Source organism: Bubalus kerabau, chromosome 20, assembly GCF_029407905.1.
Source record: "Bubalus kerabau isolate K-KA32 ecotype Philippines breed swamp buffalo chromosome 20, PCC_UOA_SB_1v2, whole genome shotgun sequence".
NCBI lineage: Eukaryota > Metazoa > Chordata > Mammalia > Artiodactyla > Bovidae > Bubalus > Bubalus kerabau.
The window spans coordinates 62,025,940-62,147,679 of NC_073643.1; the positions used below are offsets into that span (position 1 = coordinate 62,025,940).

General features: G+C 55.1%; 1 protein-coding gene across 4 annotated transcripts; it reads right to left on the reverse strand.

The window, feature by feature from the left end:
- Positions 1-7,623: 7,623 nt before the first annotated feature.
- On the reverse strand, positions 7,624-97,537 carry CHCHD6 (coiled-coil-helix-coiled-coil-helix domain containing 6). Of its 4 annotated transcripts, none has more exons than XM_055557484.1 (8): positions 97,148-97,362; positions 80,539-80,647; positions 76,972-77,044; positions 75,410-75,554; positions 32,262-32,345; positions 17,623-17,693; positions 8,531-8,627; positions 7,624-7,791 (listed from the first exon to the last, which is right to left on the reverse strand). In XM_055557484.1, the coding sequence occupies exons 1-8, from the start codon at positions 97,232-97,234 to the stop codon at positions 7,786-7,788; spliced, it is 672 nt and encodes a 223-aa protein (XP_055413459.1). In that variant the 5' UTR covers positions 97,235-97,362; the 3' UTR covers positions 7,624-7,785. The 4 variants fall into 4 exon arrangements, with proteins under 4 accessions (XP_055413459.1, XP_055413458.1, XP_055413460.1 ...); XM_055557483.1 differs by having other exon boundaries at positions 8,492-8,627; XM_055557485.1 differs by lacking the exon at positions 97,148-97,362 and adding an exon at positions 81,045-81,063 and having other exon boundaries at positions 8,492-8,627.
- Between the last annotated feature and the right edge of the window lie 24,203 nt (positions 97,538-121,740).

Genomic DNA, 121,740 nt, shown 5'->3' on the forward strand with positions numbered 1-121,740 from the left:
GCCCCGCACAGGGTCTCTGCCCCTGGGAGGCCAGTCCGGTGCAGATGGAGAGGGGAGCAGAGAAGGGGACCTTGTGGGCTGGAGGCTGCAGCCCAGGCAGCACCCCCCCCCCACCGTCCCGTCCCCTCACATGGAGGGAAATGAGTCAGCGGGCACTGGGCTCTTCCTCCTTGGGTTTCCTGTGTGGGTTTCGCTTCTGTTGCCATTTGAGAGGGCAGGCAGTGTGCGGGGCTGCGGGAAACAATTGCAAGAGCCAGAATCAAATCCACTGGGGATGGGGGGAGGGGGGGGCGCTTCCAAATGCGCACATTCCTTCGGGATCGCTTCTGCATCTCTACCTCAGAGCTTTGTGCAGAAGGAACTCTGGGGGCCTCTCCGCAAGGGTCGGAGGAGGGAGGCACCCTCCTGGGCAGATCCTCCAGGGGCTCACTTCACACCCTCCCACCCCACTCCCATGGTGTGTGCACACGCTCACACAGAGCTACAGAGTGTGCAGTGCCCTGAGGAGTGAGCGCTGGCCGCCACTGGGCACGCAGGGTGACTGCAGTCACCATCGCCTCTGGGAAGCCCACTCCGGCCACTGGGTGGGGCGAGGATGGGGGTCTGCCAGGGGGCAGGGTCAAGGAGACGCAGATGGAGGGGTGCACAGCGAGCCATGTCCCAGAGCAGGAGCAGGGCTCGCCCAGGCGCAGGCCCTGAGGGAGGCCCCCTGCCCCACCCTCCCTCCCCAGCAGGCCCCGTGGTCGAGCGGACAGGTCTCACCAGACCCGAGCTCCCAGGGGGTCAGGGGAGCTGCAGGGGACAGGGCACATCCCCTCCCACCCCCGTCCCTGGGCTCTGCTGCCTGAGGTCACACCCACGATGGCCTCTGTGCCTGGTGGCCTTGGCAGCTCCGGGTGCTCCTTGCCCAGCAGGTCCGGGAAGAGTCCCAGGATGGACCCTCATGAGCGGGCTGAATCACAGGCCCCCACGGACCAGTCACCGCAGCCAGGAGTAGAGCCTCTCAGGGCCATACTGGCGCAGGGAGCTCTCCGAGTGAGGGCAGCTTCGGGGAGGGAGTCCCCAGAGAAAGCCCACGTGCAGGCATTCAGCAAGCTGCTGGAAGTGGCAGACAGGGCCCCAGCCAGCCGCTGGCCTCCCCTTCCTGGGTCCACTGGGCCTGCGCCCCTGCTGTGCCCTTGGCCGGGGGCCCCCACTGCTGCCAACCTCTCAAGGCCCAAAGTGCCCTCCGCCTCCAGGAAGCCTTCCTGACTGCAGTTTCCTTGGGCTTCCTGGCCCACTCTTGGCCAGTGGTGGTGAGCCTGGGCTCAGAATCGCTGTCCTTGGGGAGGCACCCAGGTCACTGTCAGCACCGCACCGTAGGGAAGACAGGAGCAGAGCCCCTGCCTGCCACTCCACAGACACCCCTGAGAGCTGTGGGGGCTCAGGGTCACCTTGTTCTGCGGCTGCAGTGAGACGGCTTCAGGGGACAAGTGGGTGACCGATGTAAACAGTGATGCAGGCTGGCTGGTGGGTTCCTGCCCTGTGGGAAGCAGGGACGAGCATCGGGCAGGCTGGAGGGAACCGGCGGGAAGAGCCCCGATAGGGTCTGCAGCCGGCACAGCACATGCCAGCCCCAGGGGGTCCCAAGTGGGAACCCGTCGCCCTGAGGGTCACAGTCAGCTCACCGGGACAGTCCTTGGAGGGCTGGCCTCAGCAGGACCGTGGCCTCCACCCTGGGTGGGGCCCAGTGGCCCCTACACCCCACAGCCCAGGGGTGAGAGCCTGGAAGCAACCCAAGCCCTCGCTGTGCTGAAATTCCCAGGAGGTGGCACTCCCACCCAAAGTAACCGGCAACCCAGCTGCCCACGCCCAAAGGGTCAGAGGAGGCCAGCTGTGAACCCAGGGTGGAGATGCAGATGGGGGTCTCAGCCCACAGCCCCCAAACGTGCAGGACCCCACCCAGTGGCCGTCAGAGGGGCACCGGGGTGCCAGCCTGGTGGTGCAGGGCCAATGAACACCAATGTGCAGGTGACGCGAGGGGGCAGCTGGCTCGGGGGAGAGAACCCGGGGCTTCGCGGGGCCTCTGTCACCACTCCTGCCGTCGGAGGCCTCGGTGTGGAAGGGCCACTCCTGGGACAGCTACGGCGTGGACACGGACATGGCAGGTGACGGGCGCCTCCACTAAGCATCAGACGCGCACTGGACGCAGCACTGGACCGGGTGCCCCTGTGGGCACGCCGTGGAGGGAAGGTGGCCTACAGCACCTAGGAGAGGGCAGCAGCATCAGGTCCACAGCAGGAACTTCTCTGACACGACAGCTTTCGGGGCTGGAGCAGGTTCCGGGGGACGGTGTCAGCCAAGCAGGGCCAACTCTGCGTCCCCGTCGCGGTGACTGTTCCCAGAGCGCTCTTGTGGCAGGGGACACGGGACTGACACACGCCAGGCATGGGCATCAGCCCCCACGCTGCAGGACAGTCCCCTGGGGTGTGGGCGCTGGGGGTCGGGAGAGGGTGCAGGCCTCCGCCCTGCCCTAACACCCCGGGAAGCCGTCCCTGGAGACAACGGTCACCTCCAAGTAGGCAGGTGAAGGGGACCCTCCATGGTTGCCCCTCTGGAAGCAGAGCTGTGCCTGAGGCCTCGTGACCAGGCAGGCTGGACAGTGGACGTCCCACCAGTGAAGACCCCCACAAGACCTGGCCGGGCACCCTGCCTGACCACATCCCCACAACTCCAGTCTTCTAGCGCGTCACCTCCTCAGAGAGGCTCCCGACTGGAGTCCTGAGCGTGCCAACGCCCCACTAGTTCACACATCGTGGGGGGCCCAGGAGTCTGGGAGCCTCGACCCAGGATGTGGGGCCAGGTACCAGCCTGAGTCCCCACTCGGCCACTGAGCCGCGCAGCTGGGCAGGCTGGCCCCCACAGTCAGACCCAGACCCCCGCCCGGCCCACCCTGTGCCCCTCAGTGGCAGCCGGTGGGCACAGGGGGGCTCAGTGTGGGAGCAGTGATGGTGAGAGGGAAGCTGGAGTTTCCAGGGAGGCTTTGGAGCCACCCAAGTTCCCCTGCGTGCCACCCTTTCTGGGAAGACCCTCCCTGGGGGAGGTCCCTGTACCCTTGGGCTCTGTGTAGGAGCAGAGGCTTTGGAGGCAGAGACTCAGGGTTCCAAACACCCCCAGCTCCACGCCTACCAGGGCCCCATCCCTCAGCGCCTTCTGGGAGTCTTGGGGTTGCTGTAAGGGCCAGAGGAGCTCACGGGGACTCCCCAGCTGCCCCGCCTGCCAGCAGGGAGGGACCATGAACATCCCTCTCCAAGGCGAGGACCAGGCTCAGGGGCCCCTTCCTGCCCCCCACACTGTGTCACAGGGAAATCTGTGATTTCCCGAATCTACCGCAAGCTCCACCGGCAGGGAGGGGCCGTGAACGTCCTTCTCCACGCGAGGCCCCTTCCTGCCCCCCACGCCTTGTCACAGGGAATCTCTGTGATTTCCCAAACCCACCACGAGCTCCCCATGTGATGCTGTTTCCCCGTCCCTATGAGGTCACCCTGCTGACCTTGCCCAGCCCCGCCTCTCCCGGGAAGCCTCCCTAAGCTCTGCCCATCAGCTGGTCATCAGCAGCCCCAGGCCAGTGGGCTCTGGACCTGAGTGCATGTCAGCACCTGGGTCTCCTCCATGCGGCGCCATCACGGGGTCCCTGGCAAGGAGAGTGAGGAGCAGAAAGGACCAGCCCCCCATCTCCTGTGTCCTTGGCGGGGAGGGCTGAAGGCAGCCATGCCACTCCCTAGCCTGGTACAGGCCCTGTGAAGGGCAGGGGGCGGCAGGGAGAGACAAGACTTGGCCACACTGCTGCCTCAGCCCCATGCACTGCGGGACAGGCGGGGCTCTGGGAGGACAGATACCGAGGTGACATTTGCAATCTCTAGCTGCTAGGGCAACACCAGAGAAACAGAAGACAGGAACAGTCCTGATGAAAACCAGGCTGCGCTTCACGCAAGGACATGTTCACTGACGTGGACGCCTGCTTCAGGCACGGCTGGCTCCAGGAGCCCAAGCACGTCCCTGGGCGTCTGTCGCTCAGCCCCACCTTCTTGCGTGAGCACTCTCGGGGGTGATGTCCCAGCGGCACACTGGGCCCACTGGAGTCGTGTGACTGGCCCTTCCCGCTGCCCACTGCAATGTGAACTGCCGGGCCGGGCACGCCCGCCTGGCGTGGCAGCTGCTGCAGCCCTGGTTTCCAAGACGCCTGGCCTCCTGGGTTTCTAAGCAATTACAACAGGGCTTTTAAGTATTAAAATATTACGCTCATGGTGAAAAAAAATCCAAGTAGTGCATGAGTGAAGCCCCAGGAAAGGCCACCTCCCCACCAGGCCCCGGTCACCTCCCAGGAGCGCGGTGTCCCCAGCTCCCCGCATCCTGGCAGAGATTCACCCAGGATGCCCCTGCCTCTCTGCAGAGAGGACGCACAGCACCCCTGCCCCCAGCCGCCTCTGTGGGCCCCCATCTCCCACTAACAGGTTTCGGAGATGGTCCAACAGGGCCACCTCGGGACCCCTCGTCACCCTCCTGGAACCCAGCAAGTGAACCGGCCCCGGGAGCCGCTCTGTGGTGTGACCTGACAGGACTGTGGCTGAGAGGGCGGATCCCGCTGGATGCCTGCAGGCCTTGAACCCCCAGAAGTCCAGGTGACAGCCTGCTGAGGCCCTGGGCGGCGTGCTGTCTGCCCATAGCCCCACGCTGGACCCAGAAGGGGACGAACTCTCCAGAAGGCGGGCGCGGCGGACTCTTCGCCGGGCCCGAGTGGGATCCGAGCGGCCAGGCCCGGTCCCCGTGTCTGAGCCCTCGATCCAGCTGCACTGACAGCCTACTCCTGGACTCCCTGTCACACGACCCAGTGGGTCCTTCCCACCTGTCCGCTGCAAGGGGCTCCCTCGTGCTGCGGGTCCAGTCTACCCCAACCCCGGCGCTCCAGGCAGCCTGGGGTGTTGCCCTCCCTCTGCAGGCTTCCTCGTGGGCACCCGCATTTTGAGCTGAACACCATGTCATTGGTCTACCTGTTCCACAGCTAAACCCCAGCAAAAGTGTCTTCATGATCAGTTGATGTTTATTTACCGGGAATGACCAGCCCATTAAATTTAATGAGGCAGGTTGTCAGGTACAGAGCGGAAGTGTCTTCCTGGAGCAGGACCCAGACTTGGTGGGCTGGCTGCTGCTCTGGGTGTGGGCAGCCCCTACTCCCGGCCCCCCAAGCCCTCTGGTCTCCCACAAACACGAGGCAGGCTTCACACCCTCGCTGCCTGCTGGGCAGGTATGATGTCCTTTGCTCAAGGAGGTCGACTCTGCAGAGGGGTGCCCACTGGGCCCACCAGCCAGTGGGAAGTGAAGGCAGGAGCCCCCAAACGCAGGCACGGGTCGGCCATGCCATGAGCCTCTGGAGGCGGGGGCAGTGGTGCTAGAGAGGCATCGCAGTCAGGAGCAGAAAACAGTCACATAAACCCCCAACCAAACAGCATGACCCCGAGTGCACGAAGCGCTCCCCACCCGTCCCCAGGGCCGTCACGTGTGTACGGGCGACCCTGTCCCTCTCCAAAACTGAGCTTCGGAATGGACTCCTGAGCTCCAGGCTCAGTCTCTGGGGGCCTCATGGCCGCGGAGCTGGTGGGCAGAGCCTGTGTGCTGCCTTGTCGCCCACGCCGTGATCAGCGCGGGGGGACTCGGCTCCCAGGGGAGGCCTCTCCCGAGCACCGTGACCTCATCGGAGGCCCCAGGTCGGCGCTCCAGACCACAGGCCTGGGGCACGGACGGGGGTGCCCTGGGACTCCCAGGCAGACAAGAACGTGTGGGGCGCCCATCAGGAACTGACCCTGGGGCCAGCACTGCCCACAAGGGACGGTGTGGGGGGCAGGGGCAGCTGGGCGCACAGCCTCTGTGCCCACTCTAGTGGGCAGTTGCCAGGCACGCGGCCTCTGTGCCCACTCCAGCAGGCGGTTGCCAGCCACATGGCCTCTGTGCCCACTCCAGCGGGCAGTGGCCGGGCACGCGGCCTCTGTGGCCACTCCAGCGGGCGGTCGCCAGGCACGTGGCCTCTGTGGCCACTCCAGCAGGTGGTTGCTGGGCGCGCAGCCTCCGTGCCCACTCCAGCAGGCGGTCGCCGGGCGCACGGCCCACTCCAGCGGGTGGTCACTGGGCGCTCAGCCTCTGTGCCCACTCCACCAAGCTGCTCTGAAGCAAAGCTACTTACCAGAGGGAGCGGATTCAGGCCACAGCCGCAGGCTGGAGGGGCCTGAGGGGCCTGAGCGGCAGGTTCCCCGTCCTTGCCGAGCACTGACCATGGCACCTGTCACAGCCCTGAGATGCAGCTGTGAAGGCGGGAGCAGCTGCTTTCCCTGGGCTCGGCCTCCTGTGGGTCACTGCCCACCTTCTCCCCTGCCCGCCCCCAGCCGGGGTGGTGGGAGCATCCTGCTGCTGTGCACGTGGGGCTTATCATGACACCCCCAGGCTTTCACTCCTCCAGGTCCTTGGGGACCACCTCCGTGGATTTAGTCTCTGTCTCATTGGTTGGGACTTTCTGGCTCCTGGCTAGACCCTGGACGTCCCAGCCAGCGTGTCACACTGACCCCAGTGACTGGGTGGGATGGGAACCCACCCCCGTGGACAGTCACCCAGCGGGACCTGGGCCCAGCATGCCTGCCCTGAGCCCTCAGCCATGCCACACTCTCAGGCCCTGCTTCCTGCCACAGATGGCCACGTGCAGGGCCTGGAGACGCGGGCCCAGACACAGGTTCAAAGGCACACACGTGTGCATGCACCCCCACACACACCAGTGACACTCGGAGCCTACAGCCACCCTGGGGGTGGGGGCACTCTGACCAGGGAAGCCTGGCTCGGAACCCAGGGAGCCCAGGGAGGTGCTGGGGCAAAAGGGAGCGGGGGCAGAAGCATGCGGAGGCATGGCCGGCTGAGACACGGGCACAGGCTCGCAGGCGTGCGCACGCGACGGTGCACACAGGCCACTGCACAGCTCTGCCAAGCCTGCCTCCCGGGTGGGAGACCTGGAGGCTGCATGGGGCCCTGGGCACCAGAGGCTTCTGCCGGGGCCTCAGGAGGGCCGTAGGGGCTCCAGCTGAAGGGTCCATGAGCTGGCGACCTGTGACCCCCGGCTGACCACACAGGGCCGGCCCCTCCGGGCGCCTGCCGCACACCTGGCTGCTGCCGTCTCTGCCTGTGTGTCCCCTGCTGAGCCGGGGAGCCGCCCGGGTCCCTGGGGGGCGTCTCCTCAGCCCACGTGCAGCTGGGAGACCAGCCCAGCCCGGATGCTACCCCGCCCCAGTCCCGCATCCAGGCGTCACCCCCGTCACACAGTCCCTCAGTCTGCAGTCCCCAGAACCAGCTCACCCGGCCGGAAGTCAGCCTGGTCCCCTGTCCCCACTCACGTCCAGTCCTGCCAGCTCCAGCCCTGGGCTCTGACCCACCCCGGCACTCTTGAGGGCCCCGCACTCCCTCCTTGGGCCCATTCGAGCCCCTCTCCTGTGAGGCCAGGGTGACACTGCTCAGCGGGACAGACCCTGACGGTCTCTGCAGGAGGGGCTGGGGGCTGGGGTGCGGGGGCCGTGCGCGCACGAGGAGGCAGCCCTTGGCCCACCAGGCACAGGACGTCTGCTTTATTTGTCTGCGAGCGGGGCACACACACGCCTTCTCCAGTGCAGGGGCGGGGGCGCCGGCAGGGAGGCCACAGTGGTCTGCACCGTGGCCGCACAGCAGGTCCAGGCTTCATGCTCCATGTCACGGCGGGCCCGGTGCGAGGCTGCGTCAACCCTGCAAGGAGAGTCCGGTCGCTGGGCGTGCTGACCCCGGCTCTGCTCTACCAGCACTGAGTGGGGTCCTCCCCAGTGGCCTCCAGGCCTGGAAGGAGCCCCCTTGGCTCTGTGCCCGCAGCTTCCTGCCCTGGCCCTGGGCCCAGACTAGGTCCAGAGAACGGCTCCCCTCAGCCCAGGAGGGCTCCCTCTGTTCTCTCTGTGGCTCCGATTCTCCCAATGAAACCTCCTGGAGGGCCCCCACCCTAAGGTGCGGGCTGGCGGGACCTGCTCAGCAACGCGGGCAGCAGGGCTGCGGCTGGCCCAGGCCTGGGGAGACCCACGGGCACCTGCCCCTCCCTGGTGCCCCAGGCAGCCCGGAGCTCTCGAGGGCCTGGGGGTCAGCCAGGAGGGTCAAGGCAGGGTCTTGAGGTCAGCCCGGGACCACCACAACCCCCTTCCACCCCCAGGCCACGGCCATCAGGCCGCACCCTGCCCTCTGCCGCCTCACCACTCTGCCTCCCACGGGGTGCAGCCCACAGCCCACAGCCACAGCCCTACCCCGCATTGGGCCTCCTCCCCGGCCACCCAGACGTCAGGACAAGGACACCCCGGAGGTCAGGGCCCGTCTTGACCCAGCCTCGCTGACTTGGTGCCCACCGGCCAGCCCACGCCCCGCCCGTGCCCCGCCCGAGCCCGGGGTAGGGGGAGGCCCCGCGTGCCTTGTGTGCAGAGCTGACGCAGTGCTGGTAGGCCCTCACCAGGTCAGCGCAGAGCAGCACCTCCTGCAGGCGGTTGCGGTAGCAGCGGAGGATCTGGGCCTGCAGCCCAGAGCACACGGGCTCCACCCTGCGCGGCCTGTGGACACAGAAGGGGCTGCGGTCACCACGCGGAGCTCCCCAGTGGGCTCCCCGCCCACCCGCCCTGCTGTGGGCCCGCTTCTCCCCCAGAGATGTCTGAGTTCACAGCTAACACACCCAGGACAGAGGACATGGGAAGACCATGGCACGCCTAGGGCAGAGCGGAGACACCCAGACCCCTTCCCAGGGAATCTCCGCGGGGGCCTGGGGGGGTCACCGTCCCTGCTGTGCTCGTCAAGAGAGGCCTGGGCCACACACTAGACTCCACACGCACTCATCTGAAGAATGGCGGATTTCTCTTTTTCAAAGCGTGAAGCAAATACAGAAAGTGAAGCAAAGCTCACTCTCAAATCAGCTCCTTTCTGACACATCCCCCACGGCCCCTCCACCCTCCCTTCCCTGGGCCTGACATGCTCTCCCGCACACACCCTGTCACACTTGTGTGCGCAAGTACACGCTCGCATGTGCACAAACGTGTATAGACACACATGTACACGCACATGTACACACTTACATGTGCCCACACTCACACAGACACACACGTGCACGCACGTACACACACGTGCACACACTCACATGTGCTCTCACGCCCCAGGACGCATGTGCTGAGGACCCTGCCCCCGCAGCTCCAGGCGAGGTGCCGTCTCTCACCCCGCACCCCACACACCGGCAGCTGAGACCAGGAGGCTCCAGGACACACATTCAGAGAGTGTCCAGGGCTCCAGGCGGGTCCACGCGGGAGCCCTGGGGCCCGGGCCGAGCTCGGGCACCGGGGCAGGACCCTGCTCCCATCTCCCGGGACCTGCAGGAGGACAACGGCCCTACCCCAGGTCCAGTCCTGAAAGGCCAGCCCCATCAGGTACCAGGACGGAACGCTGCTTGTGGCACAGCTCAGACTGCTCCTGTCCACGGGTAAAGGCAGGAGGGGGTCGGTGGCCCTCGCCCCAGTCTCTGACCACCCGGCCCCCAGCGCTGCACAATGCCCTCCTTTCCAAGCCCCAGGCCCTCTGATGTGGACGAGGCTAACAGAGGGCCTTTCAAATGCCTCCAGACAGGCGTCCCCTCTCCGCCGCCCTCCTTGAAACACCTTCCTGTGTGTTTCCCTCTGCCCTCCTCCACCCCGCTGGCCCTGGGCGGGGAGCCCTGTGCCTGGACAGTGCTCCAGCCTGGCATCCCCTGCTGTCCTTCACACCAGCCTCAATGGGGGGCAGGGGGTGGGACCAGGGGCTGGGCAAGGCTGGAACCTCAGGACGTGGCCTCAGCTGGAAACGAGGTCTTGGTGGATATGGTGGGTGAGGGTGGGTCGGCCCCTGATCCAGCGTGATGAGTGTCCCCCTAGAGGAGGAGGGACACAGCCCACCAAGAGAAGCCATGTGGCACCAGCGCAGAGGCTGCGGAGACATGCCCACGAGCCGAGGACGCCAGGCCTCCCAGCAGCACAGAAGCCGGACACGCTGGACACAGGCCCAAGACCCTCGAGCTTCCGGGGGAGCTGCCCACCAGCCGCAGAAGCCCAGGAAACACGGTCGGCCGTTTAGGGAAGCGGTATAGCGCCAGCTGGGTGGGAGCCAGCAGGAGGCAGACCGCTGGCCGGTCCTTTCTAACAGAGAGGGACCCGCATCCTCCGCGACAGAGGGCTCCTCGGCAAGCGGCTCGGCTGGGAAGGCCACCTCCAGGCTGCCCCGGCTGCACTTGAGGTCCAGGTCATTCTGAGAACCAGCCTGCCAGGTCCGAACCTGCACAGTGGCCCGTTCTGCAGGTGGGGATGCTGGTATCAGAGGGCTTAGGTGACCCGCCTGAGGCCACACCACACGAAACACGCAAGCGTAACGGCCTGCTTGTCTGGCTCTACAGCCCCCAGGCTCCACGCTGCATCCACTGACCAATCCCATTCTGGAAAACTCCCCGAAGATTCTGGGGAAGAAACCACCAAGGGTACAGAAAAGCAGCAGAAGACACATGGGACTCCGGTTCCCCGTGGAGCCGGACATTCCCAACCGGGAGGGCTGACGCCCAGCCACGTGCGGGCGCCCATGCCAGCAGTGGGCTGGCCCCCCCAAACCTGCAAACCCCACTACCCACAGGCCCGAGCCCAGCCCCCTCGCGTGTCCCTCGAAGGCTCTCCTTGCGCCAATGAGAGCGCATCACTGCCCTTCTCCCGTCACCACTGCTGATAAAACCGTGCCCCGGGGGCTGCAGCGGAACCCGGCCAACAGACGTCCTTCCGACACCTCCTTCCTGAGCCACACAGGCGGAGCAGGACTGGGGGGCTCCCTAGGGCCAGACATCCATCTCTTTCAGGGCCGGGCAGGCCTGGCTGCTCCCTGAGGACACTCTGCCCCTGCCACGGCCACTTCTGTGCGCTCAGCCGTCGGCCAGCAGCCACAGGGGCCTCCACCTCAACCCAACCCTGGGAGAGCTAGCCCCCGAGGAGATGGGGTGCAGACTGACCCCCAGGGCTGCTTAGCCGTTGACAGGGCTCCTCTCTGGGCTGTACACACACACACACACACACGTGCACAGACACGTACATGCACAGAGCCAGTAGGCCACTCCTGACTCTGACCCTTTGTGAAAGAGCTGCAAGGGAGGCACATGTCCGCTCCCACCCCCACCCAGGAGCGCAATTCAGCAGACGCGTGGAAGGGACGTGGGCCCAGGGGACAGCACGTCTTGGGGGTCAGGAGTGTCCGAGCAGACCCACGCCAGGACCCGTAGGACAGGAGAGCCATCCCCTGTGGTCCCTCAGAGGCCCGGGGGTGGGAGGCACCAGGGAAGGTGTAGCGATGCCTGAGGACCCCCCAGACCTGGATGCTGGACCCCCTCTTCCCTTGCTCTCTCGAGGTTGCCTGTCTCCTGCTGACCGGAGTCACCCCAGTCTGGCTCCCCCAATCCTGAGACACTCCTGGGGCCTTTCCTAGCCCGCTGGTGGGGCACCCGGGCCAGGATCTCCTGCACAACTGAATTCAGGCTGCCCCCGCCCCCTGCTCCAGTCCCGCCGAGCCCCAGCGTCCCCAGCACCCAGGGTTGACTGGCCACCTGATGTGCTTCCCTGGGAGCTGCCACCCCATGAGGGACGTGGCCTCCACCCTGCTGCGCTGCGCCCCTGCTCTCCTGAAGCCTTTACGCGGGCACAGCCATGCCTGCCCGGCCCTAGCCCTCTGCCCAGAGACGGGCCAGCAGCCCCTGCCCACACGCTCAGGCCCAGCACCCTCAGGGCCAGCTTTCCGGGTGGCGTCCAGGGCACTGCACCCGTGAGAGGCTCACCGGGGGCCGGGCAGGCGTGGCACCGGGTGGGAGCCACACTCGGTATCTCCCCAGGGCTGAGGCCCATCCCTGGGGTCCATCTGCAGCTGCAAGGACACAGTGGTGGGGGTGCTGCCCTTGGCATGTCCGTGGTGGCCACTGTGAGACAGGCATGACGCCCACAGGAGGCGCTGGCAGGGCCCTTGACCACAGGGTCTGGGGGTCAGCCACCAGCAGCAGTGGCCGAAACCTGAGGCTGGCTGCCCAGGCGTGCAGACCTCGGGACGAGGGCCACAGCCACCGTTTCAGCCTCAGCTGGTCCAAATGGAGACCCTTGGCCCCGCGAAGTGCTTTGACTGGAGGCACTCGCAAGCAGAGGACAGCCCCAAGCAGCCAAGCCCAGTAGAGCCCCATCGGGGGCCGGCCGGCAGGGCCATACGGGGCTCGGGGACAGGAGACAGGTGCTCGTGGCAGGAGGGGCCCCGTGGGGACACGGGGGCTGCTCGGGGCCTGTGGTCCTCCACCTCGGAAGCAGCGCCCCGACCTTTAAGTCTCCCCGGGCTGGACCCGTCCCCACTGGGGTCATACCCCGCATGCCCAGCAAAGGGAATGGACATGGCCGAGGCCTGTCTCCTACATCCTCTCTGCCGGTTCCCGACCTGTCAGCCCGCCGCCAGGACCCGTCCCCACTGGGGTCACACTGGGTTTGGGTGCACACACCACATCTGGGCCCACCAGAGCCACAGCGGCAGCTGTCCCGAGCCCACATATCCCCGTGCTTGCCCCCTGACCACACACGCTCCGCACAAGCCCGTGCTGGGGGCGCAGGGGGCCTGGGGAGAGCTGGGTCCCGGCCCCTCACCCGGCCCGACCAGCAGTCACCACGGCAGGGAGGCAGCCAGGCCCCGGGACGCAGAGGGCACCGCGGGCTGCTGGAGGAAGCGAGGCGGACCCCACTCGCTCCAGTTCCTGTGTCTCCGGGTGCCTGTCCCCTCCCCTGGGTCCTCTGTCCTCACCCAGTCGGCCCCACCAGCCCTCTGCATCACCACCTCAGACCCCTGCATTCTGGTCGTGGAGGTGCTGGAACAGGAAGGGCCGCAGCAGCCTGGGGGACGTGTCCGGGGTCTGCAGCGTGGCTGCAGACCGGAAGGGCTCTATGGTCACGGAGCGTGGCCTTGGGCAGCTCGGTGGACTGGAGGCCCGGGGGGCAGTGAGTCACCGGGTCAGAGGAAGACGGTGCTTCTGTCTCGAGGCGGTGCTGAGGATGCAGACTTGGGCATGACCACCCGGTACCTGGGTTAACGCACGAGTGCTTATTCCTGTGACCTTTCTGTGGGTTTGAAATCACTTCAAAATAAGACAAAATAAAACTGAACATGCATGGCCATTTGAGACGACTGAATGTATTCAAAAGGATGCGTGTATCCCTGAAAGAGCCCACCGGGGCCCCTTTTCTGGCTGGGACGGGGGCAGGGGGCGGTGTGACAAAATGATTCTGCATCATCTGAAAAAAGCGCTGTAACGAGCTCTCAGGGGCAAGGACTTGCTCTGCTGCATAGCTTATGTCTTAAATAACTGAGTGGCAAGGTGTGTTTACACATATTTGGAATGCACACGCTGGCCCCAAGTGTCCAGAAGGAGACCCAAGGTCAACGGTGCATGGCTGGGTGGGGTTTTCCATCACTGCCGAGGGCACAAAGCTTCCCCGTTTGGTGAAGAACCAAAGTGGGTCTGCACCTCACACCCCACAGCCGAGAAACCACAGGGGGGCCGCCGGAAGCACGCCTGAGTGGGAATAAATCATGGCCGGTGTGTGTGCACACGTGTGCGCCTCCGCACGCGTGTTCTCTGCTGAGCCCCTCTAGAAGGACTGAAAGGTAAGCGCATGAAGGCAGTTCAAGCTGCCTGTCATAGTTGCCATTATATCGGTAGAAGAAAAAAAATTGGGACGCTTCTCAGTCTCCTTCAGTAAGTAATAGATTACATAAACTTTGATGCTAGGACTTCCCTGCTGGTCCAGAGGTTAGACTCCACCTGCCCATGCAGGGGACACAGGCTCTGCCCCTGGTCTGGGAAGACCCACATGTAGGGGGCCATACACTGCACCCGTGAGCACAACTACGGAGCCTGTGTACTAGAGCCGCGCTGGGATGGAGACGCCCGCACGGCGAGCGGCCCGCACACCCCAGGAAGAGTGGCCTGCCCCCCGCGCTGGAGGAGGCACGTGCGGGGCGACCAGGACCCAGCACGGCCACATGTACCAACAACAATTCTGCGAGGTTTTAAGGAGAATTCTGCCCTTGCAGGACAGCAATGCGGTATTTAAAGCGAGCACACAAGCCCACATTCATGGACATGGAGACAGGGCCACAGGGACCAGGTGAGGGAGTGACATGTGTTTCCAGGAGCCCACTGACGCCCGGCGGCGTGACTGTCCACAGTGTGGGCAGGGACTGAGGACAGGGTCCAGGAAGGGTCTGCCTGCCCCTGCCCGCTGCCCACAGGAACGCCGGCCCCACTGGGCACGGTACATGGGGGACTGCAAGTGACCCAGTGTGTCCAGGCCAAGTGCGCACACACACACACACACACACACACACACTGCGAGTGAGCCACCGTGCCCAGGCCAAGCACACACACACACACACACACACACACAGAGTGACCCACTGTGCTCCGGCCAAGCACACACACACACACACACACACTGCGAGTGACCCACTGTGCCCAGGCCAAGCGTGCGTGCGTGCACACATGCACACGCACACGCACACTGCACGGGAGGGCCCAGGCCTTCTATGTGAAACCCATGTGAACTCCTTGGCTGAGCACTTCATGCCACGTCAGCCCAAGCAAAAGCCAGAGCCTGCTGTCCCCACCGACCCAGGCTGTCCAGCCCTCACCAAGTGCACTTCACCTCCTGACCAGCTCTGTTCACCATGTGAGAGATCTGCTATGCTGCAAATCACCCTTCCTAATTTTCCTTAATTCCTCAAGACACATTCTGCTGCCTTTGACGAAATAAACGCAGCTTCATTGCTCATTTTACTGTATGGAAAGTGTCATAAATTTCATATCCAGGATGAGCAGCAAGCTTTGTATTACAAAAGTCCTAGTTTTCCTTTTACAGCTTCAACCAGACTTTTGGTCTTTGCTTGCAGAGGCAGTTGTACTAAGCTGCTCACAGTCCTGAGCGGATGCACAGAATGCACAACGATAAACCATGAGAGCAGAGTCTCCTGTCACCAGGCCTCCCCCCTACGCGCTCCAGCCGGGCGCCGGGCGTGGGTGCAGCGTCTCACCATGAGGCACTGTCCTCCCCCGGGACTCCAGCCTGGCCCCGAGGACCAGGCACCCGGGGATCCTGGGCCCAGGGACTGGTCACCGTTCAGACCCGGGCCCCCAGGACTGGTCACCGTTCAGACCTGGATCCCCAGGACTGGTCACCGGTTTAGACCCGGGTCCCCAGGACTGGTCACCGTTCAGACCCAGGCCCCCAGGACTGGTCACCGTTCAGACCCGGGCCCCCAGGACTGGTCACCGTTCAGACCCGGGCCCCCAGGACTGGTCACCGGTTTAGACCTGGGCCCCCAGGACTGGTCACTGGTTTAGACCTGGATCCCCAGGACTGGTCACCGTTCAGACCTGGGCCCCAGGGATTAGTCACTGTAAGGCTGTTGGGGCAGATGGGGCCTGCGAAGCAGCACTTAGACCTGGTTCAAGATCGCCTAGTGGCCAGCATGGCACAGGCTGGTGGGCCTTAATGCAGACCCCAGAGAGTGGGAGGGGCACAGAGGACGCAGCATCACAGGCCCAGGGGCCCCTCGGCTTCATGCCAACACTGACAATCCTGCCAGCAGAAACCAAGACCCAGGGGAAACCCGGCTGCTGCTCTGGCCAGTGTCCTGCGTCGCCGAGACATGGCAGGGCTGTGCAGGCGCCAGGGACCCAGGCCACGCGCAAGACGCACACTCTTTCCAAAACGATTCCCAGACCCGAGTGGCTGTGTCCTTAAAACAAGGAACTAAATGTCATAAAACTGGTTTTGCTATCTAGAACTGAAGTGACCCCATTTTTTACTTTTAAGAAAGTCCGTATTTCTAACCAATATGCAGAAGTTCACCCCTGTCTGAGGCACAGCCAGTTTCCCTGACCAAGGAGACAGCATCAGAGGAGGGGGTGGCCTGGTCCCAGGGACCAGTAGACACAGCAGGGCTCCAACAGCGACAGCCGACGGGCACAGGCCCGGCCCCAGGGCCAAGGACCCCGAGGGGCCACCGGGAGCCGCTTCTGGGACAGGGCTGTGCACCCAGCGCACGGGGAGGGAAACAGTGCACCTTCCGCGAGCCACGGGACCGGACCGCTGTCCCCGGGAGGCGCCTGCAGGCAGTCCCCACACAGAAGGGCGTGGCAGCCACGGCAGTTCTGGGGGCGGGGCTCAGAGGGCTGTGTCCACGACACGGCCAGCAGCCTCCGGGAGGAGCTGGAGGTCAGCCTGCGGAGCGTGAAACGGTCAGCAGCCTCCAGGAGGAGCTGGAGGTCAGTCTGCCAGAGCGTGACCCCAGTGGTCAGTAGGCTCCGGCTGGCGGGGCTGCAGCGGCCATCAAGGGGCTGCCCAGGGGGTCCTGTGGTCTCGGGGTGCCCCAGGCAGTAGCCCCAAAACCTGCCTCATTTGCGAATGCATTGGGGGGTGGGGGTAACAGCAAGATTGATGTTTGGGGACACTCTGAGGGGTTGTGAGCAATCACGGCTGAGTGTATACTCTCCCCTTCCCAGAGGCTGGACGGCAGAGAAGCCTCAGAACCCGGGACCTCGACTCCCTGGGGTCTGACTGCACCAGGGACCCAGGCCCCAGTCCTGGGCAATAACACGTACAGCCTCTGGAGAGCACGCAGGAAGCCCCAGGGTGGCGGTGGCTAGCCTGTGCCCTGCATATCGTTTCTCAGGAGGTGGACCCTCGGGACAGAGGGCTCCTGGGTTCTGGTGCCGCCGCCTTCCGCCGGGGCCTGCAGACTGCTGCCCAGACCTCTCACAGCCGTGCGCACTGAGCCACAATCATCATGCTTCCTGGGGCCGTGGCTCTGGCCTGAGGCACGCGGGCCTGGAGACGACACGGCCCCTGGGAGGTCAGCAGAGCCGTGCCCTTGTCGCCGTGCGAGGCCCACTCTCCTGCCCCACGGGGCCCTGCAGACCCTTCCAGGTCTGCACCCCAAGTAACATCTGTGTTTGCCTCAGGCTGTGCCCCATTTCCTGACGCTCTGCCCCCAGGCCCCCAGCGCGGGAGGACAGACGGACACGACGCTGTAGCTCAGCCCTGTGCCGCCTGAGCTCCCCCGACCAGTGTCCTGCAGAGGTGTGTGGCTCAGGGCCAGGTCACCCTGGAACCCCCAGGACCAGGGGGCTGGCAGCACCCCTTCTTGACTCCCTGGGGATCTGAGCCCACAGGACACGCAGGATGTGGGCCTGGAGTGGCTCTGCCCTGACCCCTGGCATGAGACGGACGTGGGGGCCTTGGAGCAGGAAGGGACACATGGCTGTCATTGTCCCTCCGGAAGCCCAGGATGAGGCACAGGGGTGGGTTTCCACGCGGGCGCAGTGCCCTCCAGAAGCCCGGGATGAGGCACAGGGGTGGGTTTCCACGCGGGCGCAGTGCCCTCCAGAAGCCCGGGATGAGGCACAGGGGTGGGTTTCCCCGAGGGGCAGGTTTAGCTGTGACTGAGCTTGCAGGGAGGAGGAGGGGCCCTTACTTGATGGCGCCCTCAATCTTCGTGGCTGCCTCGTGGAACTGCTGTGACGACAGCCTGTACGCCTCGAGGTTCTGCGGAGAGAACACAGAGCCACGGGTCACCACGGAGGACTCCTGCAGCCCCACCCTGCCCGCTGCCCTGCTCAGGCCACAGACTCCCCTGGCAGCACAGCAGGCGGCCCGACGCACACGGACCCCGTGAGCAGGGCCCTCCCCCACCTGTAGGAGAGCTTTATGGACACGTGGTCACACACATGACTCGTGAGCTCACAGCACAGGCCGCTCTGGCTACACAGGTACCTGGAGACTGCAAGGCCGCGGCCCAGGATGTTCACTGTCCCTCGGGCGTCTGCTAAGCGCCGTCTGGTCCAAGCCCGTCTTACAGGCCTCTGCCGCCCAGAGATCTGAAGCGACTTGCCCCAAGCCACATCACAGGCGCAGGTGCCGGACCGCAGCCCAGGACGCCCACCGCACTGCAGGGCCCGCAGGCCCCGGGTACACGCTGCCTTCCGTCCAAGGTCACCCCGCTGTGCAGGCCAGCGGGGCAGGGGCCGTGGGGGGGCCGCAGGGGGTGGAGCCCATGGCGCCCCCAGTCAGTCCCCCTATTTCTCTGTGCCAGGTGAGCAGCCTCAGGCCACTGGACCAGCAGCCCACATGCCGCTCTTCCAGGGGAGACCCACACACGCCTGCCCCAGCACCAGCTCCAGTGAGGCCCCAAGAGGGCCCGACGTCTCCCAGGATGTCCTGAGAAGGACGCCACGGGAGGAGCCTGACCTGGGGCTGCCTTCAGACACCAGCAGGTGCCCAGTGGCCTGCCCAGGCTTGGCCCGCCCCTTCCCACCGCAGTGCGGGAGGCCTGGTCACGTGGGGCCCCCGCGGCCATCAGCCTCCCAGCCCAGCACTGCAACTCCACCTCCACGGGAGACACGGGAAGCCTGGACCCTTCGGACCAGAGGAGGTGACAGGAGGCAGGATCAGAGCTGGGCAGGGTGGGCGCCGGCCCCACGGACCCCACTGTCCACCTCAGGGGCTGAGGTGAAGGGGGGGCACCGGGACCAGGCCCTCGGCCCTGTCCTGGACCCTCGGCCCGGGGATCTGCCTCCTGGTGGGCACACGGAAGGGGCTCTGAGGAGCAGCAGGGCCCAGGAAGGGCGGGAATCAGCTCTGGGCCGTGCTGGGGGGCCAGATGTTGGGCGTAGGCCCCCACCCCAGTGACGGCATGAGCCCCAGCTCCCCCAGCACATCCCTCACCTCTGACCATGCACAGCCCAGGCCCCCCGATGAGCGGTGTGGGCTGAACACCCAGTGCACCAGGCAGGAAAGGAACGGGGCTCCCCTCACCCCACAAGGCTCCCCCAAACCCTGTGGGGACATGCTGACGCCCGGTCTTCCCCAGGGAGCCGCGCGGCTGGATGGGCCTGGGGGCTCCAACTTCCTCCTCCATGCCCGGCCTGGCCAGGGATACCTGGGTCTGTGGGGAGCCTGGGTCCGCGGCCAGGCAGGCTGTGGGCTTGGCCTGTGGCGGGTGAGGTCTGTCACAGGAAGAGCGTGCAGGCCGAGAAGCACCGATAACCCCGGAGCCGCTTCCTCCACAGCCGCAGGACTGAGGCCCGCCCTCCGCCTGCCCATCCGACCTGCCTGAGCAGGACGGCTGCCCCTACCGCTGCCCTGGAGCGAGCAGCAGCCTGCGTCCACCCCGCTTCCTGGGGACGCTGCCAGGTGCGCCTTCTGAGCCTGCTGCCACTGAGAGCGAGGCCCTCACAGACTCCACGCAAGGGTTTCGGGAAGGACGGGGAATCCCCCACGTATGCCAGGACCCCGTGCGTGCCAGGGGTCCCGCCACAGCCCGACCACAGGGACTGCAAGGCTTCATTTTTCAGTGTGGGGGCACCGTGACCCCCCAGCCCTGCTGCCCGGGAACCCAGTGGCACCCCATCTCCTGCATCTGGCGGTCGCCTGTGCCCTAAAGCAGACCCGAGGAATCGGAGCCCCTCCTCCACCTGTGAACAGCCGGCCTCCTCCGCTCCCACTGCTCAGAGTGAGTCTGAAACCAGAAGACCTCATCTCCATTAATTAAAGCTGCCATTAAACATTAAACAACATGAGTAAGGAGGTGTGAGCCTTATCTCCACGGGCTTTAAGAGTCACAGTGTTTCTTCAGTTACTTCGCGAGCAGCTTCCATATCTCATCCTGTCTGATTTCTCCAAGGGCCTGGGTTCTCAGCTCAAAAGAGAGGGTGGAGGTGAGAGGGACGGCGGAGGGGGATGCATCAGGCAGTCCCCATCACACCAGGGTGGGTGCCCGCAAGGCTGGGAGGGCAGCGTGCCACTCCTGTGTGAGGACCCCTGGAAGTTGGAGCCCTGAGGGGCCTGCTGCCCCGCTTCTCTGCCCTGCGAACAGTCACAGAACCCCCTGAGCAGTGTCGTGGGCACTGCCGCAGAGGCTATGGAGACGGCGAGTTTAAGATGCTCGGGGTGCATGGGCCTGCACAGAGGAAACAATGAAACTCTTAAAAACTGAACACCCATCGCACGGCAGCCAAGGGAATTATCTGGAAGGGAGACTGTGTTTCCTGGAGGAAAGCTCCCCATAGGAGGGAGTTCAAGCTGCGTCGCCCCATCCATGCCCAGAGCTGCTGGTGCTGGCGGTGCCCAAGCAGCGGCCCCCAGGAGTGGCTGAGGGGGGAGCAGGGCAGGTCCCCCAGGGCAGGGGGACACGGGGCACACGGCCAGGGCAGAGAGCCAAGGGCCAGGCCGGAGGAGGGGCTCGGACCCTCCCCCAGGAGACAGCATCTCACTGGACACTTCAGGAGAGAGGAGGAGACGGTCTCGGCTCTGCTCTGCGGCCGCAAGGAGCAAACCACCGCGTGCGGCCATGGGGCCCAGGGGCTTCAAGGGGACCCCAGGCCAGGACCAGGCAGCCAGCGGGCCCTCCAAGCCCAGAGCGGCGCTTCCCCTGGGGCCCCCTCCCGCCAGGCCCCCTCATGGCCTGGATCCCCCCACGGTCTGTTTCCTCGCCTGCCCCCCTGGCTGCCGGCGGGGCCTGGCCGCAATGTGAACTGCTAATTGGAGTGGCGCCGGCTCCGGGTGCGAGCCCCTGTGGCACCGGCACCTGTGGGCCGTCAGGGAGGAGGCGCCCTGCCGCTTGCTGCTGCAGCCGCTTGAGGCCCGGGCTCCCCAGGCCCTGCTGAGCACCCTCGCACATCAAGGGGCTGCTGAGTGTGGCTGGGGGGCTGCCACTCACCCTCACAAGGGAGAGAAAACGAGCGTCCTGGGCAGCTCCGTGTGGACAGTCCCCCTGTAGATGCAGATATCAATGCAGACATAGGCGCGCACACACACATGCACACCGCACTAGGCCCATGTGACACGGGGTCCATGCCCACGCTCTGTAGCAGGGCCCTTCAGGACGGGGGTCAGCTCTGGCTGGAGTGGGGAGCTGCCGGGAGCGCAGACGAGGGACTGGGACACGTGAGCTCTGCAATGGCGGCAGGAGACTGTCCGCCGGGCGGGCAGCTCTGTGGCAGCCAGCCAGGCCTTTGTCAGGTCGGCTGCCTCGCACACTCGCAGAAGTGTATCTGCTGAATGAAGAGCTGAGTAGCGTGAAAACAAGATGCACAGCACAACAGAAAATTTAAAATAATTTTTCAAAATGAAGAGACAAAATTTAACTCCACTTCTGTGACTGGCTGGTGACCCAACCCTGAGCAAAGGGCTGCAGGGTCAAGGTCCCAGGACGGCTCCCCACGGCAGCTGGAGGACCGGGAGCCACCTGGGCCCGGGACTCGGCCACAGGGGTGCTGACTAGGCTCCCCACGCAGGGGTGCTTGGCACTGAGACGGGGTCACTCCTGCGACAGTGGCTGCCGGCACCTGCCTCCAGAAGCTGGCCCCAGGGCGGACCGCGCCCCCGTGCGGCCAGCCGGGCCGTGGGCCCGCTGGAGGCCAGGGCAGGGCCTGCAGCAGCAGCAGAGCTCCCAGGCCGCCTGACGGGCGGGCTGGCCCCGGCCCTGCTGGTCAGCGAGCTCCCGCAGACCTGGGCGCCCAGGACGCCTGGGAGCACAGGTGTGCAGAACCAGGGCGCCCACAGGCAGCACAGCTGCTTTCTAAATTCCTGGGGCCCTCAGTGGGGGCCCGCCCTCCGGCTTCCCCGCCCTGTGGCCTCAGCCCCGGAGCCACAGGGCTGTCGGAGCCCGGCCTGCAGGCTGGTGGGTGGTCGGGGGTAGGCCCAGGCATCGGTGTTTAAAGAAGTTCCCGGGGGGGTCCCCTGGGCACCCAAAGTGAGAAGCACTGCTCCCAGCCAGGGGTGCCTGAGGCTAACCTGCTTTGCTGCTGACGACGCTGTGCCATCAGCCGCAGCTGCTGCTCCACAGAGACCTCCACCCTGGGAAACCTGGCTGTGTTCCCAACCGCATACTACAGAGGAGCCCTACGTTTCCCAGCGGCTTGATACTGTGGTTTGAGAATTTTTAAAAGAAAATCAAAGGAGGAAAGAGAGCGGACTGTCTCATGGCCCTGTCACCTCCCAGGTGACTGGAAGCAGGTCTAGTCCCACAGTCAGCTGTGCAGACAGCCCTACTCCCACTCCCCCTGAGCAGGCGAGGCTTCTGCATGCGGTCACCTCCTCTGAGGCCAGCTTCTAAATGCTGCCAGACAGCAGGCTTTGTGGGCATGACACAGCTCGGTGTGCTGTGGCTGCGTGCAGTCGCTCAGGCGTGTCCAACTCTTTGCGACCCCATGGCCTGCAGCACACCAGGCTCCCCTATCCTTTACCATCTCCCGCATTGAGTTTGAGCTTGAGCTTGCTCAAGCCATGTCCACTGAGTCGGAGATGCCATCCAACCATCTCATCCTCTGTCGCCCCCTTCTCCTCCTGCCTTCAATCTTTCCCAGCATCAGGGTCTTTTCTAATGAGTTGTTTCTTCACATCAGCTGGCCAAAGGATTGGAGCTTCAGCATCAGTCTTTCCAATGAATATTCAAGACTGATTTCCTTTAGGATGGACTGGTTTGATCTTGCAATCCAAGGAACCCTCAGGAGTCTTCAACATCACAGTTCAAAAGCATCAATTCTTTGGTGCTCAGCTTTCTTTATAGTCCAACTCTCACATCCATACATGACTACTGGAAAAACCATAGCTTTGACTAGACAGATCTTTGTCAGCAAAATAATGTCTCTGCTTTTTAATATGCTGTCTAGGTTGCTCATAGTTTTTCTTCCAAGGAGGAAGCGTCTTTTAATTTCATGCCTGCAGTCACCATCTGCAGTGATTTTGGAGCCCAACGAAATTAAGTCTCTCACTGTTTCCATTGTTTCCCCATCTATTTGCCATGAAGTGATGGGACTGGATGCCATGATCTTAGTTTTCCGAATGTTCAGCCTTCTTTATGGCCCAATTCTCACATCCATATACAACTACTAGAAAAACCATAGCTTTGACTGTATGGACCTTTGTTGGCTCAATGTATATGAAGTGTAAATTGTTACCTAAGTTAAAGAGAATTCCCTCCATTACTGCAAAAATGACTAACTCAATTCAAGCACCGTAAAGGCTCTCGCTAAGTGTTTACGAATGCCTGTAGGAGACTCTGGAAAAGGGTTTCCTTCTTTCCTCTCTGACTTCATCCACAGGAGGGAACGGGGCTGTGATGAGCACCTGCTGTATGCCAGCCCGAGTGAGGTCACACAGCTCACCTTGCTGGTTCTGCAGACAGAGTCCACTGAGGCTGGGAGCTGGATGCACCAGGCAGTCTTCCTGGAGCTGCCTCTGTGGAAGAACTGGACACACATAGCAACAGACACAAGCGAGGGTTTAGCTCCTTCTGCACAATGGACACGAGCTCCTTCTGCACAATGGACGGGAGCTCCGCGGTGCGGGTGCAGAGCACACGCGTGAACGGACATGAGCCGAGATGGGAGCTCCATGGTGCGGGCGCAGAGCACACGCGTGGACGGACACGAGCCGAGACTGGAGCTCCGCGGTGCGGGCGCAGGGCACACGCGTGGACGGACGCGAGCCGAGACGGGAGCTCCGCGGTGCGGGCGCAGGGCACACGCGTGGACGGACGCGAGCCGAGGCGGGAGCGCCGCGGTGCGGGCGCAGGGCACACGCGTGGACGGACGCGAGCCGAGGCGGGAGCGCCGCGGTGCGGGCGCAGGGCACACGCGTGGACGGACGCGAGCCGAGGCGGGAGCGCCGCGGTGCGGGCGCAGGGCACACGCGTGGACGGACGCGAGCCGAGGCGGGAGCGCCGCGGTGCGGGCGCAGGGCACACGCGTGGACGGACGCGAGCCGAGGCGGGAGCGCCGCGGTGCGGGCGCAGAGGACACGTGAGACCCTGGTGCGTGGAAATGTCACAGCACGCAGGAAATCCAACCAGTCCTCGTGGAAGCCTAACGTGTGGGTGTTGCTGAAGGGTACTTTTTAAAAGGTCCTATTTTCATATCCACAAATAAAGTCCAAAGACGCGGAGACCGCAAACCAGCAGGAGCTCTTAAGTGGGACGGGCGTAGGGTCCATGTTGCTGGGCTGTGCCTGAGGGCCTGGCAGCCGGCACATGGGTCCACAAGGGGCTCTGAGCAACTTGAAAGCTCAAGAAGAGAGCGAATAAATACATGAGAAACAAGATAGACCCAGAAAGACCATTTCCAGCCCAAGCAGCACATGGCAGCCGCCCGCAGGGGCTAGGGGCCATTTGCCCAAGGAGGGGCAGAGGAGGGCAGGGCTCGGGGCCCCGCCTGCCCACCCACCCACCCGCTCTCTCCGCCTGAAGCCACGTGAGCTGCTTCAGTCACCAGGGCCCTTCACCTCCCAGCACTTCAGCCACGTCCCCCTAGAGCGGAGGAACTCGGATATTCTAGATAAACACTGGATTTCTACCGCAGCTGGGACCCTTCACGCCCACAGGAAACTCCCGCCCGCAGGGAGCAGAGGGGACCTGTTTCTCGTGAGCCCCCGACTCACACAGCCCGTGACCCTGACTGGCAGACACTGGACGCCTCTCAGTTTAGGGGCGATTGCTGTGTAGAACGCAGAACCTCGGCCACACAGCGCCCCCTCGACAACAAGCACGTGAGCAGAGGAGGGCTGCTGGAAGACTCCCTCTCAACGTGGAAGTCGCGGCTTTTGCCTGAAGTAATTCTCACTACGACAGCAGTGAGCGGGGGACAGTCCATCGCCCCTCCCACGTTTATCAGTGGCTCTGCGGTGAAGACAGCTTTCCTGTCCTTTCCTCCTTCTGTTTCCGCAGCTGTTTGTGTCAGTTTGGGCTTAGATTTTCTTTTCAAGATCCACCATGTTACAACCCTTGTCTGTCATCACCCACGGTGTCGTGCACACAGGCGTCTACACCGGCTCGGGGGACCGCTCTCAGGCCAGCTCCCGTGTGCCGTGTGGACGCGCGTGGCCTCGCCATGCTCTGCACACCTCTCAGCATGTCACAAGGAAAGGTGTCCGCTGCCCCGACAGGTACGCACTGCCGTCTAACTGCAGGTCTAATCTGCGTATCTAACAGCTAATGGGAAAACTCTTCTCATGTGCTCATCTGCCATCTGCATATCCCTGTGGTGGATTTTTCTAATTGGATTGTTGGGCTTTATATATTTAACTTTGGGGAGTGCTGTCAGAGTATCTTCTATATTCTAGATCACAGCCCTTTGTTTGGTGTGTGCTTTGCAAATGTTTTTCCCCGTCTGTAGCTCCTCTTTTCATCCTCCTCACAGGGTCTTCCACAGCACCAAAGTTTTGATTTTGATGAGGTCTGCTTACAGATCTTGCTTTTGCTGGCTTTAATCTCAGGATCCAGATGTTGCTAGCACACAGCAGTCTGTAATGCAGTGGAGTCCGTAACGCGGTGCATTCTTGCAGCACACGGCGGTCTGTAATGCAGTGGATTCTTGTGTGTGGATCTTGCATCTGGTGACCTTGCTAATGCCTTCATTCATTTCAGGATTTTCTTTTCTTCTGTTGGGCTCCTCTGGTCATCCATGAAGATGTTCAGGTCACCTGAAAGCAGGGACCGTCTCGTTCCTTCCCTTCTGACCTACAGCCTTTGTTTTCTCTTCCTTGTCTCCCTCAGAGGCTGGTGCCTGCCTGGTGCCAGCCCCACTGTGCCCACGCGGGGATGGACATCCAGCCTCACCTTTGTCTCTGGTGCCGGCTGAGGGTCTGGGGACTTGTCTCTGTCTCTCGTCTCACGCTCATTAACAAGTACGGTAGTTCTCTTCCACTCCTGATTTTCTAAGGGTTTTTATTGTGAATAGAGCTGATTTTTGTCAAATACTTCTCTGGATCAATTAATATGCTCTTATGATTTTTCCCTTAGATTGTTAGATATGACATATTTCATTGATTTTCAGGCACTGACCCAATGCACACCCAGAATAAACCCCACTTTGTATACTGTGATGTACACACACGTGGTGTATAATTCTTTTCATACACTGCTGAATTTGGTTAGACACAACTTTTGTGTCTCATTTCATGAGAGACATTGCTCTGTAGTTTTCCCTCATCTTTGGTTTGGTAACACTGCTTGTCTGACAAATATGGCCTCATGAAATGAGCTGGGAAGTTTCCCCTGAGTGTCTGTTTTCTAGAAGAGATTGTGTAGAATTGGTCGTAATTCTTCTTTGTAGAGATCTCCAGAGAAACCATCTGGCCTGGAGATTTCTTCTCCTGGAGTCTTATAGTCATGAAGTCCATTTCTTCAGAGGTTATAGGACTATTTTTGTGTATCAACCTCATCTGGGCTGAGTTTTAGCAGTCTGTGGGTTTCCGAGAAGTGGCCCATTTCTTCCCATCACAGGCTCTACAAGCACGAGGCGGGGTTTCTCCCTCCCGTCCCAGTGGTCGTGGCATCCGTGGGGACGCGGCCCCCTTCGCTGCTGAGGGGCTCGTGTCTTCGCTGCCCCTTCATTGTCCCTGCTGGAGGCTGGCGCTTTCACCCATCTTCCCCGAAGAACCAGGGCTCTGTTCCATTAACTCCCTCTGGTGTTTTCCTGTCATGATTATATTTTTTGCTATCTTTTATTATTTCCTTCCTTCTACTTTCTTGGGGTTTATTTTGCTGTTCTTTTCCTAATTCTTTGAGATTTTGAAACTTTTCTAATTTATGGGTTTACTGCTATACATTTCCCATTCAACTCTGCTTTAGTTGTAGCCCATATATTTTGATATGCTGGTTTTGAGTCTTTCAAATTTGTTATGGTTAGTATTATGGCCCATGATACAGACTATCTTGGTCTCAAAGGTGCTTGAAAATATTTGAATTCTGCTGTCGTTAGATTATATGCCATTTGGACCCTTTATATCCTTGCTGATTTTCCATCTGTTGCTGAGAGGAGGGTGTTACGGACTCAGACTCTTGTTTGAGACTGCTTGCTTTTGCCCCGTCGGCTTCTGCTCCACCGAGGTGAAGCCGCCCTTCTCTGGTGCAGACTCACTGAGGGTCGCGATGCCCTCCTGGTGGACGAACCCTTTCATCAGGTAACGCCCCCCCCCTTGCGTCTAGTGATTTTCTCTGCTCTGAAGCGCTGTATCTGATATTAATGACTGCCCCATGGTTTCCCGGATCAATGTTTATATATCTTGCCTCACCCTTTTACTTTTCATCTGGCACTGTATTTGAGTTTCTCATAGACAGTGCAGCTCTGGGCATGTGTGTGTGTGTGTGTGTGTGTGTGTGTGTGTGTGTGTGTGTGAGAGAGAGAGAGAGAGAGATCCTGTCAGCCTCCAGTGTTCACTGGTTTATTTAGACCACTTACCTTTAGGATGATTACTGACAGCCAGAGCTTCAGTCTACCATTTCATTACATATTTTGTTTGTTCTCTCTGTTCCTCCTGTTTCTCTCTTCTTTCTTCCTGTGGGTTAAACATCTGACTTATTAATAGTGTGTGTGAGTTACTGCTTAATCTGACTTTCTCAGCGGCTGCGCTGTGTAATATCATAACACACATGTAACATACAACCTGCTGCTATTAACGCTCAGCCACCCAGAGTGAGGTCTGAAAGCCTTACTTCACTTACATTCCTTCGTCCTCACTGTCTACAGTCAGCTTGGATATGCAGACTGTATATGCATATATAGATATAGATATAGATGCATTTGTCTCACATCATAATGTTACCTTTTATAACAATCAAGTATGATTTCAAAAATTACTGTGACAAAAGATAATCTTGTATTTATCTGCATTTTTAATTTATTCTCTGTTATTTCTTTCTTATTCATGTTCCCAAATTATTTATTTTATTGTTTTCTCCGTTTCAAGAACTTACTTTGCCACTCTTTACAGGTAGGCTGGGCAGCCACACCTTCTCCCAGCTCTCTGTGACCTGAGAATGCCATTTCCTGCTCATTCCTAAAGGATAGCTTTGGTGGGTGTAGCATTCACAGTTCAGAGTTTTCTTTCAGGACTTGGTAACAGACCACTTCCTTCTGGCCTCAGGGATGTTAGACAGGGTTCTGTCACCCATCACATCAGTGTCAGAACACCAATCTTCCCTGACTGATTTCAAGTCCTGTCTCTAGTTTTCAGTGATCTCACGATTGTGAGGGCAGGTGTAGCTTCCCTCGGGTTTCCTTTGGAATCTGCTCAGCATCTGGAGACAGAGCCTTGACTGCACGTCTGCACCCATCTGGGTCCTCTGAGACCCTGGGGCAGAAAATGCTCCCCGCCGGCCACTTGCTGGGGGTCCTCCGGCAGCGCAGGCCCCAGTGTTCCAGATGGGACGGCATCTCTGGCCTACAGGCACCAGGGGCCCTGCTGCCCAGTGGCTCACGGATGGTCTGTGTGGGAGCAAGGACCCTCTCTCTGGTCCACAGGGTGAAGCGCTCCTCCTGGGTCAGTGCCCCTGGCTGCCCCACAGTCCTGCTGGGGCAGGATCCCCCGGTGCGCTGCTGACCCACATGGGGTCTCACAGGAAGAAACGAGTCTCTGACCCCCAGGGATGAAGAAAACTTCTTGGGGCCACATGTCAGGGGCTATCCCCCAACCTCCAGTGTTGCTAGGGGCTCCCTCTTAACCTGGAGGAGCAGGAGCCCGCCTGGGTGGCCATCTGCTATGAGCTTGGGCCTGAGACGTCATCCCTGGGAGGGTGTGTGCGCACACAGGCCAGCCCGCTGCTGCTCCTCCTCTCAGTCCTCGGGGGCTCGCAACGTATCCAGGGCTCCCGGCTGCCCCTGGCAGGGAGCAGGGAAGGGGAACCTGGCCATCCCCCCCCAGGGGCTCCCTCTCTGCAGGCTGCTATCTGCCTGACAGACAGCTGGGTTCATTTATTTCTGCTTCTATTAATTTTTAATCCCATTTCTGTTGATGTAATTTTTTGAATAAGAAAAATAACAACATGATTCAAATGTCAAAGTACTTATAAAAAATATACTCAGGGACATCCCTCACCCTCCCTGTCTTCCGAGCCCATTCCCACTCCTTGCTTGTAGGTAAAAATCTTGTTAGTTTCTGATTTATCCTTCTTGAGCTTCTTTTTGAAAACTGAGGCATTTCGAACATCACTGTCGTTTTTCTCATTTCAACAGAGGCATGATTTTGGCCTCAGAATCTCAGCCAGCAGTTAATCATTCACAGCCCAGCAACTTAAAATCTTCATAATCTGCATGTTTCCCTTTCAAAACCCCTCAGATGCCTCTCAGATTCCATTTAAACCCACTCTCTGCTTTCTGCTCAACTCCTCCATCTGTTGAGTCACTTGCTTGCTTTCCCTCTTTAAATTCTACTGATGCAGGTTTTTTCTGACTTTCTTCATAGTTCTCATTCTTCCTTCCACAGTTAACACATCTGAGAGTCATCTTGGAGAAACGGCATTGCCTCAACTGGAGTCTGCTGTGAGACCGTCTCTGTGAAGCAGGTGTGTCTCCCGGGAGGCCTCTCCTGGGGTAGGGTGGTCACAGGACAGGGTGGGAGCACTCTGGACAGCGCTGCCCACCTGTGTGCTCAAGGTCATGTGCTCACCACGGCGGGGAGGGGGGGGGCGTGTTCAGGGCACCACTGATAGGACGGAAGACCTCCAAGGTGAGATTCCAGGGTCCGGAGGAGACCTGCCGCCTCGCACAGTCCACGGTCCTGACAGTCCGGCTCACTACCCCCACCAGCCCCGAGCACCGGTTGCTGCGTCCCCATCGCTGAGCTCCCGGGCCCCTCCCAAGCCCCCCGACCAAGGCCTGCAACACGGCTTCTGGGTCCAGGGCTGGTGGAAACCTGACAGGAGGGGTGTTTCTAGGGTCGCTGGCAGCACCGTCTACCAGCTTCTCCAACAACCAACATGTGTCCCCGGCACCCAAGGGACGGAGCAGTGTTCAGGCGACGCCGCAAGCTGGGAACCAACAGCCAGGTGCCGCCACATTGTGTTCACGTAACGGGCACCTGGCGTTCTCGTCGGAGGCCAATAGCACATGCTCAACGCTTGCCAGGTGTGGCCCTCTGAACAGGAGGCGGGATGGCCTGTGCTGCTCCTGGGAGGACGGCAGGAAGCCAGGCCCACAGGGTCCACAGGGACAGTCCTCCCAGAGGCGGGGCAGGCCGGAACTCCGTACATCCCAAAGCACCTCACATAAGATGTGAAGTGCTTTCTTGAGATTCTCACTCGGGTGAATAAGCCAACCTCCCCCTGCTTGAGCTGAGAAGCCAGAACCCTGTGACTCTGAGACCTCCGAGACCCCTGCAGACACTCGGGTTTACTCAGAACGGCTCTGGGTAAGACACCCCCTGGAGCCCCAGTGTCCCTGCAGACCACACAGCCCCATGTGACCCTCGGACAGCACCGGCCCGCTGCCTGCTGTGGGAGTGGAGCCCGCCCGGCCCCACGTCCTGTCTGGAGGTGGGTCTGAGCTGCTGCTGACAGAGGTGGGGCAGCCTGCTCTCTGCAGGGACCTGCGTGGGGCCTGCCGTCCACAGACGGCCCCTCCCGCCCCTTCTCTGCTCTGGGTCCTGCAGGGCTGGTGCTGTGACATGTAAGAACAGTGTCCTGACCTGGCACTCAGCAGGGCAAATCAACCACGTCAGGGCAGAAGCCAGGGCAAGGGCCGGGGGACGGAGCTGGGCCAGGAGAAGGGAGAGGGAAGCACACACCAGGCCCGAGCAGGTGATGTCCAGGGCTGGGCGAGGAGGCAGAGGGCAGACAAGGCAGTGAGAACCGTGGACGGGGATAGGGGGCTGGCCACCAGGCCAGGAGACCATCAGGGCCAACGCCCCTCCTGTGGGTGACAGATGAGGACGCAGGGAGCAGAGGAGGAGCAGGTTCCGCCACCAGGACACGCAGGGCCGGATGGGGCAAGGGGACCCAGAGGCCGGGAGAGGAACGAGCAGGGAGACCTGGGCCTTTCCCGCGGGGGCATGCTCACAGGAGACTGTCCGTGCGGGACGCGGGCCCTCCACATGGGGCTGCTGCAGCCTCCCACGCCTCCCACACTCGCCACCACGTGCCACGCAGGCCGAGCCGTCCTGAGAGTGACCGGCGAGGACACAGGGGTCACGAAGTCCGCTCCCCAGAACCAGGGCCGTGTTCCGCGGCTCCCCGGTTTCTCCTGCCCGACGCCGCCGAGCACACAGCGGGTCAGACGGTATCCTCAGGGCAAGAGCCTGACCTTCGTGCCGCCCACACCAGCTCCCAGCTACTGGGAGTCCAGGAGGACCAGCTGAGGTTCCAATGCCCCAAAACAGGTTTCCACCATCAGTGCCTAAGCTTAAGAGGAGATGGAAGAAAAGAAGAGGAGCTTGACACGGCCAGTCCCTGAAGCCCTGTGCACAGAAGCTGAGAATGTCAAGGTCTGAGCCTTCAACAAACGAGGCCCAGTTTAAATAGGAACACAACAGCGATAGCCTCCGTTACAGAAACAGAGCTGTCCCCAGAAAAGGTGCCCAGCCCGCACCAGCCCCTCCGCCTCCCCCAGAGCCCCAGCTCCTGCTGTGCAGAGGGCTGGTGTCTACGCATCTCCATGGGTCTCTTGGACACTTTCAGTAACTGCCCACGACTGGGCAGGCACACCCCACTTAGAAGAAGGGCCCCTCAGCACAAGTAGGGAGTCTGGACGTGACCAAAGACGTGGCACAGGGGGACGGGATGCTGAGGACGCAGCAGAGGAGGGTGGCCCGCTGCCTGCACCCCTCGCACGCTGGCGTCCCCGACACCGAGGGTACCGGAGGGCAGCCATGGAGCAGGCAGCGCCCTCCTGCCCCACGGCCAGGCTCCACGGAACAGGCTGCAGTCAAGCCCACGAGACACCTCCAGCCTCGAAGCTACAAACCGTGATGGAGCCTCCAGGATGCATGGGGACGGCAGGCAGGGGGCCTGGCCCTGGGCTTGGGCGCAGGGAGAGCCACACGCTCACCGCCCCCCACCCCCGCCACGCCCTCAGGCGTTCTCTAAAAAACCAGCAGGACCAGCAAAACGAGCCCCCAGACAGTGAGTGAGTTAAGGCTGGCTTTTCGAGGGTCACTGCGGGCCTGGAAGGGGCGGGTGCTGTCTCCGCATCTCGTTCACTTCAGAGGCCCACCCTCAGGAGAGCAGGACACGCTGCTGATCGCCGGCCCCAGGAGAATCAGCAACCACATGAGGCTACTGGACGCAAGGCCTCCTCCCAGAGCAGACCGCGGGGGCGGGTTCCCTGGACCCGCGGGACCCACCTGCCTCTCCAGGCGCCCCAGCTGCTCCTTGTAGAAGGCGTCGCGGCATCTCAGCTCCTCCTCCTGGGTCTCCAGCTCCCTAGCCTGTGGGGAGAGCAGAACCCAGTCAGCTGTCGGCGACTTAGGAGCCGAAGCCCACACCGTGCCAGGCCACCACCTGCCATCCAGGGAGGACCCTGCGGCACCAACATGGGCAAGTATGTTCCCAGCACCGGCCAGGTGCCCACAGGCTCCACAGACAGGAGGGTGGCCAGACCCCATGACGACGCAGAGACAGAGGGGCTTCAGTGCAGCCCAAAGCTCAAAGTCATGGGGCGGCGGGGGTGGGCAGGGATCATGTCTGGGCAGATGGGACCCCCGGGCTCATGGGATGGAAGCACTGCACACACGTGCCACCAAATCACGCCCAATGTCCTCCTCCTGCTGAGCAAAGCCCCTGCGTCTGGGGCCAGGGATCTGAAGGGAGCAGCATGGGAACCCAGCGTCCTAGGTCGGGGGTGGGGGGGGCAGCTGCCCTCAGCCTCCTGAGGGAGCAAAGAGAATGGCCGGTGCACACGCCGAGGGCCTCCCAGGGTCACGGCAGGCTGAGGCCGCGCTACTGGGCCAGCCCCTCCTCACCCTCACCCAGCTGGGGGGCCCTCAACAGCACCCGACCCCCGGCAGGCCTTGGCACACGCTGCATTGGGCGGGGCAGGCACTTGCATCCTGCTCCTCGCGGGGAGGCCGTGTCCCCAGAGCCCTTGGGCCCTCCCGGGTCAGGGACTCCAGCCCACCTCTGCCTGAGAACAGCGAGAGCTGGCCTGGCGCAAGGGCTGCAGAAAGAGCAGATGACGGCACCCGGACCAGTGGCCACACAGGGACCCAGGCTTGGGGGACACACGACAGAGCCCACAGCGGGCTCGCAGCGGCCCCAGGCCAGAGCGGAATGTGGACAGTGCTATGTGACAAGCAGGCCTGGGAAGCAGCCAGGCCGAGGAGGGGCGGGGTCCCCCAGGAAGGGGTGGGGGTGTGTGGAAGGTGCTGGCCTCATAAGGCTCAGATCCCTGCGGATGGAAAACAGACAACTGCAGTGGCCAGGGGCTCACAGGGTAGCGGCCATCTTCTCCCTAAGGACGCTTCCCAACCATCTTCTGGGCAAAGCACTGAATAAAGCACGCTCTGCCCAACATGGAAGTAAAACGTCCCCACTGTGCAGGCCTGTTCACAGGCCGTGGTCCGGAAGGGGCAGGGAAGGGCGGGGACGGCGCGCAATGAGGTCGGGGGGCAGGGGAGGGCGCTCAGCGTGCCTCTGCTCCAAACACGTGGAGGGGACAACCACGGGGCCAGGCCGTGCGCACAGCCAAGACGCGAACACCCAGCAGCAGACGGGCACGCAGGCTGGGGAGGCTGAAGCCACAGGCCTGGGTAGGGCTGGGCATAGGCCAGCTTCAGCCCCAGAGCCCAGGGCTCCCCCTGAACAAGCAGCTGCGGTGAAAATCCTGAGGATCCCACGTCAGGCCATGGTTCTCAGTCTGCCTGAACTTGCCTTCAGCCCAGACACCCAGGCTCCAGGCCCTTGAACCCCAGGCCATGGCTGGGCAGTGCGGGACGGGCCTGTACCGGGGCAGGTGTAGGCCACCACGAACATGCTCAGCAATGAGACAAGGAAACAGAGAAACAAAGAAAGGCCACAATCAAACCTTCGGCTCAAAACAAGCCTGCAACCCAAACTCCAAACGTGAGAGGAAGTGTAAGCTCAGAAAGGCTGTCAGCAAACTAGCAGTCACTGCAGATTCACGTGACGGGACACTGTGATACGGGACTTCTAAAAACTTTTTATTATGTAAAAATGTGTTCAGTTCAGTTCAGTCGCTTAGTCGTGTCCGACTCTTTGCAACCCCATGAATTGCAGCACGCCAGGCCTCCCTGTCCATCACCAACTCCCAGAGTTCACTCAAATTCACGTCCATCGAGTCGGTGATGCCATCCAGCCATCTCATCCTCTGTCATCCCCTTCTCCTCCTGCCCCCAATCCCTCCCAGCATCAGAGTCTTTTCCAGTGAGTCAACTCTTTGCAAGGGAACATTTCATGCAAACATGGGCTCAATAAAGGACAGAAATGGTATGGACCTAACAGAAGCAGAAGATATTAAGAAGAGGTGGCAAGAATACACAGAAGAACTGTACAAAAAAGATCTTCACAATCCAGATAATCACGATGGTATGATAACTCACCTAGAGCCAGACATCCTGGAATGGGAAGTCAAGTGGGCCTTAGAAAGCATCACTATGAACAAAGCTAGTGGAGGTGATGGAATTCCAGTTGAGCTATTTCAAATCCTGAAAGATGATGCTGTGAAAGTGCTGCACTCAATATGCCAGCAAATTTGGAAAACTCAGCAGTGGCCACAGGACTAGAAAAGGTCAGTTTTCACTCCAATCCCAAAGAAAGGCAATGCCAAAGAATGCTCAAACTACCGCACAATTGCACTCATCTCACATGCTAGTAAAGTAATGCTCAAAAATGTGTTACTGTATTAAAATAATATTAAATAAACCCAGATATTACAATAATATTAAAATCTATTGAATAATATAAGTGTATAATACTTTTAAAAGCCAGTCATCACTGAGCATCGGATGGTAAACGAGGGGAGATCCTGCTCCGTCTCTGGCACCCACCCTCTGTTCCCCAGGCCCCTACAGCAGGCCACCCCACATGCACACACTTCAGTATTTCTCTAACAAATAAGGACTTCTATTTTTCTAAACAGAACCAGCAGCACTACATACCAAAAAAAAAAAAAAACCACACACAATGAATTACTTAACATTATCAAATATTCACCCAGTGTTCAAATTTCCAGTAGATAAAGGAATTTAAACATGTAAGTTTAAGCTGCTTAAAAAGGTAAATGAACTTCTCATAAAAAAGAATAAATTATGAAACAGGCAAGTCCCCACACACGCAAATATTATAAATTAAAATTCCTTTAAAACAAGGAGTCAAATGCCTAAGACAAGCCCCAAGCTGAAGGCAGTAGAGGAAGCGGGGGCTCAGCACAGAGACGAGGGCCCCAGGATGCCGTGACAGGGGTGCTGGGAGACTTGGGGGAGAGCGCAGAGCTGACCCCAGGGCCCCGTGTCTGCTCAGGATGGGGGTGCTGGGGGGCAGCAGAGGAGGAGGGGATGGGGGGGTCTAAGGAAATGAGGGGGCAGGCGTGGTGGCTGGAGGAGAGGAGGGGAGGAGAGGGCAGAAGAGAAGAGCTCACACAAGGTTGCAGGAATCAGGGATTGCGGCCTCTGAGAGGGTCCTCAGGGTCCCGAGGCCCTGCGCTCAGCCCTGGAGTGACCCCCAAACCCTGACGCGTAGCGGCGGCCGGGCAAGAGGCAGCAGGCTCCAGGGAGGCCATAGTCGTGGTCCCGGTCCAGAGCCCCCAACTCACCCACAGACTCGGAGCCCACCCACCTGGGGTCATGAGCTGCCTTCTGGGGACAGCCCCACAGTGCGGAGCTGAGAAGCCTCGGCCCAGCAGCCTGGTGGGCTCGGAACAGGACTGCGGCCGTGAGAGGCCAGGGCAGGGGCCGAGTTGTGACCAGTGCAGCCCCATGGCCACTGCGCGGTCACATGTGGTCACTGCGCGGTCACACGTGGTCACTGCTTAAAACCACTCAACGTGTGACTTGTTATCTGTCAATAATTAATATAAAATGCAAACCAAATAATCTTACCCTTAAAAAAAAAAATTCCACTTTGGATAAAATAAAAGGAAAAGGAAACCCTACTATACGCCACTTACCAGAGACCCAGCCCCCACACTGAGGATTCCCGGAACAAAAGGAAACCCTTCGCTGGTATAAACGCATGGTGCAGGGCCCACTGTTGTGATTTGTTTATGCAGAAGGTTCAGCATTCAATCAAAAATTTAAACACACAAACAACACAATAAAGATGTACCACAAGAGGAAACACTCAGCAAAGCCAGCTGCAACAATGGTCCGGATGCTGAAGTTAACACGGAGGGACTTTAAAATAACCATGATTAACACGCCGGAGAATCCAGCAGGAAAGGGTGGGCACCACAGGGGAAGCGGTGGAGACGTCCCACGGGGAGGCGGGCGCCCCCTCACCCCCTCGCCGAGGCCGCTGGCCCCTGCTGGCCTCAAGACCCTGTCTCTGACCGCAGCCTCTGACCATCTGGCGTGACATGCTTGAGTGTGCACGCCCTGAGGTCTCCCCAAGCACCGCCCGACCCGGCGTGTGGCCTCCAGCTTCTCAGGAAAACGTCAGCAACTTTTCAAAGCCTTCTACGTCCCTCCTTTCTCTAGCTTTTCTTCCCGAGCGTTTGGGTTACCCTGCGTTTGCACCGAACTGTCCCCCACCTGTGAGGCAGCCACTGTGCTCAACAACGGGCTCTGATGGTTCACAGCAAACGCCCCGGAGGGAAGGCTGCTTCCACTGGGCAACCTGAGTAACGGCCAATAAGGCTAGCCTTGTGAGTGGGGTCCTCCAGGAAACCCCCAAGCAGGAAAAAGGATGCTGACCTCTGGGGATGGGGCTTTGAAGGACTCCAGTCCTTTCCCAGTCCCTTTTGGGCTTCCCTAGTGGCTCAGATAGTAGAGAATTTGCCTGCAATGCAGGAGACCTGGGTTCAATCCCTGGGTCGGATAGATCCCCCAGAGAAGGGAACGGCTACCCACTCCAGAATTCCTGCCTGGAGAATCCCATGGACAGAGCAGTGTGGCGGGCTAGCGTCCACGTGGTCAGAAAGACTCGGACACGACAGAGGGCCTCACACACACACGCAGCCCTCTTCTGCCCAGGCTGCTGGGTTTCACCATGAATGTGTGTGCTGGTTTTCAAGGTCCCTGCTTAGGTGGGGAGAGGAGGATGGGAATAGCACATTTTGAAATGCCACAAGCCTTGCTGTCCTTACTGCAACTCACCATTTTTTCCTGAACGAACGCCTCTGGATGGCTACAAGCCTTTGGTCAATTTTCAGTTCTGAAAAAAATAGGCTCTGAGCATCTTCATTGCTTTTATGGAAGAGAGGGTCTTCAGAGGCCCCTCCCCCACCGTCACGGACACCACCCAAACTATAGAACAACCAAAGAGAAATGCGAGAGATCGTGGTTCATTAGCAGACTGTGGACAGAGCAAAGAACCATGAACATGGAGATGAGTCAATAGAAATTATTCAGACTGAAACACAAACAGACAAAGCATGAAAAACAGAATGAAGTGGGGCTCCGAGGTCTGCAGGACAGTATCACGTGGCAGAGCACGCGTTTGCCGAAGTCCCAGGAGGAGAAGAGAAAGACGGTCAAAAATGAAGATAAAGGCCAAGAATTTCCCAAAATTAATTGAACGCCACAACTAGACCTGAGAAGCTCAGCAAAGCCCCAGGCAGGGCGCTTCTGTGGAGTTCTTAAAGAATTCCTGAGGTAACCCAACATTTTTTGAGCATAGATTGTCACAGTCTTTTTTAAAAAAGTAATTTTGAGAATAACTACTAAAAATGTAACCAAAAAAGGCACAAATAAAAAGTCAGTAGAGAAGATAAAACGAAATTCTAAAATATACTGATTCATCTCCACCATCTCCCTCAAAAAAGTCTACAAGAAAGTAGCGACTGAGGAACAAAGGGCAGATGAGACAAACAAAGCGAGCACCAAACGGCGCATCTTAAAGGCACTCGCGCCGCGGACCACACCAAACACACTCACCCCTTAGCTCCCTACTGCTACTGCAAGAACTTACCAAAAACTCAGACGCTTAAAACAATGCAGACTGACTCTCGTGCAGTGCTGGAGGGCAGAGGTTCGGGGGTCTCACTCGGCTGAAACTGTGGCGTCAGCAGGGCTGCTTCCTCCTGGCAGCGCCGAGAGGACTGCTCCTCACCTTCCCCGGCGCCCAGCGGTCGCCTCTGCTTCTTGGCTCCTGGCCTCACGGTGCCCAGACCTCTGAGATATCATCACGCCTCCTCCTCTGCCTCTCCTGTTCCCTCTTTCCTGATGAGGACACTGGGCTCCCCGGGGTGATACAGGGTCCTCTCCCCGTCACATACTCTTAAGTCAGTCACATCGCAGAGCCCCATTCATCACAGGCCTGGGGGTCAGGGCACAGACATCTGTGCGGGTCGCTATTCTGCTCACCACACACCCCCATGCAAAGGCAGAACTCCAGCTATACGTTATTCATAAAAATGATGCAAAAACGTTTTTAGAAATGGGAAAAGGATACAGAGGGCAGACTAAGTTTAAGGAAGTTGGTGAAGCTCTATTAATATCAGATAAAAGAGAATTCAATACAAAACACATTACCAGGCATAATATAAAGAAGGCAAGTTCACAGTAATAAAAGAGACAGTTAGTCAAGAAGAGATAACAATTATAAATGTGTACAGACCTAATAGTTTTTTCCAGTAGTCACGTATGGATGTGAGAGTTGGACCATAACGAAGGCTGAGCACCGAAGGATGGAGAAGACTCTTGAGAGTCCCTTGGACTGCAAGGAGATCAAACCAGTCAATCCTAAAGGTAATCAATCCTGAATATTCATTGGAAGGACTGATGCTGAAGCTGAAAATCTAATACTTTGGAGTCAGAAGAACTGACTCCTTGGAAAAGACCCTGATGCTGGGAAAGATTGAAGGCAGCAGGAGAAAGGGATGACAGAGGATGAGATGGTTGGACGGCATCACTGACTCAATGGACATGAGTTTGAGCAGACTCCGGGAGTTGGTGATGGACAGGGAGGCCTGACGTGCTGCAGTCCATGGGGTCGCAAAGAGTCGGACATGACTGAGCCACTGAACAGCAACAATGCACCTAATAACAGAAACCCCAAACACATAAAACAGATCTGACAGACCAAAGAACATGGACAAACCCACAAGCCACAGTCAGAGACCAGCATCTCTGAAAACTCTGACAGAACTGAACCAGGAGCTGCAGGGCAGACAGGTTCCGCGGCGGCAGAGTGAGAGGAGAACCAGCCCGGGAATCACAGGCTGGCTCCCCCGCGCGACCCCGCATCTGACCCACTGCCCCGCCCCACCCCTCCCCCACTGCCTCTCAGCAGCACCCAGACACGGGGCGGAAGGTACAACTTCAGTTACAACAGAAACGGGGATCAGAGGTAACTCCTCAGCGACAAGGCTGAGGCAGCAAAAAGCTATAAAAAATATAAAAACTCAACAGACAGCAACTCAAGTGCTTCTTCAATTCATCCAATCATCTGGTGAGGAGGGAGCAAGTAAACCCATTTAACAGACAACCAAACCGAGGCACAAAGTGATGAAGTCTCCCAGAGCCACCCAGCGAGGATGCGCAGAGATGAGATGCCGCCATCATGGACTCTCCCCCGGCCCCCAGGACCACACCAGGGAAAGAAGCCTCCCAGGCAACAGGCTGCAGGCTTGACCCGGGGAGCAGGAAGGTGCGGGGAGGCCAGATGTGTTGACCCGAGCCAGCCCAGAGCTCTGAGCAGGAGCCTGATACGATCTGACTGATTCATGCTTTAAACCCAGCTCATAGAAGGCGACCTGGAAGGCTGCTGCCCATGAGGACGGCCTGACCCCCTCTCGTCAGGTGCACGGCATCTGCAGTGGCTGCGAGAGCTGCCTCTGCAAAAGGGCAGCCCGGAGCCTCACGGAGGAAACCCTGCAGGCTTCAGCTGCGCACATCTCACGAAGAAGCGTGGGAGAACAACCCCACCCGCTCGCCCAGGGGCAGCAGCAGGACAGCACTGTCCTGGTGTCTGCAGATGGGTAGGCTGGAGAGACGAGGCGGGAGGGGGCCACCCGCTGCTCCTCAGGCTGCAGCGCCCAGAGCTCAGAGACCGGCTCACACAGCCTGTGCCTGGGCCGGGGCCCTCGTATGGAACCGGGCCGTGGACCGAGCACACAGGCGCTGGGCAGAGCCGGCCGCTGGGCAAGGGGCCCACCCCTCTGCCCAGCCCTGCGGAGGCTCCCCAAGCACCCACCTGCTGGACGTGAGCCGACAGGTCTTCAGAGGAAAGAGGCAGGGACGAAGCCCCGGACACACTGGATGGGCGGGAGGGCCCTGGTCACACCCCAAGCCTGTGCCTGTCCCGAGGCCCCAGAGAGACACGGGCTCTGGGCAGCGCCGTCCCCATACCGTTGGCCCCATGACAGGCGCGACCACAGAGTGTGGGGACTTGGAGGAGCAACCCCGGCGCAGGCGGCCCCCTGCTGCCCCGCAGGGCCCAGGTCAGAGAGCCACAACAGGCCAGGCCTCGGTCACTCAAGGCTGCCGCTGCTTGGAGCTGCTCAGAGCAAACACACTGACACCCGTCTCAGGCAGTGCAGACCTCTCACCCACAGGAGGGATCACCAACCCGGACCAACAGGAGGCGCGCTGTCCCAACGGGGGCAGATCCAGCCACAGCACCTGCAGCGTGCACCCCGAGCCCTGCGGGAGCTCCCTGCCCTGGGAGTGAGCACGGGCTGTCACCCTGCTGAGAGCCGACTCTGTGTGGGCGTGTGCACACGTGTGTGTGCGAGTTGTGGACACTGCCGCCTCCCCTCACTCCCCGGCCCCTGACGTGGGGACTACCCTGGGCCCCGGGGAGCACTCCTGAGGGCGGAGTCTGCGAGCTGCTCCACCCACAGGGATGACCCGGAAGCCAGAGGTCCAGCATGCAGACCGGGCGGGCCGGGCCTGCCCCATGTGGCCCATCCTCCTCTCCCTGGCCTGCGGCAGTTGGGGTCACCTGGTCCCACACCAGACCCCCGCCAGGTCAGGCTGCCAGTGTGGGTCACTTGCGTCCTGTTCCTGGGGATCCAGGAAGCAGAGGGAACTGACCAGCGCCCCACTGGGGACAGGGCACCTCCAGGAGCCCAAGGCCTGTGGTCATCCTGCCCACCTGCCCCTCAGAGGGGTGGCGGGGGAGAACTGACACAATAGGGGTGGGCAGGGCCTCAGCGACGGGAGGCGGGGTGTTTTAGGCAGGGACACGGACACTCAGGATCGCCCCCGTGAAGGCCCGTCTCTGCTGGAGCTGGAAGCTGGCGGCAAAGAGGAGGAAGAGCCCATGGCCAACATCCAGCTCACCCGAGAGGCAAGGAGGCGGGCCCGGGGCGTGGCCCTGATGGACCTCTCTGAGCAGAGGCTGCAGGAGGGGAGGACTCGTCTTGCGGGGGCTGCAAGGGGCGGCGAGCGTCAGGCGCAAGCCTCCAGGTGGGTGGGGCAGAGGGTCCCGGGAGGGATGGAGGCAGAGGCTCAGCTCACAGGGGAGCGATCACGGGGCCTGGCTGAAGCTGCCCGCAGGCCTTTCTGGGCAGGACTCCAGGAGGGGGCAGAGGGCCCTGCCAGCCCCACCCGCTACCAGAGCCCCTGGCATCCAGGATACAGGGCACCCACAGCCCACGTGCTGGAACTACTCGGGGAGCGGCCACCCTGACAAGCTGTGCACCAGACGGAAGAGACCCCTCAGAAGGGCCCAGGTTGGGAGCAGAAACTCTGCCAGGCAGCAAGAACAGAGGCTGCTCCACCCGAATGACCCTCGGGAATCTCGCCTTAAAGCCATCAGGTGCGATTCAGCACATTAATGGAATAAAGGGGAAAAACACACGGGCATGAACAGATTCAGTAAAGCAACTGACAAAACTCCAGACACACTCATGGAGGAACTGCAACTCAGCCGAGAAATGTGACAGAGAGCACCCAGAAAACCTGCCCTCACACCAGACTCAATGGTGAGACGCTGGGCATCCGTCCACGCCCACAGCCAAGAGAACGCTATCCAGACAATGACGACAACCATTTTTATTCTCAATTGTACTGGAGGTCCAGCCAGTACAACAAGGCAAGAAAGTAAATGAAAAGTCTTAAAATTCCCATCCTGGAACTTGAAAGGAAAACGTAAAACTGCCATGACACTCAGAAGACATGACTATATGCAGGAAAACCTAAGGAAACTACACTACAGCAGAGAAACTAACAATAATATGGTAATAAGTGAGTTTATCAAAGCCACAGGGTACAAGGCCAATACACAGGAAGTAATCATATTTCTATATATTAGTAATAAATTTAAAAAAATGAAAAGAAAAGCAATACCATTTTCATTAGCATCCAAAAATATAAAATACCTAGTAATTTTTTAATATAAATCTAACAAAAAAGATCTGATATTACTGCACAGAAATCTATGACACGTTTCTGAGGAGACCTAGACACAGAGACAGGGTGAGAGAGACAGGAAGAGAGGGGAGAGAGACTGAAGACTCGAGAATGTTCTGACTGCAGCTCTCTCCAGATTAATCCACAGAGGCTACCCTGACAAACCGATTCTAACATTGACACAGAAATGCACGGAACCTAGAAAAGCCAAGTAACCTTGGAAACAACAAAGCTGGAAGACTAATACACAAGATGAGCAGACCTACCATACAGCTACAACAATAAGGAGCCCTACTGACCCAAGAAAAGAAAGGGACTGAACTGAACAGAGTCCAGAAACAGCCGTGGCACAGCCAACTGCAGAACGACAGAGGTCCTCCCGCAATCCAAGAGGGAAGAACAAGCTTTCAAATAAAGGTATATCCCTACCTGCACCTTTTACAAACTTTAGTTCACGCTAGATTAGAGACCTAATGAGAAAGATGTTTAAAAGTTGAAACGCAGCATCAGTAGAATCCCTATCAAAACCTAAGCTGCCTTTTTTCTTCTGTAGAAACAAAAATATGCCCTAAAATTCACGTAGAATCTCAAGGAATCCCAAAAAGTCAAAACAGAAAGGAAAAAGTCAGAGGATTCACACCTCTTGACTTCAGAACTCTCCACAAGCTCAGTGGTAAGACTGTGGTGGTGATATGAAGGCATATAAACCAACCGGAGGAATTCAGAGCCCAGAAATAAAGGTTTATCTTTATAGTCAGCTGATTTCAACAAGGGTGCCAAGCTCACATGATACAGAAGTAACAGTCCTTCAGTGGGGCAGGATGATGCCAACACAGTAAGGCATCCACGAGCAAAAGGAGGGAGCTGGACTCCTACCTCACACCACACAGAAAAACCTAAAACGGACCAAAGACCTACATTTAAGAGTTAAAACTTAACACTCATAGAAGAAAATATAAGGGTACATCTTCATGTCTTTTAATTTGGCAATAGATCCTCAGATATGACACCAAAACCACAAACAATCACAAGGAAAAAGCAGGTCGGTTGAGCTTCATCAGAATTTAAAACCTTTTAGTTTCTAAGGACATCACCAAGAAAGTGAAAAGATAGGCACAGAATGTGTGGAAACATCTGCAAATTATTATTTCATAAGGGACTTGTATCAGAACACAGAAAGAACTCTTACAACTCAAACATAAAAAGGGCAAACAGTCTGAATAAACTTTTCTTCAAAGTGAAAGTGAAGTGGCTCAGTCATGTCCGACTGTTTGTGACCCCATGGACTGTAGCCTACAGGCTCCTCCGTCCATGGGATTTTTCAGGCAAGAATACTGGAGTGGGTTGCCATTTCCTTCCAAGAACATATACAAATGGTCAATAAGCACATGACATACAAAGAGCTGCCACTCACACCCCCCATAACAGCTACAGTCAAGAGTTCAGACAGTAACAAGGGTCTGACAGACCAGGGTACAGCCAACGCCACACCAACATGCTGGGGAGGAGCTGAAACAGGGAGCCTCTTTGGGGAACAGTATGGTAGAGCCCCAAGAGGAGAAAGGTAAGAGTCACCAAAGACGTGTGTCCAACAAGAACCCATTTATGGATATTTTTTATAAGCATTATCCAGGATAACCAGACTATGGAAACAATCCAAGTATCACCAGCTGGTGAGCAGAGAAATACACAGTGGTCCATCCACACAGTGGAGCACTGCTCGGCCACAGAGAGGAATGAAATGCAGTACACGCTGCAACATAGGTGGACCTGAGCATGTTATGCTCGATTTAAGCAGCCAGACATAAGGCCACATACCACAGGACTCTATTTGCATGACATGCCCAGAACAGGGAAGTCCACAGATACAGAAAGTAGACCAGTGGTTTCTAGGGGTGGGGGCTGGGGGAATAGGGCATTATTGCCAATGGTAATGGTTTGGGGGGACAGTGTGAAATGTTCTAGAATCAGTGATGATTACTCCAAAATTCTATGAATACTATTTGCTAAGAACAATAACCTGCATGCCTTAAAAGGGTGAATTTTATGTTAATTATACCTACAAAAAGCTGGCATTTTTTAAGTGCTTCTAGAAGAAAACAAAAAATGAAAAATATCTTCATGACCCAATATAAGCAAGATGTTCTAGACAGAAAACCAAAATAAATAAATGCAGAAGAAAAATCTGACAAATGGGACTTAACAAAAGAGATTACTCTGAGAGTAAAGAGGCAGGCCCCAGACTGGGAGAGGAGAGGCACGTTATGTACCTTCAACAAAGGCTGGATTCAAAAGGTATAAAGAACGCCTACAAACTGATAGAAAAAGACAACCCAATTTTTTTCTAAATAGGTAAAAGATTTGAACTGACATTTCACAGAAGAGGCTATTTAAATGGCCAATAAACATTTGAAAAGGTACTCAACCTCCATAAGCATCAGTAAATGCAGGCTACAACTGCGCTTCACCGCCAGGAGAGCCCCAGCGCCGGCATCTGACACTAAGGAAAGGGGAGAGCTGGCTCACGGCGGTCAGCAGCTAGTCTGCTCCTGCCCTCACTCCCAGGTTAGTGTTCTGTGTCTGAACCGTGTGCATACATGCTTTCCAGAATAAAACATCTGACTAAAAAAAAAAAGAAAGGGGGCTAAGGACCGGAGCCCAGGACCTCACAGGCTACTGGAGGGACTGGAAATCCGTGCAAGCCCTTACAAGCACTGGGTGGTCCCACTTTGGGTGAAGCACCAGAAACCAGCGCTCACAGCCACAAAGCACAGGTGCAGAAATGCATTCCTGCGTCACCCATCCGGGACCCACACTGGAAACAGCTGTGTCCACATGCGGCCTGGCCGCGAGCAGTGGTCCCCGCAGACAAGGGGACAGCACCAGCGGCACAACAGGGGAGAGCGCGGGAGCACAGCGCGCGGGGGAGAGGCCCCGGGGCGGGAGGGCGGCCCGCGTCCTCTGCGGGGACCGCTGACCAGGCGGGGCGCCCTCGTGATGCACAGCTGACCCAGGTCTTCAGCCAGGCGTGCTCACACCTGGGGAGAGCCCTGTGCCGACTGGATCCCCACGCCCCTTTCTATGCTGCAGTAAAACATACACTTACATGAATACAGTATACATATATTTAAAGCCCTTGGCCAGCTAAGAAGGTGGCCAGCTCATTAGAATAAGAGCCTCCGGCAGAGGGCTGGCAGCTCCCTGGAGAAGGGGTCCTGGTGGAAACAGGACTGTGGGGTCTCCTGGGCGCCTGCCACCCCAACAACACAGCTGGCGAGGGACAGGGCCGCGATCGGAACGCAGGCCGGCCTCCAAGCTGGCTCCTTCCCCTGAGCCACATGGCCTGCTGTGATGGAGGAAGCCCAGGAGCTAACCAGGCAGGCGCCTCCCGCTGGCTGGACCCACGGCCCCCGCTCAGTGGGGAGCCCGTCCAGAGTCAGAGTTGGAGCCAGGCCCGCAGCCCCAGGAACATGGCCACACTCTGGGCCTGAGCTGCGATGCAGGGCTCCCCGCGTGGAGCGCTGGGCCACTGGGGCCATGGGCACACACCCACAGGCAGGTGCTCTCACACACACATGGACACCACTGTGATGCAAACGCCCTAGAGGCCTCGGTCAGGGGTGGCCATCGTGATCTCAGCCGCTTGGCAGCAAGGGCTGAGGAGCACAGACTGGATGGCACAGTCAGCGCTGCTGCCTGCAGCCACGGGGCAGGCGCCCGTCACAGCCCCGCCCGCGCAGCCTCGGCACGGGAAGGGCCTGTGGCACGCTGCCCCAGCCCTGCCGCCCACTGAAGCTGGAACCGCCCCACACGGCGTGGAGCCTGGGGGACAGGAGAGCCACACACTGCCCGCAGATGAGGGGTCAGGAGCCCAGAACCTGGAACCCAGCTGGTCTGCAGTAGCTCTGGGAACAGCCTGCAGCCCCACTCCCATTATGATGTGCTGAGGGACTCAGAGGACAGGCCGGCCCTGCAGGAAGGGCAGAGCCAGCAGAAACAGACACAGGGACAGACGCCGGAGCTGCATGGACCACACCAGCAGCTGCAGGCCGACCTGTCAGACCCAACCTTAAACCCCATCCGTGCACCTGCCCCACCTCCCCAGAGGCCCTGGAGCAGACACAGCCCTGCGGCTGGCAGCGCAGTCTACGCTCAGAGGCCTCCCCAGGCCCATGGGTGACGCCAGGCCACCCCGGAGAGTGGGCTCAGACCCGGGGAGGTGGGGTACAGGCCAGGCTGTGTCTGTGCCCCCCCCGCCAGCTCCCTGCCCCAGCCAGTGGGGCTTCAGGCCGCGGCTGGGCTCAGGCAGCCACAGCCAAGCTGTCACGTGGGCAGAGGACAGGCCGTCCTCCTAACCACCGAGGTGTGAAGGCCATCAGGTTGCCATGGTGACTGGTCTCTGAGCTCACCGGGCCCGCACAGACATGCTACCACTTCACGTGCCTCCATTTATTTCCTCTTAGAAAACACACGCGGGGTAGAGGCGCAGCCGGCACAGCTAACAAATGTGATGAAAGTCAGGCCGCGAGGTCGAGGGCAGTGGACACTCTGCAAGACCAGTGGGTCTCTGGGGACACGCTCCCTCGGCAGAGCCCGGAGCAGGAGGGGGGCTGGCGTCAAGCCCCAGGGCACCCATCCACAGAACAGGAGGGCAGCTCATTCCTGATCTCTGGGACAGAGGGCCTCGCGATGCATGTGAGCAGAGGGGAGAGGGTCCTTGCACCAGGCCGCCTGGGGCCGCACATGGGAACCTCGCCCTCGGCCACCGCCCCCCAACAGGTCCGGCCACCCGACCCTGTGCCAGGCCCCCAGGCTGTCTGCAGGCGGGGAGGCGAACATGCTAGGGACGGGCCTGAGCCTGCTGAGCAGCTGTGGCTTGGCCCAGCCTGCCGGCGGCACTGACCCAGGCCAGCAGGGAAGAGGTGCAGACACTGGGGCCCATGGAATCCCGGCCTGGGGAGCGGCCTTGCCTCACCCACAGGGGCACAGACATGAGACTGCAGACCGCTGACAGGATGGAGACCTGGGCCTTCTTTGGTAACTCTCAGTGCCCTGGACATGGCATTCCGACAGCTGCCAGGAAAGCTTTTCATTAAAAAAAAAAAAAAGAACTGAGGAAAATCTATCTGGCAAACCCCCAAGGTAGCAGACTGCAAAGAGAAAACACCAAGACTGCTTCCCACGGGCTCTGCACCCCTGGCTTTCGCTCACGAGTCTGGCTGGTGAGGGGGCTCATGGGCCATGAGCCGGCAAGCCAAGGCCAGTGGCCCCCAATCTGCCGCTCCAGAGCCATGGCCCCGGGGGCTTTCCGCCTGTGGGCCACTCATCGCTTAGGGAACCAAGCCCCTCCACCTGCCAGACAGGGTGATGCCAACCAGAGAAGCCCACCTCTGCTGGAAAAGCACAGGCCTCGCCCTAACCAAGCCAGAACTAAGACCCCACACCCTGCATCCCCACCCCCTGGTCTGCCGGGACATGCCGTTCTCGTCCACCTCTGTGCTCAACCGCTCTTGAAAAATCTGATGAGATGAGCAACTCTGAGGTGCCCAATACTTGAATAAGCCAGAGGGAAATTCTCCAGCTCCTGAAATACAAGTTGAAAAGAACAGGAGAAAAGACGGAGACTGGCTGAGTCCGAAATAACACATCATCAAGTGCATCACACAGGCCTTCCTGCCTCAGGCTTCAGTCCTGTGAGACGGGACGGGCCTTGGACGCCGCACACCTGGGCTCCTGCCGCCGAGGTCCTCCTGGGCCACAGACTCCCATGCATGGCCCGCCAGACTGCGCGCTCCAGGGCGGCAGGACACACGGCCAAGGCCACTGTGGGGGCCAGCCCTCAGCCCCCAGGATGGACACACCTCTACGGAGCTAAACAAGACTGGAGTACCTCCAGCTGGAAAACCATAAGACCAGAGGACCCAACACATCAGCTGACGTGTCTCTCCTGATGCGTCTGTTGTCCACGTTTTAACCCAATGTGACAAACACCGATGTCTAACTCACCAAGCACTGCAATAGAGACTAGGTTTACCAAGGTGAACAGGACACCCCCTCTTCCAGGACATTACAGTCGGGAATCCAACGGGGAGTACAACCAGCTTAAAGCAAGTCTGCTGTGGAAAGTACAAAAGCAGGAAGGATTGCAATCCGTCAAGTCTCAGTGGTGACACCAGAAGGCAGAGAAGTGGTTACACATGTTTGTGTGTGCATGGTGGGCATGTGTGTGTATACAAGTTTTATATGATTTACACACGTGTATGTGTGTGTATGGTGGGCGTGTATGTGTGTACATTACCTACTAAAGAATCACTAACATTTTAATGCTCATTTATATTTTATCAGGTTCATTACCACTTTTGCTGGAATTACTTCATCAAGTTATTCTTTCAGAAAAAGTTTGGATGTTACAAACTTTACTCATATCTTTACATGAGAAAGTTTTAAAATTGTAACTTTAAAAACAATGGTTTAGAATGAAAATTGGGGAAAAAACGCAAAAAAAAAATACAGTCCCAGAAAGAAAGAAGAAAGTGTGTGACTCAGAAATATTTGCAGAAATAATGATTTAAAACTTGGCAAAGTTGGTGGGAAAAAACCCTACAGACTCAAGAAGCTGAATCAATCTGAAACTGGGTGAACCTAAAGAAATTCACTCCCAGACAAATCACAACCAAGTTTTTGAAGACTAAAGACACAGAAAAATCTTGTAAGTAGCCACAGATAAACAGCATGCTGCCTACAGGAGAATGACTGAAGCGACAGTGGGCTTCTCACCAGAAACCGTGGGGCAGGAAGACGTGGCATGTCTCCCAGATGCTGAGAGAAAGGAAGCCGTGAACCTTGAAGTTCGCATCAAAGGACCTTCTGCGCGAAGCAGAAACAGACCTCATCAGTGAAGGAAACTGAAAAGAACCTGTCCCCGCACATCCGCTGTGTCAGAGGGAGTTTGTCTTGAGGAAGGAAGTACCGTGGAAAGAAAGGGACGAGGGGAAGGGAGTGAGGAAGGCAGGGAGGGGACGCTGAGGGAAGGCTGGGGCATCAGAGATGAAGAAAGGGAAGGAACGGAAGCAGGAGGGGAGTGCCTCTCTTCTCAGGTGTTAAGGGTTATTTGAAAGTAAAAACTGCAGCGCTGAGGTGGTTCCCAAGAGACATGTGAGCACTTTCATTAAAGGGGGAGGGAGAGCACACACGCAGGAGGCAAGGCTGGAGCGCTGTGACGCTTCTACATCCCACTTGGAGCCGTGACGCTGGCACCAGAAGACTGGCACGTGGGCCTGTGGGATCCACAGAGCAGGGTTACAACAAAGAAATGAGACTCAAATTAAATCTCATTCGTTATGCAAAAAAAACTGAAAACAGATTACAGATCTAAATTGAAATGTAAAACCATAAACCTCTTAAACAAAAATACAGGAGAAAAGTCTTCATGACCGAGGGTTAGCTGAAGAGTTCTTAAATATGACATCAAAGCATGATCCATAAAAGAAAAAACTCATGAGCTGGACTTTATCAAAGTTTAAAAGCTTTGTTCTGAAAGACCGTGATGAGAGAAATGTTCACAAATCACGTATCTGATAAAGGACAACATGCAGAGGCCTCTGTACACTGAACAGTGAAGAAATCAACCATCCAATCAGGAAACAGACAGAAGACTTGAATGGACACCGTGCCAAAGAGTATCTACAGACGCTGAGGAGCAGGTGAGAAAATGCACAGCGCCGTCAGCGACTGGGGCTCATCCGGCACCACGAGCCCGTGTGCATCAACCAGAACAGCCAATGTTTCATTTACTGACATTCTTCCCTTTTAAACGCTGCTAGTGTCCGGCACGGGAGGCATAAACGGAGGCTGGGTCAGCCATACACGGCCATCAGGGACGTGAGATGCTACAGCCCCCCGGGAAGGCAGCCTGGCCGTCTTACAGCGTTGCACACACACTCACCAGACGGCACACCCATCCCCTCCTGTGTGTCTGCGGCGGAGGTCAGGTGGACACAAAACCCTGGACACGCACATACAAATGCTGAGTCTATCTGTACAGTCAAAAACTGGACACAGCTCACATGGCTTGCAAACAGGCGAACAGGCGCACAGCCTGGTACAGCCACACGATGGAGCACCACTCGCAATCACACGGGCCAAGGTGCTGCTGCAGCAGAGCAGCCTGAGCGGAACAGAAACCAGCCGCACAAGTGACACACGTATAATCCACGTCCATAACAGCCTCATTTCAAAATGAGAGAATTATGCTCCACAGACAAGAGACATAGGGCTCCTACCTCAGGGCTGAAGGAAGGGGGTTTACAGGGTTGATGGGACGGCTCTGTGTCCTTGACTGTGGGAGTTACGTGGAAAAGTGTGTGTGTGCTGAACACTTATGACAAGCTTTGCAGACCTGCACCCAGAGCCAGTAGCGCCACAAACAAGGAGGCGCGTGGGAGCGGAGGCCCTGAAGGGCTCAGGGTCAGCTGGGGCGTCACTGCAGCACACCCTCCTGGCTGACTTCCGCTGTCTGACAGGGCGTGTCGGGTGGACCCATCAACCGTGTCCACACCGCGACCCCCAGGCTGGACGGGATGAGATCCCCTTGGGCTAACCGGCAGGCCCAGGGCCACCACAGGAGCCCTTAAAAGCACAGAGCCTTTACCAGCTGGTGGAGATCCAAACCCACGAGGGAGCCGATGCCGCTGCCGGACTGAGAAGGCAGGGTTCATGGGAAGGCACTGGACTCTGCCAACAGCCAGAGGAGCGTGAGGCCTCCTCGCGCCCAGAGCCCCAGCAAGGACCGAGGCTCCGGCTGGTGCCGTGGCCGCGGCCCGGGGACTCCAAGCCCAGAATGTGGCGCCGCGTCGCACTTCTGACCCACAGTCACAGTGCTGTCTCCAGCCAGGAGGTGAGCAGCGACTCCTCAGAACAGCAAAGGACACTAACAGAGCAGTTTTCAACTGGGCTGCCTTGGGGACACTTGGGACACCTGGAGACAACGCTGCTTGGTACCTGGGGCGCCACTGGCATCTACCGTGTGGAGGCCAGCGGTGCTGCTAAACATCACGCCGGGCACAGGACACTGCCCTCAACAAAGGCCTGTCCAGTCCCAAACATCGCTGTGCTGCGGAGGAGAGACCCCAGGCTGCGGCGCATGCACAGCGTCATCACTGGGGAGGAATGTGGGATCTCGGCACTGTTACTGCAACTTCTATTTGAGCTAAGATTATTTCAGAATTTAGATTTTGTTAAATAAACACACATAATCACAAGGACAATAGATGGGGAGGCACAGCGTCCACACCACTAGAAGTGGGTAGAAAATAAAGTTCTTTGGGAATCTTGGGCAAATATAAGCTAAGGGGAAGGAGTCGACAGAGAGGAAAACATAAAATATGTAAGACACTAATGAACAAACCTGAAGACAACACAAACAGATGGAGAGATATACCACATTCTGGACTGGAATGTTGTTAAAATGACCATACTGCCCAAAGCAAGCTACAGACTCAGTGCAATGCCTAGCAACATAGTAACTGTATTTTTCACAGAACTAGAACAAATAACTTTAAAATTTGCATAAAAACACAAAAGACCCTGAATAGCTAGAACAATCTCGAGAGAAAAGAATGGAGCTGGAGGAATCACGCTCCATGCCTTTAGACTACACTACCAAGCCTCAGTGCTGAAAACACTCCAGTTCGGGCACAAAACCAGATACACAGGGACTTCCCTGTTGGTCCAGGGGTTAGGATTCCATCGCAGGCAGCACGGGTCCCATCCATGGTCGGGGAACTAAGATCCCACATGCTGCTCAGCCAAGAAACCAGAAAGGCCACTCCAAAAACAGACACATAGGTCAGTGTAACAGGACAGAGCTCAGAAATAAACCCATTGTCAGTTAATCTACCACACAGAAGGCAAGAATATACAATGGAGAAAAGAAGGTCTCTTTAATAAATGGTGCAGGGACAACTAGATAGCTCCATGTAAAAGAATTAAATTACAATATTCTCTAATATCGTATACAAAAATAAACTCAAAATGGATTAAAGACCTAAATGTAAGACAAGGTTCTATAAAACTCCTCGAGGAGAACATAGGCAGGGCACTCTGACACACTTCACAGCAGTATTGGATCCCTTTCCTAAAGGAAATAAAAGTAAAAATAAACAAAACAAATGGGACCTCATTAAATTTAAAAGTTTTGACACAGCGAAGAAAACCATTGACAAAACAAAGGACAACCTACTGCATGGGGGACGATATCTGCCAGTGACACAGCCGACAGGGATTAACATCCCACATATCCCAGCAGCTCATGCAGCTCAACGTCAGAAACACAAACAACCTGGTTAAAAAGATTGGGCAGAAGAGCTGAATAGACATTTTTCCAAAGAGGAAATGCAAACGGCCGACGGGCACATGAAGAGATGCTCAACGCTGCTAATCGTCAGGGAAATGCAATCAAGTGAGCCACCACCTCACCCCTGCCAGATGGCCCTCATCAAAAAGAACCAGTAACAAGTGCTGGAGAGGCTGTGGGGAGAAGAGAGCCCTGCACACTGTTGGGCGGGATGTAGCTGGTGCACCCACTGTGGAGAACAGTATGACGGTTTTTCAAAAAATGAAAACTTGAACTTCCATCTGATCCAGCAATTCCACTCCTGGCTATATGAAAAAAATGTACCAAAGACACTAATTTGAAAAGATACACCCAAACCCATGTTCATAGCAGCGTTCACAATGCCCAAGGTATGGAAGCAACCTGTGTCCATCAACAGAGGAACAGATAAAGAAGGTGTGGTACGTATACAATGGAATACAACTCAGTCATACACATGAATGAAATTTCACCATCTGCAAAACGGATGGGCTTAGCATCGTGGTAAGTGAAACAGAGAAAGACAAAGAATCCAAAAAATACAACAAATTAGTGAATAAAACAAAAAAGGAGAGTCACATACAGAGAAAGACCCACTGGTGCCTGGTGGGGGGAGGGCCAGTGCAGGCTGGAGACTGAAAGGGGCAAACCACCGGGTGTGAGACGAGCGCACGGATGTTCCTGGGGACACAGCCGATACCGCATGGCAGCAGTGAGCGGAAAGCGCCTTCAGAAAATAACACACCACACACACACACCACACACACACACACACACACACACACACAAGGAAGGAAGGACACCGGTGGACGAAAGCCACAGGACAGACCACCCCTAGAACCCCGTCAGAGCACAGGTCTGGGCGGCCGCGCAGGAAGGCAGAGCCCCAAGTGCACTCGGGTCCCCGCCTCCACGAACCACTACCCCAGACTCAGCCCCTCAACACTGAGGTCACGGTTGTAACTCTGACCCCAGTGAGTACCACAGAGGCCCCAGCCTGACCTGGCAGCCTGCACGGCTGCTGGGGCCCCAGCCTGCACCCCAACTCTCACAAATGACACCTGCTGACCGCGGGGTATGTGTGGCTCCCACCGTGGGTCCTCACGGGAAAAGACAAGCACACCTGACCCAGGACTGAGCTGAGGGCAGGGCTGTCAGAGGCGCACACCCCGCTGAGGGGCTTCCTGGCACACTCCTGGTCCAGCATGCACGGACCCGCCCAGGAGCCCCCAGTGCCGCAGGGTGCTGAGGGGCCCCGGAGCCCATGTGAGGGACGCAGCCTCCAGCACGCAGGCCGTGCACAGCGGTGTCCCGAGGGGGCCGGGCCCGCCTTGGGCAGATGTCGGTGCACATCGGGCCTTCCTGCCTGTCTCCTTAGGTGCGCTCCTAGGACAGCAAGGTGCTGGACGCCTCATCAGAGCCAGAGGACAGGAGGATGGGGGGTGGGGCCACAGTCAACCACAGGCCGCCCCTGGCTCTGGAAGGGGCGCTGCCGGTGTGGGGCCAGCCAGCCAGGCCAGGGAAGAACCCCCGCCCAAGTCCCGCAGGAACAACCACCCCCCAGGCCCACACCCTTCTTCCAGGCCTCCCCGCAGCTTTCCCATTGCCACGACCCTCCCAGAACCTTCCAGGATCCGTCCCACACACGTGGGCTCTTGTGGGCATCGGCCAAGGCAGGCTTCTGCTACCGGCAGGACCTGATCAGAAGCACGTCAGGATGGAGTCAGACACGGCTGGGACCCCCATCTCTAGGGCTGGTGACATCACCAGCCCGCACGCAGAAGGGCAGAGCCGGGCCCAGGATCCCCAGGGCGCAGGCGCCATCCAGAGACCGAGAGAAACAGAAGGGCCCGCATGGCAGAAACGCCAGGGCAGCCAGCACAGCAAGCAGGCGGCCCCTCGTTATTCAATTACTCACTCTGTAAATCGAGAATTAACGTTCACGGAGCTGGTGACTGACATAATTACAATTTAAAAAGGGCAATTAATCTTCGGCTTGTTCCTCGCCTTGCCAGGAGTCGCGGGCTCGTGGGCACCAGCACAGCTATGAGAGGACCAGCATGCAGGCAAGCACGCCCGGCCTCCCTGCCGCTCTGCCCAGCCTGGGGGTCCCTGCACCCGACTCCCTAGTGGCTGCAGGCAGCACTGAGGTCCGGGGAGAGGTGGGCAGAGCGGGGGAGGGTGGGGCGCTCAGGGAAGGCAGGGGGCACAGGAGGGCTCCTGCTGCCTGCCTGCATCACCACAGCCGCCTGGGCCTGGCCACTCACGCAGGCAGACTCCACCGAGCCCAGCGAGGCACTTCTGCTTTCTTCTCCCGGTAGACCAACACAGAGTTCTCCCGAAGGACACAGTCCTGGGGGAAGCACCTGGAAAGCAAAAGCCGTGGAACCCAGCTCTATTGCACGGAGCCTGGGTCTCAAAGCGACCTTTGGCCACATCAGAACTCACTGCTTCCTGGCCCTGAGCCCGGAGGCAGCCACTCCAGCGGAGACATCCCAGAGCACAAGGTCTGTTGCAGCCTTGTACCCACATCCCGGCAAAGGCCTGCAGCTGATCTCGGGGGGCGCAGGCCCTCTGCCGGCCTTAGGGACAGCCGTGAAGGCCGCCACCAGCCCCGGGACCCACCGGCTGCACCAGCGATGGTGTGAGGGCGGCAGGGCCGCAGGTCGGGCCAAGGGGATGTGAGCATGAGTCCCGGGATAGCAGTGCTTCCAGAATGAAGAGACAGGTCCATCGGTGAGCCCGCCCCGCCCCGCCTGAGATCCTGGGGGAGGACCTGGCCCGATGTTACCGGGGGGTGGGGCGGGGGGGCGCCAAGGCCTCAGGTGTGGAGAAGCAGCTGTCTTTCCTGGAGGATGACGGCGCCTGCTGGGCCGCCCGTCTCCCCATAGCTGGGAGCTCTGTGCCCTGCAGCCAGAGGCCGTGCTGACCCGGGAGGAAGGCAGCGCCGCCCCGTGAGCACAGCCTCCCCACGCGCCTGATGAACCCCACGGCTGGAACGTGCACACAGACAGGATGGCCAGGGTCCCGGCATGCAGACCCCAAGGCCCCCACACATGCGGACGGCCAGTCAGGGTCAAGGGCAACCCTCCAAGGTGAGGAAGAGCCAGGCAAAGCGCAAGAGACCACGGGGGCTTTTTCTTGCAAACGCATCAACTACCTCTGGACAAGCAACTAAGAGATGGGTCAGCTTTGAAACCAGTCAGCTTTACCCCAATACAGGAGGCCAGGCAGCCAGAGGAAGCGCTGAATGGCATTTTGTACTTGCTGGCTTTTGAGCAATGTTGATGTATTCTCTATTCATAATAAAATCATACGTGAAAGAAATAGAAAAAAATAAAAGCTGCCCTCCTCCTGCTGTAGGTGTTTCTCTACCCTTCATTACACCAGTGCCCCCGGTGATTTCTGCAACGTCTGTGCATCTCCATATTCACAGTTGTCCTTAAACTCTACCTTCACGTCTTCACTTAAGTTGGTTTTAAAACTTTAGCTAGCACAAGTGGGAAACTGTGATCATGCACGGAAGCCATAGCGGGCAGAGATCCAGGAGACGCCCTGAGCTCTGGGCGGAGGACCCGAATCTGACTCACAGGCTGCTAAAGGGAAACCCCGTTACCAACACAAATGGGACAGTGAGAGGTTCTTTTCAAACAAAGATGGTAAAGCGAGACTGATAAGAAGAGCCCAGGCTCTGTGCCACGCCCTACTGCAGCCTCAGCAGAGGCTCCCACAGCACAGGCTGAGACTCGGGGCGGCAGGACGCTGGCACCCTCGGGGAGTAGGGAGGGAATCAGAGATAAAGAAGACAAAGACTTCTTCTTGCCCTGGGGAGTTGATAGCCTACTTAGGCAGAGATAGCTTGAGTGAGACAAAGCTGTGGTTCATGGGATTAGATCCATTAGTTCTCTGTGATTCTGGTGCTACCCAAGACAGAAGGGTCATGGTGGACAGGTCTGACAGAACGTGGTCCACTGGAGAAGGGAATGGCAAACCACTTCAGTATTCTTGCCTTGAGAACCCCACGAACAGTATGAAAAGACAAAAAGATAGGATACTGAAAGATGAAATTCCTAGGTCACTAGGTGCCCAATAGGCTACTGGAGATCAGTGGAGAAATAACTCCAGAAAAAATGAAGACACGGAGCCAAAGTGAAAACAAAACCCAGTTGTGGTTGTGACTTGTGATAAAAGTAAAGTCCAATGCTGGAAAGAGCAATATTGCATGCTATGCTATGCTATGCTAAGTCACTTCAGTCGTGTCCAACTCCGTGCGACCCCATAGACGGCAGCCCACCAGGCTCCCCGGTCCCTGGAATTCTCCAGGCAAGAACACTGGAGTGGGTTGACATTTCCTTCTCCAATGCATGTAAGTGAAAAGTGAAAGCGAAGTCGCTCAGTCGTGTCCGACTCCCAGCGACCCCATGGACTGCAGCCTTCCAGGCTCCTCCATTCATGGGATTTTCCAGGCAGGAGTACTGGAGTGGGTGCCATTGCATATTGCATAGGAACCTGGAATGGTAGGTCAATGAATCAAGGCAAATTGGAAGTGGTCAAACAGGAGACAGCAAGAGTGAACGTCGACATTCTAAGAATCAGCGAACTAAGATGGACTGGAATGGGTGAATTTAACTCAGATGAACATTATATCTACTACTATAAGCAAGAATCCCTTAGAAGACATGGAGTAGCCATCATGGTCAACAAAAGAGTCCGAAATGCAGTACTTGGATACAATCTCAAAAATGACTGAATGATCTCTGTTCGTTTCCAAGGCAAACCATTAAATATCACGGTAATCCAAGTCTATGCCCTGACCAATATGCTGAAGAAGCTGAAGTTGAATGGTTCTATGAAGACCTACAAGACCTTCTAGAACTAACACCCCAAAAAAGATGTCCTTTTCATTATAGGGGTCTGGAATGCAGAAGTAGGAAGAAACACCTGGATTAATAGGCAAATTTGGCCTTGGAATATGGAATGAAGCAGGTCAAAGGCTAGTAGAGTTCTGCTAAGAGAACACACTGGTCATAGCAAACACCCTCTTCCAACAACACAAGAGAAGACTCTACACATGGACATTACCAGACGGTCAACACCGAAATCAGATTGATTTTATTCTTTGCAGCAAAGATAGAGAAGCTCTGTACAATCAGCAAAAACAAGACCAGGAGCTGACTGTGGCTCAGATCATGAACTCCTTATTGCCAAATTCAGACTTAAGTTGAAGAAAGAAGGAAAGACCACTAGACAATTCAGGTATGACCTAAATCAAATCCCTTATGATTACACAGTTGAACTGAGAAATAGATTCAAGGGACTAGATCTGGTAGATAGAGTGCCTGATGAACTATCGACGGAGGTTCATGACATTGTACAGGGGACAGGGATCAAGACCATCCCCATGGGAAAGAAATGCAAAAAGCAAAATGGCTGTCTGGGGAGGCCTTACAAATAGCTGTGAAAAGAAGAGAAGAAAAAAGCAAAGGAGAAAAGGAAAGATATACCCATCTGAATGCAGAGTTCCAGAGAATAGCAAGAAGAGATAAGAAAGCCTTCCTCAGTGATCAATGCAAAGAAATAGAGGAAAGCAATAGGATGGGAATGACTAGACATCTCAAGAAAATTACAGATACCGAGGGAACATTTCCTGCAAAGATGGGCTCAATAAAGGACAGAAATGCTAAGGACCTAACAGAAGCAGAAGAGATTAGAAGAGGTGGCAACAATACACAGAAGAACTGCACAAAAAAGATCTTCATGACCTGGACAGCCATGCTGGCGTTGTCACCCACCTAGAGCCAGACATCCTGGAATGTGAAATCAAGTGTGCTTCAGGAAGCATTACTACAAACAAGGCTAGTGGAGGTGATGGAATTCCAGCTGAGTTGTTTCAAATCCTAAAGGTTATGCTGTTAAAGTGCTGTACTCAGTATGTCAGCAAATTTGGAAACTCAGCAGTAGCCACAGGACCAGAAAAGGTGAGTTTTCATTCCAGTCCCAAAGAAGGGCAATGCCAAAGAATGTTCCAACTACCATACAATTGTGCTCATTTCACATGCTATTAAGGTTATGTTCAAAATCCTTCAAGCTGGGCTTCAGCAGTGTGTGAACCAAGACCTTCCAGATGTACAAGCTGGGTTTATAAAAGGCAGAGGAACGAGAGATCCTTGGATTGGACTGGATCCAACATTCATTGGATCACAGAGATAGCAAGGGAATTCCAGAAAAACATTGACTTCTGCTTCATTGACTATTCTAAACCCTTTGACTGTGTGGATCACAACAAACTGTGGAAAATTCTTAATAGAAGTACCAGACCACCCTACCTGTCTCCTAAGAAACTTGTATGGGAGTCAAGAAGCAACAGTTAGAACGTTATAGGGAACAACAGACTGGTTCAAAATTGGGAAAGGAGTATGACAAGACTATAAACTGTCATCCTCTTTATTTAACTTATATGCAGAGTACATCATGCGAAAAGCTGGGCTGGATGAATCACAAGCTGGAATCAAAATTGCTGGGAGAAATATCAACAAACTCAGATATGCAGATGACACCACTCTAATGGCAGAAGGTGGAGAGCAACTAAAGAGACTCTTGATGAGGGTAAAAGAGGAGAGTCATAAAGCTGGCTTCAAATTCAATGTTCATAAAACTATGATCATGGCATCTGGTCCCATCACTTCATGGTAAATAGACAAGGAAAAAGCATAAGCAGTTGACAGATTTTCTTTTCTTGGGGCCCAAAATCACTGCTGATGGTAACTGCAGCCATGAAATTAAAAGATGCTTGCTCCTTGGAAGAAAAGCTATGGCAAACCTAGTCAGTGCATTAAAAAGCAAAGACATCACTCTGCTAACAAAGGTCCATCTCATCAAAGCTATGGTTTTCCCAGTAGTCATGTAGAGATGTGAGAGTTGGACCCTAAAGAAGGCTGAGTGCCGAAAAATAAATGCTTTCAAATTGTAGTGCTGGAGAAGGCTCTTCAAAGTCCCTTGGACTGCAAGGAGATCCAACTAGTCAATCCTAAAGGAAATCAATCCTAAATATTCATTGGAAGGACTGATGCTGAAATTGAAGCTCCAATCCTCTGGCCATCTGATGAGAAGAGCCAACCTATTAGAAAATACCCTGACGCTGGGAAAGCTTTAAGGCAAAAGGAGAAGAGTACATCAGAGGATGAGATAGTTAGACAGCATCACTGATTCAGTGGATATGAGTTTTGGCAAACTTGGGGAAATAGTGGAGGACAGGGGAGCCTGACGTATTGCAGTCCATGGGGTCGCAATGGGTCAGACACAACTTAGTGACTGAACAACAGATACAAACGACTAAAACAAGAAATGAAAGTGGGAACTGACTGCAAAAATTAAAAGGAGTGAAAGGAAGCATTATAAACAACTGTGTGCCAACAACTCAGGTAACCTAGAAGAAACGTACAAATTCCTAGAAACACACAAATTGCTTAAACTGAGTCAAGAATAAATAGAAAATCTCAAAAGATCTATCACAAGAAAGATGTTGATGTCAGTAATCAAAAACCTCCCACACAGAAGTCCAGGACCAGACAAATTTACGGGTGAATTCTACCAAACAGTAAAAGAATTAATCCCAATCCTTCCCAAACTCTTCCCAAAAATGAAAGAGAAGGCCACACTTTCTAACCTCTTGTACGAGACTAGATAACTCTGACACCAAAGCCAGATAACAACATCAGAAAAAAAGATACAAGCCAATATTCCTTAAGAATATAGAGGCAAAATCCTTAACAAAATACTATTAACACTCAATAGTAAGCCAAACCCAACATCACAGTCCAAGAATTACACACCATGATCAAATTGATTTATATCAGAAATGCAAGGCTGGTTCAACTTGAGAAAAAATTTTCTATATAATACATTGCATTAATTGAAAAAAAGGGAAAACACATGTAATCATCTGAACTGATGCAGAAAAGGCATCTGAAAAAACCCAAAGCCTTTTATATTAAAAACTCTCAGAAAAGTAAGAAATAGGTGAACACTTCCATTAGCTATTAGTTCTAATAGTTACAGCTATTATTAATTCTAAGGATATTAAAACTAATGAACTCAGCAAAATTGCAGGGTACAGGGCCAACACTCAAATACCAGCTCCACTTCCACACACCAGCAATGAGCAATCCAAAAATAAACTTAAGAAAGCAATTTCATTTACAATAGCATATAAAAGAATAAAATAGTAAGTAATAAATTTAACAAGAATATGAAAGAATTATACTCTGAAAACTATAAAACATTGGTGAAATTTAAGTGAACTCAATAAATGGAAAAGCACCTGATGTGCATGGTTACAAAGAATTAATATTGTTAAGATGTCAATGTGTGCAGGCGTGCTAAGTCATTTCAGCTGTGTTTGACTTTGCAACCCTATGGACTGTAGCCTGCCAGGCTCCTCTGCCCATTGGATTCTTCTGGCAAGAATACTAGACTGGATTGCCATGCCCTTCTCCAGAGGATCTTCCTGACCCAGGGATGGAGCTCACATCTCTAACGTCTCTTGCATTGGCAGGCGGGTTCTTTACCTCTAGCACCACCTGGGAAGCCCTAAGATGTCAGCACTAACAGTTTAATGAAAATGAACGTGAAAGTCGCTCAGTCACGTCCAGCTTTTTGTGACCGCATGAACCATACAGTCCATGAAATTCTCCAGACCAGAATACTAGAGTGGGTAACTGTTCCCTTCTCCGGGAATCTTCCCAACCCAGGTCTCCCTCATTGCAGGCGGATTCTTTACCAATTGAGCCACCAGGGAAGCCCAAGAATACTGGAGTGGGTAGTCTTATCTCTTCTCCAGTGGATCTTCCTGACCCAGGCATAGAACCAGGGCCTCCTGCATTGTAGGCAGATTCTTTACCAGCTTAGCTACCATGGAACAGTTTAATAGTATCCTCTTAAACTTCACGTCCATTAGAACTTTAGAATGCTGCCTTACTTGGAAAGACGTAATTGTTACAATGAAGTCACAATGGATCAGGGTGTGTCCTACATCCAACATGACTGGTGTCCTTACAAGAGGGAGAAATGGACAAAAAGACACAGGGGGAGGACAGTCATGTGAAGAGGGAGAGAGACTTAAGCCAAGCCAAGGACATCAAGGGTTTCCAGTCAACACCAGGAGGTAAGAGATGACATGGAACAGATTCTTCCTAAGATGCATCAGACTCATCATGGCCCTGAGAAGCCTTTCACTTGTCTGTTAGGCCACCCCAGTCTGTGGTACTTTGTTACAGCAGCATTCAGTTCAGTTCAGGCGCTCAGTCGTGTCCGACTCTTTGCAGCCCCATGAACCGCAGCACGCCAGGCCTCCCTGTCCATCACCAACTCCCGGAGTCCACCCAAACCCATGTCCATCGAGTCGGCGATGCCATCCCACCATCTCATCCTCTGTCGTCCCCTTCTCCTTCTGCCCTCAATCTTTCCCAGCATCAGGGTCTTTTCAAATGACTCAGCTCTTCACATCAGGTGGCCAAAGGATTGGAGTTTCAGCTTCAGCATGAGTCCTTCCAATGAACACCCAGGACTGATCTCCTTTAGGATGGACTGGTTGGATCTCCTTGCAGTCCAAGGAACTCTCAAGAGTCTTCTCCAACACCACAGTTCAAAAGCATCCATTCTTCAGCGCTCAGCTTACTTTATAGTTCAACTCTCATATCCATACATAACCACTGGAAAAACCATAGCCTTGACTAGACGGACCTTTGTTGACAACGTAATGTGTCTGCTTTTTAATATGCTGCCTAGGTTGGTCATAACTTTCCTTCCAAGGAGTAAGCATCTTTTAATTTCAGGGCTGCAATCACCATCTGCAGTGATTTGGGAGCCCAGAAAAATAAAGTCAGCCACTGTTTCCCCATATATTTGCCATGAAGTGATGGGACTGGATGCCATGATCTCAGTTTTCTGAATGTTGAGCTTTAAGCCAACTTTTTCACTCTCCTCTTTCATCAAGAGGCTCTTTAGTTCTTCTTCACTTTCTGCCACAAGGGTGGTGTCATCTGCATATCTGAGGTTATTGATACTTCTCCCAGCAATCTTGATTCCAGCTTGTGCTTCTTCCAGCCCAGAGTTTCTCATGATGTACTCTGCATACAAGTTAAATAAGCAGGATGACAAGATACAGCCTTGACGTACTCCTTTTCCTATTTGGAACCAGTCTGTTGTTCCATGTCCAGTTCTAACTGTTGCTTCCTGACCTGCACACAGGTTTCTCAAGAGACAGGTCAGGTGGTCTGGTATTCCCATCTCTTTTAGAATTTTCCACAGTTTATTGTGATCTACACAGTCCAAGGCTTTGGCATAGTCAATAAAGCAGAAGTAGATGTTTTCCTGGAACTCTGGTGCTTTTTTGATGATCCAACAGATGTTGGCAATTTGATCTCTGGTTCCTCTGCCTTTTCTAAATCCAGCTTGAACATCTGGAAGTTCACAGTTCACATACTGTTGAAGCCTAGCTTGGTGAATTTTAAGCATTACTTTGCTAGTGTGTGAGATAAGTGCAACTGTGCGGTAGTTTGAAACATTCTTTGGCATTGTCTTTCTTTGGGATTGGAATGAAAACTGACCTTTTCCAGTCCTGTGGCCACTGCTGAGTTTTCCAAATTTGCAGGCACACAGGCATATAAACCTATATATGTGTGGCCAACTGATGCTGGGCAAACGGAGAAAAACTATCCAATGGAGAAAGAACAGTCCCTTCAACAAATGGCACTGGGATAGCTGGATGTCCACCTGCAAAAGGATGAAGTGTTACCCCTACCTCACACCATATATAAAATTAATTCATAATGGACCAAGGATCAAGACCATGAAATTCTTAAAAGAAAACACAGGGATAAATCTTCATGATCTTTTAATTGGAAATAGATTAGATGTGACACTAAAGGCATGAGCAACAAAAGAAAAAATAAGTTGGACTTTGAAATTAAAAACTTTTTATATTAAAGGACATTACAAAGAAGTTACCAAACAAAACACAAAATAGCCTGCAAATGATATATGAGTAGGAACTTATATATAGAATATATAAAGAACTCTTACAATAATTTTTTAAAAACAGCATTAAAAATGGGCCAAAGAATCTAAATAGACATTCCTCTGAATAAGATATATAAATGTCTGAGTAGTGCGTTAAAAGATGCTCAACATCATTACTTAGCACAGAAACGCAACTCAAAACCACAGTGAAATACCATTTCACACCTGAATGGTTTTTTCCAAAAACAGGATGGCTATTTAAAAAAACAAAATGGGACAGAAAAGGATAAATGTTGGTGAGAAGTGGAGACACTGGAACCCTCATACATTGCTGGTAAAAATGTAAAATGGTGCAGCTGCTATAGAATACAGCATGAGAACTGCATGCTCACAATATTAAAAATAGAATTCACATGTGATCTAGCAATTTCACTACTGGTACCTGCAGCAAGAGAACTGAAAGCAGAGTCTGGGAGAGATGTTTGCACACCCGTGTTCACAGCAGCAATAATCACAACAGCCAAAAGGTGGAGGTAACCAGATGTCTGTGACAGGTGGACGAATAAACAAAACGGGGTCTAAACACGCAATGGACTGTGCTTCTGCCTTTAAAGGGAGGGGGTTCTGACACCTGCCTCAACATGGATGACCCTTGATGACATCATGCCCAGTGAGGTGAGCCACTCAGGAGCGAGCAGGTCCTGTCTGTGTGACCCCACTCACACACGGTCCCTGGGGCAGTCAGGGTCATAGGGACACCACGTGGAAGGGGGCTGCCAGGGCTGGGGAGAGGCTGGGAGCTCTTGTCATGGGGACAGCGTTTCTGTGCAGAAAGGTGACAAGTTCTGCAAAGCCATGGTGGTGGCAGCTGTCAGCACTGAATCAGTGCCGCTGAACTCACACGTAGAATGGTTACAATGGCAAAGCTTGTGAGATATATACTTTACCACGGTAAAAGGGCGATTTTAAAATGTGAAGAATGTTATGAATAGAATAGAAAAGCCCCAGCTAAAAGGCTGGAAACGGCACACCACACAGCCCCAAAGCACGACCCAGACTTCTACACCACACAGCCCCAAAGCACAACCCAGACTTCTGACCCTTCTGCGAGGGCGAAGCAGCTGTGAGACAGAGAAGTCTGGCCCACCTCGCCTCACCCGAGTGAACAAGCCTAACCCAGACATGGAGACAAGGTGGCAGCACGTGCCCCTGAGGTCATGGGGACAGCGCCCCTACCAAGAGGGATGCAAGCTCTGCCCCGAACCCAATCGTGAGGATGACCAGATGCACCAAATTCAGGGACACCTAGAAAACCCCAGGCTCAGACCCCTCGGCACCACCCGTGGCACGAGAGGACGCCCGGCGCCAGTGGCCATTCTACAGACGGAGGGACACCGGGAGGCACAGTGCCCGCAGGGCAGGCCCCGTGACCCAGCCTGAGATGCTCGGTAGTCAGCCCTCAAGGACACGCCCGGCCTCCACGTCAGACGCAGGGCACGGTCAGCTCGCCATCGTCGGGGAGGAGAATGCTCTTGTCCTCAGGAGACGAGGTCCTCGAAGATGTGGGTGAGAGAACAGTACCTGCAAGGACCTCACAGGACCAGCGGTCGCACAGCGGTCAACACAGGGGTACAGGAAGACGACCCCAGGGAGATGACCCCATCTGCTGCTGAGTCACTTCAGTCGTGTCCGACTCTGTGCGACCCAATAGAGGGCAGCCCACCAGGCTCCCCCGTCCCTGGGATTCTCCAGGAAAGAACACTGGAGTGGGTTGCCATTTCCTTCTCCAATGCATGAAAGTGAAAAGTGAAGTCGCTCAGTCGTGTCTGACTCTTAGCGACCCCATGGACTACAGCCCACCAGGCTCCTCCGTCCATGGGATTTTCCAGGCAAGAGTACTGGAGTGGGGTGCCATTGCCTTCTCCAATGACCCCATCATGTGGCCCCAAAGGAATGGTTGCTGGGAGCGGCCGGAATCAGAGCCACAAGCCAGTGAGAAGCTGGACGCTGGAACTCAGCAGCAGGGCTGGGCCGGGGCGTGGAGGAGCTAAGCACTGCAGAGCCCAGAGGAAGAGCAGAAACCTCCAGAGTGCCTGAGGCCACCCCGGAAGCCAAGAACAGACCTCAGCCCTCCCTGAACTCAGCACCAGTGATGCAGCCAGGCAGAGGGTGGACACGCTGGGAGCGGGCACCTGGCCTCGGCCTGAGCGGGGTCAGCGCGGCCTCCCACTGGGGCCTCCGCAGACAGCCACCTCCCCACCCGGGCACCACTGCACACGGTGGCTAGAGTAGCAGAGCCAAGGACGAGTCAGCCGTGAATTGGTGTAACAGAGACAAGAGCTCACCTCCAGCTCGGAGGAAAGGCACTGCTTGGAGCAACCCCACGAGGACCCCCCGGAAAGGCCCTCCCCACACACCGCCCTCTCCCCAGAGCGCTTCCCTGGAGGGGCGCCTCGCCCTGCCCTGAGCCTGCAGCCAGGCTGGATGGCCGGTCAACAAGATGCAGTGGAACATGCTCTGATTCGCTCTGAGACATGAGATGGAGTTCAACACCACTGTGATTTGTGATACTATTTACATAATTAAACATACCGACAGGGGTCTGGGAGGTAGGGTATGGCTAATGGAGTTACAGAGCTGCTAAAAATAGCAGGCAGCTTCTGGCCGGAGGGGACATGGGGTGGCATCTGCTGACGGGCACTGACGGCCACAGGAAGACCTGTCAACTCACCCAGGGTCTCCTCTCTTTAGCTGTGCCTTTTAATCAAGATTTTAAAGTTCCCAACAGACATGGAGCAGCAGCTGCTGGCAGCCTGTTTTACAGACGACAAACTTAAGGGTACAACAGGGCCACACGGGGCTTGTGGAAGAGGTCAGCTCATCCTGAGCTCTAGCTCAGAAACCTGCCGACAGCCTGCCGCCCCCATAAGGCCTGACGGGGGGTCCACCCAAGCCAGCTTGGAAGTCGGCATACAGCTCTGGCTGGATCTGTTGACACCACATACTTTCTTTCTCCTCCAACTCTTCCTCCTCTTGTAAGTCTGAACACTTGCCAACATGTAAAGGTTCCCATAAACCCCCACACCCAGCTCGGCACCCCCGGAGCAGGCAGCGTGGGGGCCGTGTGAGCTCTGGGAGCCCAGTCCTCCCGGCCAGCTGTCCTCTAAGCCCCCTCAGAACAGGCTCGGGTTTCTGGCCCGTGCCACCGCGTGGAGTCCCCGCAGGACGCCCTGTGTTCGGTGAGCCCCACGCTTCCCACCCGGTCCTGGAGATGCCCCTCCAGGCCATGGGCGAGGGTGGTGACAGGGTCTGCGTGTCGGGAACACCATGGCCCTGGTCTGTCGGGCCCCCAGAGTCAGGAGTCTTCCCAGAGGAGCCCGGCTCCTCCTCACCCCACGGTCTCTCTCCCCAACCGTCTCCAGACGGGGCACAGCTTTTCTTTCTGCAGGCAGTGTCCCCAGGTACAACTGCCATTTAATGGAGGAAATCGTAAGTACTGTCTGATTTTTTTTAAGGATTCTTACCCAAGAGGAAATCAGCAGGAGGAACAGGTAGAAGCGTGTGGCCACTGGCCAGCGTGCAGGCGTACGAGGGCACAACCCAAACCCGTGGGATGCCGTCCGGCCTCCCCTGACAGGACACGCGAGGTCTCCAGGCCCAGGTCCACAAGGGGCTGTGATCAGCTGAACCCAGGAGGCGGACGGGAGGAGGCCGCACCTAGTGAGCGCCTGCTGCATGCCCCGCTCCTGCCTCCCAGGCCCCACCCGTCCCCACCGCCCGCTCCCCCCGACCCCAGAGCAGCAAGGCCCCCATCCTCCCACCAGAAAGCTGCCTGCTGGCCCCTTCGTGTCCCCCGCCCAGCTCACAGGCCCCCGCTCCACGTTCCAGCACACCCGTGGCCCCGCGGCGGGAGGAAAACGCCCTATGACTGTGCCGAGGTGACCGAGGTGACGGCTGCAGGAGAACACAAACGCAGGAAAGGCATGGAGTTCACGAGTCGTGTGCTCACACGAATCCCACCTCAGAGGATGGAGCAGCGCCCCGGGCCCCCGCCCTCCCACCCCTGCTTTCTTCTCCCCGACACCCACCGCCTGCTGTGCGCTCCCCACTGTGTAACACACAGAACACAGGGCCAGCGCTGTACTCCAGGGACAGGGCAGCAAACCCCTGTGCTCCCCACAGCCGCAGCCTCGGGGCCGCCCAGCCTGTGTGGGCCTAACAGAGCAGAGGGCCCTGGGTTCACGAAAGAGCTGTGACCCGAAGGAACTGGGTGCAACACAACACCCAGGGCCCCCCACCTGTGCCCGGGCCCCCTGAGGAGGAGTGGGTAAAGAGCAGCTGCCCGACCTGCACCAGGATGCCAGCCGGCCGGCCCCCAGCACCCAGGGCCCCCGGCAGGGCTTCTGTAGGCAAGCAAGGCGCGTGTTAGTGGTGCGCACCTTCCCCAAGAGCAGGAGTATCTGACAGAAGAAGCCTACAGCCTTCAGCCCCGTCCCCCTGCCCGGGACTCCAGCCCACAGAGCAGCTCAGGGAGGCTGAGGATCCCGGCCACACCGGGGTGTCACATGGGGCCCGGCCCACCGCAGGGCTCTGGGTGGTGACCCCTGGAGCCTCGCAGAGCAGGGCCGAGTGTGTCCCTGCCCCACGGGCGGGGCGCCCAGCCCTGGACCGGAGCAGGAGGGGCTGGCCGGGGAGCCTGCAGCAGGCAGCACCTGAGCAGGTCACAGCATGAGCCCCCAGGGTGCTGCGTGCACACCTCACACATTTAATGAGAAGAATCTCTCACACAGAGTTTACAAGTAAAAAGAACGACTGCTACTCTTTTCTTAGACTAATGGAATGTTCCATTTTTTCCCCCAAGTCATACAAATATATCTGCATTTAATGAGACAGTTGTGCCTACCTGTCAGGCCTAAATAATCAGGCTGCCAAAAAGAGAGCTACAGTGACTCAAATACAGATACACTGCAGAATCCCTGGGGAGCCTGGTGCAACTACAAGATTTCAAGGAATGTGTAAGACACTTCCTGAGGCCACGTGTGAGGCCCAGCCCCAGAGATGACCCCACCCAGCACAGCCAGCCCAGAGCCAGGACACACGCGAGGGGCTTCCAGACACAGGCGGTGGCTCAGGTCCTCGGACAGGCCTGCCCTTCACTGGGCCCCAGGCCCCCAGGGGGCCAGGCTGTGCCAGGTGGGCTGGGAAGCAGCTCTGCACAGTCCAATATTGCACAGTGCCTCCTGCCAGGGTCCTTCCACCACGTGCCAGCTGGAGCGGACCGTACGGGACTGGAGTCTCCCATGCCCTCCCCTCCTGGATGTCTGCTGGTCCCTCTGCGCCTGATGTCCACCCCGTGCTCACCCTGGTTCCAAGAGCATTACTCTCCGCCTCCCGAGGCTCCTTCCTCCCCACAGACTTCCTCCCCAGACACCAGAAGACAACCACCCCTCAGACACAGGGACAGGCTGCAGCCTTGCCTCCTCCTGGTGGCCACACCCCCGTTCACTGGGAGCTCCTTACTCAGGGCCCTTCCAAGAGACAGCTTGCAAGCTGCCTGCCTTTAGTTTAGCTTCAGTTCAGTCGCGCAGTCATGTTTGACTCTTTGCGACCCCATGGACTGCAGCACGCCAGGCCTCCCTGTCCATCACCAACTCCTGGAGTTTACTCAAACTCATGTCCATTGAGTTGGTGATGCCATGCAACCATCTCATCCTCTGTCATCCCCTTCTCCTCCTGCCCTCAATCTTTCCCAGAATCAGGCTCTTTTCAAATGAATCAGTTCTTCGCATCAGGTGGCCAAAGGATTGGAGTTTCAGCTTCAGCATCAGTCCTTCCAACGAACACCCAGGACTGATTTCCTCTAGGATGAACTGGTTGGATCTCCTTGCTATCCAAGGGACTCTCAAGAGTCTTCTCCAACACCACAGTTCAAAAGCATCCATTCTTCGGTGCTCAGCTTTCTTTATAGTCCAACTCTCACATCCATACATGACCACTGGAAAAACCATAGCCTTGACTAGACGGACCTTTGTCGAAAAGTAATGTGTCTGCTTTTTAATATGCTGCCTAGGTTGGTCATAGCTTTTCTTCCAAGGAGCAAGCATCTTTTAATTTCATGGCTGCAGTCACCATCTGCAGTGATTTTGGAGCCCCCAAAATAAAGTCTGTCACTGCTTCCATTGTTTCCCCATCTATTTGCCATGAAGTAATGGGACCAGATGCCACGATCTTAGTTTTTTGAATGCCGAGTTTTAAGCCAGCTTTTTCACTCTCCTCTTTCACTTTCATCGAGAGGCTCATTAGTAGTTCTTTAGTCCCTTTAGTCCTTTAGTTCGCTGCGGTGGCTAAAGACCAAATTTATGTGGAGGAAGGCAGTCCCTCAGGGGAAACCTGGGCCCAGTAGCAGTAACACAGGTGCAAGCAATTGCCCCTGATCCCAGTCAGGGTCAGCACGCAGGCTTCTACTTGGCGGACGGGCCGCTCGGAGCAGCTCGCTGTGCAGAGGAGCCGCCAGTAAGAACGTTCCTGGACAGACAGGTCTCTCGCCCCGCTCCCTCCCCTGCCAGCACCAGCTCCTGGAAAGGAGCTCAGCCCAAACAGGGCTGCGGGGTGTCCCGGTCCAATGGGCACGGGGTCTGAGTGCTCGCTATGGCTGAGCACGGGCGCAGGGGCTGAAGGGGACATGGAGCGGGCCTGACTCCAAGCCTGGAGAAGGCAGCGTGCCCTTAGTACAGGGGGCACTGATGCCTGTCTCCATCCACCTGAAAACGGAGATTGAAGCCCAGGGCCGCTGGGAACTCTCAGCCCAGGGAAGGTGCCCCTGCAGAGGGCCCAGCCGCTCCGCCGAGTCTCTCGATGCCCCAGGTCTGGGGTGGCTGGGCTCAGGTGCACGCTGGAGAGCCACAGCCTACGGAGGCGAGAACCAAGCCTGCAGCTCGACTCCTCACTCACAGGGAAGGTGGCACAGGAAACGGGAAGGCTCTGGGCAGGGTGCCCGTCTGCCAGAGAGGGAGGAGAGGCAGGGGAGCGGCAGGAGCTGCTGGTCTCCATTCGAGAGAAGGCCAGGCCTGATTAGGCCGAGGCACCTGAGCTCTGTGGCATTTACCCGGGACCCACCCGGTGGCCCATGAGCTGGAGGCACTCCACAGCTGAGCAGGGGCCGCGGCCTCCGGGTACACGTCTGCAGACCCCGCCTTGTCAGCCTTGGTGAGAGGGCAGCAAAGCGCCCGTACCCTCAGCAGGGAAGTCCGGTTCAGAGGCCAACTGGAGGCCCCTGACACCCGATAGCCAGTCACTCCGGGAAGGTCTTGTCACCAACACTGGCTGACTTCTCTGGGCCTTGGAAAACTCCAGGGTGGCCAACACCCGTGCATCCACCTGGCAACCACAGCAAAGCCAAGGAGATGCCGCCCATGGTGCCAGGCTGGCGGAGGCACTTGCCGAGGGAAGAGCCACCTCATCCGCACCTGGCTGCCAGCAGGGAAGACCCCCAGGGAGGGGGCTGCAGGCTTCTCACCAGCCGGGAGAGCAGCAACTCTCCTGCTCTAGGAGTAAGCGGCTGGGGATGGGAGCTTCCCACCCGGTCCCATTGCTGCTGCCCAATGGCCGCCAGAGCCTCCTGGAGAAAACGTGGCAGAGAGAGGCCCCCTGCCCAGGCAGCTCCATGGAGGGGCTGGGGGGCAGGTGGTGCCCATCCCACTGGACAGACCCTCCCCCCTGCCCCACCCACCGGCGCGGACACAGGCGGAGGCCTCGCTCTGCAGGCGCAGGTGCGGGGCGGGAGCCAGGTAGGGCGCAGCCTCCTGAGGTCCCGTCCCCCACCTGCAATTCCCGAGCCACCCCCCTGGCCAGCAGGGTCCAGGACTGGCCCCTCGTGGGCCCAGCACATGGGACAAGAGAGGCTGCGGGACACAGGCTGGTTCCCAAGGGTACCGGACACTAGTGTGGCACCACCCACAGCCACCGCCCACCTTGGTGAGGGGGTGAGCAGCAGGAGGGTGGCCGGGTTCTCCCCATCTTCCCAGACCCACGTAGGCAGGGCCGCCCAGACTCCCGGCCCCTCGAACACAGGCAGGGCACCGGCAGGAACCAGGGACCCGTCTGGGCTGGACTCTGCCGTGAACTCTCTAAGATGGAAACCCCTCTCCAGACCCACAAAGGAGAGAGCGTCATGAGGCATGAGGGGGTCTCTGGGTTGGGCAGGGTAGTAGGGGCTGCAAGGAGGCAGGACTTGAGTGTGTACCCACCCCCCCACCCCCCGAGCTGACATGAGGGAAACATTCTGTCAGCCCAAGGAGCCAAGCACCCAAGCCCGTTCTATGCATGATCTCAAGACTCCACGGACAACCTAGGGGCCTCCCGGGCACGATCACCGCCCCCGAAGAGAAGGGCCTACAAGAGCCAAGTGGCGACCAAGGAGAACAGCCAGGATGTAGGGCTCATCCCAGGAGTCTGGCTCCCGAACCCAGGCTAGGCCACAGCCTCCAACACCAGCTGCCGGACACCACCAGAAGTTTCAGTTCTCCACCCTGCAGTCCTAGAGACCCCACAAGTCTCATCCAGAGGACACCCGGCCCTCAGACGCCTGACTGGGCACGTGCACTGCAGCCCACGCTCCCAGGGGAGGACCGCCCGACCACCTGGCCCACCCCGCCACCTGGAGGAAGCACGGTGCACCAGGCCGCCCCCTCACACCCGCCCCCAGCCCTCACGGATGCTGGGACCCAGGACAGCCCGCCTGCCTTGAGGCACGAGGGCCGCCAGGAGGCTGCACAAGCCCCCGGCCCCACTGGTGGCTGCAACTCGCCTGCCCGCCCTCTGCCCCGCACACCTGTCCACTGCTGCTCGGGCTCCCTGCTCGCCAGTCCTCCGTCCAGGCCATCATGGCCTCTCAGCAGGACTCCAGCAGTCTCCTGTTGACCCACACAGAACCTTCTGGAAACCATCCCGGGCACGACAGCATCAGGCTGCGTGCCCCCATGACCACGAGCCCCTCCACGCGCTGCCCTCTTCCCAGGCGTGGCCCCAGCTCCCCAGCTCACTGAGCCTCCAGCCCCAGGGCCCCGGGTGTCACCCGACCACAGCTTAGGTCTGCTCCCCAGAGAAGGCCTTGCGGGCCTCCGTCTAACGGGGTCCTGCTCCTCCTCTCAGCTCCCGGCCCTCGGGCACCTCAAGCTTTCCTGCCTGTGGTCTGTTGCACGTGTACCCTCCGGGGTCTGTCGCGCTCGGCCTGGCCCACAGCCCCCGGCGGAACAGGACAGGGTGGGAGGCGGGTGGAGCTGGCAGAAAGGGGGGTGCAGAAGGAGAGTTTAAAGGCCAGGCAGTAGCTTCCTGCCAAGGAACCCACGGGGCAAACGTGAAGAGAGTCACCAGATTTGGTGAGTCTGAGATCACAGTGCCAATGGCTGTGAAAACCAGACTGCAAAGAGTGTGAGAAGCAGCTCGGATCTGCACACGCCATGGCCAGGGCAGGCCGAGGGGCAGGCTAGCTTTACGCAGCGGCTGCCAGGCAGGCAACTCCTGAGGGGCTAGGGAAGACGGGGCGGGGGGGTGGGCAGGGGCAGTGGGGGGCGGGCAGGGCAGACAGGACCGAGTCAGTGGGTGTGGATAGGCTGGCACAGCGCCCCGTGGGGTGAACGTGGGCCCCTGAAACAGAGCCAGCAGACGCAGGAGCCAGAGCAGGGACGGAGCTCAGCACCTGCACCCGTACTCCAGCCCAGTAGGACCTCGCCCAGGGGTTGGGGGCCAGGCAGAGGACGGGGCAGCGGGGCAGAGCAGACAGGAAGATGAGGGGAGGCAAGTGAGAGCCTCTGGGGCTTTCGGGGGCAGGCTCCCCCCACCCCTGTTCTGCAGGAGCTCCTCTCAGAGGTATGCAGATGACAGTCCCGACCGCATTCCTGAGCTGCTTACAGATGCTGGAAGCACCAGCAAGGAGCCTGAAAGACGGGGTGTTCACGCCCTGTGGCTCCACCTGTGAGCTCCCCGTCGGCAAAGGGCTGTGCACCAGCTGAGCAAAGCCTCTGAGGCTCCCCACCCCAACCCAACCTGGCCTTTAAAGATGCTCTCCTGAAACCCTCCCAGGAGCTGCGGGTGCGGAGAAGTTGAGCCACTGTCTCCGTGCTCCGTCCTCCCTGCAATAAGCCTTTCTCTGCTCCCAACTCCAACTTCCCATGTGTTCCACCTCACTGTGCTTCAGATACATGAAGGTGGGGTCGGGAACACGCACGCGGGGGGACCACGCATCCACACGCAGCAGCTCACTGCGGCGGCCCTGCGCGCAAAGCAGGCCCTCAGAAGCAGGTCACAGACATGATTACTTTCCTCGTCATTAGTTTTATGAACTTTGCCCAATAACGAGCTCAATCATTCTCTCATGCAGAAGAGGACTAAACAGCCACGCTGCAGAAGCCACAGCAAGGAGCACGCTGAATGCCCGCGACACTCAGCACCCTGGACAGGGACCCTCCAGCCAGCGACAGGAGCAGGGTCGGGCCCTGGGGGTCAGGAGGCAGGGAGAAGGGCCCCGCCAGGACCCCGGGAAGGAAAGAAACCCTCTGCCCAGCTCAGGTTCTGCTGCCATCCTTCCCCTCCTACCTAAACTCTCAACACACCGTTCTGACACCACCTCCACTGAAGCAGCTGCGAGCACAGGACCAACCGCAGGTGAGGCTGCGGCCTCGCTCCCCTCGCAGGAGCTCCAACGGAGCGCTGATGGCGCCTCTCTGTGTCTGCTCAGGCCAAGCCACTGCCTGACCTCCAGCTGAAGCCCAGGCACCCAGAGGTGCAGGAGGCGACAGCCACACAGCCTCTCAGAGGCGCTTCTCCTGGTCGGCACCCCTGATGGTGTGGAAGCCCCAGGCTGGCCCCCACGCCCCCAGCACTGCACATCCCAGGTAGGGCAGGACTGGCTACCCTGGGCCCTGCACCCAGACCGTCTGGACCAGAGCAGGGAAAGCAGCAGCCAGAATCCCATCTAGGGACACGCAACAGGAAGCAGTAAGCTCCCAAAGGGAGCGGGGCCTCCGGCTGCACTAGGAAGTGGACCGTGACGAGTGGAGAGCGGGGCCTCACAGGAGTCAGGGGCGCCCGCAGAGAAGGCAGCCTCAGGCCCCGTGGGCTCTGCGCACTGGCAGAGGGCACCATCCACCCAGACATCCAGGGGAGTCTTCACTCTAAAGCTGCCCTTCATGGAAAGAAACCCACACCTACGCTGGAGGCGGGAGGCCCCTCCCACTGTGGGGGCGTCTCCTCTGGGGACGCCTGGGCCAGGGCAGGAGGGAAGCTGTGAACCCCTTGTGCTGTGATGCCCACGATCCAGGTGAGAGTCCACAGTCGCAGGCTGCAATGCTCACCAGGTTTCCATCCCTGGTGTCAACGTTTCTGCTCCGTCCAAACTGATGAACCCCGTGTACCCCGGCCAGGCCCTTCCCACCTGGCTGTTGGGCTGCCTGTCCCCCGCCTGTCTCCACTGTGACAAAGCCCCAGCTATAGGACCCCGGCTCCCAGTCCCTAGAAAGACTCCCTCCCCACAGAGGAGAAGCCGTGACTTCAGTCTGATGCATATCCAGGGCTCGACCTCTGCTCCCTGGACCAAGGGAGCCAGGAGGGCTGCCTGGGGACCCGCACTCACCCGCTGAGCCAACCGCTGCTTCTCCTGGTCCACAACGCCCTCCCCACGCCGCAGCGTCACACTCCGGGGATTCGCAGCTGCCTCTCTCTCTGTCGTGGCCACATGGACCAGCTTGTCCTGGAGCACAGCCTGCTCCCAGTCACACCTGGGCCAGAGGAGAGACGGAGACACAGATGCAGGCGCAGCTCACGCAGCTGCTGGGGCAGGGACATGAGGGCCGACGGGCCGCCGCGGCCGCCAGGGAGGGTCAGGCACCAGTGACAGTCCCCCGGGGTTGGGGGGACACTGCCACGCGTCCTCAGCCAGCTGAAGAGCCGGAGACCCAATGCCTGATGAGAGATCCTCACGGCAGGGGTCCAACCTCACCACCCGAGGCCCCTTTAGAGACGGGCGGGGGACAGCCCACCTCCCCGCCCCACCTCAGAGCTGCAAGGTCAGGAGCAGCAGCCTTGGTTCTCAATGTTCAACTCTCAGTCCTGAATGCGTCCCTCCCCTTGGACCTGTTTCTAGTCTCCCTAGTAAAATCCTCCTAGAGAAAGAAAAAAGCAGCTGAGAAGATCTTAGAAGTGCTCTTTATCAGCGGGGTGGGGGTGGGGTGGTAAACAACTCAGAGGCAGGTCGGCCCGGGGGCACGGCGGGCATGAGGCCCTGAAAGCTACTCTCTCTGCCGCATTACAGCCCCGCGACCGAGGCCCAGACGTGGTGCCTCCAGCAGTAAACACGCTCACGAGGCAGGTGTGACAAGTGGAAGACAATTAGAAGACCGGGTGAAACGAGCAAGACAACAAAAGTTTACACGAGACACTTGAAAGAAATAGTCCAAAATGTTAATACGGGATGACGAATCTACTGGTGACTTTTTCATTTCATATATATCCTAAGTCTCCCATTAGCACGTGTTACTTGAACGTTTTTTAAAATGCTTAAAAGTATTTTTTTTTTTAATTCTGGTTATTGCTTGGAGGAGGCCTCTGGGGATTAGGGACTGGACACTCTCAGAAGGTGGGTCCTTCTGAGATCACAGGACGGATGTGGCTGCGCTGACCTGCAGAGGGGACTGCCCAGCAGGGATGACCCAGGCCGCCCGCCCCCCGGAGGCAGCTGCCTGAGTCCGTTACAGAGGCACAGCCTCACGACTGCAGACGAGCCCCTCAGTACCAGCTGAGGGCTTGCTGAGCCACACTGCGAGGACCCCACACCAGCCCCGGGAACCCTGAGGCCTGGAGACACGGTGCGCCCAGGGCCTCCGCCGCTGCCTGCCAGCCCTGCCCCAGCCAGAGCGCTCGCCAGGCTGAGGCCCACACTGGGGAGGCACCCACACCTGGAGCCAGGCCACGAGCGAGCTCCTCCAAACATGGCTGCACACACCTGCAAGGCCACAGAGCCCTGCCCTCCCCCACCCGTAGTCTCCTCTCGTCACACGAGGACCAGTGGCACCTAAACCGCAGGCCGGGCATCCCACCAACGTAAGACAATGTGAGGGACCAGACCCCTGGCCTCTGGGCGAGGAGAAGGCACCTGTGAGGAAGGCGTGGCCCGGGGCGAGCGGCTTCTCAGCATACCTCTCAAGGGGGTCCACCTGCACCTGCGGAGGCCCCCGGCCACTGCCGCAGTCCGGCCTGGGCGGTTTCGAGTCTGCAGGGGTGGACAAGAAAAGGTCAGCAGCAACCCACGGACGGGGGGAGGCTCAGCATCACCCAGAGAGGGCCCAGGGGGACACCTCTGGGTGGACGCAGTCACGGTGGTCACCCAGGAGAGGGCCTGGGAGGACACCCGTTGGATGGACGTGGTCTCAGTGGTCACCCCAGATGGGGCCTGGAGGACGCCCCTGGATGGATGTGGTCATGGTGGTGACCCAGGAAAGGGCTGGAACTGTGGATGGACATGGTCATGGTGGTCACCCAGGGGAGGGCCCGGGAGGACGCCCCTGGATGGACGTGGTCATGGTGGTCACCCAGGGGAGGGCCTGTGAGGGGACTGTGGATGGACGTGGTCACAGTGGTCACCCCAGAGGGGCCCGGGAGGACGCCCCCAGATGGAGGTGGTCATGGTGGTGACCCCAGAGGGGCCCAGGATGCTGCCCCCAGATGGACATGGTCATGGTGGTGACCCCAGGGGGGCCCAGGAGGACACCCCCGGATGGACGTGGTCATGGTGGTCACCCAGGAGAGGCCCGGGGGACACCCCCTGGGGGGACGTGCCTGGGCCAATAGAACATGGCCTTGCCCTGCTGTCAGGAGGGAGGTGCCCCAAAGGCCCCTGACCCGTACCCTGCACAGACAGGATGGCAGGGTCGCTGGGCAGTGTGGAAGCCTGAGTGCGGTGACTGACACCCCCCTCCCACCTCTCAGCTGCTGGAACCCAGGCACCCTCCCCAAGAGGCGAGCCAGCCGAGGGGAGTTCCCCGTCTCCACGCTGAGAGGTCAGCGGGGGCGCAGCCTGCGTTTCCTGGGCCCCTTCTCCAGGGCTGTGACCTGAACGTGGCCAGCGCCCCCGGGAAGGAAGTCTGCGCAGCTTTCCACTGGCGTCACCTTGAGTGTGACTGCGCTTCAGGCTGTCACGGGAGGCCTTCCTTCCTGCAGCACGAACCCGGGGACCTCCAAGCAACCCACTCACTCTCCTCCCCACACGGGGACCGTGCAGCTCTGTTCCCCCCGCGGCTGCAGCTTCAGTGTCCCCACACGGCGGAGACCCTGGTCAGCGTCTCCGCCCCCTCGCAGGCGTGCACGCTTGGCCACGTGGGCCACGGGAGACCCGGCAGGAGAACCAGGCTTTGGGAGGAAGGTTGGGGGGTGCTGCTCCCAAGACCTTCACAGCTGCCAACCACAGAGGCTGGGGGCTCGGGCAGCCCCCCAGGCCTCGCTGTGCACACCCCTCTCCAGAAGGCCGGGCAGGCATGCTGGAGGGCCTCGCCAGGAGTGTGCAGGAGGCACAGCCGCCCAGTGTGGGCCTGACGGAGGCTCCCTGGACTTAGCGACTGGCTTCCAACAGCTCTCTTGACACAAGATTGATCACATTTTTGCTTTCTACATAGTTTTCCTTTCTCATGACTACAAAAGTAATGTGTGTACCCACTGCAGAGCCCGTGGCCAGACCCCTACGGCCACATTCCACGGCATTCTGCCGGCCCTGCTGCTGGTGATGGCACGAGTGAGCCAACCGTCTGAGGGGGCTGGGCCTCGTCATGGTGGGGCAGGTGAACACTGCTCATACTTCCCTAGTTTGTCACTCATTCTTCATTCATTTTTCCTAAATTGTCTAATTTTACAGTCATATTTCCCACCCTTCTTTAAAGTTTCTTCATTATATTTTGATCTCTGACTTCCTAACATGCACTTGGGGTACGGTGTGACTTAAGGGTTTAATTTTAACTTCTTTTTCTATTTAGAAAAATTAAAGTAAGAACATTTATAAAGAAAATTATAAAGAAATTTATAAATTATAAATTTCTATAAATTAAAAAGAAAAGTTAAAGAAGTTTAACTTTAACTTCTTTTAACTTTATCAGTAAAGTAAAAGCAAACACTGCTTTTGAAAGTAAAGGCTGGGACTTCCCAGGCAGTGCAGGGGTTAAGAATCCGCCTTGCAATGCAGGGAATGCAGGTTCAGTTTCCGGTTGGGGAACTAAGATCCCAGACGCCACAACTCCTGGGCTGCGCAGCACAAGCAGAGAGGCTGCACAGCAAGGACAGAGCCCGCACGACCCAGGAAGAGCTCATGGGCTGCAACTAAGCCCTGGCGCAGCCAGATCCATAAGACCTCACAGTGTGTAACAGGAAGGACCCTAAAGCCAGGCCACCCACACTGACGCTTCTCCCGCTTTCAGAAAGTCAAAACTCACTCACCGTCAAACATCAAAATGCTTTGTTAAACCAAAACCATGTAATTTATTTTTGGTCATATAGCGTGGCTTGCCGGATCTTAGTTCCTCAACTAGGGATTGAACCCATGTCCCCTGCAGTGGAAGCTCGGAGTCCCAACCACTGGACCGCCAGGGAGCCCCCAAGGCGTGTCGGGAGCCCCAAGGCAAACAGTGCAGTGGACGGGGTGTCACAAGGACCGGCCAGCAGCCCCGACCCCGTCCCTGCACCTCACACTCCAGTCAGGAAACCACACATGGTCCTGAGACTGGTGCGGCCACGCCACACCTGAGCCCCGGCCTCCCCACCCGCAGGGCCGCGCCGCAAAGTCCAGGTCCTGTGCCGGCCCCCTGGGGCCCCCAAGTAACGAGCCCTCTCCTCTGTGCCGCTGGGCCCTGATGGGCGCCGGTGTCCCACAGGCACGAGACACTGTACCCTATAGGGTCACACACTTAGCTCCCGACAGGCTGGGCCTGCCTGCTGGGAGGTCCCCTATCCCCGCCTCGGTGTCCCAGCACGGGGCTCATGACCACAGGGCCAGCACTCAGCTCATGCCGAGTGGACAGGAGGGAGCAGCCCCCTGCGAGCTGGCACCCCAGCGGGGCAGATCAACTGAGAAGGCAGCTCCACCGTGAGGCTGGGTCCCTCCAGCCCTTGGATGTAAAGCACCCACATTGCAGCAGGGAACCCAGCTCCTCATCAAGCTCTGTATTTAACCAGCTGCCACTAGGGCTTTTCCCGTTTGTAACATTTTAACGTTTCTGCACTATACTTTCTCCACTCCTAAATGCGTTGTTCCTTTGTGTTTGCTAACAGGGATTACTTCAATAAAAGCATAGGCTTTTCCTCCCATGACAGACATGCCACTGGGGAATGAAGGCCCTTCCTGCCCAGCACAGGTGGCTCCAGGCGGGCTGGGGGGACCCGGGGGTGGGGTGGTGGCCCTCCCAGAGCCCAGAACCACCATCCCAGGAGCAGGGTCAGGACCCCAGGGCAAAGGGCAGGTCAGAGCTCTGAGGACGACACCAAGGCCACCCCATCACTGCCTCCTCCCGTGCGGAGAGGCTGGCACAGCGGGGACTCTGCCCTAGACTCAGCGGTGGTCATGGAGGCTCTGCAGATACTGCTGTCCCTGGACGGGAGCGCACCCCGTGCGGGTCCCTTGCTCCTGGGAAGTGCTTCCCGCAGGCACCGCCCAGAGCTCAGGGCGCTGTCTCCAGGAGGAACTCTCCACCCAACCCCCCGCCCAGACCCGCCACCCTGGCCTACCTTTCTCCCGGCCTCCGGAGGAGCCAAGGGCAGCAGCTGGAGGGGCCAGCGGCCCAACTTTGGACGGCTGGTCGGGCTCCTTCATGCGGTTGACCACGTTTTCAGACAGCTGTGGTAAGGATAGAGAGGAAACGGTTACAGAACCCTGGGGAAGTGAAGACACCCCTCACCCACATCCCGAATTTCTGAGCAGACCGCTTCAAGACCAACTCCCATAATACACTGAACTCCACACAGAACCACTCGTGCAGGCCTGGCACCCACCAGCAAATGCCGCGCTGGGTCTGGGCGCCACGGGCTGGCTTCCCAGCTGCACCCACTGGCCCCACACGCAGGGCACCCTGAGCTCCCTGCTCCTCCCCGGCCCTGACACCCGCGCCCCGCCCTGAAGAGGTGCACGTCTCTACCTCTGCCCATCCCACCCTTCCCTGGGGGCATCCAGGGTCCCGGCATGGACAGCACCAAGTTAAGGACCTTCTCTCCTACTCCACTGATTTAGGTCATACCTGAATGGTCTAGTGGTTTTCCCCATTTTCTTCAACTTAAGTTTGAATTTGGCAATAAGGAGTTTATGATCTGAGCCACAGTCAGCTCCTGGTCTTGTTTTTGCTGACTGTATAGAGCTTCCCCATCTTCGGCTGCAAAGAATATAATCAATCTGATTTTGGTGTTGACTATCTGGTAATGACCACATGTAGTCTTCTCGTGTTGTTGGAAAAAGGGGTTTGCTATGACCAGTGCATTCTCTTGGCAAAACTCTATTAGTCTTTGCCCTGCTTCATTCTGTACTCCAAGGCCAAATTTGGCTGTTACTCCAGGTGTTTCTTGACTTCCTACTTTTGCATTCCAGTCCCCTATAACGAAAAGGACATCTTTTTTGGTGTTAGTTCTAGAAGGTCTTGTAGGTCATCATAGAACCGTTCAACTTCACCTTCTTCAGCATTACGGGTTGGGTCATAGACTTGGATTACCGTGATATTGAATGGTTTGCCTTGAAAATGAACATTCTGTCATTTTTGAGATTGTATCCAAGTACTGCATTTCGGACTCTTTTGCTGACTATGAGAGCTACTCCATTTCTTCTAAGGGATTCTTGCCCACAGTAGTAGGGAATGGTCATCTGAATTAAATTAGCCCATTCTGGTCCATTTTCATTCACTGGTTCCTAAAATGTTGAAATTCACTCTTGCCATCTCTTATTTAACCACTTGCAATTTACCTTGATTCATGGGCCTAACATTCCAGGTTCCTATGCAATATTGTTCTTTACAGCATCGGACTTCACTTCCATCACCAGTCACATCCACAACTGGGCGTTTTTTTTGCTTTGGCTCTGTCTCTTCATTCTTCCTGGAGCAATTTCTCCACTCTTCTCCAGAAGCATATGGGGCACCTACTGACCTGGGGAGTTCATCTTTCAGTGTCCTATCTTTTTGCCTTTTCATACTGTTCAGGGGAATTCAAGGCAAGAACGCTAAAGTGGTTTGCCATTCCCTTCTCCAGTGGACCATGTTTTGTCAGAACTCTCCACCATGACCTGTCTGTCTTGGGTGGCCCCACACAGCATGGCTCATCGTTTCACTGAGTTAGACAAGGCTGTGTTCCATGTGATCGGTTTGGTTAGTTTTCTGTGACTGTGGTTTTCATTCTGTCTGCCTTCTGATGGATAAGAGGCTTGTAGAAGCTTCCCATTGGGAGAGTGGACTGTGGGGGAATCTGCTCTGCTTCTTGTTCTGATGGGCGGGGCCGTGCTCAGCAAAGCTTTAATCCGGTTTTCTGTTGATGGGCGGGGCTATTCCCTCCCTGCTGTTTGGCCTGAGGACACACCCTGGCAGGGCAATGGCAGCGATGGCGGCCTCCTGCACAGGACGTGTGCCCGCACAGTGTACCCAGGGCCCCTGACCCCACGGCAGGCCACCGTTGACCCATGCCTCCGCAGGAGACACTCACAGCAAGTCTAGATCAGTCTCTTGTGGGGACACTGCTCCTTTCTCCTGGATCCTGGTGTGCACAAGGTTCTGTTTGTGCCCTCCAAGAGTCTGTTTCTCTGTTTCCCCAGTCCTGTGGAAGCTCTGTAATCCAACCCCACTGGCCTCCATAGTCTAATTCCCTGTGGGTTCCTAGTCCCTTTGCCAGCTCCATTACTTGCTGCAACGGGTACACTCTGGGGAAGTGCCTCACATCCTACCGGCCTCATCTAAAGGTCTGCAAATACCCCAAGGGCAGGGGCCACTGCTCTGTCCCTTCCAATTCCCCCCAGGGCCACACTCACAGCAGAAAATCCAGCACAGCCTGATTCATTCACCCTGGTTCCCCCACGACGACCGGATCATCGTTTCCCTTCACGGAGGAAGTGAGGCAGGCCAGAGTGTCGTGAAACTGTGACTGAGCGAAGCAGCCCGCGAGGGGAGAGGCCCGAGCGACAGCCCCTGAGAGTGCTGAGCCACTTTGCTGAGTGCCCAGTACAGGCGTGGTATCACAGAGCACAGGGAAGGATGTGTTAAAAAGAGGACCTGAGGATGGAGCGCATGGCAGCAGCTCCGCTTCAGGGGTCTGGGAGAGGAAAGTGCTCTCCACGTGCACAGAGGCGCTGGACTCGCACAGGAAGAGGAAACGACACGTATGTGCAGGACAGGCAGTGGCTAGAGAAACCACGGCCTGCTTCCCGTGAGACACCGTAAACCATCGAGAAAGGCAGGCAGGACACGTGCCTGTCAGAATCAGAGGACGTCTCGTGTATCTCAACTTTGTAAAAAAGATTCACAGTTAAAGAGGCAGACACCCACACGGGTTCTCCGGCATGCGCATCCGCTCCAGGGCACCTCGCACGCTCCTGAGGCATATCCCACACCCGGGCAGGAGCAGACGGGCCCGGACTGTCACTTCTGGTACTTTCGGGCTGCAGTCTTTTACCATGAACATTTTTTTAGCAGCTAAAGTTAAAATAATAATAATTGAGCCCCTCTGGTATTTAATCAAATAGCTAATTGATGATTATGGAACAAGAGAAGACCAAGTAAGCACAGCAATGGAAGAGAACTGAGAATCCAGAAAGAAACCTACGTATCTGAGCTTGACTGATGGACAAGGTGCCAAGACCACTTAATGGGTAAAGAAGAGTCTTGTCAACAGACGGTGCTGGGACAGCTGGCCACCCAGGTGCAGCAGGTTGAAGTTAGATCCCCACCTCACACCATATACCAAACCTGACTCCAAAGGGATTGGAGACCAAAATGCAGCAGTTAAAACAATGTAACTCTCAGAAGAAACTAGAGGGGTAAATCTTTATGACCTTGGCTTTGGCGGTGATTTTGTAGATAGGACACTGACAGCAGGAGCAATCAAAGAGAAAACAAATATACTGAACCTCACAAATTAAAGCGTTTTGTTTTTCAAAGGACACAGTGAAGCAAGTTCAGGGACAATACACAGATTTGCAAATCATATATCTGACAAGGATATGTACCTAGAATTTAAGAAGAACTCCTACAACTCAACGATACAAAGAAAAATAATTGAATTAAACAATAGGCAATGAATCTGAAAGATCATGTCCTTAAAGAACATACACAAATGGCTAAAACCAAATGAAAGGGTGCTCAATATCCTTAGTCAAAAGAGAGATGCAAGTTCAAACTACAAGGAGATATCACTTCACACCCACTACAATATCCATAATCAAAAAAGTCAGGTAGTAGCAAGTGTCGACCAGGACATGCACGAGTCAGAACTCCAATACCCTGCTGGTGGCAAATAAATGGTGCCATCACCATGGAAACCAGTCTGCAAGTTCCTCGAAAGTTTAACACAGCGTCACCATTAGACCTGGCAGCTCCACTCCTGGTACCCGCTCAAGAGAAATGCAAATTCACGTTCACACTCATCTGCACCTGTGAGTTTACATTAGCATCATCCGTAACAGGCAAAGGTGGAAAAAAACTCACATGTCCATCAACTGGCATGGGGGATGAGTAAAAATAATGGAGTATCAGCCACAAAAAGGGATGAAGAATTCACACAGGCCACAGCATGATGACCTGAGAGCGTCACGCTTAGTGGAGGAGCCCGCACACGGTGCACCCTACCTGTGTGGAACAGCAGCACAGGCAACTCTCCAGAGGTGAAAGGAGGCGAGCTGCCTCGGGGTTGGCTGAAGGCAGAAACAGGGGCTGACGGACAGAAAAGGGTAAGAGATGGGTTTTCCCACATAGTATTTGACATCTCTATTTCAAAACTAACATGTCGTTAAAATTCAAGAAGCATGTGAGTGGTGAGTGCTGAGAAAGAATAAAATACAGTCTTGCAGAGCCGGGCACACGTGGGGATGGTGGGAAGACCCCTCAGAGGAGACAGCACTAAGGGGGACCCCCTGCCCTGAAATGAGGAGGCCTGCCAAGCTCACGTCTTAAGAATCAGGGGAAAAAGATCTAATCCCGAGCAGAGGGATGAGTGCAAACCTCTGAGAAGAACCAAGTCCGGCCTGTCTGAGTGCCTGATGGAAGCCGTGTTAGGAGGAGGTAGACCAGAGGACCAAGCCGGAGAAGAAGCCCAAGATCTAAAGCTCAGTGAACTGGGGAGCAAGGGAGGCTGTGGCGGGTGGGGGAACTCTGCACAGGGGAGGTGGGCTCTGGTTTCCTCACCCCAGGCCCCCAGGGGGACCCACCAAACTGCACCACCTGGTGAGCGAGGGGTTAAGGAAAACATTGGCAAGCTTCTCAGTGGCAGGAGGAGATTTGTAATATTTTTTAATGTTGCTGCAAAATAAAGCAAGGAATATTTTTAATCAACAAATACACACAGACACACACACAGTAGTCATGCGAGAATAAACACCATCTGGGCAGTGCTCCCTGCACCAAGAGAACCAGAATGGAGGCCCCAGAGCAGACAGGTCTGGGGACTCAGTGCCCGAGGCCCACCAGTCACTGTGCTATCGGAGCTGATCACAGGGAGCTGGGTGCAGTCAGGGGGCGGAGGGCCCAACCCCAAGCAGGGCTGGGAAGGAGGAGCCCACCCACACCTAGCTGTGGGGCCCTGACCCACTCCCCCCTTCTGGAAGCTTCCTCTTGCACACCCAGAAATGGGGCCCGGCACACTGAAGCGGCTGGTGCAGGCCGAGGACAGGGGCTGCAGGGCCAGATGGGCCTGGGTCAGAACCCAAACAAGCGACCACTAGCAGCCTGACCTCGGGCAGGGAACCCTGTCTGCTCTGTGTACCCATCTGTGCCACAGCAGTAACTCACGGTGTGGGCGGTCACACGCTGAGCCACACAGGGCAGCCCCAAGGCCCACGGTGAAGAGACCGCACACCTGGCTGGACACAGGTGCAGAGCGGGGTGACCCACAGCACGGAGCACACAGCGGGGCCTCATTCCTACAGAAACAGGGAGGCAGCACGTCATGGAGGCTTGGGAGGACCTGGAAGGGTTCAGAAAGGCGGCAACTGCTGGCCTGTGAACACAGATGCATCCCACAGCCTTCAACGGGTGCGGAGCAGGTGACTCCCCCTCGCTGGAGAGGGTGCGTCCTCACTGAGCACAGAACCACTGTGTGTGCACGTCCTTAGTGCAGCCCAGCAGTTTCTATCCATGGGAAAATGCCACAGAGAGTGGCAAACCTGGGGCAAGAAATTAGGGACGCCGTGGCCTCAGAGCACCAGGCAGACTAGAGAGAAGTTGAGAAATCCCCACAGTCTGGAAGCGGTGGCAGCTCCCAGCTGTGGGAGGAACTTGACCCAGCAGCTGCCAGGGGCTGCCCTGAAAGACAGGGATGTGATCAGCCTGGCCCAGGCAGTGGGCACCTCCACCCGCCAGGCTCCCGGCCCAGCCCACCCCACTAAACAGACGAAGGCGTGCACACCTGGCGGTGACACGGCCGCCCCAGAGCAGCACGGATGGGCCTCAGCACAGAGGCCACAGGCAGAGCCGGGCCCTCAGGGGCGCTCGGAGAGGGCAGCCACGGGGAGCCGGGCCGCGGCGAGCGGACAAGTCAGCTCACACAGCACGGCGGGTCCCAGGAGGAGGTCTGCAAGCCACCTTTCCTGCCGCGGACGGTGCTTTACTGAGCCCAGGGCAGGCGGTGGAAGGCGGAGCACGCCTGTGTTCACCAACGGCATACTTATTTAGGAAAACATCAACATGAAATTCAACAGCTTTTAGTCTGAGAAAGCGACCCCTCTAGACTTTGTGAGAGGCGGCTGCGAGGAGGCCGCTTTCCAAGCACTGTTCTTCGCGTCAAGCAAGGCTCTGGGTGCCCCAGGTGACATCTGCATGGCCTCACGCGGGACGTGGGGTGGGGGCCTTCACGCCGTGGCCGTTCACGCGCTGTCTTCCGAGGACCCTCGGGGCACCACCTGCCGTGCCCTCCTTCCCTGGCCCACGGCTCCTGCGAGCAGGCCGAGCACCGCACGGGCTCCAAACAAGGCCAGTCTGTCAGAGGCTCCTGGGGCCCACATCCAGCCCCAGGTGGCGCTGCCCTCCTGCGACTCTAAGAAGATGCCTCCGCTTTGCTGCAGCGGTTGCCGTGGAGATTTTGTTGGCTAGTCCTTCAGTTTTCTGTGAGCTGAAATTAGATCCACAGATTAAATCCAAGTGTCTGGACAAGAAGAGTCCTGGAGGGCGGTGACTGCCAGCACCCCAGGGGCCCTGCAGGTGACAAAAACAGATGAGGCGGCCTGGCAGTACAGCGGGGCGGGGACGGTGGTGACAGCAAGGCCCCAGGGAGGGCAGCGACCTCACAGCTCTAGCCAAGGGTTGCCACAAGGAAATGCAGACCAGTCTTTTGATGTTTACCCCAAAGAACTAAAAAGTGAATTGATGCAAAGCCTCCAAGTTTCAACATGTTGTGAATACCCTGAAGTTCCTGGGCTGATGGTTTCATTCAAGAAGTAAGGATCCAGGGGCTTAAAGCCTTGTCCAAGGGTCCTGCTGTGAGCCTGGCTCCAGGTCCCATGCTGGAGCCAGAGACCAGGAGCAGAGCTCCCTCCCCCCAGAGCAGAGCCTGCAGGACCTGGGATGGTGACCTCTGACAGTGCAGAGGGAACCTGTGAACAGGTCCTGGGCCCAAGGAAGAAATTCCCCAAGGATGGGGGCGAGTCCTACAGACAGAGGAGCACAGAAGCATGAAACGGCAGGGCAGGAGCACAGATCCTCCCCGAGGGACGGGTGACGACAGGAGAAAGTGATGCCAGCACACACAAGGCCCCGGGAGTCAGGCCTGGGAACCGCTGGAGGCAGCGGGAAGCACCTAAGAATGAGACGGAAGCGGGCTGCATCCTTAGCATCAACCCTGGGATGATCACTGACCCAGCAGCTGGTGGGGCTGCCTCTGAGAGCAAGGCCGCTGGACCCGCAAGGAAGGAACCTCCATTGCAACGGTCTGGATCCTATCACCACTGCCTGATACCTGCTCAGAAGTAAAATTTACCTTTTCAAAACACATGACCCTGCTAGCACCAGCAAGGACAGATTTGTGGGAGGCAAGCCTGTTGGGAGAAAGAACAATTTATCAGAGATGCAGGGGAAGGAGGAAGATCAAGTGTTCCTGAAGGGGAAAAGGAGAGGGTAAAACAGAAGCAGCTGGAAGGGAAGACGCAAGAGTTGTCACTGGACGTAGAGCAAAAGCGCACCCAGCCTCTGGGTGAGGACTGGCTGGATGGAGCTTCACATGTGAGGAACATGACGCGTTCCAGAGGGGCAGGGGGACACGCGAGCCCGGGGGAACCGCAGGAAGACCCGGCAGCAGCGTCGGGACAGCTCTGGGCTGGCTTTAGCATCCAGTCACCAACAGCTCACAAGCAAGGATGAAGGAGGTGGCCGGGGCGGGGTGCAGGAGGGAAGGAGGGCTGAACAGGAAACGCTTTGCAGGGACAGCAGCAGGATCCTGGAAACCAGGGGGACTGCAGGAGACGCACAGTGACCTCCCTCCAGGGTGGAACCCGCGGGGTCCAGAGAGCAAGTGGACTTGAGATGAGCCTATAGGAGCCAAAGCGGACAGCCCCCTTATGTTTACATTAATTGACCGTTGACCCAGGAAGATCTTCAGCAGTGCTCAGCACAGTCACAGGCGTCAGCATGGAATTTCACCTTCCATGAAGGACACACCCGAAAGTCACCTGGGTGCTCACACCATGTAAATTCATTACTGGTTACACCACGGTACTACCCAGAGGACCTTACAGGACGGCCAGAGGTGCCCTGATCGCCAGCTCCGCTGTCCCCACACACAGCAAGTCTGGGAGCCCAAGCTGAGGAACAAGAGCACCATGCCACCTGTAGAACGACCCTCGTCCTCAGCAGCTGGGGTCTGGGGGAGGGACCAAGAGTGCTCTGCGCCCCTGCAGAATCAGCTCCTTTGTGTCCAGAGAGCTCAGTACCGGGAGAAGTGGTGTTCTGGGAGCATCGAGGAGAACCCACCCGGAAAGTGTCTGGCCTGGGACCAGCACCCAAGCCACACTGCCAGACTCCACACCCAGACGGGAGCACACGTGTGCTCGCAGCAAAGCTGGGGGGAACTGGGTTATCCGACTCCCGGCTGTCTTAGTCGGTGTTTCCTGTTGTGAGCCATCCACAGCACTCACCAATGGTCAGCGCTGAGCCGGGCAAGAGTGCGGAGGACACACCATCAAGCCACTGAGGCACCTGTGCTGAGCACAGCCCTGCCTCGCACGTAAAGAGGGAGCCGTGGCCCCCTGGGAGTCAGGCTCCAGGCCAGGTCCCCTGGGCTCTCCTGTTCTCCACGCTAATCCTAACAGGTGCTAAACCAAAGGATGTGATGTAACGTGACACAGTCAGGAGTGCTGACGATTGCACGGAAACATTCGAGATGCATGTCACTGGGCAATGGCAGGGTGGAAAAGGAACTCTGCTGCACAGAGTGAAGCCTTGAAAGAGTGAAAAGCGGAAGAGTAAGGCTCTCAGGTCACAGGTCGCCAGCTTGGATGAAAATGATCCTCAAGTCACCAATCCAACCACACAATGTAACACGCGCATACTAATGATCCGGGAGCTAGTGAGCAAGGCAACCTGCACTCCCCAAGCTTATGGAAGAAAAACAGGCTATAAGGACACAGAGGAAGGGGTGGTGGAGAATATTAAAAGATAAAACCACCAATCTGATAGAGAGTAACTATGAAAAGCGTACAGCTAACATACTCAGTGGCATAAGACAATGTTTTCTCCCTGAATTCAGCAGCAAGACATGCGTGCTCACCACTTCTACTCAGTACTGTAGTGGACATTCTAGCCAACACAACAAGGCATGAAAAAGAAAGTAAGGGCATCCAGACAGAGGAAGAAGTAAAACTGTCTGCATTTTGCAGGCACCATGATCGTACCTACATAAACCCTAAGGAATACACACACACACCAGAAAACCCTATTAGAGCTAATGAATGAGTTCAGCAAAGGTGCTGGACACAAGATCAATATATGAAAATGAAATGCATTTCCATATGCTCGCAGTGAAGAATTCACAAATGAAATTAAGGAAACAATTCCATTCATAATAGCATCATAAAGAATAAAATGCTTGGAAATAATTTTTAAAGAAATGCAAGCCTTATACACTGAAAGTATCAAACACCACTGAGAAAAACTTTAAAAGATCTAAATAAAGAAAAAGAGATTTCATATTCACAGACTAGAAGACTCCATATTGTTAAAGTGACAATTCTCCCAACATAATCTTATAGATTCAACACAAACCCCACCAAAACCCCAATAAACTTTTTACAGACGCTGACAAATTGATCTTAATATATGTGTGGACATGCAAAGGACTTAAAACAGCCAAACAATCGTGGGGAAAAAAGGAACAAAATTGGAGTCTTATACTTCCCTATTTTGAAACTTCCCACAAAGCTTCAATAATCATGACAGTTTTGTACTGGCAAAAAGATAGACATATAGCATACAGAGCAGTGGAATTTAAACAGGATTGAGAGTCAAGATATAAATTCTGAACCCTTATGTTTACTTACATACTGATGTTCAACTGGTCAACCGATGTTCACCAAGGTCCCAAGATATAAATTCTGAACCCTTATGTTTACTTACATACTGATGTTCAACCGGTCAACTGATGTTCACCAAGGTCCCAAGATAATTCAGATGGAGAAAGGGTAGTCTTTTCAACAATGGAGCTTGAAAAATTAAGTATTTCATACAAAAAAAAAAAAAAAGACTGACAGAGCTCAACATGCTCAGGAGCTTGAGCCAAATCCAACTCAAAGCCTGATTTTATAAATGCAGTTTATGGATCAGCCACACCCACTCATTTACATACTACCTGTAGCTGCTCTCACCATAAAGCGGCAGAGTTGAGTAACGGTGATAAAGATTTTCTCCTCAGCAAAACACAAAGTATTTACTTCCTGGTCATCTACAGAAAAACTGCCAACACCTGACTTACAGCCTTACTTCACAACACCCACAAAATTTAACAAAAAATGGATAAATGTAAAAGCCAAAACTATAAACCTCGTAGAAAAAAACACCAGTGAAAATTTCCACAGCCTTGGGTTAGGCAAAGATTTCTGGGATATGACACCAAAGTCCAACCACTCAAAGAAAAACATTAATAAACTAAACCGCATCAAAACTACAAATATTTGCACTTCAAAGACACCATTAAGAAAATCAAAAGACAAACCACAGCTTGGGAGAAAATATCTGCAAATCATAACATCATAAAGGGCTTGTAACCAAGAAATAAAGAAATCTTGCAACTCAATAATAAAGATAAATAACCCCATTAAAAGCTATTAAAAGTGGGTAAAAGATTTGAATACACGTTTCACCCCAAAAATATGTGAGTGGAAAATAAGCACAAGAAAAGACATCCAACATGATTAGTTATCAGGAAAATGCAAATTCAAACAACGAGATCCCATTTCACACTCAACTAGAATTGCTATAAACAAAAAGACCGTAACAAGGGTTGGTGAGGATACGGAGAAACTGGAATCTCATACACTGCTGGGGGAAATGTAAAACAATAGAGTCACTTTAGAAAATAGTTTGACAGTTTCTTAAAAAGTTAAACCTAATAATTCACCAAATTTAAAAACAGAGTGACATAGCACTTCTACTCTTAGGTTATTTATCCAAGAGAAATGAAAACATTATGTTCACAAAAAAACATATAAACAAATGTTCACAGCAATATTATTCATAACAGTCAAGAATTAGAAACAACTCAAATGCCATCATTGTTTGACTGAATAAATAAAACCCAGAAAGTCCATATGAGATGCCATTTGGCAATAAAAAGGAATTACTAAGTCACACAATGCCGAGGAAGCAACACCAAGACCATTGTTCTCAGTGAAGGGAACTAGACATGAAATATCTATGATGTATTTATATGAAATATCCTGAAAAGGCAAAAAAAAAAAAACAGAGGCAGAAGGCTTAGTGGTTACATGGTGCGGGTAGTGGGAACGGGGAGTGACTGCAAATAGGTACTAGGGACCTTTTTAGGCTTTGTAATGTTCTAAAATTCCATTGTGACAATTGTTCAACTCTGTAAATTTACTTAAAAAAAACACTGAAATGGTGAATTTGATATGTAAAACAAATTGCAGCAAAGCCATTTTTTTAAAAACCATCCTCAGATAAAATCTTTCCAAAGCTCCACCTGTTTAGAGGACCACCATGTTGCATCAAGAGTCAAGTGTAAAGAGCCCTGCATCACCTGTCCAGCCTCATCACCTGGCCACTTTCTCCACCATCCCACCCGTGCGGCTGCCAGCACACAGGCCACGGAGCTGGAAAGTCTGAGCTTCCAGCTCTACCACAACTTTGCTGTAACCAGGGGCTCCTTCCCCTCCTTGAACCTGCTCCCACACCTCTGAAACAGGGATGAGATCTCACAGGGTCAGCCTGGGGGCCAGATGACATAGCACCCTGAAACCACTCAACTCGGAACAGACAGTCCTCCCTGCTGACCCAGGCCCATCATCACCGTCACCTCCTCTGAGGAGCTGTCTGCCCAGCCCACCAGGAAGCCCCATCGCTCTTATCCTTTTTGTTTCCTTCATGGCCCTTGCAGGGGGTTTTTCTTCTTTTTTTTTTTTTTTTTTTTCCTTTCTCTTAGTTCCTCATCCTGTGCTGAGGTCTCCATAGGGACAGACCTTGTGCTTTGTCCCCTGTTGTCTCTGCCAGGCCAGGCCCAGTTCACAGTGAGCACTTGCTGAGGTGGTGGGTAAGAGTGGTACCCAAGCCTGTGTGGAGGGCACATGGCCTCCGGTGTGGGCACATGGGGGCTGTCTCTCATGTCCCACTACCTCCTCTGGTCTTCCCCTCAGCAGTGCTCCAGACCTGCCTCCTGGAGCACTGAATGATGGTGAAGATGGTGTAGCTCTGAGGGTGAAAGGAGCCTGGAGACATCGCTAGAGCAGCAGCCTTGGGGAGTGACTTGGGCATGGGATCGGGGGTCAACTGGTTGGAAGAGTCTACGTGCTAACAAGAAAACACAGAGCTATACAAAAAAGATCTTAATGACCCAGATAATCACAATCGTGTGATCACTCACCTGTGATCCACCTGGAGGATCACAGACCTCCAGGAGAAGATATCCAGACATTTTGGGTGAAGTCAAGTGGGCCTTAGGAAGCATCACTATGAACAAAGCTAGTGGAGGTGATGGAATTCCAGCCTGAGCTATTTCAAATCCTAAAAGATGATGCTGTGAAAGTGCTGCACTCAATATGCCAGCAAATTTGGAAAACTCAGCAGTGGCCACAGGACTGGAAAAGGTCAGTTTTCATTGCAATTCCAAAGAAAGGCAATGCCAAAGAATGTTCAAACTACTGCACAATTGTACTCATCTCACATGCTAGTAAAGTAGTGCTTAAGATTCACCAAGCCAGGCTTCAAAAGTACATGAACCGAGAACTTCCAGATATTCAAGCTGGATTTAGAAAAGGCAGAGGAACCAGAGATCAAATTGCCAACATCTCCTGGATCATAGAAAAAGCAAGCGAGTTCCAGAAATACATCTACTTTTGCTTTATTGACTACACCCAAGTCTTTCACTGTGTGGATCACACCAAACTGTGAAACATTCTTAAACAGATGAGAATACCAGACCCTTATCTGCCTCCTGAGAAATATGCAGGTCAAGAAGCAACAGTTAGAACCAGACATGGAACAGACTGGTTCCAAACTGGGAAAGGTGTATGTCAAGGCTGTATATTGTCACCCTGCTTATTTAACATCTATGCAGAGTACATCATGCAAAATGCCAGGCTGGAAGAAGCACAAGCTGGAATCGAGATTGAAATAGCAATAATCTCAGATATGCAGATGAGACCACCCTTATGGCAGAAAGAAAAGAGGAACTAAAAAGCCTCTTGATGAAAGTGAAAGAGGAGAGTGAAAAATCTGGCCTAAAACTCAACATTCAAAAAACTAAGATCATGGTATCTGGTCCCATCCCTTCATGGCAAATAGATGGGGCAACAACGGAAACAGTGACAGACTTTATTTTCTTGGGTTCCAAAATCACTGCAGATGGTGACTGCAGCCATGAAATTAAGCCCCTTGTTCCTTGAAGTAAAGCTATGACCAATCTAGACAGCATATTAAAAAGCAAAGACATTATTTTGCTGACAAAGTTCCATCTAGTCAAAGCTATGATTTTTCCAGGAGTTATGTATGAATGTGAGCATTGGACCATAAAGAAAGTTGAGTGTGGAAGAACTGATGCTTTTGAACTGTGGTATCAGAAAAGACTCTTGAGAGTCACTTGGACTGCAAGGAGATCCAACCAGTGTATCCTAAAGGAAATCAGTCCTGAATATTCATTGGAAGGACTGATGCTGAAGCTGAAACTCCAATACTCTAGCCACCTGATGTGAAGAACTGACTCACTGGAAAAGATCCTGATGCTGGGAAAGATTGAGGGCAGGAGGAGAAGGGGACGACAGAGGATGAGATGGTTGGATGGCATCACCAACTCAATGGACATGAGTTTGAGCAAGCTCCGGAAGTTGGTGATGGACAGGGAAGCCTGGTGTGCTGTAGTCCATGGGGTCGAAAAGAGCCAGACATGATTGAGGGACTGAACCAAACTGAACTGAACATGCTGACAGGCGACCAACTTTAACTGAGTCACCTAAGATGGGTATGGGAGGGGCACCGGGAACAGTCACATACAGGACATTCTGGCCATGTGCATACGTCCTCTTACTGGAGGATGACATTAAACATACTAACTGAAATGACATCTGTATATATTTCACACATGCTTGCTCAGAAACAAATGGAGGTGAATATAATTGCAGCATTTTGCATTAATTAAATTTTTTTTACTTTCCTTGGAATTAGGAGTTGAACTCAATATGTAAATTAATGCTAGTAAGTGTGCAGTCCATGGGGTCGCAAAGAGTCAGACAGGACTGAGCAACTAAAGTGTGCAAACTAGCAAGGCGTTGGCACATAATATTAAGGGAACTAGAGGGCTTTCCAGGACCAGGCTGGGGGGATTAAATACAAGAGGTCTTTAGAAATGTTTAACTTTCTCTGAAGGAGCAGGCAGGTTTTCTTCTTTCGCATCCACTTTCTATTACATTAAGTTCTCATTTGATTTATCCAATAACCTATGCCAGTAATTTTTACTCACCTGCTTAAAGACAAGGCGGACTCTTCCACCTCAAGTCACTTTGCTGGCAGGAAAACCTTATGCCAACCACTGCACTGCCGTCACCTCCTTTCTCTGGTTTCCCTCTCTCAAACTAGGCACACGAGTGGATAGAAGGATGGATGGATGGATGGACAGATGGAAGGAATGGAGGAAAGAACAGGGGAGGAAGAGAGGAAAGAAGAAAGGGCTCTCACAGCTTGGGGCCATCACCCACCTGTATGCCTCTGCACAAGTTTCTGGTAGAAATAAGCAGGGTGCGCGCCGCGCCTAGCCAGCCAGAGGCTGTCGCAATTTTCACAGCGCCTTACATATCACTGGGGATGTACGTGGGTTGGAGCTTGGAGTTGTGAGAAAAGGCTATTGCTTGTCCTGGAAAGATCTGGGTTAAAGTCCCAGAAGTAACACTTTGAAGAAGTTCCCTAACCTAAGTCTGATTCTCCAGTTTTAAGAATTTATACTTTGCAGAACTGCTAAAAGAACTAAAATTAAAATGTACCCATCTGTCATAAAACCCAAACGAGATGATGCTCCTCTATCAACTTAAAGGAGTTCCCTAGGAAGCCTCGGACTGACCAGATTTTCCAACAATCCCCAAACCAGATAACAACGGTGGGCGAGTGCCCAGACAGAGCCTGGAGCATCTTTCTAAATTCTGACTCAGGTCTGCCTCTAACCTTCCAACAGGAGCTGAGCCGTCTTCTCCCCATTTTGTCTTTGCCTCAAGTCAGGTCAAGACTGGATAACACCTAGTAAACACCAAAAATGCTAAGTAGGCTAGGCAGAGAATAGAGGACCCCACAAATCACTGTACTTTTTCTAAGCACATGCACACGTATCATCTTATCCTAGGCAGCATCTAGGATTATCACAGCGTCTCCTTTTTTTTTTTTTAAGATGTAGTGACTGAGACTCAAAAGATAAAGCTGTTCACTCCAGGCCATACAGGTAATGAGCATCTCTGGAGAAGTCAGAGCACCTGACTTCCTTTTCTGAGCCACCTCCCTAATTAGTGAATTCACCAAGGCCCGGCTGAGTGCCTTCCATGGACAGTTGGTGCCTGCTTCACTGGGTTCTCCATTTAATCACTCAGCACCGGTCTAAAAGCATCCATGACATGCGAGACACAGGTGCAGGAGGAAGGGGGCTCCTGGAGTCGGCCTCGCTCAGTGCCAACTTGCTAGCTTGACGTGAGAAGTACTTCAAGCCTTAGCTGTCCTCCAGCCACAAAATGGGCCAACAGAAGCCGACTTCTCAGAGGGCCATGGAGAATTAACTGACAGGATACCCGCAAAGGGGGTACCACGCCCGGGCTGAGGACTCAAAACGTGAGCCAGGGGAGGCTGTAGTCAGACAAGAGCTTCGGCCTCAAGGCGGAGACACTGCGGCAGGCACAATTAAGAACTGAAGCCGGCACCTAAGTTTTAAACAGTGGTGAGCGAGAGCCACGACAAAACCCGCGTGTGGCCGCGGGGTGGGCAGGCGCTTCAGACCTTGTCACGGAAGGATGCTGAGGTGAGATCTCAACCACAAGAACTGAGGAGCGGATTTGAGGGAAACTGGAGGCGCGAACACAGCCCCGTGCGGGGGTCGCGAGCAGAGCAGGTCGCAGCTCGACGGACGAGGAGGCCTCCAGGCCCGCGCACGGGGGGCGGGGGCTGGGAGGGGCTGGCACGGGGAGGGGGCGGGCGTCGGGAGGGGCTGGCACGGGAGGTGGTCAGGCAGGTCAGCAGCGCAGCTCCGGGACTCAAGGGGTGCAGCTTGAGGTCCTCTTACAGGCATCGTCGTCCGAAGGCGGCGAGGACGCGGATCCGGGGCGACAGTCAGGCAACGAAGCCCCGCCCCCCATCTCCGCCCATCCCGCCACCCGGAGGAGACCGGGCCTGAGGCGCCCTCCCCCTCGCGGTCCTCTCACGGCCGAGAGACGGCACGCCTCCAAACGCCCTCCCGCCGGCCGCCCGCTCACCCGGATGCCCTGCAGCACCCGGACCCGCTCCTCCTCGTCCATCCCGAAAGACGCCCTCCGGCCCTCGCGGCTCTCGGCGCTGCCCATGGCGGGAGGCGGCTTAGGAGCGCCGGCGCTGACGGGACCGGCGCCACCTGCCAACAAAACCGCGTCCTATTGGCGGCCGTTCGGAGTCCAGCCAATCCCGGCGCGGGCCGCAGGGCATTGTGGGGGCTGTAGTCTCGCGGCGCCTCCCGCCGGACCAGGAGCACGAGGCGCGGCGTCCGAGGTCAGACAGCGCGCGGCGGGATGGCTGAACGAGGGGGCCGGGCCGAGGGGGCCAGGACACCAAGGAGGCCGCAGCGGGCGGGCGGAGCCGCCTCAGATTCGCGGTGAAAAGGCAGCGAACGGGCCTGTGACTGAGCGTCCTCGGCGCTGAGGAAGACGACGACGTCGCGATGCGGAAGAGAAGCTGGACCTGGCGGACGCTCCTCTCGGGGGAGGAGGCGGTGGAGGAGGAAATTCGTGCGAAGCCCCTGACGCGGAAGAAGGAGGCCTAGGGCCCAGCTCGGAGAGCGTGAGGGAGCAGAGCGGACCGGAGGAGAGCGGCCAGGGCCTTGCCAGCAGGAGGACGGGAAACGGTGCTCAGCGTTCAGGAGACACGCGATGTGCCGGAGCGTCGTGTTCACGCCTGTCTAGCTGGTCACAGGTGTAGTGGTCGCGGCGACCAGAGAAGTGCCGACATCGATCTGCCACAGTGCGCCCCAAGCGGAGTTTGGGATCTGGAACTGGGGCACCCCCTGCGGTGTCCCAAGGAGGAAAGAAGAGATTAAAAAAAAAAACAAACAAAAACAAGGAGGATCTCGGAACGCAGGAAAGGAAAAAGACCCTTTTTAGTCCTTCCCTCCCCCATGTTGTAGCCATTAAGGAATTTCAGGTGCTCCTGAGCAGTATAACCTGTGTCCCCTTCTACACCGGTAAGGAGAAGGTATTTGCCTGACTCTTCCCTCACCCGGGGAGAAGGCAATGGCACCCCACTCCAGTCCTCTTGCCTGGAAAATCCCATGGGCGGAGGAGCCTGGTAGGCTGCAGTCCGTGCGGTCGCTAAGAGTCGGACACGACTGAGCGACTTCACTTTGACTTTTCACTTTCATGCATTGGAGAAGGAAATGGCACCCCACTCCAGTGTTCTTGCCTGGAGAATCCCAGGGACGGGGGAGCCTGGTGGGCTGCCGTCTATGGGGTCGCACAGAGTCGGACACGACAAATGACTTAGCTTAGCTTCCTTCACCCAGTATACGTGCCTCATCCAATCAGCAAATGACTGGCAAGACCCCTATCCCGCTCCTTGCACCCTAGGTATAAAATTGGACCAAGGACCCCCGTTCAACTGTTGGCTCACCCTTGAGCCAACCCATTGTTTTAACAGTGTCTCCCACTCTAATAAACTTTATTTCTCTCTCATTCTGTCTTGTGTCTGGAAATTCTTTTCCAGCTCGCAATCGGACCACAACACCCCCCCATCCTGACTGCTCCATGAAATAGTAAGGGTCATTTGGAGCCTCTTGGAACCTGGAAGGGCAGGGGTGAGGAGGAGAGAGTGGAAAAGAGAGTGAGCCGCTCTGAGTTGAGAGCAGCGGGTGGCGGGCAGGGGGGAGCCTAAGAGGATTTTTATTCTCCAGGATAACAGGGACATCTGCCAGTTTCCTTCAGATTACTTTGATTAGCAAATCTCCCTGCATCCCTTCCATCCTCCGTCTCTCTCCTATAAACAGAGCCTGAGTGGGGGATTCTGGTGCGAGTTGTTTATTGGCGGACTACCTCAGGAGAAAGCCGAGATGCCATCAAATTTGTGAAGCTCTCTGCAACCCCACAGTGGAGGACATCTTTGCAGTAGCCATGGAGATGGTTGACAAGGACCATCCCTGAAGCACAGCCTGCCCTTCACCACCATCTGAATGTGAGGGGGACAGCAGCAGCCTCCCCACTGCCCCTCCTGGTAGACTCTGGTGGTTGGGGAACCTCCCCTCTCCAGCCAGGAGAAACAGGCATTAGCATGACACTCAGGTAGGCGTTCCCATGGGGTGCCTGCTCAGAGCACGCGCTCCCCACGTGGAAGACTCAGGGCTGAGAGTCTGGGTCGGTGCAGGATGGAGGCGCTTCCCATCTGCCTGCCTGGCAGGTTGGACGTCTCTCCCCGTGGTCTGGGTGTGGAGGTGCCAGGCCTCGGCTAGTAGCATCACACCTGCCGTGCCCACCTCCTTCGGCCCAGATGGAGGGGGCGGCTGCAGAAGGCCACTGCCCCTCTTAGCAACAGAATTCCCAGAAGCCAGTCTCTCCTGGAGTGGCACTGGTCACCCCAGCCAGGACCAGGCCCTGGCAGAGGGGCAGGGTGGCCTGGGTGGCTTTGACCAGCCAATCACTCCCGGGGTCTGACGGAACCAGCCGCCAACATCAGGAGGCCTCTCCACCCCTGCAGGTCCCCTGCAGGCTCTCCCTACATCCAGGAAGTGTCGCTGGGGAGCAAGCCTCCAGGTGGGACCTGCCTCCCCCACCCCCCCACCCCCAGCCCCACCACCACCACCACCGCCAGGTTCCTTTTCGCTGAAACTTCAGCCTCAGGAAAGGATGCTTCGGGGGAAGAACCGGCCAGAGAGGCACTCGGGAGTCGAGAGCCTGCGCCCCAGCGCGGCCCCAGGACGGGCAGCCCCTGTCGCGGTTCTCCCACGGCCAGCTTGCAGCACGTGGCCGCGGGTGCCGGGGGACCGTGAGCTCAGTGGGAAGAGAGGGGCTTGGTTCAGCGAAGGCGCGTGTGCCACTGGCTGCGGAGGGGTCGGCGGAGCGGAACCGGTCTGCTGATGGCTGCCTCGTCGCGAAGCGGTCCCTCCTTAGACGCCCCCGCGCACACGGGCGTGCGTGCGGGTACAAGCTGCAGGTACCCACGTGCACGCGCAGTTGCACATGTGCGCGTGCCCCAACCGCCCAAGCTGTAACCTGAGCTGGGCTTCGCGTCCCTCCAGCACAGACTCTGGCCCCGCTCCGGGCAGAGGCTCCACGTCGGGCAGGCAGAGCCAGGCCCAAGCTTGCGGAGCAGCCCAGGCACGGCCTCGGGGGCCACCGAACCAGACCTGCCTCGGCGGCTCCCCCGGAATGTCGCGCCCCCACACCCTGCCTCTCACCTCACACTGCTGTATTTTCTTCCCTCCTGATAAGATCGCTCTCTGGATCGTTGTTGCCTGTTATTTGTTTATGGTTGATCTCCAGGCAATACCGCCCACACAGCTCCCAAGACAGAAGCTTCAAAGCCGAGAGACTGCGTCGGCTTCATTCATTCCGGAGTTCCTAGCACCTGGCACAGGCCCTGGGACGGACCGCATGCTCAGGAATGGGCCCTGGCTGGCTGAGTCACTGACCCACTGACCGACTGACTGACTAGGCTCCCCTGCTGGTGAGCCAACCGCTCCAGGTTCAGAGAGGCAAGAATCTGAGTAATTGAGAGGAGAGACTTTCATTTCGGTCCCAGCTGTGCTGCCCAAGTGGTGGCTTCACCAAGTTCCCTCGCTGCCCTCTGTCTCAGTGTCCCCATCTGTAAAACAGGCATAAGCACAGTAGGTGCCTGTAGCGGTGATGTGGGGTTGGCTGGGTTGATACATGGCTGCACAGGGACCCAGAACAACAGCAAAAGGAACATTCAGTTATCACTAGTTACCGTTCCTGGGCTTCCTGGGTGGCTCAGATGGTAAAGCGTCTGCCTACAATGCAGGAGACCTGGGTTCGGTCCTTGGGTTCGGGAAGATCCCCTGGAGAAGGAAATGGCAACCCACTCCAGTATTCTTGCCTGGAAAATCCCATGCACGGAGGAGCCTGATTGGCTACTGTCCATGGGGTCGCAAAGAGTTGGACACTACTGAGCGACTTCACTATCTATCGTTACACTATCCATCATCCAAAGAAACCTCCCGAGGTGGGGCTCAGATAGGGGACATGGCTATGAGATCGCAGAGATGGAATTTGAACTATGGCCCAAACATCTCAGAGGATGAAGCCCTTTCTAAGGCTCCACCGGCTGCAGCGCCTTCCTTGGAGTGTGGTCTGCCTGGCCCTTGGGTGTGAGGCTTGGGATCTGGGATGAAGGCCCAGCAAAGGGTGTGGGCCTGGGAAAGGGGAGAAGGGGCTGCAGCCCCAACTCTCAGACCTGATGGGAGACCATCCTGGCACTGGCTGCCCCACTTCCACCGCCTGCAGCCACACCCCCTCCCCATCACGGGACTCTTAACAGGGTTCTATGAATTCATTCAAATGTATGCACAAACTAAGGAATCGACACTGCGCTGTAATAAGAGCTACAAGCTGACAAGATTCCTCCTAGAGCTAGTGGTCATTCTGGCTGCCTACTTGGCACAATGGTTTTCCAGCCTTTTGCACCTATTAGCAGGGGAAGGAGGTGCCCACCTGGGAGTGTCGGGTGGGGTCTGAGTAGCTGAAGGGGTCTCCATCAGAGCTGCCTGTGCCTTGTCTGCATTCAAGGTCCCACACAGAGCTGGGGCCATACCAGAAAGTGACTGGGGACCGTTCCCTTTCCTCACATCATCTCTAGCACCCTTCTCAGCCAAGCTAAACAAAAACACCTTCCAAGTGGAAGCCTTGTGTTTGCTGAAAGATAGGCTTCCTAGGTTTCCACCAGCGTGAGAGAGAAGAAAGTTTTATTTTAATTTTAGTTGCAATTCCCTGACTATTACTATATCTAAAGTTAAACATCTTTTTATTTACATGCTGCTCATTGATATTCTTTTGGGCTTCCCAGGTGGCGATAGTGGTAAAGAACGTGCCTGCCAAGGCAGGAGACCTAAGAGACACAGGTCTGATCCCTGGGTTGGGAACATGCCCTGGAGGAGGGCACAGCAACCCACTCCAGTATTCTTGGCTGGAGAGTCCCATGGACAGAGGAGCCTGGCGGTTGCAAAGGGTCAGACACGACTGAAGTGACTTAGCACACATTATGCCGGATAGACTGTTTTCATATAGATCTCCACCAATTACATAGATGTTTATATAGCTCTTATCCTTTATTGAAGATTTCATTGTTTTGCCACTGAATTTAAAAAGCCAGCTTCATGGTAAACTATTTTCCACATGTGCACAGTACATATCTAGATTTGTTTCTCTATTCTTTAGCTATTTTTATAGCAACTCACCACTGATTTAACTGCTATAACTTCATCAAGTATTTTGAATGTCTCACAAGGAAACTCCCCTGTTTTACCTTTTAAATTTTCTTGAGGGAAAGAAACCATCTTGTTATATATCATTACCAGTCTTCCTGAGCTTTCAGCTGGGGTTGTGTTGGATTTATAGATTGATTTATGGGAGGCCTGATATAGCTAGCTCTTCTTGAAGGCCATTCAGTAAACTTTGGTAGGTTTCTTTATTTAGTATTTAGACATTTTTATGAGGTTTCTCTCTAGATATTTTATGGAATTTGTTTCTCTTAAGAATGAGTTCATTTTTCATTTCATTTTCTAATTGGTTTTTGCCAGTATGTAATTAAGCTATTGATTTTTCTATGCTGATCTTATATCTGGCTGCACTGCTAAACTCCTATTGGTTTGCCAATTGATTCTCTTGAGATTTTTCTAGGTGGATGATCATATGGTCTGCAGATAATCTCAGTTTTGTTCTTTTTTTCCAGTATTAATGACATTTTCCCTGATACTGGCTTGAATCTCCAGTAAAAAGGTTGGATAGCGCAATGATAGTAACTCTGTTTCATTACCGAGCAGTGGCAATTAGTGTAGAGTTTCAGTGACTCTCATCATATTAAGAGAGAACCTAATTTGCTAGAAATTTTGTTTTTTTTTTTATCATAAAAGTACATATGTTGAGCATTTTCAATAGTGTTTTTGTTCTCTATGAAAATAATTACGTGGTTTCTCTTGTACTCTAGAAAAGCAGTGACTTAAACTGGTAGATTTTTTTCTAAAGTTGACACCTACTTGCATTCCTGGGATGGAGCCTGGTGGGCTGCCGTCTATGGGGTCACACAGAGTCGGACATGACTGAAGTGACTTAGCAGCAGCAGCAGCACACAATTATCGTGGTAAGGAATCCACCTGCCAATGCAGGAGATGTAAGAGACTTGGGTTCGATCCCTGGGTTGGGAAGATCCCCTGGAAGAGGACAGGACAACCCATTCCAGTATTCTTGCCTGGAGAACTCCGTGGACAGAGGAGCCTGGCAGGCTACAGTGCATGGGGTTGCAAAGAGTCAGACACGACTACAGCGACTTGGCACGCACACATACACAATTACTGGGGAGAGAAGAGGGAGAAGCAGGCAGGGCCGGGGAAGCGCACTGAGACGCGGGGAAGGCAGAGTGCTGGTTAGGCCGAGAGCGGCTGTGTGGACAGCACCCCGTTGTCCGTGCAACCCTCGGGCCTCTGTTCTATGTGACACGTTAGTTAAGTGTTCTGCGTGTGTGTTTATGAAGGGGATTGGCATACAGCTTTATTTTCCTGAGCTGTTCTCTTTTATCTCTTCATCTCTCGAAACAACTATTTCGTGGATCAGATGCATTGCTCTTGTTTGTATCTCAGTCATTTCTACTTTAGTTTTAATTACATCATTCTACTTTTTTGGATTTTTTAATGGTTTTTAAGTAGTTTCTTGATTTGAAAGTTTATTTCCTTTATTTTCGATCTTTTCTAATAAATGCATATAAGGCCCACCTATTCCTTTGAGCACTGCTGTTGCAGAAAAAGATTCTGTGATATGGCATGTCTGTGATCATTGAGACATAAATAGTTCACACATTATATATTTTAATTTTTGCTTTAATCATGAGCTATTAAGATGTATTGTTAATTTCTATTTCTATTGCATTTCAATCAGCCTAAATAATAGCAGCTTTTGCAGCTGAATAAGATTTCCCTTATGTCATTGCACAGGTCAGTTTTTCAGAATATTCCATTTGTGGTTAAAAGAATATTTAACCTCTGTCAGTTGAGTAGAAGGGTGGTTAGACGAAGCTCATTACTTGTTTTATTCAAACCCTCTTTTACTCACTTTTCTCTATGAGAGTTTTGTCACAGGTGCACACTAGGACGCTGAGGACCTGTTTCCTCTATCTGTGGCTCCGCCATGCTCTGGCTCTGTATATGCACACGTGGAGCTTTAAATGCAGTAAAATGATCATCGGTTACCCTGTCTTCAGCATGACATAGCCCTTTCTTTTTATATTAAACGCTTTGGCCTTGAATTCTATTTCATCTGAATTTAAAACTACCCTCTTTTTTGTTTTATTAGCATTTCTTTCCTTCATGTTCATTTTTGCTGGATTATTTCTTTTAGATATATACTTCACATAGTTTTTACTTTTATCCAACCAGGGTTTTTTCTTTTAATTAATTCAGGTAACCCATTTACACCTAATATGAGGACTGACATTGTTAGAATTGTTTGTTCCTTCTTTGGGGTTTGGTTCTTTGTGTGTTATACTTCTTGATTTTTCTCCCCTTTCTTACATTTTGTTATACCCACTGAATTTTCTTAATCTTCTCGCCCTTTAAGAGTGCTACTGAAGGTTACATTTAGGAACCGCTATCTGTAGTTAAATCACCCCAACAAGCCAGACAACTCAGCTGTCCACTCCATTTACAAGTTCTCTAGAATTTGTGTCCCGTGATTATGCTATTTTTTTCATTAAAGTGTAACACACATACTTTACATGCCCACGTCTTAGGTGCACAGCTTGGTGGATTTCTCAAGGTGAACACGTCCCTGCCAACAGGACGCAGGGCAGCACAGAACACCACCAGGTCTCGTCGAGCTTCCGTGACGCCGCCATCACTCCCACCACAGGTGAACAGGGCCCGCCAGCACCACGGTGCCCAGAGTCTCTCAGCCCACACGTCTGAGTGCGCGTCTGTCCCCTCGCCTCCGGCTCGTTCCGCTCAGCGTCAGCCCCTGCGACTCCTGCGCATAGAAGTGCGTGGCGCTGCTGCTGGCCTCGTGCCGTGCAGACGCTCCTTCTGCAGCTGTGTCACGAATGTTTGCGTTGTCCCGGGGTGTGCATGTGGCTGGGCTACATGCATAGCCCAGCACCCATCTTTTGGAAGAGGTATCCACACACTCCTTTTGGATGCTCACCCGGGACAGGGCATGACTGTTCAGAGTTTGAGGACACTGTCAGTGTTCCAGGTGGGGTATCACATTGTCATTTAAAATGCTGCTGCTGCTGCTAAGTCGCTTCAGTTGTGCCCGACTCTGTGCGACCCCATAGACGGCAGCCCACCAGGCTCCGCTGTCCCTGGGATTCTCCAGGCAAGAACACTGGAGTGGGCTGCCATTTCCTTCTCCAATGCATGAAAGTGAAAAGTGAAAGTGAAGTCGCTCAGTCGTGTCTGACTCTTCGTGACCCCATGGACTGCAGCCTACCAGGCTCCTCCGTCCATGGCATTCTCCAGGCAAGAGTACTGCAGTGGGGTGCCATTGCCTTCTCCTGTCATTTAAAATACCTTACTTTAAACAACCAACACTCTTTGACTCTGGTTTTTGAGTGTTTATTTTACTTATTTCTTTAGCTGCGCCAGGTCTTGGGTCTCACTGCAGCATGTGGGGCCTCGTTCCTGATCAGGGATTGAACCCAGGCCCCCTGCATTAGGAGCATGGACTCTTAGCCATTGGACCACCAGGGAAGTCCCAACACTCATTTATGCGTTAAAAAAAAAAAAAAAAAAGGCTTTAACTGTTTTACCCGATCACTGTTGTACCCCATCGTTTCTCCTCTGTAGAGCTGATTGCCCAGCAGTTGTGTGTTTTTAGAGAACATCTGTGGGCCTTAAATATCTGGCCTCTTGCATGCCTGGAAGTGTCTTTAGTTTGCCATCACAACGAATGGTAGCATCGTTAGTTAGACTTCGTATAAAGTTATAGATTCCAGCTGATTTCCACTGAGAACTTTGAAAGTGAATGTGAATTCTTAGTTGTGTCCAACTCTTTGGGACCCCATGGACCACAGCCCACCAGGCTCCTCCGTCCATCCATGCGATTTTCCAGGCAGGAGTACTGGAGTGGGTTGCCATTTCCTTCTCCAGGGGGATCTTCTCGACCCAGGAATCGAAGCCGGGTCTCCCACATTGTAGGCAGACACTTTTACATCTAAGCCACCAGGGCAGAGAATGTTGAAGATGCCGTTTATTGCTGCTTTGACCCCTTGAGGGGCCCTCATTCTCAGCATTCTTGCATTTCTTCAGTTTGGGGGGAATGTCCTCCGTCATTTCTTGGAACATGTCTCTTTTCTCTCTTTCCAGACCTCCTGTGTGATGGCTTTTACAATATTTTTGATGTATCCTTCGTGTCCCTTGACTTTTATTTCATGCTTTCTACTTCTTTGTCCTTTTATGATCATTCCTTGCTTAGTTTTCCTAGAATGTGAATATTCCGTTTTTGACCTTTGGTTTTCCCTAACTTAGCAATCAAGTTTTTGACCTTCTTTGGTTTTGTTTCTTTTTGTTGTTGTTGTTGTTTTAACAAAGGCTATACACTTATGCATCTGTCTGAAGCGATTAATTACATTCAGAATCCCTGTCCTGCTTTCTCTATAAAATTTCCTCCCTCGCTCTTTTGTTGTGTTACTCTTTAGAGAACGTGCTGGAAGGGCTTTCCTGTTACTCACATTCAGAGTCTTGCATCGCCTCACAGGTGTGCGAGTAGGTCTCAGCCGTTAGTGGCACTGGCGCCGGAAGGGACAGTGACCAGACGGCCAGCTGTCTGGTGGGAATGGGGTCTGCCCTCAAGCTGCAGACCCTGGCCTTCCACCCCCTTTCTTCCCCTCCCCCCTCCCAGGCACGCCTTCCCACTGTTCCCCGGTTTGCAGGCTGGCTAGGTGACTCCACAAAGGAATTGTTTGGTGGGTGCTTGGGAGTCAACGCTAGGTGGAGGTGTCCTTGTCCTCCCTAGGGGGAGAAAGAGAGAAGGAGAAAGCCAGGATGTGTGGAAATTCTTCTAAAGCCCAAGGGTTGAGCCAAGAAAATGAGACCAGATGGCAGAAGTGGCCACAAAAGGGAACCCAGCATGGCACAGGTGCACGTTCCAGGCAAGCAAGGGCGTGACCCGGGAGGCTCCTGTGGGCGCTGCGTGTTCATGGCTGGTCCTTCTCAGCCTGTGGGCTGCTGCGTGTTCATGGCTGGTCATTCTCAGCCTGTGGGCGCTGCGTGTTCATGGCTGGTCCTTCTCAGCCTGTGGGCGCTGCGTGTTCATGGCTGATCCTTCTCAGCCTGTGGGCGCTGCGTGTTCATGGCTGGTCCTTCTCAGCCTGTGGGCCGCTGCGTGTTCATGAGTGATCGTTCTCAGCCATCCAGGGACTTGAAGGTGGATGGGTGGGGTTAGCCCAGAGCTTCTTGGTGGGATGAAAGGAAACTTGTAGCCCCAGCCCCACTCCCGCAGGACGAGCCCCGAAATGCCACTCCTTGGACTCCTGAGTCCTCCCCTTTCTGATTTCATAAGATTCAGGCTCCGTGTCTTTTGTTTCTCTGAGGCTCAGTCGTGTCCAGCTCTTTACAAGCCTTTGGATTGCAGCCCACTAGGCTCCTCTCTCCATGGGGTTTTTCAGGCAAGAATGTGCAAGTGGGTTGCCATTTCCTCCTCCAGCGGATCTTCCGGACCCAGAGATCAAACCCGAATGTCCTGTGTCTCCTGCATTGCAGGTGGATTCTTTACCTGCTGAGCCACTGGGGGAGCCCTTTGCTTCTCTGAGACTGGGATAAATCCAGTATAGTGCCAGATTCATGGGCTTTGTAAATGGAGAAAACCCCCCTCCCAGCCCAGTCTTGATGTCTCTGCAACTTAGAATTGCACTCTCGTGTGTGTTATAAACATCTTGTCTGCCAGACCTAAGAAATTCACGCACACTCTCTGGCTGGTTGAGTTCCTGCCCTGAATCTGTATCCTTCATCACAACTTGACAAAAGAATGGTGCTCTGAGGCCTGTTTTATAGGCTTTCTATTCTACAGGTTTGCTGCCCATTACTACCATCTGTCAGAATCACAAAGCCGTAGTATGTACGCATTACTGTTGGTTGATTTTATTTAGGCACTAATTCTTGTCCCTACCTACCCATTTGTCACATTTGGGGGCTTCCCCGATGGCTCATCAGTAAAGAATCTGCCTGCGATGCAGGAGCCACAGGAGACGCAGGTTCCATCCCCAGAAAGGGAAGAGCCCCTGGAGAAGGAAATGGCAACCTGCTCCAGTATTCTTGCCTGAAAAAAGTCCCATGGACAGAGGAGCCTGATGGGATACAGTCCAAAGGGTTGCAGAAGAGTCGGACACGACTGAGCACAAGCGCCTACCTACCCAGTGGCTGTCATTGTTTAAAAAAAGGAGAAAGAAAGGCAAGAAGCACACCCACCCCTCCTCTCGGAAAATTCTCACTCATCACAGTTTAAAGACAAGAAGCACAAATAATTCTGCAAGATAAGAAAATACAGAAATAAAACCACCAGGATTCTAATAATCAACAGTAGCTGGTCATTCAGTTTAGATACTGGAACTTGCAGAAAGCAGCCACGTTACCAATGACTATTACTCTGCATCTTCAACCCGCAGATACGACACCTCTACGGTTGAGGAGCAAAATGAATTATTTTAGGTGAGGTCATTTGTGCAAGAGAACAGGAACCGAATCAGGGACCAACGTGCTGGCTCTCGTTTTATGAGGCCACAATGACCAGTCCTTGGGAGGACAAGAGAAAGAGCAGCGAGTGGCAGCACCCCGCCCCCCAAAACACAGCCAGCTCAGTCCCCTCCTGGTTATGTCCCTGAGCCAGCCCTTCCAGGGAAGCCGGGGGCTGCACTTGGATATTTCACAGCAGGAAAGCAGCTAAGAGAGTGGTCTCAGAGCCACGGTCAGTAACTCACTCTTGTCCTCTGGACACCGTCTACAGCCACCAAGCAGCCCTCCAGCTCCCTCGAGCTAAAGGACACAGGTGTGTCCAAGGAGAGAGTCATGGCCTGAGACAGGCACGGGCGAGACAAGATGAAAACCGCAGCCCCAGGCCCCCACCCTGCACCCTTGCCACCGTGAACCTCTGTTCTCTGGCTCCACTCCTACCTTCCATGAGAGTCAGCCACAGGGCCAGCACCCACTCAGTGCTGACCCCGAGGCCTGCTCCCAGAGTTCCTGGGACTTCCAGTCTGGGGAAGGGGCGTGCCGACATTAATCGGAAAATCACACAAGTGTAGCATTACAAACTGGTCTGTGCAAGGGCCCTGAGAACCTGTCAGAGTTTGGGCTGATGGCACCGTGATCCAAAGCTGTTTACTAGGGGTGCGGGTCTTGGGCCCGGCTCCCAGAGGGCGTGGCGCCTCCCTGCCCAGGCCTCTGGGGAGAGGGGCCATGTCATGTGGGTCCCCTGCAGCCATGGGCTGTGGAGTGCTCCACGCTGCCCCAGCAGGCATCCTTCTCCGGCCTTTTCGCCCCTCAGCTCACTGTCTCTTCCTCTCCTCAGCCCCACCCCCTACCAACTTCATGTCACATCTCCCTTCAGTTCAGTTCAGTCGCTCAGGCGAGTCCAACTCTTTGTGACCCCATGGACTGCAGCACGCCAGGCTTCCCTGTCCATCACCAACTCCCGGAGTTTACTCAAACTCATGTCCATTGAGTTGGTGATGCCATCCAACCATCTCATCCTCTGTCGTCCCCTTCTCTTCCTGCCTTTACTCTTTCCCAGCATCAGGGTCTTTTCCAAAGAGTCAGTTCTTCGCATCAGGTGGCCAGAGGATTGAAGTTTCAGCTTCAGCAGCAGTCCTTCCAGTGAATATTCAGGACTGATTTCCTTTAGGATGGATGGGTTGGATCTCCTTGCAGTCCAACCCAGGGACTCTCAACAGTCTTCTCCAACACCACAGTTAAAAAACATCAGTTCTTCAGTGCTCAGCTTTCTTTATGGTCCAACTCTCACATCCATACATGATTACTGGAAAAACCATAACTTTGACTAGATGGACCTTTGTTGGCAAAGTAATGTCTCTGCTTTTTAATATACTGCCTAGGTTAGTCATAGCTTTTCTTCCAAGGAGCAAGCATTTTTTAATTTCATGGCTGCAGTCACCATCTGCAGTGATTTTGGAGCCCAAAAGATAAAGTCTCCGTTGGCCACCTACTAAGATGTGGGCTCTAGCTAGTCACGACTTGTCTGGGCCTAAGTTTCCTTGTCTGTGAAAGGAGGGTAACCCAGGTAGCTCAGACAATCGGAAGCAGTGGTGGGGTTTCACCGGGTCAGTATAGGCCAAGCCCAGCACACTTTTTACCCGTCCTTTCTGACGACGATGCTTGTGCCCGAGCCTTCTGGCGCAGGACCTGGAAATTTGAGATCATGGGGACGCCTCCACCGGGCCCCGCTGCTCCGCAGAACCCTCCAGGGTTCACACAGCGTGCTCTTAACCTGTTTTCTCAGTCAACTAGAGACAGGTTCGACCTGTTTAAGAGCAGAAGCGGGTGTCGCTGAGCGGGGAGACATCCTTCGGAGGCCCGGCCCCCGCGGTCCCGGGGCGCCCAGGTGCGCCGGCGCGGGCCGGGGGGACGCACCTGCGCCCAGGTGGCTGGAGAGGAAGCGCCGCCCACTGCCCCGCTTCCTGAGCGGCCACTGCCGCCTGGCGGCCAGTCGGCTCCAGTCCCCGCTCGCTCCAGCTTCTGAGCCGAGCCCTTCCCGGCCCGGTTGTCTGAGAACCCCCGGGGCTGCGCATCTCCCGTGGGGGCCCGAGGTTGGCGGCTGTACCAGCCGCCCCGCAGCGGACTTCGCCCTCCCCGCGGAGTCACTCCCAGGCCGGGGCCGGAGGCCACGTGCTCTAGGCGGGAGGCTCTGCGGCCGATGAAAGGGGACCCGGAGCCGCCCCCACCTCCCTCCCCCTTTCCTGGCGAGCTGGTGGCCCCTGTGCGAATGCGCCACCGTGCCCTCCCTGGCTCTGTTTATTAAGGCCTCTGTGCAGGGCTTCCCGGCCACGCTAGTGGTAAAGAACCCACCCACCAAGGCAGGAGACATCACAGTCGTGGGTTTGATCACTGGGTCGGGAAGATCCCCTGGAGGAGGGAATGGCAACCCACTCCAGTATTCCTGCCTGGAGAATCCCATGGACAGAGGAGCCTGGCGGGCTACAGTCCATGGGGTCGCAAAGAGTCAGACACGACTGAGCTACTGAACTGAACTGACATATAATATTTGTATATATGCAATACTTTTATTATTTATAGGGACTTCCCTGGTGGCTCAGATGGTAAAGCGTCTGCCTACAATGCAGGAGACCTGGGTTCGATCCTTGGGTCGGGAAGATCCCCTGGAGAAGGAAATGGCAACCCACTCCAGTAGTCTTGCCTGGAAAATCCCATGGATGGAGAAGCGTGATAGGCTGCAGTCCATGGGGTTGCAAAGAGTCAGACACGACTGAGCCACTTCATTTTCCTTTCTATTATTTATATATATGCAAAAATTTTATATATAAATGAGTTTTGACAACAGTATATGTCAAACTTCTAAGCATTCTTTCTAGTTTTCTAATTGTTTTCTTGTTTCATTTATTCCTATCTTCTTTAACAACTTAAGATATAATGCATATGCCATGCGATGTACCCATTTAAAGTAGAAACTCACAGGCATTTAGTATATTTACGGAGTTATGCATCCATCCACGGTTTTATTTTGTTTCTTGGCTGTACTGGGTCATCCTCGCTGCGCTCAGTTTCTCTAGTCGCGTGCACAGGCTTCCCTTGTGGTGGCTTCGCCTGTTGAGGACCAGTGGCTCCGTTGCTTTGTGGCCTGTGGGATCTTTCCGGATCAGGGATCAAATCCATGTCCTCTGCATTGGCAGGCAGATTCTTAACCATTGCACCAGCAGGGAAGTCCCACCATCACCACAATTTTAGAACATTTTTATTCTCAAAAAAGATCCTATAACCCTTAGCTTTCACCCCTCAAGCCTCCCTTTCTTCTTCCCTACTGCCCAGCCCGAGGCAACCACTAATCTACTTTCTGTATCAATATCTTCTTGTCTCTGTCATCTGATTCCTTGACTCTGACTTCAATTAATTAAGAACTCACAAGGGATAAGAGATAATTAATCAGGCTATTTCCTGCCCAAGGAGACATATATGGAAGAAAAAGACAGATATATGTTGAAAATAAAGGATAGAAAAGGGTATGTATACAGATACTGACAAAAGAAAGTAGATTTGGCCACAGTAATCTTTGGATGAATAGAATTTAAGGACTGAAGAGTTAACAAGGACAAAGGAGGGTGTTTTATGATTAAAAAAAAAATATATATATATATATATATACTCCATTAAGAAATTGTGAGTCATGAATTTTTCTGCACCTAACATCATATTCCTGAAATAGTTTTAGTTGTTAACATGCTTTTTATTGCAAGTAACAGAAACCACAACTTCAGCTGGCTTACATAATAAAGGGAATTGAAGGGAAATGCAGTGCTGATTCTAGCAAGAGATGACGGGGAACAGAGTCTGTCTCCGAGCCTCCCCACATCCATGTGACTCTGGGAAGATCCTGTTCCTATCTCCGTCCTTAGCTGTGTCACCTGTTGGAGACAATACCCTCTCCTTTCTGGGGCTGCTGGGAGGAGTGAATAATGAGATCTCACACACAGTACCAGTTGTGTGCTGACCGTGTACCAGGTGCTGTCCTAAGCACTTTACGTGTATTTCTTGTTTAGTTGCTAAGTCGTGTCTGACTCTTTGGTGACCCCATGGACTGTAGCCCACCAGGCTCCTCTGTCCAGGGGATTTTCCAGGCAACAATACTGGACTGTTTGTTCTCCAGGGGATCTTCCTGACCCAGGGATTGGACCTGCATCTCCTGCATTGGAGAAGGAAATGGCAACCCATTCCAATATTATTGCCTGGAAAATCCCAAGGACAGAGGAGCCTGGCAGGCTACCGTCCATGGGGTCGCAGAGTCAGACACCACTGAGCGACTTCACTTCACTTCACTTCTCCTGCACTGGCGGCCATTGGCAGTTGGTGAATCCCCTGAGCCATGAGGGTACTGACTCACTTAAATTCACAATGGCCCTTTGAGGTAGGAGCTGACGTTAGTCTCCTCCTATGACTGTTGTCTCAGACCACTGCCTAGGAAGCAATGGGGCTGAGATTCAGAGCTCAGCTGTCTGTGCTTTTCCGACCTTAATTGAAACAGTTTCCTAAAAACGGTGTCACAGTTCTGAAAGGCCCACCAGTGAAGCTCTGATGGGTTAACTAGATGTCAGGCCAGGAGCAGAGGAATACACCAGCTACCCCTATCCTTCCTGTCGGTGATTTACCCTCTGGCCCAGGAGAAGCTGGGGTTGAGGACAGGAAGGGACACGGTAGTAAGCCCACCCCAGCACAAGGTTTATCGTAAAAATAAAAAATCTTGACTGTGGAAGTCTTAAATTTTGAAAACTAAGGTTAGAGGGAAGCCTGGAGTGCTGCCGTCCATAGGCTCGCAGAGAGTCGGACACGACTCAGCGACTGAACTGAAAGTTAGAGGCGTCCTCAGGGCCAAGGAGATAACTAACTCGGCACAAGGGTACTGAGAACGATAAACCTAAGCTGACGCTGTGGGCGCCCTGTCTCCTTCTTACCCTCATATTTGTCAACATAAAGCCAATTCCACAGTAAGGTGGGAGACACTGAGAAGGGATCTGCAAGGGGCTGTGCGTGAAGGGTCAGCAGGAGACCTGCACTGACCTTGGCCTGCCTGAGAGGGGACCTCAGGCGCCTCCCTCTCATACCATCCCCTAGAGAAAGTTAGATTTGCCAGATGAGGAGGAACATCTAGGCTGAGTAAACAGAAAGCGCACAGACCCTAAGGCAGGAGTGTGTCTGACACACAAGGAGCAGGCAGTGGCTGAAGCACGCTGAGCCAGGTGTCAGGAGATGATGCTGAGAGGGGCCAGGCATGCCTGCTGGTCTTGTGGTTGAATGTCTCTATTTGGGTTTAATACATTCACCCTGCAGCCGCAGGGGGGCTGTAAGTCGTGGTGAGCAAGTTAGCCCCAAATCCCTCCACCCATCCACCCAAATGATGCATATAGCATTCCCATTCTGGCACAGATGACTTCAGTTCAGTTCAGTTGTTCAATTGTGTCCAACTCTTTGCAACCCCATGGACTGCAGCACGCCAGGCCTCCCTGTCCTTTACCAACTCTGGGAGTTTACTCAAACTCATGCCCATCGAGTGGGTGATGCAATCCAACCATCTCATCCTCTGTCGTCCCCTTCTCCTCCTGCCTTCAATCTTTCCCAGCATCAGGGTCTTTTCAAATGAGTCAGCTCTTCACATCAGGTGGCCAAAGGATTGGAGTTTCAGCTTCAGCATCAGTCCTTCCGATGAGTATTCAGGACCAATTTCCTTTAGGATTGACTGGTTGGATCTCCTTGCAGTCCAAGAGACTCTCAAGAGTCTTCTCCAACACCACAGTTCAAAAGCATCAATTCTTCAGCACTCAGCTTTCTTTATTGTCCAACTCTCACATCCTTACATGACTACTGGAAAAACCATAACTTTCACTAGACGGACCTTTGTTGGCAAAGTCATGTCTCTGCTTTTTAGTATGCTGTCTAGATTTGTCATAGCTTTTCTTCCAAAGAACAAGTGTCTTTTAATTTCGTGGCTGCAGTCACCATCTGCAGTGATTTTGGAGCCCAAGAAACTTAGGGTCCCTTTATTAGAAATGCCTCCAATTAGCCTCCAGTTAAATAAATTTATAGTAAAAAAAAAAGGCAAAATAATGACAATAATTTAAAAAAATAAAATAAAGTACCAAAGATTAAAAAAAAAAAAATGCCTCCAGAATTCCATGCGATAGGGACTGAGGGGTAGCAACCTAGGAAATTCATTTTAAAATGCCATAGCTATATGAGGAAGCTAACAGAAACCCAGTTGTTGCTGTTTAGTTGCTAAGTTCTGTTCGACTCTTTGTGACCCCATTGACTGCAGCATGCGAGGCTTCCCTGTCCTTCACTATCCCCCAGAGTTTGCTCAAACTCATGTTCTTTGAGTCAGTTATGTCATCCAAACATCTCATCCTCTGTTGTCCCCTTCTCCTCCCGCCTTCAATCTTTCCCAGCATCAGGGTCTTTTCCAATGAGTCAGTTCTTTGCATCAGGTGGCCAAAGTATTGGAGTTTCAGCTTCAGCATCAGTCCTTCCAATGAATATTCAGAGTTGATATACTTTAGGACTGACTGGTTTGATTGATCTCTTTGCAGTCCAAGGGACTCTCAAGAGCCTACTCCAGCACCTCAATTGGAAAACATAAGTTCTTTAGTGCTCGACCTTCTTTATGGTCCAACTCGCACATCCATACATGACTACTGGAAAAACCATAGCTTTGACTATGGGCCTTTGTTGGCAAGATGATGTCTCTGCTTTTTAATACGCTGTCTAGGTTTCGCTAGTAGTATTTTTATTTACTTTGTGGGATATAAGCTTTAAAAAAATAGCCATCTTTTGTAAAGATGGTTTTTATTTATTCACTCCTTCCAAAAGGTTGAGACATCCAACCTCACTGAAGACCGTGTATCTAAAGGAGGCCTGAGGGGGCTGGTGGAATGGAAATAAGAGTGGAAGTAAGCTCTTCACGGGGGGCACCCCTGGGGACCACACGGAGACCCGGCGATCCCGCGGTGCGCGCACCATATCGAGCTAACAAGACCCTGAAGCCTGACACCCGCCACTTTATGAAGACTGGGCGAGTCAAGCACTGCGGTGTCTCAGTGGTTTACTTCGCATGCGCCGAGGGTGGGGCGGGGCGGGGGCGGCCAGCGGCGTGGGTGGGGCGAGCGCTGCGGTGGGACGAGGGTCCGATCTAGCGGTGTGGGTGTGGCGAGCGCCGGGGACGGGGCGGACCCGAGGGCGGGGCCAGCGGCGTGGGTGGGGCGAACGCCGGGGGGCGGGGCGTATCCGGGATTGGGCGAGAGTCGGGGACGGGGCGGAACCGAGGGCGGGGCCAGTGGCGAGGGTGGGGCGAGCATCGGGGAGGGGCGAGTGTCGTGGGCGGGGCGAGCGCCCGGGACGGGGCGGAGCCGGGGGCGGGGCAGAACCGGGAGCAAGGCGAGCGGTCCGGCCTTCACTCCCACTCGGCGCCCCAACTCGGTGTCTGGTTTCTGGGCAGGTCCTGTCCGTGCCACACCGCTGTCCTGGCGCAGCCGCCGCCGCCGCCGCCGCCCTCGCGGGCACAGACGTTTTCCACGCCAGGGAGGGGCTCGTCCCCCAGCCGCCGACTGGGCAATGTACGCGGCGCGGCCGGGCCGCCGTCGCCGCCCGGGCGCCGGGCCCGCCCGCCGGCTCCCGGGGCCGGCCGCTTGTCCGGCGCGGCCCGCGAGGAGCTGCGGCGCCGCCTGCTGGGTCTCATTGAGGGCCACCGCGTGGTCATCTTCAGCAAGACCTATTGTCCGCACAGCACGCGGGTAGGCGGCCAGGGCCCCGGGCCCCCGCGGCGCCCCGCCCCGGCCTCGGTCCGGGCTCGTCCGATCCGCCCTCGGCTGGGCCGCGCGGTCCGGCCTGCGGCCTCCGACGGGCCGGCGGGCCAGCCGCGGTCCTGCCCTGGCCGAAAGCCTGCTGGACGTGGGCCCCTAGGGGCACCTGAGGGGACAGGTCCCCCGGGTCCCGACCTGGGGACGACGGCGGCGGGTGGCGGGGCTGCTGCGGCTCACCGCGTGCCCCGGGCCGGCCTGGCGGCGGTTTAGGCCGGACTGCACGCGGGGCACGCGCGGGAGCTGAGAGTTGGAGTAGTGATGCTCTGGAGGACGAAGCCCTCTGTAGGATGGGGCTGGGCGATTTTGAAGGCTGCTTCCACGTTTGAGAGTTGAAACAACGCATGAACGAGGCACAAGCCTAAATTGTCGGGTCAGAGGTGAAATTAGGATTCTCAGTCTTGCTGTCAGGTGGATAATGATTTGCACATTTTTCAAACAAGTGTGTGTGTCACATGTGCACCTTGCAGTTCTCTAGCAGACCACACTCCAGCAGGAGCCTCCTGGTTCATCCTCTCCACTCCTCCCAGGGCAACCACTGGCCAGAGTCACTTGCTTTTCCTTAACAATTTTGCTGCCAAACGTATGTATCCCTAAACAATACTTTGCTCCTTTTGGCTTGTATTGGTACTTTGTGTAAGTAGAGTCATGGATTTTTATATTCTGCATGTTTTTCCCAACAGTTATGTTTTAGAGATCGCTGCATGTTAGTGTCTGTAAGTGTGGTTTGTTCATTTTCATTGCTGTGTTGTTCCTGAGTGTTACCAGGTCTGATGTTCCTAGTATTTTGCTCTCAAATACAATATGGCCATGCCTGTTCTTGCCGCTTCTCCCAGTGCGCACATACAAGAGCTGCTTGAGAGGAGATGTCTTGAAGCTGAATTGCTAAGCCACAGAGGAGGCAGTTTTTTCCTTAGTTAGGTGATACCGAAATGTTTTTCCACACGGTTATACACTTGCCCTCTGACTGGTGTATTACCAGTTGCCACTGCCCTACGTCCTTGCCCACAGTTGATACATGTAATTATTGCCATTCTGGTGTTTATGAGATGGTATTCACTGTAGCCATAGTTTTGCATTTTCTTGATGAACTTAACATCATTACCTGTGTTTATGGGTCATTTGAGTTTCCTCTTCTGGGAAACATTCAGGCATTTTGCTTCTTTCTCTATTAGGTTATTTTTTTATACTCATTTTGTAGACATTCTTTATATATTGTGGATTCTAGTCCTTCGGTTCTATGTGTTGGAAAATCGCCCAGACTCGGTTTTTCTTTTTACTCTCTTTATGTGATGTTTTGTTTAACTGAAGTGGAAGTTCAACATAGTGAATCTATCACTTTTTCTTTTCTGCTGTGTGCCTTTTTTAAGTCTTTCTACTCTGAGGTCACAAAGATAGCCTCCTGTGTGGCCTGCTGGAAGTTTTCAGGTGTGCTTATCACACCCCTCTTCTCTGTTCCACCTGAACTTGAAGCCGAGGACGTGTGGGGATCCAGTTCCTTTTTTCCTTTATAACTTATCAGTTGTCCCTCTTCCTTTTTCGGAGAGTCCTTTCTTTCTACTGTGGTTTGAATGCTCACCAATCACCTGTCAGATTCTCACATATGTGTTGGTTTATTTCCAACCTCTTGTCTTCTTTCTCTGCTTATTGAAGTTGTCCTTTGAAGCTTATAAAAGAGCCAAGCCATCAGAACTGTGCATGGCCACTGCTGGGGCCCAGAACAGTGTGAGGCAGGTAAATGGGTTGAATGAATAAACGGCTTTACATCATTCTGGTCGAAACTTTGCTGACACAGAACATCTTAGGACAGATGATTTTCTGTTCTGTGTGCGTCACGGCTTCTAACAACATGGCCACTACTTTGAGTCCTGTTACATAATTGGACAGCTTTGATTACTAGAACTTTTTTCAGTTCAGTTCAGTCTCTCAGTCATGTCCGACTCGTCGTGACCCCATGGACTGCAGCACGCCAGGCCTCCCTATCCATCACCAAGTCCCGGAGTTTGCTCACACTCAAGTCCATTGAGTTGGTGATGCCATCCAACCATCTCATCCTCTGTCGTCCCCTTCTCCTCCCGCCTTCAATCAAAACTTTTTTAATGGAGCCCAAATCTGTCCGTCTGAAACATTTTGGCGGTGCCTGTCACTCCAGTGCACAGAATTAGGAATCTGGCTTCTAGTTGGATGGCAGATCTTCCAGTATTTTCCCTGAGTGCTTTTCTTTCCTGGCCAAGCTTTTCATGTGTTCGTATCATCTGTCTTTACACATGACCCTTCACTAAACAAGTTGTGCAGTAATTTGACCATGAATCACCCAAACTGGACACCGTATTCCACATCCCTACCCGTGGCTTGCCTTTCAAGAACTCGTGGCCTAAAGGAGCTGTAATCAGCCTGTTCTCACACACTGAAAGACACGTGCGTGCGAGGCAGCTGCTGTGGGGACGAGAGGTAAAGCAGCTGCTTCTGTGGGGTCAGAGGAATTGAAGACGTGGTGTTTAAGCTGGTCCTGGAGAGATAAGTTGGACGTAGGCAAGGTAGAGCTTCAATAGTTGAGGAATTCGTGTGAGCAAAGGCAGGAGATGAAAACATGAAAACACTGGGTTGAACGTAGGCTGTAGGAAGGGAATCAGGAGAGGGACGTGGGAACGGGCTGGCCTGCAGCTGCTCAGTGGAACTGAGGTCTCAACGTGTGCCGCTGCGTGTGGAGGACCTGATGACGTCGGGCTGGAGGAGAGGAGTGACAGGGTCTGCCCTGGGCTGGAGTCCCACCTGGGAGGAGTGCGCTGAGCGGGGGCAGCTGACCGGGCAGGAAGCTCCTTGAGTCAGGCGACCGCACGGCCCAAACTCAAGAGTGAAAAACGTGCCCTTCCCCCAATTAACTTTCAAGCCATGTTTTCCCTAATCCTCAATTCACACTTTTGTGGATTGAAAACATACTTGCATTGGTTAGCTTTTTTCCCCTATAATAAAATATGCATAATATTGTTTACTGTTTTAACCATTTTAGGTTTCATGGCATTAAGACCATTCCTGTTCTGTGCTGCCATCACCATCCACCCACAGAGCTTTTTTCGTCTTCCCCAACTGACACTCTGACCTCATTAAACAGTAACTCTCCATCCCCACCCCCAGCCGCTGGCAACCACCATCTGCTTTCTGCCCTATGAATCTGAAAGTATTTACCATTTTCTGACTGGCTTATTTCAGTCTGATGTCCTCAGAGTTCATCTATGCTGTAGCATGGGTCAGGATTCCTTTCCTTTTTTTAATTAATTTATTTTTTTACTGAAGGATAATTGCTTTACATAATTTTGCTTTTTTCTGTCAAATCTCAACCTGAATCAGCCATAGGTATACATATGTCCCCTCTCTTTTGAACCTGCCTCCCATCTCCCGCCCCATCCCACCCCTCCAGGTTGATACAGAGCCCCTCTTTGAGTTCCCTGAGACATACAGCAAATTCCCGTTGGCTGTCTATTTTACACATGGTAATGTAAGTTTCCACGTTACTCTCTCCATACATCTCGCCCTCTCCTCCCCTCTCCCCATGTCCGCAAGTCTATTCTCTATGTCTGTTTCTCCATTGCTGCCCTGTAAATAAATTCTCCAGTACCATTTTTCTGGATTTCGTATATATGCATTAGAATACGATATTTATCTTTCTCTTTCTGACTCACTTCACTCTGTATAATAGGTTCTAGGTTCATCCACCTTATTAGAACTGACACAAATGCGTTCCTTTTATGGCTGAGTAATATTCCATCGTGTGTATGTACCACAACTTCTTTATCCATTCATTTGTCAGTGGACATCTAGGTTGCTTCCATGTTCTAGCTGTTGTAAACAGTGCTGCAGTGAACAATGAGATACATGTGTCTTTTTCAATTTTGGTTTCCTCAGGATATATGCCTTGGAGAAGGAAATGGCAACTCACTCCAGTGTTCTTGCCTGGAGAATCCCAGGGATGGCGGAGCCTGGTGGGCTGCTGTCTATGGGGTTGCACAGAGTCGGACACGACTGAGGCGACGCAGCAGCAGGGTATATGCCTAGGAGTGGGATTGCTGGGTCATATGGTGGTTTTCGGAGAAGGCAATGGCACCCCACTCCAGTACTCTTGCCGGGAAAATCCCATGGACGGAGGAGCCTGGTGGGCTGCAGTCCATGGGGTCGCTAAGAGTCGGACACGACTGAGCGACTTCACTTTCTCTTTTCACTTTCATGCATTGGAGAAGGAAATGGCAACCCACTCCAGTGTTGCCTGGAGAATCCCAGGGACGGGGAAGCCTGGTGGGCTGCCGTCTATGGGGTCACACAGAGTCGGATACGACTGAAGTGACTTAGCATAGCATAGCATAGCATGGTGGTTTTATTCCTAGTTTTTAAGGAATCTCCATACCATCTTTCACAATGGTTTGCATGCCCACCAACAGTGCAAGAGCACACCCTCTCCAGCATTTATTGTTTGTAGACTTTTTGATGATGGCCATTCCGACTGGTGTAAGGTGATATTTCATTGTGGTTTTGATTTGCATTTCTCTAATAATGAGCAATGTTGAGCATCTTTTCATGTGTTTGTTAGCCATCTGTATGTCTTCTTTGGAGAAATGTCTGCTTAGGTCTTTTTCCCACTTTTTGATTGGGTTGTTTGTTTTTCTGGTATTGAGTTGTATGAGTTGCTTGTATATTTTGGAAATTAATCCTATGTCAATTGTTTCATTTGCTATTATTTTCTCCCATTTCTGAAGGTTGTCTTTTCACCTTGCTTATAGTTTCCTTTGCTGTGCAAAAGCTTTAAGTTTAATCAGGTCTCACTTGTTTACTTTTGTTTTTATTTCCATTATTCTAGGAGGTGGGTCATAGAGGATCTTGCTTTGATTTATGTCATCAAGTGTTCTGCCTATGTTTTCCTCTAAGAGTTTTATACTTTCTGGTCTTACATTTAGGTCTTTAATCCATTTTGAGTTAATCTTTGTGTATGGTGTTAGGAAGTGTTCTAATTTCATTCTTTTACATGTAGCTGTCCAGTTTTCCCAGCACCATTTATTAAAGAGGCTGTCTTTGCCCCATTGTATATTCTTGC

Coding starts and splice junctions, on each gene's coding strand:
- CHCHD6 (XM_055557483.1), bottom strand. CDS start 97,234: ATGGGCAGCGCCGAGAGCCGCGAGGGCCGGAGGGCGTCTTTCGGGATG. Junction 75,555..76,971: donor CAGGTGGACCCCCTTGAGAG/GTATGCTGAGAA, acceptor CCTCTGGCCCAG/GTGTGACTGGGAGCAGGCTG. Junction 17,694..32,261: donor TGGGGCGCCTGGAGAGGCAG/GTGGGTCCCGCG, acceptor TTCTCTCCGCAG/AACCTCGAGGCGTACAGGCT.